Here is a 144,179-nt window from a genome sequence, read left to right on the forward strand (position 1 = left end):
CTTTTACTAGTTAAATCAATTATATTTAGAACACAAAATAAGCAATAGGAATAAATTATTTTATTAATATAATATTTATAATGAATCAAGTACAATATATAGGGCTCCAACCCTTGATGAAGACACCAATCTTCAATTCCCTAGGCTCCAACCTGTTGCCAAGCACTAACTTGGTCTTTTTTGAGGCTCCAACCTCTAGGTAACTGACCCTATCTTCTCAAGGCACCAACCTTGTGTTTAGAGGCTCCAACCCCTAGGGAACCAACCCTTCCCTAGTATAGGCTCTGACCTGGTTTCTTGAGGACATCGATCCTCTAGGACTCCAACTCTATCCTTCAAGGCACCTACCTTGTTTTTTCGGGGCTCCAACCTTTAGGGCACCAACCCTCTGGGCTCCAACCCACTGCTATATTTTGTCTAAATATGTTTGATAATAATTCTCTGCTCTCAAAATCTTCTTCATTGTGTTTTGTCAATCTACAAATTTACTGTAGTCTCCATGCTACATCATCAATGACAACCTTGTCTCATAGAATGTGTCACCATTTTTCTTCATATTTACCCAAACAAAATTTCCAAGTCACATCATGATGAATAATACATCGTGGCCTTCAATAGTCTTTACACAACTTCAATGTATCTTCAATGAATTGTACTAAGATCTGCACACACACAACTCTCTATTTCAACCCTCTATTCTAATTGTCATGGGAACTGCTTCAGGAGTACGCTTCAAGAGTAACTCCTTCAAAAGAGTGACTGTCGCAGCTTCAGGTTGTGCATACAATTATATAACAACCCTATCTTATACAATCTTTTTAACATATCATGGGTTGTGCTTCTACGGATTCATTATAGGTCCGATATTTAATTGATTAACCCAGTCAAAAAAATGCTTTGACCTTCGGATTCCGCTGGACCTTCAGCTTCCTCTTCACTCATTCGACCTTCAGCATTCTTTCTGATGTTCCTTCACATTCACAAGTTTTGAGCTCTCATTTTGTTCTATGATAGATGCACAAGATCGATGATCAGAAATTAGGCGTCTTAACTTATATTTATATGAGTATCACCAATAACCAAGAGGCATGTTCATTGGAGGGAGAGGTCAAATTATGAATATTCATCCAATTATTCACAAACTTGTTTATTTACAGGAAATTTCATAGGAGAGGTTGTACCCACATGAGGTCCCACATCCATGTCATTACCTCAATCGCAATCGCAACTTTCAAAGGTCTAGTACAAGTCGTGCTCATAACATAGCTGATTGCCGATTGCCCCTACTGGATGTGATATTATATTAAATTATTTTGATAACTTTGTTGGGTCCACCACACTATCGCAATCGGCGGTTTGGGGTCCACCACTCTATCGCAATCGCAACTCCATAAAAATCTCACAATCGCAACCATTTGGCTTCACGATGTAACATTTTTGATACCCCTACTGTCGATGGAGCAGATGCGATATTCAATAAGATATTTTTAGTAAATCTTCGCGTTCACATCTTTATCACAATCGGTGGTCTGTCGGGTCCACAAATCTTATCACAATCAGCCATTTGAATGTGTCAAGTCTTTATTGAAACTTGCAATGCGTAACTTCTGAGAGGCAGATGCGATATTTCTTTAGAGAATATTATAATGGTCCAGCGGGTCCACAATATTATATCGCAATCAGTAGATTTGAATATGACATCTTTAAGACTTGCGATATGAAAATTCTGATACAATGGACGCGATGTTTCATTAAGTCGTATTGAATGGAGCTATCAGGTCTATGTTGCATATCGTAATTGGGGGTTTTGAGTAGTGTTACATAACTTAATATAATAGAAAACATTGATATGATACAACTTCTCTGATAACTTTGTTTATGCTCCTTTGCTACAATGCTCCTCCGTTGTTCTCTTCCTTTCAGTTCTTCTTGGGCATATGCGATATTTTTGATATGGCTCCTCTGTTATTTCCTTTGACTCTTTGGCTTTCCTGTGGCTTCTCTTTGATTTTCGATGGATACTCTTGCTTCGATATGTCTCTCTTGATTTGATTCTGACTTCCAATGGATTTCCTCCTTGGCTTCTTGCTCCTGTTACTTCACGAATCTGCTCTACTTCTCCTTGGTTTCATATCATCATTTAGTATCCCAGAATATTGCCATATTGACATCAATGACAATCTAGATCAACATATCTCTTCTTTCTTCTTTTTTCTTTCTTGTTTCTTCTCTTCTTTCTTCCATTCCATCCTCACAAAGGGGAGTGGAAAAATACTCCTTTATCCAAGGAAGTATGGCCTCTTTTATAACTTTCTTACTTCGACTAGTTATTATTGGGCCTTGATAGATATAGTATTTCTCTAGTTTAATTCTCTTTATTGTAGTCGCCTATCTAGATTTTATGGTGCAAGTTCTTCTTGATGAGTTAGAATATTTCATGATCTTTCCAACTTTTCTCTTCTTGTTATTTGTAAGACAATATCATATAATTGATGTAATATGCTTCTTTGGTCATTCAATCCACTGAAAATATGTGGATGAATTGGGTCTAAACAAGTCATGTGATCCAGGTGGATATTGGTGGCCACCGGCTAATTCCACTTGGATCCCCTCTAGTGCTTCTTTCAGTTTTTTTCAGTTTCTTTAATTATAGCATAGTTTACTATTTTTAGCTGTTTTTCGGGTCCTAAACTTCTGAAGCCGTTTTGAGGCCCTAAACGACGTTTTTTGGGAAATCTATCGCCAATGATTTTTCTATCTAAAAATCATCTTTTTCGTCGTAGTCCTTGGAGAGATCTCTCCAACGGGCTATCATGCGCGTCAAATGGAGATAATACAACCAATTCCCGACCTCGGGAAGTTGATGTACCAACTTACCCAAAAACGGGGCCCACAATTTGGCGTTTCATCTTCTAGGGTTAGGTTTTGGAATGTGAAGGGTTTTCCATTGTTTCTCAACAATAAATAGGCCTTTGAGCCTCATTGTAACACAGTTCAGAGGCATGTAGCCACACATCTCTTCTCAGAGATAAGCTACCATCGCCCTAGCTGGTTTATTTCCATTTCTGGTTGTAAGCATATTTCAGTATTTTCCATTAATGAAATGAAGTATTATTTCCGTTGCATCTTTGTGTATATGGTTATCTCTGTAATTTTTTGCGTTCCTGTTTAAGTTTGGATCAGTGGTATCAGAGTGGTCTGCTTTTTCTCTGTTTTTCTTTGCATGTCACCAACGAGGTCGGGATATAAGGAGTTAGGGCTTGAGCTGGTCGAACCTTTGCAAGACCAGCCTCGCAAATCCCAACGGCCTCCCATGGCGGATGAGAAGAAATACGAGGGAGTAGGAGATCCTATCAAAATCTTGCTCGAAGAAGCCCTCGAGCGACAAGGGAAGGCGATGATGGACAACTTTGCCCAAATCCTTCAGCGGCTACCCAAAAGTGACGCATCGACTTCCAGCAGCTACTCTGGAAATGCCACACCCTTTAAGGTACAAGTTAATTTTGAAATCCCCATATTCGAGGGTGAGATAGACGCAAATGTCGTAGATAAATGGTTAAATCTGCTAGAGGGTTATTTTTCTGTTCATGAATTTTCGAGTCAGGAAAAGATTGTTTTCGCTCTTCTCAAAGTAGCCCCCCACGTCAATGACTGGTGAGAAACCTACTGCGAGCAGAAGGATGAAACTACAGGCTTGCTATTTTCAGCCGCACCCACCTGGAATTCATTCCGGGATGCCATTAAGGAGCAATACTACCCTGTTGGAAGCTATGAGGACGAATACATAAAGTGGACCACGCTGTGGCAGGGAAGGGATCAAGATGTGTCGGAGTTCACCAATCTTTTCCATACACTTCGCACGAAGTTGGGTATCAAGGATTCGGAGCAGCATTTGATACTCAAATACCGCGGCTGCCTGCACAAGTACATCCAGGAAGAAATGGAATTCCTGAACATCTCATCGCTCGGCATAGCATACCGATATGTCGTCAAGATCGAGCATAATTTTAAACAAGAGAAGGGAGACTTTGGATCTGCAAATCCAAAGCAAGGGAAAGGTGGCCCTAAACCACATAATAAAGTACAAAGCCAAGGTGGGGCAGCCCAAGACAACCCGCCAAAGCTACAAGCAAAGAGCAGTGTCGCAAAGCCGAAAAAGGACACGGGAAAATGGTGTGAGTTCCATAAGAGCTCCACTCACAACACAAGTGAGTGTCGGGCCAAGCAGTCACTGGTGGCTGAGCTAAAGGTTTCAAATCAGATGCATGTTCTGACTCTGAGTCAGAACCTGACAAGGGGAATGATAAAGGGAAGAAGATCATTGATGCGGATCCCAATGCCACTGTTGCTACTGCCAAGATCCAAAAAAATGAACCCGAAGATCCAGAGGAGGAGGAGCATCTCTTCCACTCCCAGATGTGGGTAATGGGCTCCCCGCTACAGTTCACTGTCGATAGCGGGAGCCAAAAGAACCTCATTTCAGCAGAGGTCGTGAAGCAGTTGGGCTTACTGACCACAGCACATCCACAACCGTACACCATCGGGTGGCTGCACCAAGGACGGGATCTTCGCGTGAGCCAACAGTGTCGCCTTCCATACAACATCAAGCCCTTCACAGATGAAGTATTGTGTGACATTGCTCCGCTTGAAGTTTGTGATGTATTATTAGGACAACCATACTTGTGGAAGCGACATGTTGTGTACGAATCAAGGCCCAGTGTTGTTATTATTACATTGGGAAATCAGTTGTACAGGATACCAGAGGTAGCACCGCCTGCTGCCATCTCTTTGATTACTGCAAAACAATGCAGTAAGCTCATTTCCAAAACTGGAAAATTTGTTTTCCTGATGATACGCCCTCAAGAAAAGAAGAAGACGGTGGCCACAACCTCCAAACAAGGCCCCTCTGCATGACAACTACAGATGGACAAGGTCGTGGAGGAGTACGAGGACATCTTCACCTCCCCCGTAGGGGTTCCTCTGCACTGTCAGGTCAAGCAGTCCATCGATCTGACCTCAGGTGCACCGCTACCTAATGGACCAATTTATCGGTGCTCCGTTCTGGAGAACGATGAAATCAAGAGGGAGATTCAGGAGCTGCTGCAGAAAGGCCACTTCCGTTCGAGTTCATCGCCTTGCGGGAGCCCAATTGTGCTGGTACAGAAGAAGGATGGGACTTGGAGACTCTGTATTGACTATCGGGCGCTGAACAAGATCATTGTTTGTAGTAGGTACCCGATCCCGCGGATTGATGACCTCCTGGACCAACTAAAGGGGGCAAAATATTTCAGCAAGATTGATCTGAAGTCAGGATATCACCAGGTAACAATCGAACCCTCTGATGTGTGGAAGACTGCCTTCAAAGCCAAGGAGGGCCTTTTCGAATGGTTGGTTATGCCTTTCGAGTTGAAAAATGCTCCTGCAACCTTCATGAGGCTAATGGATGACATCTTGCAGCCATTCACCAACTCATTTGTAGTGGTATACTTGGATGACATTCTGATCTTTAGCCTGAGTTGGGAAGAGCACCTCCACCACATCCGACAGGTTCTCCAAACACTGCGACAACACAAGCTATGTGCCAATTTGGAGAAATGCACTTTTGGCATGACCCAGGTTCAGTATCTAGGATACATTATTGATGAAAAGGGGGTGCATGTGGATCCAGCCAAGATCAAAGTCATTTGGGATTGGCCATCTCCAACCACTCTGACAGAGCTCTGCAGCTTTCTAGGTCTTGCCAACTTCTACTGCAGGTTCGTGTTGGGGTTTTCTCATATCACTTGGCCTTTGAGTCAAATCACCAAGGGAGGAGCAAAGGCAAAATTCTTTTGGTCTGAATCTCAACAGAAGGCATTCATAGAGTTGAAAGATCGCCTCTGCGCGGCGCCAGTGCTCGCGTTACCAGATTTACAACAACCATTTGAGGTCGAGACAGATGCCTCTGACTATGCTATTGGGGAAGTGCTTACTCAACACGGGCATCCAGTGGCATATCACAGTGAAACACTTTCAGACACAGTCCGGAAGTATCCCACTTATGATAAAGAGATGTATTCCATTGTGAAGGCCTGTCGACAATGGAAGCATTACATTTTGGGGAAGGAAACAGTCATCCACACAGACCACCGACCCCTGTAGTTCATACAGACCCAAGGGAAATTGTAGAATGATCGCCATCTGAAGTGGTCCACATACCTGCAACAATTCCATTTGAATATCAAGTATAAGAAGGGCATCACTAATAATGTTGCAAATTGCCTCAGTCGACCACCGATCATGGCGTTAACCACCATGCTCAACTCTTTTGGGCACGAGACTTCTGATTGGCCACTGCTCTACAAAAGCGACCCAGAATTTGGCCACACATACCAGAACCTCTTGGAGGGTCAACATGTTCCAGATTTTCACCTCCAGGACGGCCTGTTATGCCACCTGGGTCACCTTTGTGTTCCTTCAAGCGAGCGTGCCAAGATGATTTGGGATGCACACTACAATTGGGTTGTTGGGCATTTTGGGGTCGAAAAAATGGTGGCAGTACTGCAGAAGTATTTCTATTGGCCAAATCTTCAACAGGATGTCGGGAAGTACATCAGGTCATGCACTACCTACGCCATTGCTAAACCGACCATCAAGAAGCAAGGCCTCTATACCCCGCTGCCTACCCCTAGTCGACCTTGGGAATCCATCTCCATGGATTACATATCAGGCCTTCCTTCCACTAAGCATGGAAATGACTGTGTTTTTGTGGTCGTCGACAGGTTCTCAAAGATGGCCATTATGGCGGCCTGCAAGAAGAATATCACAGCAGAAGCCACCGCTAAACTCTTCTTTGAATGTGTGTGGGTACACTTTGGGATCCCACGGTCTATCATCTTAGATCGGGACAGCAGGTTCCTCCGTACATTTTGGTCCAGTCTCTGGTCGATGCTGGACACCAAACTCAGTAAGTCCACAGCCTTCCATCCTCAAACTGATGGCTAGACAGAGGTTGTCAACAGGATAATCATACACATTCTGCGCATGTACAACTCAAAGCATCCACGCACATGGGACGAGAGCCTCCCCTATGTTCAGCATAGCTACAACCGGGCTCTCCACAACTCGACTAGCCACAGCCCTTTTCAAGTGGGCTTGGGATTCCAACCATTATGTCCCATCGATGTGGCCATGCCATTTGCAACTACTCATGTAGATTCTGCTCATGTCCAGTCCGAAACAGATAAGGAAAATAGCTTCATTGAGCACATCCAGCATATTCGCCAACAGGTCCATGAAATTCTGGAGAAATCAAATGCTAAGTACAAGCAACAACATGATCAACATCGGGTGCCACACAAGTTTCAGGTGGGTGACAAATTCTGGTTGCATATGCAAAAGGAACGCCTTACCGGAGCCCATCGGAAACTCAGACCACTCCGATATGGCCCTTACACCATTACCAAGGCTATGGGAGACAATGCATTTGAGCTCAGCATTCCCCCATTCCTTGGCCTGCACCCAGTGTTCATTGTCGACCGCCTTCGGCCATACTTTCCACCATTACTAGACACGTCCGACATTGCAGAACAACTCACACCCACAGAGTTAAATCCAGCTTGCATGGAACAAGATGCAACTGATCGGATCATGGACACACAGATCAAGCACACTCGTCAGCAGAATATCCAACTGTATCGAGTTGTCAAAGCAAGACAACTCCTTCACCAGGGCAAGTGGCTCACCAGGGACCAAGTGCAGCAGAAGTTCCCTCATCTCATGGAGGAACTCAATGCAATGGGGACCACTGCTTCCTAAGGGGGGAGGAATGATCCAGGTGGATATTGGTGGCCACCCGCTAATTCCACTTGGATCCCCTCTAGTGCTTCTTTCAGTTTTTTTCAGTTTCCTTAATTATAGCACAGTTTACTATTTTTAGCAGTTTTTTGGGTCCTAAAATTCCGAAGCCGTTTTGAGGCCCTCAACGACGTTTTTTGGGAAATCTACCGCAACGATTTCTCTATCTAAAAATCGTCTTTTCCATCGTAGTCCTTCGAGAGATATTTCCAACGGGTTATCATGCGCGTCAAATGGAGATAATACGACCAATTCGCGACCCCGGGAAGTTGATGTACCAACTTACCCAAAAACGGGGCCCAAAATTTGGCGTTTCATCTTTTAGGGTTAGGTTTTTGGAATGTGAAGGGTTTTCCATTGTTTCTCAACAATAAATATGCCTTCGAGCCTCATTGTAACACAGTTCAGAGGCATGTAGCCACACATCTCTTCTCAGAGATAAGCTACCATCGCCCTAGCTGGTTTATTTCCATTTCTGGTTGTAAGCATATTTCAGTATTTTCCATTAATGAAATGAAGTATTATTTCCGCTGCATCTTTGCGTATATGGTTATCTCTGTAATTTGTTGCGTTCATGTTTAAGTCTGGATCATCATGTATTAGGAATTGAATATTGGATTATTCGAGTCCCCATTATGGTCGCCACAAACGTTGATTATTTTTCCCATCAAGGAAAAATAAAATCTTTAGGGCCTAGATACAGATCCCTCTTTGATTTTTAGAGAGGTGGTATTTCTCTTTCGACACACTTAGATTTTCAATATATAGCAAGAAATAATATACATTCAAATCATACACTTGTTAATGGAGTAGGTGAGGTAACAAGAATAGATAACCAAAAATAAATAAGCATACACAAGTTTAATTAAGCATGTCCATTGCATTCATAACTTGTGAGATAAGCATCATTGAAGCTAAACAATAGATAAAGAAAAAAGAATAATGATCCAAATATTTAGAGCTATAGAATAATTTTATTCATTGGAATCATAAAGGGCATAGGAAAACATTCACGAGATTCATATTGCTTTAAAATAAGTCTCGGAATCACAAATGATTCACTTTCCTTAAAGGGAGCAATCTACGAGAGTCAAAAATAATTTACAAAATCAATGTTTTGGAAAATTCAGGCACCTAAAGCACTCTTCAAAATCATAATACTTAAATTTGTAAAAGTAAATGCATTTGTCCCATAAGAGAACTAGGGCTGGGTTCCCATGGACCAATACATATTAAGATACCTACAAGAAAGAAAGAATTGTAGTTAGGTATCGACTTAAATGATGTAAAGGAACAAATAAGAGAGCTGGATGACCAAAGACAGGGAAGAAAGAGGGGAATTGCTTCAATGGATTTGGATACTCACAAAAATAATGCAGAAGGACCTCTCTCTCTTTTGTTGAATATGCTCATTTATATGGTTGGAAGGATGTCATTAATCTAATCGTTTAACAACTATTTAAGATTAATGATATTTTAGTGATTAGCTATTCTTGGATATATTCTTTCATCAGAGGAATTGTTATGTGTTGTTTGACATGTATGTCAAAGGTATCCTCCTTGATATCTCAAGCATATGCGTGTAGTTGTGCAGTTGTAGCTAACAGGTCTTCATTATAATTAACAAATGTGACAAACCATTTTTTAATCCCATCTTCTAGGAAATTGGTTAAGTTGTCGAATTTGAACCCATTGATGTCTTAATAATCTCTAGCTCTTCTTGTAATACATCTTTAGAAACAAGCATAGAGTCTCTAATCACATGAGGGCCTTGGAGATCATCGACAACTTGCATGGTGTAATTGTGTTGCTAGAAACCCTAGTTTATAACAATAATTTGTAATTTTAAAATAACATGTGTTTGGGAACCTATTTGAGCCTCTTTAGGACTTACTAAGCCTTCTAGATTTAGCCATAGGGTCCCTTGAACTCGCTCTCTTGGAATTACATCTCATCTAACCCAAAAAATTATTTATTGGATCATTTTATTACTTGTCAAGCCCACACAAGATTTATATTTTGAGAAGATACAACATGATCAAACAAAAAAAGGTAAGACATTAACATCAATCTCTTGCCCAGAGAAACCTCCTTAAAGTCTTCTCTAATAATGCACAAGTTCATAACAAAAAGAGATTGGGATTAATGTCACCATATTTTTGCATTAGAAAAAATGTTGTTGTTGTATTGTCTTAGGATCACACCCTCCATCAATCCAAATCCCTATCACATTATTAGGAATATCAAAAAATAGGATGCTCAAATAACTAATAATTGATAGTTCTTGTGAACCCTTGAAATTGCCCAAATCTTTATCAAGAAAAATAGCGACTTCATTTATCACGCATAACGATGCTAATAATAATAAGAAGTTTAAGCATAATCATCAAGACAAGTCATCAAACTACTCATAAAACTCTTCCAATGAATTGATTTGAACTAATGAAATGAGAATTTCCCACCTACACATCTCAAGATAGACACACCTTAAACCTTATCATCTATTCTAGTTATTTCATTAAAATAGCTAAGAGTCAGGATTTACCACCAAAATATAGAACATGAGAAAGAGTCAACACGAGTTGTTAAAAAGATAATTTTTAAGAGTGAAAAAATGAGAATAATGTAGAAAGAAATATGCAAATAAAGATGTACCATCGTAAGGAGTAATATAGTCATCACATAATGCAATTTAAAAACAATTCATCAAAATATGTCACCAAAATCCTTAAACAATTTTAAATGTAATATTGGAAATTTTAAATGTAATAATATTGTACATGTCATAGACCTAACAATCATAAGCTAAAGATAGTTGTTAATATCGTATTAAAGCGGAAAAATATGCTATCACATCAACATGGAGATTTGCATCCAAGTACCAAAAGATACTATCACATCAACACAAGAATTTGCATCCCGTACCAGCTTGGAGATTAGCAAAAAATTTAGTGCAAAAGTGTCGTATAAATCTCCCATCTCACAATTGATATACATATAGAACTATTCACTACATACCATTAGATAGTAGTTCTAATTAAACTTAGTACCTAATTACAACTAAAAATAATTAAATTTCCTCTTTAAATCATTTTTGTCAATTTTTTTATTTCGCTTGCTTCTTGCCATCATATTATTTTGTTATTTTATTTATTTCTTTAATTTTCCATCTTATTTCTGTCTCCACATCTCTCTATTTCCTATAGAATATCACATCTTTTGTGTCCGTGGCCTCTCTCCAAAACTACTATGTTATTATCTCTAACCCTCCATCATTGTTGTTTCGCTATTTTGTTGAAAATGTTTATTCCTCGACTTGTTAAAAAGGTTTATTCCTCCCACCCTATAGATATTTTTTAACCTATGTCATTGAACAACGTCATTTTGTTTGGTTAACAACGATGCACACTTTTTGGCCAGAGCATGTATGACACCCCACGTTTTAAGCACTGCACTGGGACTCAAACCAGGGTTACTGTTGTGGAATCCCACTGGCATACCACTGGACCACAGAAGAACCAACATTGAACACCTTCATCCATTAATATCAAGTTTCATACAAAACCACTGTAACAATTAACAGCAATCCAATTAGATCAGTTATATATCCGAACACATTAGACATCCTCATTCATTAATATCAAATTTGATACAAAACCAATGTAACAGAGTAACAACTGTTTGATTAGATCCATTATATGGGCCAACCAATATTGAACATCCACATTCCTTAATATTAAATTTAATACAAAACCACTGTGGCAGATGTTTGATTAGAGTGGTTTTATAGTCCAGCCAAAATTGAAAATCTTCATTCCCTTATTGATATCAAGTTTGATACAAAACCATTGTAGCAAAGTAACGAGCTATTTGATTGGATCAGTTTTATATCTATATCATTTCTGGTAATGTATATAACTAAAAGAGGGGGACCAATTAAAGATATTTTAGATCTAAAAACCATAACTAAGAATATTTATTGTTTTACTCATATTGCAAAAATAGGCTCTGACTGCTCTTGCAAAGTTGGACACTAAAAAGAAGCAACACTGTTAAATGACCTAACAAATCTTGGTGCAGTTAAATGGCCACTGACATCCCAGAAAAAGGTCCACAATTTCTGAGGCATTGGTGCCACGATATAAAATCGTGCAAAGCTGACAAGAACAAAGTACTCCCATATAATAAAGTGTCAACCAGAGGATCCAACAGATTAGATCATGCTTGAGATATTCCAGCAAAACAGATTAATAAGGCATCCTGCATTTCTAAGGCTGACACAAAACCATGCAGAGCTGACAAGAACGGGAAGACTCCCATGATAGGAATACAATAAATAAACCAGCAGATAGAGAATATGTTTGAGATATTTTAGAAAATACAGGCTGATAGTTCCATCCTGAAAACGCCCACATTTTCTGAGGCTTTGGCATGATATAAAATTTAAAAAGCATGTAGGACTGATGGGAACAGAAAACACCAATGATAAGAATCAACAAAACAAACTGGCAAATTCAGATCACTCTAATTTTCTTAAGACACAAGCAATTGTTTTGTTTCAGGAATCCCTCAATTAGCTGAGCAACACAGAAACTGCTAGTGAAATTAACAACTACAAAGGATTCTAACAATAAATACAGTTGTCCCTCAGCTGACAGACTGGTTTTTTCATGTTTCAATAATCCTCAATTGGCTGATCAACACAGAAACTGCTAGTGAAAGTAACAACTGCAAAGGATCCTAACAAGAAATACAGTTGTCCTTCAGCTGGCAGACCGTTTTTTAATATTAACAGTGCAACGGATACGTCAAGAGGGACAGAAGTAAAGGAGCAGTTCACCCATATGATACTATTTTTTTTTTTTTTTTTTTTTTTTTTTTTAACCACATGGTGAATCGGTAATTATCAAGTTTAATCCACGGGAGACCCAGGATCAAACCTCATTGCTGCCACTATAACACCAAGAGCATAACCAACCACCTGCAAGTCGGGTATGCTAAGATCCTATGATTTTAGCAAGAGCAGACCCAGCGGTCAGGGGGGTCTCCCGAGCTTCGCCCGTTTGACTTACCGTTAATATGATACTATTATTAATTAAAAAAAAATTAAATTAAAGTCACAGCTAAGTTAAATTGGTGTATGAGACCTATTATTATTATTATTAATTTTATTTTTTTTTATAAAGTTTAAATTGGTATATGTCTTGTGGGACAAGGGACCTATGTAACAATTTGACTATTAAAATCTACAAAAATATACATACCCTATCCCTTTTGAATTTGTTCCCATGACCTATTTAAGAAAAACCATACTACACTAAACACACCTTGAACCTATTTGGCTTCTAGTAACTAAGTTTCTAGTATATCTTGCTCCTGCTAAGTAATAAGTTTCTAGTATATCTTGCTCCTGCTAAGTAATAAGTTTCTAGTATATCTGGCTTGGGGGCTATTCAATATACTCTTGTTGTGGTGATATAGTGGCAGCCACTAGGTTTGACTCTATTTATGATGGTTAAAAAATAAAAAATAAAATTATTAAACCAATCACATTATCTTTCTCTCGATAATATATGATTCCCATAAATTTAAGTTTAAGATACATATTATATTAGATCTGAGACTTTTATGATCCATAATGTAGAAATTTGTCTTCCGGATTAATCACATTATTAGGATTTGGTCGACATTTCGAACCAACTAATGCCCTGAGGATGAACCACGTTAGTTGGTTCTAAACGTCAACCAAATCCTAATAATGTGATTTCGTCGATGTTTTGAACCAACTAATGTCTTGATGATGAGCCACATTAGTTGGTTCTAAACCCTAATAATGTGATTTGGTCGAGGTTTCGAACCAACTAATGTCTTGAGGATGAACCACATTAGTTGGTTCTAAACCCTAATAATATGATTTGGTCGACGTTTCGAACCAACTAATGTGATTTGGTCGACCTATGTCCTGAGGATAAACCACATTAGTTGGATCGACCAAATCCTAATAATGTGAATGTGGAAGACAAATTTCTATACATATTATATTTTAATACAATAAACCAGGTTAGGTCCATTTTAATTCTGGATCTACCAAACTTTCACTTTAAAAAAGGTTTGCATCTCAAGCTACTTTTATTTTTAATTTTATGTAATTTGACCAAGTCAAAATATTTTATTGATACTTGTCTCTATATTTCTTGAAACGGAAACCTTTTTTTAGAGTGAAAGGAGATTTGGTTCCCATGGGGCCTGGGTAGATCAGGAGTCAAAATGGATCTAGGGTGGTTTTATTATTAATTAATATTTTATTTTATTTTTACTTTTATATAATTTGACTTTTAATTGAGCTCACATGTAAATGTTTACAAATATTTACACCACTATGACATCTCCCCTTAACTTTTTTTTTTTAAATTTAATTTTAAAATATATATATATATATATATATATATATATATATATATATATATAATGAATTATGGTTTTTGGGCATATAAATTAAATGAGTTATAGTTTTTGGGCAAGTGAGATTGATAATCCATTGTATTGGAATGTGGTATTGTAAGAAAGCCTATTTAGAAGTCAATATTCATGGTTATGTAAATATTAAATTGTAATTTTAAAAATGTTATAAAATAAATTAAAATAAAATATTTATAATATTTTTTTTAAATGAGTTATGATTTTTTGGTATGGGGTATTGATACGCCATGGTATTAGCCCATCATATTGTAAGAATGCCTATTTAGAAGTTAATAATAACCATGTTAAATGGGATAAATATTCATAGTTAAAAATCTTTTTATATTGTAAATATTAAATTTTTATATGTTTATTAATTAAATTTAAAAAATATTTACATCTAACGCATACCCATCTACCCTATACTCGATATAAAGTGCTTCTCGCCCCCTTAGTATTTTAATTTCAATAAATTCAAATTTTAAAATAAATTTTGTATAAATTTTAGACTAGAGAATAATTTTATAACTTAATAATATTTTTAATTTAATTTCCAAAATATTTTATTATCTTTATTCCAATTTAATAGGTCAATAATTGAGAAGTAAATGGTTGCGTGTGGCATGGAGGATCATTTTTCATTTTATAGGAACCTATTAAAGCACCCTTGAATGAGGACTACATAGAGATTCCAATAGTAAAGCAAGGCATTCGCTTTGTTTTAGGGATTGGAATTATCAAGAGAATATGAAAGGAAGTTACCAAGTTTGAAAGTTTTGAGTTTTTTTATATCTTATAGATGTTATAAGAAAGGAAGTCATCAAGTTTAAAAATTTTGAGTTCTTTCTTAGTTTAAAGACGTTTATCAAAAAGCATATTATTTGGTTAACATGGTCATTGTTCCAGGTTGGTGTAGAGTAAGAACAAAATCCTTTAATCATTAATCTAGAGGAATGAATGAGAGATAATTAGCGTATTAAGTTACATGGGAGGTTGGTTTAATATGATTCACATCAACAAAGAAGCAATAATCCCATTACCCCATAATCGATGACTAATGTGGGAGTAAGTTTATCAGTTATTTCATATGTTGCATTTTATTGTAATTAGGATAATAGATTTTGTTACAAGTTTGAATATGGGGTTTTTCAATGGCTTTTAGTCTTACGAATTTTTTCTTTGTTTCGTCTTGGTCTAATTTGGGGTTTTGAATTGAACTCCAACCTTTTTGGATTGCTCTTGTGGGACCTTAGCTCTAGTTGTGATTTCCATGGCTTGGGTCCTGTTGGATTTGGTTCATGTGGCCCTGATGGCTCAATGTTTGGCTCTAGTTCGTGTGAGTCGAGTTCCTATTGGCATAGTTTGTGTAGCACAAGACTTGTTGGCTCTGGTTGGTGTGGCTCATATTCTATTAACTCTGATCAACATGGCTTAGGTTTCCTTAGCTCTAGATTGCATGGTTTAGCTTAGTGTTTTATGAGGTTTGGTTTGTTTATCACTATTTTTTTGGTTTGGTGGTTTGAAAATTGTCTACTCCCACTAAAGCCCTTTGATTCCCTTTATGCAACATTAAATTTTTTTAGTCTTCTCTTTGCTTTTATGGAATGTTGGAAATCAAACCAATTAATGGATATGTTAGACTATTAGTTGTGGACAGGGATTAAGGTGTTGACATTCATAGTCTTTGAGAAGGCACAAAGATTGTATTACTAATAATAAGAACTCAGTTTCCTCAATTGCTAATAGGATGCATTTATAGGAAGAATAACAAAATTTTAATTCTTTCATATTGGAAACCTCACAGAGTCAAAAGAGACAAATTGAAGCATTTGAGACCATTATGTTGCATGCCAACAACTTGATTTCTATCTAGCATGAACATTACTTTAGCAAATTCAAATATTAGGTTGAGGATGTGAAATGCTAAATATGGATTAGAACTTTCTGGCCAATATAGAGAATCAGGTGGAAGCTTATGGTCATCATGCTTTTATAGTAATAGTGCATAATATTTGGCAAATTTTCCTTCATTTTAAAAGTCTACATTTATCTTTTTACATAGTAAATTTCAAAATTTAGACAAATTTCATAATGTATTTGTGGAGCGTTACCATATGGTTGTTCATTTTATTTGCAACCCCCCGACACATATATAGTTTTTATAAATCTTAAGTTTAGAAGTGCACTTTACATTACACTAATAACTATCAATTGCCCCTAAAGGTGCAAAGGTACACTGAAGGAATATCAAATTTGGGAAAACATCTTGAAAAATTAAATCACTAAATATAAAATCTCTTATTTCTAATACACTAAATATTAGATAAAGATTATTTTTAAAAAGTTTAAGAAAACTCTATTAAGAAAAGTGATTTTCTACTTCAATTGTTGAGACAAATGCCCCTTGCCACAATGATAAAGAACCACCCATCCATTTATTTAGGACAATAATTTACCATCCATTTAGTTATTTAGCACAATAATTTTTCACTATCAACTTCCACTTTATTTTATTCGGCCATTGTTTTGAGCCTTTCCACCATGGAAGTGGAAAAGGAAAGGTCCATCAAATGATTAGGAAAGGCACCTCTCAATGTTTGTAAATGCCTTTGCAATTTAATCAACTTTGCATTCTCTATAAAAAGATTGATATAATACTTTAAAAACTTACATCATATATGGAAAAGCAGATTGATATAATACTTTAAAAAACTTACATCATATATGGAAAAGCACCTTTCATTTGAGAAATACAAATTTTTTTTCTTTATTTTTTAGAAGTTTTCCCTTGAAATGGCATAAGAGGGCATGTGGTAATTCCCTGTAATTTCATCATTATAATCTATTTTAGATTATTTCAAACAAATGAAGTATGCAATAGAGTAATCACCGCACATGATTGATTTTAAAATATTTATATAAATTTAAAACACTTGATTATTTGATTACAATAAATTACGTTAATATTTATTTTAATTTTTTTAAATATATGAATTTTATTATAATAATATTAAAACATTGATTCTAGTATTATTATAAATATTATAAATATTTTTGATATAACGTATTTTTATACTAAAATTTCATTTTATATTAAGATCGTTTTTTTTTCCTTCTTTGTCATTAAAATGCTCATATAAGAACTGTTAGCTCCACTGTGCAACACTAATTTCCTAAGGCTAGAAAGGGTTATGATCTGATCAATTACATTCAAAGGGAAGCTCATATGGGTCATTTTCCCCTTTTCCTTCTATCTCGCCTCCTTTCTGCCACCTCCATTTCTCTATTTTCTTCCTAAAACCCGACAGATTAATCGCCTTTGGCCTTAGCCCCAAGCGCCAAAAGCTCAAACCCACCATAAAACCACACCCCAATGACCTCGCGCGCTCATGAATCCCCCGCCTCATCTCCACCGTTGATCACCTCGCCGATCTCATGGTTCCCGTCGCGCCCGATAAAGCAACCTACATGATCATTCCTCCATTGTTTGATCATTTCCATGAAGATCCGGCGGCATTTGCTCTCCCCGCGCTCGTAGCCCGATCAAACGTTAGCACGCGATGAGAGCGATTTTTCTCACTCATCTGCCGCTACTTGTCGATCACTGAGTGGAATCGTACGCCCCCATCCTTTTACTACTTTATGCCTGAAGGCAGTGTGATCAATACCATTTACCACCTGACCTACCTGCCCCGCCCGATAACTACCGCGCAGCTCCATCGCCCGATCATTGTTCGATCTGTCCATTGCAGATCTAACGGCCCAAATTCATCCCGCTCCCACCTCTGTCGATATCCTCTGCCGAGTCATCTCCACCGTCCATTTCCCTGATCCGACGACCATCCTTTCTGCTCATCCATATCGTCCACTTGCTCATGCAGTCCACGTCCTTTGACCACTCCGTTTGCCCGAAGGAGGAAGGTGACCAGCTTTCCAATACCAGTCACAGTAAATACTCAACAACCATATTTAACAGAAGGCATGGCCAAGGGAGAGAAGGACAGAGCACGATCCTGTAACTGCATTTATCAGTTATGGAACTTCACTGGTACGAGCACTCCAACTGCCTAAGAGGACAACGCAGCACTTGAATAGATCGGATTTATCCTTTGAAGCAAGCAAACACAGTCAACGACTCCATCAGGCAGTTAAATGCAGTTGGTGGTCAATTATGACCCCTCCATGCCTAATGGCCAAGTTCCTTTGTAATGAAACTCTATAAATACCCAGAAACAAGATGTAATCAGGGTTGGTGGTTGGCATTTTGATGTAAGGTTCAACTTCTGAAGACTGTAGATATTTTGTCACTTGCAGCGTCTCATCATTTTCAGCTAATACAAGCTTCTTTTGTTGTTAACTGCTCACTTTCCATCTTTCTCTGTTCTAAGTTTATGCTTGATATGTTGTGTTCATGATCTTTTGAGGTTTAGCACTAGATAGCTGTCATCCTATCTATGTTATTTTGTTGAATGTTTCACTGAATAGGTTACTCAGGTTTTCTATCTATTGCAAGAGAGCTGTCATCCTGTCTGTGCATCAGTAGAATAGATTTACAAGTTTCTCTACTAGTTGCAGTCGGCCATCACATGGTCTTGTGCATTTGCTGGTGTGGTTAGTGTTCTTCATATTCACCTAATATCTAAACTGTGAGAATTTGGTGGTCTAAAGCCTTGTAGTCTGGGGGTGTTCACGCATGTATGGAGTGAAACAAAGTAGAAGTGGTTATCTGGCTTGAACAAGCATCATTCCTTCCATTCATCCATCGCAATAATAGTTAAATTTATATGTTACCAGGCATCTCCGAGCTACAACCTATGAGAGTTTCTTTGAATCCTAACATAATTGGCGCCATTGCCGGGGAGAGGAGATTGAAGCTCAGTTTCCCTGGGAGAACGACACACTTCCAGCTTTGATGATAGACCTGGACACATTTTCGGTTGTAATCATCTATCTGGCAACTCTACTGGAGGACCAACCTTTTTGTGACTCCACATCACAGTTCTGGCTCAATTTGTGAGGCATACTTGGAGAAATCCTCAGAAATCACCAGCTGACCCAGTGCCTAACCATGAGAATATTTTCAAGCATAGAAAAACATCACAGAAAAGAGCATCAGGATCAGGTAAGCCTAAACAATCTTATGTATCTCTGCAAAAGAGGCTTGTAACTGAGCATGTATATGTTGAAAATATAGAGCCTAGTACTATGAGTGATGGAATACCCTTACAGATTCATAGAGCTCCTTGTTCAATAAGTTCCCCTTTGGATCTCAGTGCAAAGAAAACCTCCCATATAGTCCATCAGTTTCCTTCTACCCTGTCATTCATTTCTCAGCCTTCTGTCATCCAAACAACTAGTACTCTTCCATCTACCCCAATCATGGTAGGCCAACAAGCACCTACGAAAATGGAGAGAATCATAGCTGCTAGGTATGGACCCCTGGTCTTGCCTATTCCTTTGAATGCCATGCCTGCAAGGGAGTATCAGAAATACATGCCTAAGTTCACTGGTACAGAGGGAGTAATAGTTGAAGAACACCTTAAGTCTTTTTATAGCTATGCTGATAACCTAGATATCAGTGAGGATGATGTGTGGATGAGGGTATTTGTCCAGATCCTTGATGGAGAGGCTAGAAAGTGGTTCAGAGAGCTGACCCCTAGGTCTATAGCAGACATTGAGGCTTTAGATGATGTGTTTTTGAAGCATTGGGGAGATAAGAAAGACCTACTATATTAACATACTAAGTTTGGCAACCTCAAGAGGGAAAATGGGGAATCATTGTCTAATTTTAATAAAAGATTCAATCGTATGTATAGCAAGATACCAGCTGAAGTAAAGCCTACCCCCACCTCTACCAAACTCACCTATGCCAATGCTTTTGACTCTGATTTCTACTTGCTATTGAGAGAAAGAAGATGTGCCACTCTAGCTGAAATACAAGATGCAGCCTTAGAAGTAGAATCAAATATCATGGCTACAGAGAAGCTCAAAGGCCATGCTGACAGAAGAAGGCAGAGAGGTGAGGCTTCTTCTTCCTCTGCTTCATCTTCAGAACCTAAAATAGATAAAATGACTAAAATGATAGAGTCATTGGCTGCTGAAATATCCAAACTGAAGGTTGAGCAGAATTCTGGGAAATCAAGGCTCCCTAATACATTTGTTCCTAGAACTACAAATTCATTCAGAAGAGCAAATGAGCAATTACAGATCATTCAGAGGGGTAAAGGAGTCGGTGAAGAACAGATAGTTAAGGCTCCTTTCCAAAACGTAGTCATGGAGGAAGAACATATAGATGAAGAGGATGAGATTCACTGCATGGAAGACAAGGGCAGTGCTGCCTTTTTGACACTGGTTGCATATGAAGAGTCATTACTTAGGGACTAAACTAGTCAAGAGTGGGACAAAGAAGCCGTTCTACAGACTAAAGACCAACAAAGATATAATATAAGGTCAAGAACAATTAATTTCAAAGAGAATCCTGCCTAAAGAGCTATTGTCCCCACAGAGCAACAGGTCAGCAAATAGAAAATACCAGTAGCTGATCCAATCATCCTCAAAGCACTAGCTCAAGAGGTAAGAGGCCCTGACAAGTCCCCTTCCCCTTTCAGTTTTGAATCAAAAGTCCAGAAGTTAAAAAAATATTTGTTCCTTTGATAGAACTTGTAAAGAGTGAGGCCTATAGGAAGCCCATCCTTGATGCCCTTGAGCTGAAAGCCACACAAGCATCCATTGACTATGTGAATTTTCAAGATGACAAACCTGCAGTTGTGCTTGGCCCAATAACTGAACCTGCTGATGAAAATTCCCCATCATTTTATGTCTCCTTGACCATTCATGACAAAATCCTCCAGAATTGTCTGCTGGACACTGGTGCTAGTCATAATCTGATGCCCAAAGCTGTCATGGAAGAGTTATGCCTTGATATCACCAGACATTATCATGATTTATTCTCCTTTGATTCAAGAAAGGTGAAATGTCAGGGGTTGATCAAAGACTTAGATATCACCCTAACTCAGCTGCCCATGAAGAGCATGATGATGGATATTGTGGGAGCAAAATTTCCCTCTAAGTTTGGTATGCTACTATCCAGAAGGTGGATTAAGAGATTGGGTCAGACAATACAAAATGACTTATCTTATGCCACTGTCCCAGTTTTTGGAGGAGAAAGCAGAAGACTATATAGAGAGGCCCAGCTGGCCTATATTATCAGTGATGAGAAGAACCCCACTAATCATCCCATTTACGTTGTGGACACTGATTTTGGAGCATGCATTCTTCAAATTGAAGAATCCTAGAGGGCCTCGGTGCAGCTCAAGAAAACAATAAGCTAGGCCATGGAAGAACAAGGAACACAAGCTTGGGATATGTTCTTCGATGGAGCATGTTCAAGGGAAACTGCAGGAGCAGGAGTGGTGCTAGTGTCTCCAGGACAAGAGAGCACCCATCTCTTTCAAGCTGACTTTTCAAGTCACTAACAATATAGCAGAGTATGAGGCTCTGATATTGGACTTAAACGCTGCTAAAGACAGAGGGATCAGAGAAATAAAGGTGTTTGGAGATGCTGATCTCATCATTCAACAAGTGAACAAAACGTTCCAAGCAAGGCACTCGAGGCTGAAAGAATACAGAGATGAGGTATGGAGACTCAAAGATTCTTTTGATAGTTTTTGTATCTCATATATCCCTAGAGTCAAAAATCATTTTGCTGATTCCCTTGTTGTCTCTGCTAGCATGTTCATCCCTCCCATTCCCCCTAAGTTGGTTTATGAAGTCCAGTTAAAATATAGACCATCCTTGCCTGATAATGTCCAGCACTGGAAAGTCTTTGAGGATGATGATGAAGTGAATAGGTTTCTGCAAGTCATTGATGAATTCTCTGAAATGCAAATAGATCAAGAAAATGAAAACTTCGAGGAAAATCCCCAGCCCCAGCTAAAGAACAGAATTAGTCGAGATAGCATTGTCCAGTTACCTAGCAATCATATACCTAGAGGGCTAGTGCCTCTAGAGAAGCTGTTTGACCAGAATGATGTGCCTCATAAGATTTCCCAAAAAGAATATTAGTTTGCAGTCCATGGGCATAATATAGGGAGTCCAGATCATCCAAAATATATAAATCTGTCCACCCATTTGTCTGCTGCCCAAAATGATGAGTATTGCACTTTAATGAAGCAATTTGTTGATGTCTTTGCTTGGGAATACAGTGACCTCAAAACTTATGACAAGAAGATCATCCAGCATAAGATCCCATTGGAGAAAGATAACATCCCTTTCAAGCGGAAACTGAGGCCCATAAATCCTTTGCTCCTCCCTCTGATTGAAAAAGAAATCAAGAAGTTGTTGGCTGCCAAAATCATAGTTCCTCTGAGATATTCAAAGTGGGTAGCCAATTTGGTAGTGGTGAGGAAGAAAAGTGGAGAAATCAGGTTGTGTGTTGATTTCAGGAACCTGAACAAATGCTCTAAGAAAGACAATTACCCTCTACCTAAGATGGAGCATTTACTTCAGAAAGTCTTAGGAGCCAAAGTGATGTCTTTCCTGGATGGATTTTCAGGGTATAACCAAGTTGTTGTACATCCAAATGACCAAGAAAAGACTGCATTCACCACTCCTTGGGGCACCTTTATGTATTCCAAGATGCCTTTTGGGTTGATGAATGCTGGAGCCACCTTTCAAAGAGCTATGGATATAGCATTTGTAGGAGAGAAGGATAAATTTGTCCTTGTCTACCTAGATGATATAATAGTATACTCCAGCAGCCATCAAGACCATTTGCAGCATTTGAAGAAAGTGTTTCTGAAGTGCAGGAGGTTTGGGATATCAGTGAATCCTAAAAAGTCACAATTTGCTTTAGAAGAGGGCAAGCTGTTAGGACACATTGTTTTTGTTGCAGGTGTCAAGATTGACCCAAAGAGAGTGAAAGCCATACAGACCTTGTTTGTCCCAAGATCAAAGAAGGACATCCAATCCTTTCTAGGTAAAATAAACTTTGTAAGGAGGTTTATTCCTAATTTTGCAGAATTGGTCAAACACATCACCTCCATGCTAAAAAAGGGATCAGAGATCAAATGGACTGATGTGGCAAGAAGATCTTTTTAAGCCATCAAAAGGGCTATTATAGAAGCTCCCACTTTGATCAACCCAGATTACAGTGGGGAGTTCTATATCTTTTCATTTGCCTCAGGTGACACCCTTGTAGCAGTCTTATCGCAGAAACATGATGAGGGTTCAGAGCATCCAGTGGCATTCTTCAGCAAAACATTAAGGGATGCTTAACTAAGGTATGATATTATTGAGAAGTAGGCTTATGCTCTGATCAAATCTTTAAAAGCTTTTAGAGTATACATTCTACACTCCAAGGTAATTGCCTACGTGCCCTCTGCTTCAGTAAAGGATGTCCTAACGCAGCCAGATGTTGATGGAAGAAGGGCCAAATGGATTGCAAAGCTTATTGAGTTCAACATAGAATTGAAGCCCACCAAGCTTGTCAGAGGTTAGGGCTTTGCCAAGCTAATGGCTGAAGAAAATTGCAAGATGTTGGACATGAATTGGATAAGCACAAATTCAGAGGATGGACAGGCAGAAGAAACAATAGTTGAACCAGGGTAGAACCAGTCGTTGGCAGAAAATCTAGTTTCCTGTGAATGGTATTCTACAATAGCTCAATTTATGCTGAAACTAGAAGTTCCTCCAGACCTCAGTCCAAGCCAGGCTAGGACTGTTAAGCTTAAGGTAGCCAAGTTCTGTATTCATGAAAACTCGATGTATTGGAGGGATCCTTATGGAATTCTTCTAAGATGTATGGACAAAGAACAATCCATGGAGGTCATGCATCAGTTCTATTCCAGCATCTGTGGAGGACATCACTACTGGAAAACCACAGCCCACAAGATTATTAGAGCCGGGTATTACTGGCCCACTTTGTTTTCTGATGTCTTTTCATTTGTAAAATCTTGTGACAGGTGCCAAAGATTTGAAGGAAAACAGCAGTTGAAGTCCCTGCCTTTAAAGCCAATACATGCCAGTGGCACTTTTCAGCAATGGGGTTTGGATTTCATAGGAGAAATCAATCCACATTCCAGTGGCAAGCATAGATGGATCTTAGTAGCCACTGACTACTTCACTAAATGGATTGAGGCCATCCCTACTAGGAAATTTGATCATCATGTGGTCATGAAGTTCTTGATAGAAAATATTTTCACCAAGTTTGGTTGTCCTCATAAATTAGTTACAGACAATGCAGCAACCTTCAGGGCAAAAGAGTTGGTGGACATGTGTGAATCAATGGGCATTAAACTGGTACATTCCACCTCATATTACCCTCAAGGTAATGGCCTAGTAGAATCATCCAACAAGAGCCTGATAAGGATAATCAAAAATCTGCTAGAGGAAAATAAGAGGAACTGGGATTCCGAACTAAAATTTGCATTATGGGCTGGCAGGGTGACCACCAAGAAATCCACAAGGAATTCTCCATTCAAGCTAGTTTATGGCATTGAGGTTGTATTCCCAATCCAATTGACCCTCCCTGTGGCAAAATTTTTGCAGGAAGATCAGAATGAGGAAGATGACATGGCAAAAAGGATCAGTGACTTGGCAGAAGTGCAACAAATCAAAGATCAGTTGGTTGAAAAGTCTGCAACACATCAAAAGAGAATCAAGGAAGCCTTTGATAAAAAGGAAAAGATAAACAATTTTCAAGTTGGATACTTTGTTCTTAAGTGGGATGCACTGAAGGAAAAGAAAGGAAATCATGGGAAGTTCGATGCTCTGTGGACTGGACCTTATATCATTTCTCAAATCCAAGGAAACAACACTTTCATGCTACAAAGTGTGGAAGGAGAAACAATTTTTGATGGCCTAGTTAATGGGTGATTTTTGGTTTAAGGTCTTCAGGCCTTAATGTTGTAAATATGTTATCTTTACCAATTTTTAGTGTAGGCTTAATTAGACTCCATGCCCAATGGAATACTAGGAAATGTTTTAAATCTTGTTTTTATGTAGAAGGCAGTGGTCTATGGTTCTTGAGACCTCACAGGGAGGATCTCATCCCCGGAAGGAGCCAGTGTTAGCTCCGCTGTGCAATGTTGATTTCCTAAGGCCAAAAAGGGTCATGATCTGATCAATTACATTCAAAGGGAAGCTCATATGGGTCATTTTCCCCTTTTCGTTCTATCTCACCTTCTTTCCGCCACCTCCATTTCTCTATTTTCTTCCTAAAACCCGACAGATTAATCCCCTTTGGCCTTAGCCCCAAGCGCTAGAAGCTCAAACCCGCCATAAAACCACACCCCAATGACCTCGTGCGCTCATGAATCCCCTGCGTCATCTCCATCGTTGATCACCCTGCCTATCTCACGGTTCCCGTCGCGCCCGATGAAACAACCTGCATGATCATTCCTCCACCGTCTGATCATTTCCATGAAGATCTGATGGCATTCACTCTCCCCACGCCCATAGCCCAATCGAACGTTAGCACGCGTTGAGAGCGGTTTTTCTCTCTCATCTGCCGCTACGTGTCGATCGCTGAGTGGAATTGCACGCCCCCGTCCTTTTACCACTTTACGCCCGAAGGCGGTGCGATAAATACCGTTTACCGCCTGACCTATCCGCCCCGCCCGATAACTACCACACAGCTCCGCCACCCGATCATTGTTCGATTTGTCCGCTGCAGATCTAATGACGAAAATTCACCCCACTCCCACCTCAGTCGATATCCTCCGCCGAGTCATCTCCGCCGTCCATTTCCCCGATCCAACGACCATCCTTTCCGTTCATCCATATCGTCCACTCGCTCATGCAGCCCACATCCTTTGACCACTCCGTTTGCCCGAAGGAGGAAGCTGACCGGCTTGCCAATACCAGTCACAGTAAATCCTCAACGACCATATTTAATAGAAGGCGTGGCGAAGGGAGAGAAGGACAGAGCACGATCCTGTAACTGCATTTATCAGTTATGGAACTTCACTGGTACGAGCACTCCAACTGCCTAAGAGGACAGCACAACACCTGAACAGATTGGATTTATCCTCTGAAGCAAGCAAACATAGTCAGAGACTCCATCAGGCAGTTAAATGCAGTTGGTGGTCAATTATGACCCCTCCATACCTAATGGCCAAGTGCCTTTGTAATGAAACTCTATAAATACCCAGAAACAAGATGTAATCAGGGTTGGTGGTTGGCATTTTGATGTAAGGTTCAACTTCTAGAGACTGTAGATATTTTGTCACTTGCAGCGTCTTGTCTTCATTTTCAACTAATACAAGCTTCTTTTGATGTTAACTGCTCACTTTCCATCTTTCTCTGTTCTAAGCTTGTGCTTGATATGTTATGTGCATGATATTTTGAGGTTTAGCACTAGATAGCTGTCATCCTATCCGTGTTATATTATTGAATGTTTCACTGAATAGGTTACTCAGGTTTCTTTCTATCTGCTGCAAGAGAGCTGTCATCCTGTCTGTGCATCAGTAGAATAGATTTACAAGTTTCTCTACTAGTTGCAGCCAACCATCACATGGTCTTGTGCATCTGCTGGTGTGGTTAGTGTTCTTCATATTCACCCAATATCTAAACTGTGAGCATTTGGTGGTCTAAAGCCTTGTAGTCTGGGAGTGTTCACACATGTCTGGAGTGAAACAAAGTAGAATTGGTTATCTGGCTTGAACAAGCATCATTCCTTCCATTCATCCATCGTAACAATAATTAAATTTATATGTTACCAGGCATCTCCGAGCTACAACCTAGGAGATTTTCTTGGAATCCTAACAAGAACAATAAAATTCACAAATACACACAAAATTTAAAGAAAAATATTATAGACGTCTTCTTTTTCCTTAAAATATTTAGATGAATGATTGCTCAACCACCGTTCTCAATAAAGGTTAATACACTATTTAGAATAGATGTAAGACAATACAATTGGAAACCAACTCAACTATATTAAGAATTGATGTCAAAGAATGATGTACACAATATGCATATAAATACATAATGAAACTGTTGATTCAGTTTTTGGGTCTTCTTGGACTCTAATAACCACACACCATAAAAAACCTAATCCCAAGGATTAGCTGTCTAACATTCCCCCCTTTAATGCAAAGGGATGTATCAAAGGCCAAGAATGAGAGCTGAAAATGAAAAAATGCATCTCAACCAAGATTTGAATTTCTCTCAGAAATGGTTTTCAAGGATGACCACAAAGCAAGGATGGGAGAAATCAAGGTCTCAACCAACATCAACTTTGGAACCTTCATAGCAGTTCTAAGAACAACCAAAAATGTGGTTTTAAGGTGACCACTAACTCTAGAACTATCAATGTAGTTCCTCAAACAATTTTGAATCTGGAAGTGCTCGTCACAAACAACTCATTCAGCAAAAAATGAAGTCTCTTTGGATAAAAATCTGGCTCCAACTTGTATAGGTTGTTTCTAAGGCTCACTTGTGGATCTCTGACTCAGACTCACTTGACAAATCTTCGAACTTGTAGCAGACCATCAATTCCCCCCTTGTCAGATACAGGGTGAGAAGATGAAGTACTCTTTATCACTGCAAGACTGGTCAATACACTCAAACATATCCTGTGATATGACCTATGAAATTTCTTGATTGTTTTGGACCAATCCCAAGAAGAAATCCATCCAAAATTTAGTTTCTCTCTTGTGGTAGTCTTCTTTCTGGAACATCTATTTGTATGGTGATTGCACTTTCCACAATGCTCACACGAGTGAAGATCAAGACACTGATATTTTGCATGTCCAACTCTGTCACAATGTTGGCATCGTTCAATTGTTTCTGGAACAACATCATCCAGAAATCCAACACTACGAAATTGTATAGGTTTAGAAAAATCAGGCACATGAAAAGATACATCCAAAACATCCTTATTATATCCCAAACCAGTTTTGTTTTTATTGTGTACAATTTCTTCCCACGGTCTTCTAAAGGTTTTGGGAAATGTAGGATTCACAGCTATATGCAAATGACTCTTACATACCCTAGCTTGAACATTACTTTCCCTTGCATCCAAGTTTTCTTTTGAAATCAATTCATTACTCTGATCATTCTTGGACAAATGATCAAGCTCAAACAAACTGTTGTTCTAAACAAAAAGAGGTTCAAAAAATTTCTTTTGTAATTAATGTAGTTCATGTCGCTGGAATTTAGATTCAAGTTGCAAAAACTCGATCTTCTCCTGTGCATTTCACAAGCAATTTCTAATGTCAAACAAGGTGTCTTCGCTTATTTGAATAGTGTTATGAACGATAGACAACATTAGAGTGTTTAATAACTCTAACAAATTATCAAGTCTATCCATTTTACAATAAACTTTCAAAAGGGTGTCGGTTACAACCAAAAATGCACTCAATACAAGTGAATTCAAAATCAACAAGAATTAGCTCACCAATACTAGATGCTTAAAACAACAAGCATTCACCAATATAGTGTACAACAATCACAAGCAACATCCAGATCAACATAAACTTTCACAAATTATTGTTCATAGTCAATTTTAATTAACAAATATCCCTTTTAAACTTGACTATACTTTTCTTTGTGATTAACCAAATGTAGCTGAATAGTTGAAGTGAAAAATGTGTAGTAAATAATGAATAAATCTACTCAACTATGAATCAACTCATTCACCTTAAATGGATAAACATAAATTGAAGGCACAAAACTCTTCTAAAGGTACAAAATTGATTACGTTCTTCCAGCATGCCCATCGAAAATATTTCAATGATTAACTTACATACACCATAAATAATGATGCAAGATTGAAAAAAATGTGTTGTGAATGAAATTAACTATTGGAGTAGGAAAAAGATTGTTTCACTCACCAATGCAACATCCTGAACTTCAAAACTATACGAAACAACCATAAGTAGTTTCTGCGATATTCATTGTTGAATTGTCCATCTTAAGGCTCTAATCTAAAGAGAAATCTTGACCATAACCAAAACACAGAAAAAGTCACTTGAATAAGTTCATGAGGGTGAACATTTTCACAAATCTGCAAAACTCGCCTCTGGGAGGTTCCACACAACACGTTGAATGAAGATTGCAGTGGAAGGTTTTAGATTTGGAATTGTTGCTCATAACTCTATATATGCATCATCCATCCACTTGATGGTTTACTTTGCTATTAGTTGTATGCGAAGCCATTCCAACTCTGCTCAACCAAGCGCTTTTAGCATGCAAAAATTGCAGCAAAAATTCACTGCTGCATGTCTAACTCGACAACCACAAAGATATAAAAGTTTACTGTGAAAATGAATATTTTCCAACCCAAGATTGACAAAACAATATCTTAACAAATTCACCTTTAAGAATGCTTAGGGCCTCAATGATACCGAAGTATGGTGGTGAAAGGTTCAAAGTCGACCTCCACCACCAAAATCAAGGTGAAACTCTAACCATGAACACAGGTGTCAACTAAACCTCCAATTAGTGGCCATAGACCAATAAGATCATCTAGTCTTCCGCAGTTGAAACAACGAATTTTTAAATGGGCGTGAAAAATGAGCAAACAATAGGGATGAATTTCATGCAACACCGAACACACACTCACATAATATTGTCTTCGTCTCTTGGAATCAACAAATAATAAAATAAATTCACTTTGAAGGTGAGTACTCTCGATGCTCCATAATATATGTCAATTTGTAAAGTTTATTACATGTCAGCGGTTAGGCATATAAGAAATGATTTTCATTTGAATAAAGTTTTGCGTTTGAAGAAATAAATGTGATGCGAGTAATTTGGTGATGTGATGCAATGTACCTTTATCTCTTGGCTGTCACAGATATTGTGAAAAAAAACTCCAACTTGCCTGATCAAACTTTCATCTTCATTGCCATTTTTATGGTTGAGTGTCCATAAGAAAGAAAACAAATAACCCTTACACACATGTCATACAACTCTGCTTTCCGGTAACTTACAACTTTTCTTGGATTCTCTAATTCACCAATATCATCTTTTGAGTGCCTGTGCACAACATTAGTATCCAAGCATGCTGAGAGATCACTACATTCATTAAGATTGAAACATTGAAGGAAGTTTGTAGATTCAGTGGATGAATCTATTACGGGCCTAGGCATTTGATGTTTGATATTTAGGCCAGATCATTTCCATACGACTGAATCATGGCCTATACTTTTCTCGGAAATCATCTATATTCCAACAGTGGGTGGCAAAGGAGAAAATCCTCTCAATGGTGGTGTATAGTAGCATTAAGGTAGGCGTGGCTCCAAAAATATAATTCAAATCACATTCCTTTATCAGTGCCACTAGCGGAGAAAGAACCAAAACAATGTTTTTTTCTTCTTTTTTCGAGGTTCCAAATCAATACATATAATACCTGTGCCTGATTTTTAAAATCAGGCCTGGATATGATTGTAGCAAAGATTTTGAAGGGAAATCTCTCTCGTGCTATGATTTATCTGTTAGTCGCTCCCACTACAAATTTCAATCTGCAAACATACAAATGAAAACAACATATGAACATTTCATTGTTCCGCGCAATACATACACTGAGAATCTCCTTTGCACTCCAATGACTTTACTACACCCCCGTTGAGAACGCATGTGTTCTCCCTCAACGACACATATGTTCTTCTTAGCCACAAAACCAGTGGCTCAACAAAATCAATAGAATGGATAAACAACCTGCTCTGATACCACTATAAGACAATAAAATTGGAAACCAACTCAACTATATTAAGAATTAATGTCAAAGAATGATGTACACAATGTACATATAAATACATAATGAAACCGTTGATTCATTTTCTGGGTCTTCGTAGACTCTAATAACCACTCACCATAACAAAAACCTAAACCCGAGGATTAGTTGTCTAGCAATATATATTAACCTCTAGGGAGTAGTCTAAATTTCAACCTATAACCTGAAGTCTTCTTGTCAACAACATAATTTGGTTAGATAGTTGAACCAATAATCATTGGGTGTACTAGAACAAAACTCAAAATGCAAGATATGTTGTCAAGTAAAGTTAATGTACAAATACATTCATATGTGAACCTAATGGAACCTAAGCTCCTCAAACATTTATTTTAAAATTGTTTAGAGAAGACATATACATTAATGAATTAAAAATGAAATTTAAATTAATTATGATAAACTAATATTAATCCATTGAAATTCAATTAATAAAATAATAAAATAATTGATGTTAAAAAGACTATAGAAAATTAATTCCATTTATGTGGAAAACATATCTATTATTATACTATATAATATATTTGATATTTTGTATTATACTATGTAATATATTTAATATTTGTATTATTATACTATATAATATTTTCTATATTTGGTACTTTGCAATAATTAAAGTAAAAAATATATTGCAAAATTTACATATCAAATAACTATTTTTAAATGTTTATAACATTTTTAATAAAAAAAATAATAAATAATAGTAAATGATTTTTTTATTTATTTTTTAAATAATTAATTTAAATTAATCAAAATTAAAAATTAAAATCTACACATCCCACTGTATAAAAGTTTAAATATTAAAAGAAATCGAAATTTTTAAAAGGCTCATAATGAAAGGAAAAAATAACTTTTTAAATATAAAATTTGATATGAAAAATTATCATACAAATAGAAATCGTAGGTGTCGTTTCCACGAGATTATTGGTCATTGCAAAACCAATGCATTCAGATTCTTACCTCTACTACTATTGGGTTAGAAACAACTACTTCATCGCCTTCAATTACCAACAAATAGGGTAAGCTTCATAGCTTGTGTGCTTCTCAAAGAAATCATAATCCTAAATCAAACTCTTCAAACACAGGATTTTAACCCAAACGGTACAAATATCCAATAACTTCCTCTTGTACATACACACACTGTCATTCCAATTCAATGGCAGGAGAGATTTCTTGCTTGTTCGTTTGTGAGCTAGCCATTGACAACTAATACCGTAACTACAAGCCCAACTACTTAAAGTCCACTCCAACACCCTATATTATGCCCTCGACTACTGGTATCAGTTAGTCAAATGGGATAATGTTAAAGCATCTAGAGTTGGGGTTAAAAGTAATAAAAGTTGAAAAATATCTGGGTCAAACTTAATTTACCACAATTAGATGGACTCAGATCCAAATTTTTAGGATTACAATCATATCTTTGTTGGCATTATGATGCATGTGTTGTACTTGATGGCAACCAACTCGTAGAAGATCAACTCACTGGAAACCAACTCGTAGAAGATCAACTCACTTATATATATCTAGATGAATCTACGAAAGAGATATCAGATGTGACAGAATGCATGGGATGCCGGACAACTCAAAGGAATCAGATGATAGTTCTCAGGTTAGCTTTGCCATCAAGTCCAAAGGGGGAGATTGTTGGCATTATGAGACAAGTGTTGTCCTTGATGGCAAATCACACAAATGATAAATTATAGTGCAGCAAATTTATTTGATAAATTATAGTGCAACAAAGTTTCCTTCATGTAGAGAAAAGTTCACGCACTTTTATGCAGAGAAAAGTTTATTCCATGTAGAGAAAAGTTCACACACCTTTATGCAGAGAAAATTTTATTCCATGTAGAGAAAAGTTCACACACTTTTATGCAGAGAAAAGTTTATTCCATGTAGAGAAAAGTTCACGCACTTTTATGCAGAGAAAATTTATTTCATGTAGAGAAAAGTTCACGCACTTTTATGCAGAGAAGAGTTTATTTCAGGTAGAGAAATGTTCACACACTTTTATGTAGAGAAAAGTTTATTTCATGCAGAGAAAATTTTACGCACTTTCATGCAGAGAAAATTTCCCTTCATGCAAGAGAAAATTTCTCACGCACTTTCATGGTTGGTTCATGGTATTAGTCCGACAGTTTTTGATCCTATGGTTTTGGTCCGTGGTATTGCATCCAAAAGTGTTGATCTCACTCACTTTCATGGTTGGTTCATGGTATTAGTCCGACAGTTTTTGATCCTATGGTTTTGGTCCGTGGTATTGCATCCAAAAGTGTTGATCCCAAGTATTGGGTCCGTGGTATTGTGTTATTATGGTTTTGGCCCGTGGTATTGTGAAAGGCCTAAGACTATAAAAGAGGAAGGAGATCATTTGGCAAAGCATCATCTGAATTATTGAATATCTAGATCTGGAATACTGTGATTGGGTTATGGTGCAAATCTGGATCTGAGCTAAAGAGGGATCTCACCGGTTGATGCAGAACAAGATCTAAGGATAGATCGGGATCAAATGGTTTGAAATGAACTATCTCTATATAGTTGATTATGCTTATTCTAGATCTGTATACTGACGCTTGTAATGATCTGAACTGGGTATAACTTAAGTTTGAAATCGCTGCAAGTCATGATTGAATATTTATAGATCTGTATGTGGGTTGGCTTTGGTGAAAGCACGTATGGCATATACCATTTGAGCTATGATGTTTAAAGTTACAGGTGGTTCAGGTTGTTGATGTGTTCTGATGACTGTTTAATGGTGTCAGTATTCTACATATTCAGTTTGGTTGATTGTGTTGATGGATGAGTTCTAGTAATGGATCTAATGGACTAGATCGGGTTGCTAACACTCATATTATCCTTGTATATGTATTGATCTGGTGATTGGGTGATTCAAAAGATTGATTGATTATGTGCTTCAATGATATTTATGGGTCCAGTATGAAAATTGGATGAAACGTGGCCTTTCAGATTATGTGTTGTGCTTCAGGAATATCTAGTCTGAAAATGTATGAAACGTGGTATCTGGAGGAGAGAAGATTGTAGGCCGGTGCCTACGTACTAGTATCTTAGCTAGTACAAGAGCTAAGGGGGTAGTAGCTCCCTTCCAGTAGCAGTTGAAAACTTTGGAGAATTGTAGCAGGTAGCAGCCTGCGTACTAGTAAATGGATCGGCTAGTACAAGAACTATGGGGGTTGTAGCTCCCTTCCAGGAGAGACTGGAGAACGAGAGAGGGTTGTAGCTCTCTGCAGGTAGAAGCCTGCATACTGGTATAAGACTGCACCAATACATAAATATTGTAAAAGGATTTTCTTATTAAGAAGAAGATTGAGATGACTTGCAGCAGGTGGTTTTCTCCCACATTGGGTTTCCACCTTATATCATGGTGTTCATGTGTGTGGCTTACAGGGAAAATTTTAAGAACCCCCCCTAAATTTATAAATATAATAAATGGGCGAATCTCCTTGGTATATAGGAAAAATGGAAGACGATTTTATCAATAATATAATATGTATATATAATTTTTTGGCGAATCTCTCACCAGGCATGGTGAATATTTTACTCAATTATAAAATCTTGTAATATCTTGGCGAGTCTTTCACTAAATAATAAAACTTTGTAAAGTCCTAGTGAATCTTAGCATAGGCTACATGCTGGTTTAATTCCCCCATTTAAATAGGCTACATTCCAGGTGAATACATGGGTCAATACCATGTGCCATTTTGGTGAATACCATGGGTCAATACCATGTGCCATTTTTATTTTTATTAATTCTAATATTAGGGTTAATAATGGTTTTTTTGCATGGTATTAATAACAATCTAGTCCATTGTATTTGTCCCATAGTATTTTGGCCATAGGTTTCACCTAAATATAACCCATTTTTTGAGTGTTCTTAAATATAAGGTGACTTATGGAGTAAATATAAAAAAATGTTTTATTTGTTTACCATACCTCTCGTTTATTTATATTTTTATTAATTTACCATACCTCTTTTACAAATATGGTATTTGGCCCATAGGATTCACTTAAATAAAACCTCTTTCTTGAGCCTTCATAAATAGAACGAGGGTTATGGACTAAATATAAAAAGAGGTTTTATCTATTTACGATACGTCTAGTTTATTTATAATTTTATTTATTTACCATACCTTTTGAGTAAGTATAAAAAGACGTTTTATTTATTTACTATACCTCCACTTTACTTATATTCTTATTTGTTTACACCCTTACACGTATATAAGGTGACTTATGGAGTAAATATAAAAAATGTTTTATTTATTTACCATACCTCTCATTTATTTATATTTTTGTTAATTTACCATACCTCTTTTATAAATATGGTATTTGGCCCATAGGATTCACTTAAATAAAACCTATTCTTGAAAATGGGCGAATGGATTCACTTAAATAAAACCTATTCTTGAAAATGGGCGAATGGAAGGTTGTAAGTCCTAATTTCAAGGGCTAAATTTACCATTTTTACCCTCTCCCTTAAAATAAGGTGGGCTATTTGAGGTGATTTAAAAATGTACTATGATACAAAATATTCGCCCATTAAAAATTTAAAACCCCTTAATTTCGCCAAAGGGCGAACATTCGCCCCTAAAATTATCCTTGGTGGCTTATGTGTGATGATCTTTTCTATTTTACTGCACCTGTTTACTGTTAATATGGTTGATAATGTTCTAATGCACTCATTAAGGATCAACTAACTGAATCATAAGAAGCTGTAGAAGTAGCATATATGAATCTGAATATGGAAATGAAAAAGTTTTATTGATGTGATAATACTGATTCACCCCCCCACCTCTCAGTATTATTTCCAACAATTGGTATTAGAGCAGGTCCTTTGGTAGAAGCTTGATCGCTTGAAGGAGATCCGTGGAACAATGGGAAAGAAGCTTAAGAAGAAAGCTCATAAGAAGAAGAAGAAGACATCTCAGAAGAACTATGACAGTGGGAGAATCGATTGGGGATTAGGTATAAGAAGCTCTTCAGATTCAGATTCAGATTCGGAATCATTTCAGAATGAAGATGAACTATCAGGTATGAATTTTCTATCCTATGATGTTCCAGCTATCTATCCATTTGGAAAATATGGAAGTGATAACGAAACAACTGAATGTGCTCTTATGGGTGAGGAAGAAGGATATCAAATAAAAGCAGCATTTAACAGGCTGACAAACAAAATTAGTGAACAAGAAAGACTTCTGAACATAAAGAGTGGTGCCCTCAAAGAAGCTGTTACTAGACAAAAGGCTCAACAAGAGTTATTCAAGGAGAAATATCAAAAGTTGCAGGTTGAAGTAACATCTCTAAGAAATGAAGTCAATGAAAAGAACACAACCATCAAGAAACTCATAGATAGATCCAGTTACTATGAAAGTCTTGAAGCCACGATCCGCTCTCTAAAGAAAGATCTTGAAGAATCAAAGAAGCAGAATAAAGATCTAGTCCAAGATATTGAAAAACAGGGAAACGAAGTTATCAGCTTAAAATCTCAGCTAGAATGTGCCTTCAGAATTCGTCAAATGCAACAGGATCTGAATGAAGAACAAGAAAAGGAGATTCTCAAGCTAAAGCATCAGTTGGAAGAAGAAAGGAAAGCTGAAGAAGACATGAAGAAGCAATATCTAGAAAAGGAAGAACAACTTCAGGTTGAGGTAAATATCTTGAAAAGTAAATTAGAAGAAAAGGATAAGCTCTTACGTTTTCAAGATAGTGCTAAAGTCTTAGATGATATTCTTAATAGTCAAAGATCTCCTGCTATCAAAACTGGTCTTGGCTTTCATGAATCTGTTGAAGGTGAATCTAGTTCACAAGGTGAGGCAAGGAACTCTAAAGAGAAATCTAAAATGATCAACAAGGAGATAAGAGAGATGAAAGGTCAATCTCATCATCAACCAAGGAAAGAAATTCTTCAAAGAAAATCTTTTACTCCTCCTATGAATAATGTTGAATGTTATGTATGTCATAACCTTGGACATGTTGCAGCCAGATGTAGAAGAAGAAGGGTTCAAGATCATCAAACAAACAGATCATCTCAGTCAAGGTACTTTAATGGATATTGCTTTGCTTGCAATATGTTTGGTCACAAAGCTGCTGATTGCTACAAAAGGAATATGAAACATGTAAGATGTTATGCATGTAACAAGCTTGGACATATAGCAAAGGAATGTAGGAACAAAGCACGAACATCACACCAAAAGGAGAAAACATCATCACACTTGAAGATATGGAAGAAAAAGGAAGTTCAGTCAGAAAGTGGCGGCACAACACATTATACAGACATAACAGAGGGAGCCGGAAGTGTAAAACTTCAATCTCCTATGCAAGCTTGATAAAGGGAAGTTGCATATATACGCGAATTTGTTACTGCACAGTCGCGTATATGATTGTTTGAAGAAAGGCAGTAGGGACAGATTCAAGAAAAGGATCAATTTTGCTCTAATTGATAATGGTTGCATTTTGCTAATGATGTGTGGATATGATGGTTAGAAGTATTTTGGTTCTAACTTGATATTGCTAATGTCTTGATACTTCTTATTAATATGCATGATCAGATCTGACAGATGGCACAGGTTTAGGGGGAGCATATGCTCTTAATGCATTGTTGGCATTATGGTTAATAGTCCTTGGTGATGATGCTTATATGGATAAATGATTCATCTTGCTATGATATGGTTATGAGTTGTTCAGATGATTCTTGGGGTTACATAGTTGATATTTAGATCAGATTTGTGGTTGATTCTCTAATGGTGCTTACATGGTGATCTTCATAAGGATAAGGAGAAGTACATAGCTTGAATTCACATCTTCTTTACTTGATGATGAGTCACTCATATGCTGTTGTCGTCATATGCATAAAGATCATATATTACAGTTATGATGCAGGATTCCTATTGTTCTTGGCACATATATGGATGAGGATTGTTGGATGGATACATGGATGATTATTCAATGTTGCATTGTTGGAGACATGATGATGATGAGTTCTTACCTATATGATGATAGATACTATGGAGAAGATCATACAATGTCGTTGCTGATGTTTATCATGATCTTATTTAGGTGTTTGGTCTCTATATAAATGTCATGTATATCATTCGATGTAAAGGTCATATCAAGACTCATGATGTAATAGTGTGTCTCTATCTTTTGTAGTCATTTGATGAGATCTCTTCAGGTCATGTAACGGCCTATGGTGGTTTCCCCACTATGCCTGAGATGAATGATGTTATTCTCTTATGTTATCATATGTAAATTTTTGGTATATCACCATTGTGATGGGAGATAGATCTATGTATGAGTCTTTGGTGATAGGAAGGTCATTTATGATGTCTAGAGTTATGTTCTTCTTGTAAAACATCTTTTTGCAGACCTTGCTTACAGTTAGGGGGAGCATGAGCAACATATTTCAGCAGAGCAAAGATTTCAGCATGTTCTCAGAAAGAGCATGGATATATTGGTGCACCATGGCATATACAAAGGGGGAGCTCATTCAGAGATTTCAGCAGGTACTCAGGGGGAGTATGGACAACAAAGGAAGAGAATATCCTGGTCCGCCCTTTGCCCTTGATGTCAAAGGGGGAGAGTGATTTGGTATTGTTTCCATCAAGTCCAAAGGGGGAGATTGTTGGCATTATGATGCATGTGTTGTACTTGATGGCAACCAACTCGTAGAAGATCAACTCACTGGCAACCAACTCATAGAAGATCAACTCACTTATATATATCTAGATGAATCTACGAAAGAGATATCAGATGTGACAGAATGCATGGGATGTCGAACAACTCAAAGGAATCATATGATAGTTCTCAGGTTAGCTTTGCCATCAAGTCCAAAGGGGGAGATTGTTGGCATTATGAGACAAGTGTTGTCCTTGATGGCAAATCACACAAATGATAAATTATAGTGCAGCAAATTTATTTGATAAATTATAGTGCAACAAAGTTTCCTTCATGTAGAGAAAAGTTCACGCACTTTTATGCAGAGAAAAGTTTATTCCATGTAGAGAAAAGTTCACGCACTTTTATGCAGAGAAACGTTTATTCCATGTAGAGAAAAGTTCACGCACTTTTATGCAGATAAAAGTTTATTTCATGTAGAGAAAATTTCACGCACTTTTATGCCGAGAAGAGTTTATTTCATGTAGAGAAATGTTCACGCACTTTTATGTAGAGAAAAGTTTATTTCATGCAGAGAAAAGTTTACGCACTTTCATGCAGAGAAAAGTTCCCTTCATGCAAGAGAAAAGTTCTCACGCACTTTCATGGTTGGTTCATGGTATTAGTCCGACAGTTTTTGATCCTATGGTTTTGGTCCGTGGTATTGCATCCAAAAGTGTTGATCTCACGCACTCTCATGGTTGGTTCATGGTATTAGTCCGACAGTTTTTGATCCTATGGTTTTGGTCCGTGGTATTGCATCCAAAAGTGTTGATCCCAAGTATTGGGTCCGTGGTATTGTGTTATTATGGTTTTGGCCCGTGGTATTGTGAAAGGCCTAAGACTATAAAAGAGGAAGGAGATCATTTGGCAAAGCATCATCTGAATTATTGAATATCTAGATCTGGAATACTGTGATTGGGTTATGGTGCAGATCTGGATCTGAGCTAAAGAGGGATCTCACCGGTTGATGGAGAACAAGATCTAAGGATAGATCGGGATCAAATGGTTTGAAATGAACTATCTCTATATAGTTGATTATGCTTATTCTAGATCTGTATACTGACGCTTGTAATGATCTGAACTGGGTATAACTTAAGTTTGAAATCGCTGCAAATCATGATTGAATATTTATAGATCTGTATGCGGGTTGGCTTTGGTGAAAGCACGTATGGCATATACCATTTGAGCTATGATGTTTAAAGTTACAAGTGGTTCAGGTTGTTGATGTGTTCTGATGATTGTTTAATGGTGTCAGTATTCTACATATTCAGTTTGGTTGATTGTGTTGATGGATGAGATCTAGTAATGGATCTAATGGACTAGATCGGGTTGCTAACACTCATATTATCCTTGTATATGTATTGATCTGGTGATTGGGTGATTCAGAAGATTGATTGATTATGTGCTTCAATGATATTTATGGGTCCAGTATGAAAATTGGATGAAACGTGGCCTTTCAGATTATGTGTTGTGCTTCAGGAATATCTAGTCTGAAAATGTATGAAACGTGGTATTTGGAGGAGAGAAGATTGTAGGCCGGTGCCTACGTACTAGTATCTTAGCTAGTACAAGAGCTAAGGGGGTAGTAGCTCCCTTCCAGTAGCAGTTGAAAACTTTGGAGCATTGTAGCAGGCAGCAGCCTACGTACTAGTAAATGGATCGGCTAGTACAAGAACTATGGGGGTTGTAGCTCCCTTCCAGGAGAGACTAGAGAACGAGAGAGGGTTGTAGCTCTCTGCAGGTAGAAGCCTGCGTACTGGTATAAGACTGCACCAGTACATAAATATTGTAAAAGGATTTTCTTATTAAGAAGAAGATTGAGATGACTTGCAGCAGGTGGTTTTCTCCCACATTGGGTTTCCACCTTATATCATGGTGTTCATGTGTGTGGCTTATGTGTGATGATCTGTTCTATTTTACTGCACCTGTTTACTGTTAATATGGTTGATAATGTTCTAATGCACTCATTAAGGATCAACTAACTGAATCATAAGAAGTTGTGGAAGTAGCATATATGAATCTGAATATGGAAATGAAAAAGTTTTATTGATGTGATAATACTGATTCACCCCCCCCCAGTATTATTTCCAACAATCTTATGGTCATGTGAGTTATTCATTGAAGCCCAAAAGAAATATTTGACCCAAGATAAATCCAGGTCATCCAGATTGGATTTCTAGAAATGAAATATACAAGTTGTTTGCTTGAATTTTCGGCTTTTCCTACGACAAATAGGTGCTTGCATATTTTAGAGGTAGGTGCCTTAATCAGGTTGTGGCCTAAAGCAAGTTTGTGCTTGAATATTTCTTAGGTTGGTGCCTCAGTCAGGTTATAGCTTAAGGATGGTTGGTTCCAATGAATTATTGTAATCAAAGATTGAAGAAAATGGTAAGAATATTTTTGGTTTTCTTTCACAATGTTTTACATGTGTATTTGACGTTCTCATGTCAATGAGGTGATGATTTCTCTTATTAATGCACTCTTATGTTTTAAGTTATGATTAATCATGAAATTGTTTAATTTGGTTAAAGACCATTACATTGATTCCCCCCCCTCCCCCCCCCCCCCCCCCCCAATGTAATCATAATTCCAACACGCTTCTGATACAACCAACAAATGTTTCTTAGGGTTAAGTGATATTTTATATTGTCTAAATATTTCAAGGACATATTATAGATGTGCCCAATGAGAATCTTTCAACTTAAAATAATTTGTTAAGTCATCTTGATAATATGCTATCATTTTTCCAATCAAATTTACAAATGCATGGTCCATAGCTCTCTGGAATGTTGCACTAGCATTCTTCAATATGAAGGAAATGCAGCATTGGCATATGTTCCACATGGTGTGATAAACATTGTTTTATGTTTGTCATCATTGGAAACTAAAACTTGATTGTATCCACAGATTCCATCTAGAATAGACATTACGACTGATCCAGTAGCTGATTGAAGCAATATTTCCATGTTTGAGAGTGGGTAATTATCTCTAAGAAAGGAATTATTGTGGTTAGGAAAGTCAATATATTCTCGTCTCTCCATTATTCTTTTGAACCATTACTGAGTTTGAAATCCATTTAGAATATCATATCTAGAATATGATTCCGTCCTTTTACATTTTGTTAATCTCTGAGTCAACCAAAGGCTTGAGCTTCAAATTGATTATCCTTGTTTTTTTTTCTAACTAGCTTAGCATTTTCTTTCAGTGGAATCAATGTTGAATGACTTTCTTGTCATATTCCTTTAAGTCCAGTAGGTCCATGTAAAAACATCTTGTTTTTTTTTAATAAGATTGAATACTAATCAATTTCACTTTGTGAGAAATCAACTCCAAGATTTAACCATCTAGGGATTTCTGTAGTTTCAATATTTATCTTCTTGGTCTGTTGAAATCCTTCAGCAAATAATTCTTCAGTGAGCTTAGAGCTTTGTATTTTATCATTTCAGTTGAAGAGTAATTCAATTGATATTGGAAATTTATTATTAATGAGTTTTTCCTTATTCTTCTCATCATTATTATCCACAAGTAATTGAAGAATATGTTCTTATTTGTTGAGAACTGTCCAATATTCTTGATTATCAAGAACAGATGGTCGAACCAAAAATTCTACTTGAAAGGAATTAGATGTTGAGTCAGGGTAGAAGAGTGAGGCACAAAAGATAAAGAATATGCCTTATGACTTAGACCCCTTTGGATAAATGATAAAGTCAAATGACTAAAGTTTCTCAATCAAATCCAACACTCCTTTAATGTAAACTTTCAACCTATCCTTTTTAGAATTATACTTCTTGTTGACCTGATTGATGATTAATTTAGAGTATCCCTTAACTAAAATATGTCTAATTCCCTTTTAATTGGCTAACAATAGACCTTGAATTAATTCTTTGTATTTTGCTTCATTATTTGTATAGGAAAATTACAAAGAAAAGGAACTTGAAAAATGTTCAACTTATTGTCTTTCCATAATCACTCCTGCGCTTCATCCAGTGTTAGGTGCAACACCATCAAAGAGCATCTTCGAAGTAATTGAAAATGAATCTTGATCACTATTCTATATAGTATCTACATTATTATGGCATAATTTCCTAAACTCGTTTCAATGTATTCAACCACGACATTAATTTGCTTATTTTCAAAGAAGACAAGATTCTTGGGTTCTTGTTGTATTCTTTCTAATCAACCATCTTTATTTGGAAGCATCATTCAACTTCCATCCTTCATCATATATCCCCCAAGAGGGAAGCTCCATTCCCTCACTCGAACTAATTCATATGTGATTGATACATCGACCACCATTATTATGTAAACAATTGTAATATGAGGAGACCATTGTATTGTTACACAAAAGTCATTTATCTTTCTATAAGAAAGTACCCTCCTGAATCCTATTGTGCATATGCATTTTCCTATTTCATAATGTGTTGCACAATCCAATCCTATTACATTCATAATATGAAGTGGCATAATGTTATAAGAAGCACCACTATCAATCAAACAATTATGCAACACAAATTCTAGAGTCTAAAGTGATATATAAAAGGGAGGAACCTTTCCACATGCCTTGGTTTGGACTAGAGGATTCACTTGTGGATGATTTATAACAACAACTTCTATTCTCATATTGGAGGATTCTTCTCATTGTTGAGGAATCTTGACAAATTCCGAAAAGGGAAAAGTAATCTGAAGTTTATGCAAGTCATACATTATATTGTAAGTCATCCTTATGGCATCATGAGTTGTCTTGAGATGGTTGGGTCTTGTCTTGCAACATGTTCCTTTGGGTTGTTGTTTCCTTCTTATATTTAGTAAGACAACCCATCAAATATTTACCTTTTTCTTTATTTAATTGTGCTCTAGTCTAAAATATGTTCTCTTGTTGCACAAATTCATCAACTTCTTGTGGCAATTCTTCTTCTTTGAAAAAGAATATTGGATTATATCCCATTTCCATTTATTCAAGAACAAGAGTACTCCCTTGAGAAATATCTTCAAGTGCCTGAGGAGGATCTACCTCTTCAAATTCTTGATCATCTATGGTAAGGGCGCTTAGATTTTGATATCTAGGGGTCTAGGTCCCCTTGGTGGCATATTTCCAACATCTGTATTTATGAGACCATAACAAGATGATGCAACATTTTATTATTGCGACTTCTTTCATCAACATGTCCTAGTCTAAGCATTTTTTTCTACATCCGCTTCCTCGTTCTATTCAATTGTGCGATCTCATAATTGAAAATTGAAGTAGACACTTGTTCAAGACTTAAAACTTCTCTTACATTCATAGAAATGCCATGAAAAATGCCTCTTCCAACCACGATTTCTTGGGGGTTGTGAGGAGGAAGTGGCCTCTTTGCTTCTGATATCTTGAGGGAACATGTTTCCCTCTAAGCATTTCCAAAAATAATTTTAGGTTCTATGTTCATCTAGAACACATCTTCTTCCATTTCCTAGGATTTTCTCATAGCCCCTTCCAGAGTTTCTATATGGGAAGAGTGTATAGCATATTTGACATTTGAAGGCATGGAATTTCATATAGCTTCCAAAGATCACAAGCTCATTGTGACGAGATTATTTGGGCATTAGCTATAGGGTTTTGAAAAACATAATGTTAAGGTCTCTAATCTCCTCATCTCTTTGCAGTTGGATATGTGTGAACCAAGTAAGAAATGTATGATACCCCACAAGTTGAGCATATCATTCTATGAAGGAATTTTGAATATCATAAAAATAAGTAATAGAACCAACAAGTAAAGATAAGTTCCAATCATAAGCAGGTCCAACCAAGGTATGAAGAAATACTCCTACCATCACATCTTCATACACAATCCCATGGATATCACAAATCACCAAAAAATTATCCATGTGTTTATCAAGATCCATGACACCATCTCCACTAAAAACAAGTAAAATACCAACTAGAAATGTGGGAATATGATCCGAACTTAAACAAGAATGCAACAACTTAGAAATATAATCATAAACACATATATGCAGTAGAAAAACAGTTCATTTCATTAATAGTAAAATATTTAACTATGCTTACAAAAGAATGGAAATAATATAGCTCAGGCGATGGTAGCTTATCTCTGAGAAGAGATGTGACAACTACATGCCTCTGAATTGTGTTACAATGAGGCTCGAGGGCCTATTTATTATTGGAAAACATGAGAAAACCCTAAACAACCAAAACCCTAACCCCAGGAGATGTAACATCAAGAGTTTGTGGGCCCCGTTGGGGTTAGTTAGGCATCCAACTTCCCTAGGTCGTAACTTGGTCATATTATCTTTGTTTGGTGCATACGATACCTTATTGGAAAGGTTTCCTTGAGGACTAAAAGTTTCATTGTAGGCCCTAGCCTACAGATATGGGCCTGGCATGGACCCCAAAAAATTGTGGGCTAGGGGGTCTAGGTGGAATAGGTAGGTGGCCACCAATATCCACCTAGATCATTCCTCCCCCCTTAGGAAGAAATGGTCCCCATTACGTGCAAAGCCTCCATGAGGTGAGGAAATTTCTGTTGAACCTGGTTCCTGGTGAACCCCTTGCCCTGGTGAAGGAATTGGCCTGCTTTGACAACTCGATATAGATGTATCCTCTGTTGGTGAGTGTTCTTGATCTATGTGTCCATGATCTAATTAGTTGTTGCATGTTCCATGTAGTCCAGGTTGAGATCTGTTAGTGTGATTTGTTCTGCAATGTCAGATGTGTCCAACAATGGTGGAAAGTATGGTCGAAGACGATCTACATTGAACACTAGGTGCAAACCAAGGAACGGTGGGATGTTGATCTCGAAGGAATTATCACTGACGACCTTGGTGATGGTGTATGGTCCATATCGGAGCAGGTGAAGCTTGCGGTGGGGTCCAACAAGGCACTCCTTCTGAAAATGTAGCCAAACTTTGTCACCCACCTAGAACTTGTGTGACACTCGATGTTGATCATGGCATTGGTTGTACTTAGCATTGGATTTGTCCAATGTATCATGGACCTCCTGGCAAATATATTGAATGCGCTCAATGAATTTGTTAGCCCTTTCAGGTTCAGACTGAACGTTAGCCGAATCTACCTGAGTGGCTACAAATGGTATGGCCACATCAATGGGGCATAATGGCTGAAATCCCAGCCCTACCTAAAAGGGGTTGTGGCATGTTGATCTGTGGAGAGCTCTGTTGTAGTTGTGTTGGACATAGGGAGACTTTCATCCCACGTGGGTGGATACTTCGATTTGTACATGCACAAACTGTGTACGATCATCATGTTGACAACCTTTGTTTGGCCATCAGTTTGGGGATGGAAAGTTGTGGAATTAGTAAGTTTTGTATCCAACATCGACCAGAGACTTGACCAAAATTCACTCAGGAATCTGTTGTCCTGATCTTAGACAATGGACTGTGAGATCCCAAAGTGTACTCATACTCGCTTAAATAAGATCTTAGCAATGGCCTCTATTGTGATACTCTTCTTGCAGGGCTCCATGATGGCCATCTTAGAGAATCCGTCGATGACCACGAAAATGCAATTGTTGTCGTGCTTAGTAGAAGAGGCCCGACATGTAATCCATGGAGACAGGTTCCCAAGGTCGGCTAGGAGTAGGTAGAGGAGTATACATGCCTTGCTTCTTAATGGTTGGTTTGGCAATGGCGCAGGCAGTTAAGGATCTAATGTACTTCCCAACATCCTCACAAAGTTTTGGCCAGTAAAAATACTTTTGCAATACCGCCACTATTTTCTCTACTCCGAAATGTCCAGCGACTTGACTCTAGTGCGCCTCCCAAATCATATTGGCACACTCACTTGAAGGAACACAGATGTGTCCCAGGTGGCATAATAGTGTATCGTGAAGGTGAAAATTTGGAACTTGCTTCCCTTCCATGAGTGTCTGGTATATGCTGCCGAATTTTGGATCGCTCTTGTAAAGCTGCGGCCACCCCGATGTCTCATGTCCACAGGAGTCAAGCACAGTGATCAGTGCCATGACCGGTGGTCGGCTGAGGCAATCAACAACATTAATGGTGTTTCCCTTCTTATACTTAATGTTCAAATGGAACTGTTACAAATAGGTGGATCATTTCTGATGGCGATCGTTTTGCAACTTCCCTTATGTCTGTATGAACTGTAGAGATTGGTGGTATGTGTGGATGATTGTTTCCTTCCCTAGAATGTAATGCTTCCATTGACGGAATGCTTGCACAATGGAATACATTTCTTTGTCATAAGTGGGGTACTTTCTGATTGTGTCGGAAATTATCTCACTATGGTAAGCCATTGGATGCCCATGTTGAGTAAGAACCGCACCAATATCACAGTCGGAGGCATCTGTCTCAATCTCAAATGGTTGTTGCAGATCTGGTAATGTGAGCACTGGTGTAGAACAAAGGCGATTCTTCAACTTAGAGAACGCTTGTTGTTGGGTTTTCAATCAAAAAAACTTTTCTTTTGCTCTGCCCTTGGTGAGTTGACTTAAAAGGACAAGTGATATGAGAGAACCCCAACACGAGCCTACGATAGAAATTAGCAAGACCCAAAATGTTGCAGAGCTCTTTTAGAGTGGTTGGGGCTAGCCAATCCCGAATGACTTGTATCTTGGATGGGTTCACATGTACACCCTTCTCATCAATGATGTACCCCATCTGAGAGTGGAAGAGGCGTTCCACCTCCTCTGGATCTTTAGGCTCAACCTTTTGGATCTTGGTGGTAGCCACGATGGCACTGGGCTCTGCATCAATGATCTGCTTCCCTTTGTGAGTTCCTTTATTGGGTTCTAATTCAGAGTCAGAACCTGCGTCTGATTCGGAAGCCTTCATCTTGGCCACCAGTGACTGCTTGGCCCGACACTCACTTGTATTGTGAGTGGAGCTCTTATGGAACTCACACCATTTTCCTGTGTCCTTCTTCGTCTTCGAGGTGTTGTTCTTTGCTTGCGGCTTCGACGGGCTATCGTGGGTAGCACCATCTTGGCTTGTTCCTTTTATCTATGTTTTAGGGGTGCCTTTTCCTTGCTTTCGATTCACAGATCCAAAGTCCCACTTCTTCTATTTAAACTTCTGCTCAATCTTGACAGCGTACCGATACGTTGTGCTGAGCGAGGAAATGTCCAAGAACTCCATCTCATCCTGGATGTACTTGTGTAGAAAGTTGTGGTACTTGAGCACCAAATGTCGCTCATAATCCTTGATACCCAGCTTCATGCAAAGGGTATGGAAATTATTTGTGAACTCTAGCACATCTTGGTCCCTTCCTTGTCGTAGCGTGGTCCATTTTATGTATTTTTCTTCATAGCTCCCAACAAGGTAATATTGTTCCTTGATGGCGTCTCAAAAATAATTCCAAGTGGGTGTGGCTAAAAATAGTGAGGGTTCACTCTCGTCCCTTTGTTCACAGTAGGTTTCCCACCAATCCTTGACATGTGGGGCGACTTTAAGAAGTGAAAAAGTAATCTTTTCCCGATTGGAAAAGTCATGAACTGAAAAATATCCTTCCAATAGATTTAACCATTTATCTACAGCATCTGCATCTATCAGGCCTTTGAATATGTGAATACCTAAGTTAACTTGTACCTTAAAAGGACTGGTGCCTCCAGAGTGGTTGTTGGATGAAGATGCATCGATTGTGGGCAACTGTCGAAGGATCTAGGCAAAGTTATCCATCGTCGTGTCCCTCTTTCATTCGAGGGCTTCCTCAAGCAACATTTTGAAAGGATCTCCTACCCCCTTGTCTTTATTTTCTTCTGTCATGGGAGGTCATCGGGTTTTGTGAGGCTGATTTTGCAATGGTTCAACTAGATCAAGCCCTAACTCCTTATACCCTGACCTCGTTGGGGACGTGCAAAGAAAAACAAAGAAAGAGCAGACTGCTTTGATAACACTAATCTAAACTTAAATAGGAATTCAAGAACTTACAGATATAATCATAAACACAAATATGCAGTAGAAAAACACTTCATTTCATTAATAGAAAAATATTGAACTATGCTTACAAATAGAATGGAAATAAGATAGCTCGGACGATGGTAGCTTATCTCTGAGAAGAGATGTGGTGGCTACATGCCTCTGAACTGTATTACAATGAGGCTCAAGGGCCTATTTATTATTGGAAAACATGAGAAACCCCTAAACAACCAAAACCCTAACCCCAATAGATGTAACGCCAAGAGTTTGTGGGCCCCGTTGGAGTTAGTTGGGCAGCCAACTTCTTGGGGTCGTAACTTGGTCATATTATCTTCGTTTGGCGCATACCATACCGTGTTGGAAAGGTCTCTCTGAGGACTACAGGTTTCACCACAAGCCCCTGCCTATGGATAGGGGTCTATCACGAACCCCAAAAAAACGTCGTTTAGGGGGTCAAAACTGCTTCGAAAGTTCAGGACCCGAAAAACTGCTAAAAATAGTAAATGTTGAAATGAACAAGGAAACAAATGAAACTGACTGAGGGGCCTACGGGGAATAGAGGGGTAGCCACCAATATCCACCTAGATCATAATAGGGTGTTGTTCCCCTTACAAGGAAAGTGGACTTACTCTGAGCTTTCTCCTTTGGTTTCTTCCTTTAGGTTGCTTCCTGCTTTCTTCCGGTTGCTCTCTTCTTTCTTCTCTATTTTATTTGCTTCTTTCTTCTATTCCATCCTCACTAAGGGGAGAGAAAAACTACTCCTTTATCCAAGGAAGTATGGGCCTCTTTTATAACTTTCTTACTTCGACTAGTTGTTGTTGGGCCTTGATAGATCTAGGATTATCTAGTTTAACTTTCTCTTTATTGCAGTCGCCTATATGGATTTTATGGTGCAAATTCTTCTTGATGAGTTAGACGATTTCATTATCTTTCCAACTTTTCTCTTCTTTTTGTTTATAAGACAAGATCATATAACTGATGTAAGATGCTTCTTTGGTCATTCAATCCAATGAAAATATGTGGATGAGTTGGGTCTAGACAAGTCGTGTATTGGGAATTAAATATTGGATTATTCGAGTCCCCATTATGGTCGCCATAAACGTTGATCTTTTTTCCCGTCAAGAAAAAAATCAACCTCCTAGGGCCTAGATATAGATCCCTCGTTGATTTTTAGAGAGGTGGTATTGCTCTTTCGACACACTTAGATTTTTAATATATAGAAAGAAAATAATATACATTCAAATCATGTACTTGTTAGTGGAGCATGTGAGGTAACAAGAATAGATAGCCAAAAATAAATAAGCATACAAAAGTTTAATTAATCATGCCCATTACATTCATAACTTGTGAGTTAAGCATCATTGAAGCTAAACAATAGATTATGACAAAAGAATAATGGTCCAAATATTCAGAGCTATAGAATAATTTCATTTATTGGAATCATAAAGGGCATAGGAAAACATTCACAAGATTCATATTGCTTTAAAATAAGTCTTGAAATCACAAATGAATCACTTTCCTGAAAGGGAGCTCTCTGCGAGAGTCAAAAATAATTTTACAAATTCAAAGTTTTGGAAAAGTCAGGTGCCTAAAGCACTCTTCAAAATCATAATACTTAAATTTGTAAAAGTAAATGCATTCGTCCAATAAGAGAACTAGGATTGGGCTCCCATGGACCAATACATATTAAGATACTTGAAAGAAAGAAAGAATGGTAGTTAGGGATCAGCATAAATGACGTGAAGGAACAATCAAGAGAGGTGGATGACCAAAGACTGGGAAGAAGGAGGGGAATTGCTTCAATGGATTTGGATACTCACAAAAATAATGTGAAAGGACCCCTCTCTCTCTTTTGTTGAAGAAGATTCTCATTTATATGGTTGGAAGGATGTCATTAATCTAATCGTTTAACAATTATTGAAGATTAATGATATCTTGGTGATTTCTTTAGCCATTCTTGGATATATTATTTCATCAGAGGAATTGTTGTGTTGTTTGACACATATGTCAAAGACATCCGCCTTGATATCTCAAGCATATTCTTGCAGTTGCGCAGCTGTAGCTAACAGGTATTCATTATAATTAACAAATGTGACAAACCATTTTTTAATCCCAGCTTCTAGGAAATTGGTTAAGCTGTCAAATTCGAACCCATTGATGTCTTAATAATCTCTAGCTCTTCTTATAATACATCTTTAGAAACAAGCATAGAGTCTCCAATCATGTGAGGGCCTTGGAGATCGTCGACGACTTGCATGTTGTAATTGTGTTGCTAGAAACCCTAGTTTATAACAATAATTGGTAATTTTAAAAATATCTATTTGGGAACCTATTTGAGCCTCTCTAGGACTTACTAAGCCTTCTAGATTTAGCCATGGGGTCCCTTGAACTCACTATCTTGGAATTACATCTCATATAACCCAAAACCTTATTTATTGGATCATTTTAATAGCTAGACACTTGGGGGTATTTAGCCTGGGAACATTTAGGTTATCTAATCTCTAAGATTTGGTGGGGAGGCCTCCCATGTGGGGATAACATCCAACCACATAATAGAAAGGGAAAATTTACTAAGGTGACAATAATCATTGATCCTTTTGTTCATCTGAAGCTAGAGTTCTTAGTGAGGGTTTGCACCAAGGTGCTAGATTTTGCAATAGTGGTAGGCAACACTATTACTTGTCAAGCCCACACCAACCTTATATTTTGAGAAAATACAACATGATCAAACAAAAAAAGGTAAGACATTAACATCAGTCTCTTGCCCGAGAGAAACCTCCTTAAAGTCTTCTCTAATAAAGCACAAGTTCACAACAAAAAGAGATCAGGATTAATATCACCATATTTTTGCATATTAGAAAAAATGTTGTGGTTGTATTGTCTTAGGATCACACCCTCCATCAATTCAAATCCATGTCTCATTATTAGGGATATCAAAAAATAGGATGCCCAAATAACTAATAATTGATAATTCTTTTGAACCCTCAAAATTACCCAATCATTGTCAAGAAAATCAGGGACTTCATTTATCATGTATAACGATGCTAATAATAAAGAAAAGTTTACGCATAATCATCAAGACAAATCATCAAACTACTCATAAAACTCTTCCAATGAATTGATTTGAACTAATAAAATGAGAATTTCCCACCTACACATATCTCGAAATAGACATACCTTAAACCTTATCACTTTTTCTAGTTATTTCAATAAAATAGCTAAGAGGGAGGATTTACCACCAAGGTATAGAACATGAGAAAGAGCCAACATGAATTGTTGAAAATACAATTTTTTAGAATGAAAAAATGGGAATAATGTAGAAAGAAATATGTAAATACAGATGTACCATCACAAAGAGTAATGTAGTCATCACATAATGTAATTTAAAAACAATTTATCAAAGTATGTCACCAAAATCCTTGACAATTTTAAATGTAGTATTTGGAAACTTACATCCCACCAAAACTTGGTTTCACAATTGTTATGAATATGAGATTTTATGAATATGAGATTTTCACAATATTCAACATACACAAAAAAACACAAAGAACTTGAGAATGTTGATGTACAACAAAATCCCAATATCTGTGGAAAAAATAATACAATAATATTGTACATGTCATAGATCTCACAATCATAAGCTAAGTATAGTTGCTAATATCCTATTAAATTGCCCAAAAATGCTATCACACCAACACATGGATTTGCATCCCAGTGCTAGCTTACAGTAATTTTTAGTCCAAATGTACCATATAAATCTCCCGTCTCACCACTGGTATACATATAAAACTATTCACTACATACCATTTGGTACTAATTAAATTTAATAACTAATTACAATTAAAAATAATTAAATTTCCTCTTTAAATCATTTTTTATTTTGCTTCTTTCTTACCATCATATTATTTTGTTATTTTATTTATTTTAATTTTCCATCTTATTTCTATCTCCAAGATTTGTCTCTCCACATCTCTCTATTTCCTATATAATATCACATCTTTTGTTTCCAAAACTATTATGTTATGATCTGTAAGCCTCCATCATTGTTGTTTCGCTATTTTGTTGAAAAGGTTTATTCCTCAACCTTGTTAGAAAGTGTATTCCACCCACTCCATAGATATTTTTTAGCCTATGTCATTGAACAACATCATTTTGTTTGGTTAACAAGACGCACAATTTTTGGCCAGAGCATGTATGACACCCCACTTTTTAAGCACTGCACTGGGAATCAAACCAGGGTTACTGTCGTGGAATCCCACTGACATACCACTGGACCGCAGAAGAACCAAGATTGAACAACATCATCCCTTAATATCAAGTTTCATACAAAACCACTGTAACAGAGTAACAGCTATCCAATTAGATCAGATATATAGCCGAACACATTAAACATCCTTATTCGTTCATATCAAATTTGATATAAAACCAATGTAACAGAGTAACAGTGGTTTGATTATATCCGTTAAATGGGCCAACCAATATTGAACATCCACATTCCTTAATATTAAATTTAATACAAAACCACTGTGCCAGATGTTTGATTAGAGCGGTTATACAGTCCAGCCAAAATTGAACATCTTCATTCCCTAATATAAGTTTGATACAAACCCATTGTAGCAGAGTAACGAGCTATTTGATTAGATCAGTTTATATCTATATCCCTTGGTTGTATAATTTCTGGTAATATTATATAACTAAAAGAGGGGGACCAATTAAAGATCTGCTAGATCTAAAAACCATAACTAGGAATATTTGTTATTTTACTCATATTGCAAAAATAGGCTCTGACCGCTCTTGCAAAGTTTGACACTAAACATGCCAGCATGGCACAAGAAAGTAGCAGTATGCTATATGCCCAAGTATAGGGACACACCTCGAACTCAGATCTAAGAAAAATCAAAATCCAGATATGTAGGATGATTACAATGTATTATCCTACAATTCAGATATGTAGGATGATTAGAACCTATTATCCTATAAGATGACCAGAAAATCAATAACATCTCAAACCTGAGCTGCAGAGATTGTTTCCAATTGCTACTCTTTTCAAACCCTTCCTACTGAGGATTTGGCGGCCTGCTATTTGCCGACGAGACTCTGGACCCCCACTCAAGCAACTCTCTGTTTGTATCATCCTTGTGTACAATAGCTTCAATGAAAGGCAATCCTTTTTAGGTCCCAGGGCAGTTTTAATAGCCTCTACAACCTCTTCTTCTGTTTTAATCTGCACAAAAAGAAGCAGTACGGTTAAATGACCCAACAAATCTTGGTGCAGTTAAATGGCCACTGACATCCCAGAAAAAGGTCCACAATTTCTGAGGCATTGGTGCGGCGTGCCACGATATAAAATTGTGGAAAGCTGACAAGAACAAAGTACTCCCATATAATTAAGTGTCAACAAGGGGATCCAGCAGATTAGATCATGCTTGAGATATTTCAGCAAAACAGATTAATAAGGCATCCTGCATTTCTAAGGCTGACACAAAACCACGCAGAGCAACACAGAAACTGCTAGTGAAAGTAACAACTACAAAGGATTCTAACAATAAATACAGTTGTCCCTCAGCTGACAGACTGGTTTTTCCTTGTTTCAATAGTCCTTCAATTGGCTGATCAACACAGAAACTGCTAGTGAAAGTAACAACTGTAAAGGATCCTAACAAGAAATACAGTTGTCCTTCAGCTGACAGACCGGTTTTTAACATCGACAGTGCAACGGATACCTCAAGAGGGACAAAAGTAGAGGAGCAGTTCACCAATATGATACTTTTTTTAATTTTTAAAGTCATAGTTAAGTCGGGCATCAAAGTATCATATTATTATTAATAAAAAAATAAAATTAAAATTAAAATCATAGTTAAGTTAGGCATCAAATTAGTGTATGTTATTTTTTTTTGGAACAAAGGATTTATGTAGCAATTTGACTACTAAAGTCTATAAAAATATACATACTCTATTCCTTCTGAATTTGTTCATGTAACTTATTTAAAAAGAAACATATATTCATAACCACCATTAGACCCACTAAATTCCAACCGATTAAAAAAAAATCTCCAAAATCAACAATAATGTATTTTTTAAGGGAAAAAAAGCTGGTTAGGAAGTGGGCCTCAACAAATGACAAGCAACCATAGTAAAACAATACCTTATGCGCAGATACTTTCATATCATAAAAGAAACAAGAAACCCTTGTGCAAGGGTTGGTCATGCTATGAATGTAGAGAAAAGAATATACCTTCACAGTCCAGCATTTTCCTTCACCATTATGAAGGGCATCTACTAAACCGGTGTAGCTCCAGTGTAGCTCCAATTCTTTATGACATTGGACTATGGTCCATCATGAATTTTGACCTCAATGGTGTATCCTCGATTATTAATGAGAAAAATGATAGGATTCTGCCCATTTCGAATCATGGTAGACACATCCTGGACTGTGACCCATTCCAATAAGGAAGAATACATTTAGATAAAAACTCACTAATTTTTGGAAAAATCAGATAATTTTAAGGAACTCAGTATTTCAAATCTTAGACATTGGTACTCAGTCATTGTTATCCACTAAGACAATATTTCAGAATTTTAAATAAAAATCCTTGCATCTGCACCTGGAAGCTTCCATCACCAATGCATGCAATTACACGCTTGTCTGGCGTTGCTTGAGCATATCCCAGTGTTGCTCCTACAGACCAGCCAATTGATCCATACTGCATTTGGAACTCATACCTGCCAAACACACATTTAGCACAGGGAACAAACAACTTGCAAATATACAGACAATTATACCTGCAAATAAAGCACCATGAGAGTAGGTTCCTCATCAGAGAACAATCATTTCTCTTTCATCACTCATTGGATTGTTATTTTGTTACTATTAACTGTAACATATATTGGCATGGAGTAGTTTGCTTGAAAATTGGGCATACCTATGCATTTCGTCCTTCCGAAATTTCCTAAGTAATGTACAGGAGTAGAGAAAATTGCTCCTGCCCATACTACTCTAAATACACCCTGAACCTTAACATTTCCTTACATGATTCATATTTTGCTCAAAAAAATCCAGGGTAATTTTGCTTCATAGACAAAACCTTGTAACCAGAAATGATATGCAATATTAATGTAAAAATAGCTTAGCAAAAGTAATACTCAACGACCAATAGGTTTCCACATCTTGGCACCAAGCAGATTGCTGAATTACTGAGTGTCCTTTACAGAGAAATGATTGTTGACTTTCTGGCAATTTAAGCTTCTGACAATTGAACCAAGAGTCACCAGTTTCAGCAATTACAGCAGTTTCGTTTGTTAGCATGCCCTGTAACCAACAACAACTTTATGCAAGTGAATATCAACAATAATCTCACTACCCATGTGCTCTATAAGAATAAAGCCAACTAAAACACAATTGTCTAAGTAATTTTACTTCAGAATCTGGCTGTAAAAACAAAGCCAAATAAGAGATAATTGTCCAATTGTCTAAGTAATTTTACTTCAGAATCTGGCTGTAAGAACAAAGCCAAATAAGAGATAATTGTCCGACTAATTTTACTTCAGAATCTCGTTAGATTGTCTGAGGCCTTGCCTGAATGTGTTTGAATAGCACATTAACCCTTAACCCTTAAAGTCTCATTTGGTGCACTCTTCACGGGAACACCTTCAGGTACAAAAATACGCTGATAATTTTTTAAACATGTTGGGTTGCGCTTCACCTTCTATCCAAGGGCTTCCAAGAAATCTTTCATCAAAACGCACCCAAAAGTAGGCCCATTCCGCACAGTCACTCTGTTAGGTTGCACAATTATAGCTTTCTCTTTTTCAATAGCAATGAATATCCCACTGAACTATAGTCATAGTCATTGAAAATAGTCCCTGCAAATAAATATGCATCTGCGGACTCCACTGTTTCAGAACAGAATGAAGTACTTATTGCACCCCAGTAAGTCCTTATGAAATGAGGATGGGTATCTGGTAACTGCCCTTTAGCAGATGGCATTACAGCCACCGGATAAGCCGATGCATCTGCTAATTCCACAAATTAGTAATTCTGGGTAAAATGTAATTATTCAGTTTTATACCGAATTGTCAGTTATGTAATGGAGGTCGATGATATAAAACTAGTGAATGCCCATGATTTGTAAGTGAGGAGAATCATTGTTGAATAATAAATTCCAATCCCTTGCCCCGTGGATGTTTCCTTGACACCTTGTCGAGGTTTTACCACGTAAATCCTGAGTATCTATTTGTGTGTGTGAATTCGGTTTCTTTTCTTAACTGAATGAATTTAGTTTCTTTTCTTCATTATTGTCATATTCATTCAACAATTGGTATCAGAGCGTGAGGTTGAAGAGCCAGCGGCTATGTGTGAAGACCAGAGCGCTGAGTCTTGCAATTCAGAACCAGTGTGAACTGCCTGCGTGTAGGCGTGAAGAGGACTGGCAGCGTGCACCTGTGTAAACTGTCTGCGTGTTTTTTGCTCCTGCTGTCAAAGCTTGGAGTTTGTTGCGTGGCGTGCACCTGTGTAAACTGTCTGCCTGTGAGTTCGCTACGTGCGTGTTTTTTGCTCCTGCCACCAGAATTTGGAGTTTGCTGCGGGCTATCCAGCGTTTTGTGCAGCGTAAAACCCTTCTGTCATCTGTGTGAAGGGCTGTTGCGTGCTGCTAGAAAGCCACTTCCCAGGAGATCTGTTGCGTGAAGGCCTGTCATCTGTGTGAAGGGTTGTTGCGTGCTGCCAGAGAGTCGTTGCCCAGGATATCGCTGTCTAGTCTAGTTGGAGCAGAGTAAGAGCTGCTGCCCAGAGAAAGACCCTGTCACCGGAGAAGGAAAACCGTGATTGCTGACCAGCCCCTGTGTGCTGCAAGAACCTGTTCAGCAAAGGAGGATCCGGGTAAATTTTTTAATTTGAGAGAAACTTCTGTTTCAGAAATTTTTTGTTCAGAAAGTTGTGGAAAATAAAGGGGTGGATGTGTTTTTTGAAGAAAAGAAAACATAGTTTTTTTTTTTAAATCTGTGCAAGAGTTGTTTTGGGGAATTATTTTTAAGGTTCTTTTTTTTTTGAAGAAAGAAAAATAAACCCTAGTTCAAAGGCTGAGGCTATTTTTTTTTAAAAGAAAAAAAAACCTAGATTGAAGATTGAAACCTTAGAAAATGGCCAAGATGTCGAATGCGAAATTCGAGGTGGAAAAATTCACCGGAAAAAGCAATTTTGCTCTTTGGAAACTGAAGGTTAGGGATTTGCTTGTGCAACAAGGGTTGAACAAGGCATTGGATGGGGCAACTAAGAAACCTGCAACCATGACTACTTTAGACTAGGAAGACTTGGATGCCCGAGCTCTCAGTACTATCCGGTTATGCCTAGCGGATGAAGTTCTCTTCAATATTGTTGAAGAGACTACAGCTTCAAGATTGTGGGAAAAACTTGAAAATCTATATATGACAAAGTCATTAACCAACAAAATTTATCTGAAAAGACAGTTATACAGTCTTCGAATGAAAGAAGGTTCAAACGTTGCAGAACATTTGAATGTTTTTAATACACTTATATGTCAATTAACAGATATGGAAGTTAAAATACAGGAAGAAGATAAAGCCATAACCTTGCTGTGTTCTCTGCCTGAATCATGGGATCACTTCGTAACTTCAATCAGCTTGAGCACTGTTGATTCTTTGAAGTTTGAATCAGTCGTGGGAGCTCTCCTGTCTGAAGAAGTACGAAGGAAATCCAACACTGAAATAGCTGCATCAGAAGCCATGGTAGCTAGAGGACGCTCAAAGGACAGAGGAGAAAAACCAAGGGGGTCTTTCAGATCGAAATCGAAGGGAAAGAAGTGTAAGGCAAAATGTTGAAACTGCAGTAAAATTGGACACTTGAAGAAGGCTATTGGAAACGAAAGGAATCCGAAAACCCGAAGAAGGAAGCGAATTAGGTCGATTCAGGTATGATAGACGAAGTTTTATCTGCTGAAGAATTATGTATGATAGATGAAACTTCACCTGAATGTAATGTCTCTCAGGGTTTAGATAGCTGGCTGTTAGACTCTAGTGCTTCACATCACATGTGCCCACATAGAAATTGGTTTACTTCGTATAAAAATGTAAACGGTAGTTCTGTGTTTATGGGTAACAATGTGTCATGTCAGACTGTTGGGATGGGAGATATCAGGATTAAGATGTATGATAACACAGTTAGAACATTAATTAGTGTTAGACATGTACCTGATTTAAAGAAAAATTTGATTTCTTTGGGAGTGTTGGACTCAGATAGTTATAAGTTTGCAGGTCAGGGTGGCGTCTTGAAAGTCTTTAAAGGAGCCCTTGTGGTTATGAAGCAGAAAAGGTCGGAAATCTTTATAGGTTAAAAGGAAGTACTCAGGTCAGTGAAGCAGCGGTTGCGTCAGAAAAGGAAGAAGCAGGTACTCGTCTATGGCATCAGCGGTTGGGTCATATGAGCGAGAAAGGTCTTCAAATATCGATGAAACATAAATCTCTTCCCGGTCTGAAATCCTTGAAGTTAGATTTCTGTAAACATTGTGTGTATGGAAAACAGTGTCAACAGAGATTTAAAGTTGGAAATCATAATAGTAAAGATGTTTTAGACTATATTCATTCTGATCTGTGGGGACCATTCCCTGTTGTGTCATATAGAGGTGCATTGTATTTTTTAACGTTTATTGATGATTACTCCCGTAAAGTTTGGGTCTATATGCTAAAAAGGAAAGCTGATGTATTAAATGTCTTTAAACAATTTAAAGTAATGGTATAGAAAAGAACATGCAAATCTATTAAATGTCTAAGAACTGACAATGGTGGTGAGTTCACTTCAGTTGAATTTGAACAACACTGTAAGGATGAGGGAATTGTTAGACACAAAACTGTTGTTTATACTCCTCAGCAAAATGGTGTTGCTGTGCGTATGAATCAGACTCTTATGGAAAGAGCCAGAAGCATGATCAACAATGCTAACTTGCAAAAGGAGTTGTGAGCAGAAGCAGTATCTACTGCTTGTTATTTAGTAAACAGATCACCTTCAGTAGCAATTGATTGTAAAATTCCTGAAGAAGTTTGGACAAGTCAGTCTTGTGACTATTCACATTTGAGGATATTTGGCTGTGATGCTTATTCTCTCATTCCGAAAAATCAGCGTTCAAAATTAGATCCAAAGTCAAAATGTTATGTCTTTGTTGGGTATGACTATGCAGTGAAAGGATATAGGTTGTGGGATCCTACATTGCGGAAGATAGTCATTAGTAGAGATGTAACATTTGATGAATCCTCTTTGTTAAAATCAGATGTTGAAAGAATTGAACAGGAACAGGTATCGCCGAATCAACGAGTTCAGTTGGAGGCTAGACCTTTCGGTGACAGTCGAAAGGAAGGAGAGACTTCTGGAGAAAAAGGTGTTGACGACACAAAGGAAGCCGTTGAAGCTTCTGAACCAGTGCAAGTTTCTGAATCAGTTCAGAAACCAGTCGCTCTAAGAAGGTCTACAAGGGAAAGGAAAACTCCCAAAAGGTATGAATATTTTGCTTCATCTTTTGCTTTGATTACTAAAGATGGGGAACCTTCTTGTTATCAGGAAGCAGTAGATGATATAGATAGTGAGAAATAGAAAATGGCTATGGAAGAAGAAATGGACTCCTTAGCCAAGAACAATACCTGGGATCTTGTAGAGCTTCCTGAAGGGAGAAGTGTTGTTGGATGCAAATGGGTCTTCAAACTGAAACGGAAAGTTGATGGAAGTATCGAAAGGTATAAGGCGAGACTGGTAGCAAAAGGGTATTCTCAGGTCGAAGGTATATACTTTCATGAGATTTTTTCTCCAGTTGTAAAACTTGTTTCTATACGTATTGTGTTGGCACTAACTGCGTTGCTTAATCTTGAGTTAGAACAATTAGATGTTAAAACAGCTTTTCTACATGGTGATTTGAACGAAGAGATATATATGGAACAACCAGAAGGTTTTGTACGAGGTCGCAGCAGAAGATTAGTTTGCAAGCTCAGGAAATCATTGTATGGTCTGAGGCAGTCTCCCAGACAATGGTACAAGAAGTTTGATTCCTTCATGGTGAGCCAAAACTTTATAAGAAGTGAGTATGATCGTTGTGTGTACTTCAAAAGTTTCAATGGCATATTCATTATCTTAGCTTTGTATGTTGACAATATGCTTATTGTAAGCAAAATCATGGAAGAGATCAATAGGTTAAAGGCTCAACTTTCTAGGACGTTTGATATGAAGGATCTTGGAGCAGCAAAACATATCTTGGGCATGGAGATACACAGAGACAGGAAAAATGGTAAGCTTTGGTTATCACAACAGAAGTATGTGGAGAAAGTACTTGAAAAGTTCTCTATGAATAATGTGAAACCTATTAATGTTCCAGTAGCTTCCCATTTTAAGCTTTCTTCGGTTTTGAGTCCTAGAGCTGATGAAGAAAATCAGTATATGTCTCACGTACCATATGCAAATGCTGTAGGAAACTTAATGTATGCGATGGTATCTACAAGACCTGACAATTCACATGCAGTTGGGGTTGTCAGCAGGTTCATGACAAATCCAGGTAAAGAACATTGGCAAGCAGTGAAATGGGTGCTTCGATATCTAAGAGGCACAAGTGACCATTGCATCATCTTTAATGGTAGTGAAGGATCAGTCTGCGGATATGTAGATGCTGACTATGCAGGTGATTTGGACAAAAGAAGATCTACTACAGGTTATGTCTTTACTCTTGCAGGTGGAGCAATTAGTTGGATGTCAAAGCTTCAAGAAACAGTTGCGTTGTCCACTACTGAAGCTGAATATATAGCTGCTTCAAATGCCAGTAAAGAAGCAATCTGGTTAAAGGGTCTGCTCGATGAGATTGGAAGGACGCAGGAGAAAGTGAATGTACTTTGTGACAGTCAAAGCGCTATTCACTTGGCTACAAATCCTGCTTATCACAGAAGAACCAAGCACATTGATGTAAGGTATCATTTTCTGAGACATGTGATCGATGGCGGAAAAGTAGCTCTTCAAAAGGTCCATACGCGAGAGAATTGTGCAAACATGTTCACAAAGCCAGTTACAATAGAGAAGCTGCGGTGGTGTTTAGCTTCTCTTGGCTTGTAGAAAAGATGATGAATGGGCATGGGCAAGGGATTAGGAAAATTGTTGTCAAGGTGGAGTTTGTTAGTTTGACAACGAATTAGTAATTCTGGGTAAAATGTAATTATTCAGTTTTATACCGAATTGTCAGTTATGTAACGGAGGTCGATGATATAAAACTAGTGAATGCCCATGATTTGTAAGTGAGGAGAATCATTGTTGAATAATAAATTCCAACCCCTTGCCCCGTGGATGTTTCCTTGACACCTTGTCGAGGTTTTACCACGTAAATCCTGAGTATCTATTTGTGTGTGTGAATTCGGTTTCTTTTCTTAATTGAATGAATTTAGTTTCTTTTCTTCATTATTGTCATATTCATTCAACACATCTTTGACCCACCTACTAATACAGGCTTCACTGCTGCATTTAAGAATTCTGCTGTCATGTCCACCGCGCATTCCAAACTTTTGGAATTACTTAGCCTACAATTGTTATAATGCAAAGGGATCCATGTCGAAAACAAATTGAAATAACTAAGCAAATTTTGATTATTTCAAATATAAAATTTCTATGATACTTAAAACCTATAATAATTTGAAAATTTTAAAAATTAATAAAATAAACAATTTAAGCAATACCATGCATACATAGTTAGAACAGCCAAAATATCCTACTGTTTAGATTATAAACTAGCAATTGTCCTAAAAGATGCAAAAAAGCGCGGATGGGCTTGTTAAAATAGAAAAGTTGTATGAGAAACACATTTGTAGACATGTATGTCATATGTTTTGCCTTTTGAATATGGGGATTACCTTGTGAGATATTAATTACAAAATGAAATATTGTACTCTCAAAAAAATAGAAAAAAAAAAAATACAAACAAACAAACAAACAAAAAAAATGGTTATTTTGAACATACATTTAATAAGTAGAAATATTAAAAGGATTTCTGAATAATTTATTAAATGAAATATCCTTACATTAAGCATCGAATCAATTTGTTGCTAACATCTTTAGATTGAGGTAGTGCATGTGGTATTTTTGTTGGATTATGTCTGAAAATTTATTGAGCAAACCTTGAACCTATAGTGGAATTTCCTCATTTAACCTCTTCCCATTTGTAGGACATAGATTATAACAAATAACAAAATTCTTGTCTCGACTCATGCTACACTTTATGTGTATTTTCCAAAACATGTTGAATGACATTCCTATAATATTTCTAGGTCTCCCCAACAAAAGGTGACCAACATCCACTATGTATTACATCACAAAATACCCAATTCTTGTATGACCCATTATTAAAGCAACCCAACTTGAGTTGTCTACTAACATACTTTGATCTTTTTTTAACCAAGAGGTTTTATAAGGACCAATTAGAGGAATACAAGTGAAATAGAGTTTCTAGACAATTTAAGTTCATACCAGATGATTTCCAAATACTCTATGTCCATGCCTCTTAGGCCTCACATTTTATTCCTTTTTTGGCACTTCATTACTAAATTTCTTTGCAACATTAATGTTTTTCCTGTTTCACACTCACCTTCCTCTCCATGTGATTCTTCTTGTGCTATTGTTCACTTGTTAGCAACTTTGAGGTTTAGAGGACATTCCTAGGATTTATGTGTCTCATTGGAAATCAAGCACCTTAAGGGTGTTTGATCTCCAAATCCTTTTAAACCTTCCCTTCCTTAAATATTTTGACCTTAAATTTGGTGCCTCAAGGTTTTTAAAGGATGCTTTGAAGTTTTCTCTACAATTTTTTGTTCTTTCACGTGAACTTCTCTCTGTAATATTGTTTAGACTCTTTTCAATATATAAATTTATGAGTTTTACTTTGTGAGTTTTTTTCCTAATTTCATAAAATCCTTTGTTTGATATCAAAATGTTTACATATAAAAAATTCAGTGGTTTCCTTTATGTTGTCATAAAATCCCTTGTTTGACATGAAGACATGTGTTGTCACTTTATTTAAAACCTTTTGAATCAGTATGTTCACTTAACGTTTATAGAAAGAATTTTAAGATACACTATATACAATAGAGGGAAATAGTGTGCCTCCTTTGTTTGATATCAAAATGTTTACGTATAAAAATTCAGTGGTTTCCTATATGTTGTCATAAAATCCCTTGTTTGACATGAAGACGTGTTGTCACTTTATTTAAAACCTCTTGAATCAGTATGTTCGCTTAACGTTTGAAGAAAGAATTTTAAGAGACACTATATACAATAGAGGGAAATAGTGTGCCTTGTTTTAATGCATAATATGAATAGGTAGAAGAACCAAATTTTGAATTTTTGCAACAGTGAAAGAGAAGAAAACACTTCATTGAAATGAAAAATATTCAAACATGTTTTCATATTAACATCTATGCTAAGCAACTTCTTTTTTTGTTTCTATATATAATTATATTCATTAAGTGAGCATTTGGTTATTCACGTAATAATACTATTTTCATTTCAAATAATTTGCATCAATGAATATTTTAAATAAAAAATATTATAAAATTATTAAAAATATAATGCATTAATTATATCATGAAAGAAAACAAATTGAATTAGGATGTCATCTTCTAATTTTCTATCTATAACATAAAAAATAACAAATTATACTAAAACAAAAACTTTCAAACATAATTTAAAAACACGGATCTCTCATTATTCCTAAAATAAAGTTCAAATATGACTTTCCTATATCATCCATATTGGTTACACCAATAAGTTATAAATCTTGTTGGTAAATAATATATTTTAAAAAGATAATAAATTAAACATAATAATTGTTTAGATAGTTGAAGAGGTTTTGGAACATATCCCATCATTTCATCATGAAATATGTTCAAAGATCATAAAAAAATAAACAAAAGTATTAATTATTCTATCTGGAAAGAATGATTTTATAATTTGATTAATATTTAAAATTTCTTAATTTAAAAAAAATATAAATATTATATTATTAAAATGAATATTTTTATTTATTTATTTGATGCTTTTATCTAAGGGATTTGAACCTTGAATCGTATAATTTACATAATATGGTGACCACCAATTAAATAGCTAAATAGTCTTTATCAATATTTTATATTTATATTGTTATTATATTCATGATATCTAAGTTTATCATATTATTGATTAAAATTAAATCTAAGTAGAGAAGATTTTATCTTTCCTCCTAACCATTAAAAACAAAAAAAATAACATTTTTATATTTTTATTGTAATTAAATATAAATTAACTATCATTATATTACTTAAGAAAAAAGGTTATCTTTATGTTTTTATCTCTATAATAAATAGAGATAAAAACTGTGATAATTTATAACACTACCTTTTTCTGTGAGAAAAATAGAATGTCAAATATGAAAAAAGACTTAATTTGTTAACTCATCTTTCGATTTTTTCCGTTTTTAGCTCCCGCTAAAACTATAACTATAAACATAGGCAACGTAAAGCAATAAACTTTATAAAGTGATAAAGTTGTCCAGTTACTATATTCCATGTATATATTTGTGTATTTTTTTAATTTATAAACAACAGCAAAATAACATCTGTACTGAACAATAAACAATAATAAAGTTTATAAAGTGATAACTATTAACAAAAGGGAAGTTTACTTTTTAATTTATTTGTTTGGATGGTTAGTTTAAATCTAAACCGGATATATCCTCTTCATCTTTCGTTATAACTTATAAGCTGAAGGATAAAATTTCTTTTTAATAGTAGAAACAACAAATTGATTCCAAGTTGAAATGATTTTACCATGCTTTTTGAGATCTGTTTGTGTCTTTCATTCCCACTATACAAGTGCGGTTCCTCCAAGTTGAAGGCTAGCAAGTTAGATCTTCTTCCTTTCTGAAACAACTTTTTGCACCCTGCAATACACTTCAATTTGTCTTATCCAATTATCAAGCTGTTCAATGTTAAGTTCTCCATCATAAATCGGCAAATCAAATTTACATCTAATTTGATCAAAGATGATTTCTTCTTTTTCTTCTTGGAAGGACTAGACTTATGAGAAGAAGAAGATGATGATGATGATGATGGTGATGATGGAGGAGATGGTGGAGGAGGCATTTCTCCCTTTCCCTTATCTTCTTTGTCTTTAGGTGATGAAGTGCCTTCATCTTTGTTCTTCTTAAACTCACGATACATCTCTTCCACCATTTTGTGTATCGTTATGAAACTATCTAGGAATTGAGATTCTGATCCAAGTGGATGTTCTTTTGTCATTGTCTTTTGTGAAAAGAGCCTTCCAATCTCTAGATTTGCTTCAATAAGTTCACCTTCACCGCGTTCGAGCCTCAACCTAGTAAGCATTCAAACCTTCACACAACCTTGTCAAACATTAAAAACCATAAGCTTTGATACTAACTTTATCCATAAATGAAAAAGGTATTATAGACTTAATGTGAAGTTTGCTTATGTTACTTAGTGCAATGGATCGAAAAGATTGAAAATAACATAAGCACATTGAAACATAATCAAACATATCAACGCAACAACAATTTGATAATGGAGTTCACCAGACTTCTTGGCTACCTCTCCGGGTCCTTAGCTTCCAATGTGACCACTTTATTAGTCTTCAAAATGCTTTTTACAGAAATGAGCTCAGAAACAAAGACTCAAATGAGAAAATGGACCTCATAATTGAGATCAGATCGAAATTTAGACTCAAATGAGTATAAACTTGCCTATACTTTGCTCCAGTGACCTCCAGACCCCCTAGAAAGTCCAAAACCACCTCTATCTGGGCAAAACCACCTTTCTCATGCACAAAACTGCCTCCTACATCAGAAAACTATCTCCGGCATCAAACCCGCCTTGGGAAACCTACCCGGTGGTATGGTGCTTCTACAAAATGATAAAGGTTTTAAGAAAATAATGGGTGCTTGTTTGAGCAAACCCCGCTACTTGAAAACATGGTCATTGGAGTAATGTTAAGGCATTATATAAAGGGGAAGTCGGTGGGTCGAATCCACCACCCGACCTTACCACCATTTTACATTGGATATGGCATATACTATGGTTTGGCCTTGATACATATCTCCACTTTCTGCTTGTTATATGGTGGTTTGGTTATGATATATATGGTGTATCATTCAATACCTCCTGTTGCATGTGGGATAATTCGTCAAAAGGTTTGGCGGCCGGTGGATTGACCCCGGTCGTCGACCTTTTATTCTGGCAGCCTCTCCTACAATAATAAATATAACATCATCCAATACCTTATCAAGAATCACTATAGCCCGTCCGATGTGGGCCCCTATGGTGAAAACTTAGTCTTTTGGGAGGTCAGGGGTTCGATTCTCCCTCACCCCTAAAATTTTGGAAAATAGGGGATATTAGGCAAAATCCAAGTTGCCACATGTCAACACCGGATTGGCCCATATTAACCAATCAAAATTTGCCACGACACCTCCTCTGTTGACGTCATCCAAGACCCGTGGCTCATTCTCGAGTTGACACGTGTCCTTGTTGACATAACCATTGACCTAATTGACTGTTGACTAACTGTTGACCATTGACTTCTTCCCTTTGACTTTTTGTCATTTGCCCTAATTTTCCCAAAAACTTTGATTGGCCATAACTTCTTCATCCGAACTCGGATTTATGCGCCATTCACGCCATTGGAATCGTATCGACGAGCACTTAGACTTGCTCCTACTTTCAACTACATTTGAATACTTTGATTTGGAGGCAAAACTGGATCCATTTTGGATCACGTATGGTAGGAATGTTGACTCGAAGGTCAAAAAAATTGGTGTGTCCTAAATTGGTTCCTGAGACTAAGAAATGTTTAATGAACTCATCATACATATCGAGGTTGTGGGCGTGGGCTAAATTAGGGGTGGGTCTCCTAGGTATGTTCTGACGAGTGATGATGTTTTAAATACCCCTGGACCTGCTTCAACATAGGAAGGGATAGACTCATTGTGGGATTTTATGAGTGGCAGCACACTGTCAGGAGTTGTGGGTGTTTTTTTCTCATAGTATGTGAGTTGATCAATGGTGACGATGATACTGATGATGTTACTATAGTCATGGAATACGTGTAGCTGTGGGCGCATAAGATATTTTAATCTAACTAGGCATCAAGGAATTTTATGTTTATGAGAATTGTTTTACCGGTAAGCCCCACCAAACGTTTTGGAAAAGTTTGACAGGTGCATAAGGATGCTCACTGTAAACCCTTAATGTAATGGTAGAATTACTAAGTTGAGGGCATCCAATTTTCTGCTAAACTGATTTGGACATAATACAAGTGGATTCCCCCTCCTCTATGATACATCTATGGATGTTGATGTTCCGGATAGTGACCGATATTTGAAAAGAAATGAACGATGGGAGTTGTAGTGTAGCATTGTCTAAATCAAAGTCCATCAATCGTGAATCAAAATGGTCGATTGCGCCTAATGTAGAAAGTAGGGATTTTTGTTGCGTTGGATAAGTTTGCAAGACCTCCAATGTTGACATAGCTAAAGGATGCTATGCTAAACCATCAACGATACTATAGCTAGTTATGAGCATTATGACGTAATCGCTCTTTGATCACTCGTGAGATGGGTTCAATAGGGGATCGTGGTATCGTTAAAAGCGGTATGGCAGTAGTGTTAAATGATGTGGAGGGGTTAGTTTATGGAGGAGTTGCATATTCCTGATTTCATGTTTGTAAGAGAATATATTCTCCGCCCATGAAAATGTTATGATTGGTTGGATATTGAGAACTTCCCTGGCAGGGTTTTGGTATTGGTGAGAGGCGAGTTCATGTTGTTTGGATACTACCCCCTGGTGGGGAAAAGGGTTCTACATTACTGTAGGTTGGTGGGTTGTGCCCCCTTTCCCCTATATTCTCTCGTCTTTCTCAATTTTGGGGGTTAAGGACAATGATGGGTGTAATGTCAATATTCCCCACAAATAGCACATGCATGGTTGGTCTGAAGACTAGCATTCTTATTTGGATTTTTTGGGTTGTTGGTACCTTGATTTTAGGTTTTATTCCGATTGGGGGGATTACCCCTGGTGGTGCACACATAGTTTGGTTGTTTCCCCCCTTCCCAGGTTCTCCCTTTCATTTTTTCTTTCTTTTCTTCTTATTGGGATTTGGTGGATTAATGGTGTTGAGGCTTTCAAAAGCCTACTATTGTTGGGTGAAATAAGGTTGCACAAAATTAACCCTTGCATTAGGCTGCAGTGAGGGGTTAGCATGTTGAGGTGCAGGGAAAGCATAATAAGGATTTTCTTATCCTGGGTTCACATAAAGGGTTTAGGGAGTTGTCATAGCCTTTGTGGTGCAAGGAGGATATTGGTTACTCAGTATGGTAGGGTATTGGTTCCCCTATGTGGGAGGGTTTTTGGGATGCATGGGATGATTAGGATAATATCTCATACTAGTTGGAATTTGGGTTGCAGGTGGTCCCCTAAAATATTGGAAATGGGGTGGTTCATTGTATCTGCTAACATGTTGATTTTGGGATATGATTCCAATCAAACTGTCGGCAACATTCAATGTTCCTGGCTTGATTTGGGCAAATGAAAGTAGACGGAGAGAATCAGGAAAGACCGTATATAAGTATGCTGATTGATTATAGATAAGCTCAAATTTTTGAGCTTTGGTGACAACTTCTTCCTCTGTTTAAGGCACGGTTGCATCCACATCTTGTAATATCCCTTCTCAATAAATTTTGCTAAAGGGGGAACTACAATTTTGAATTTTGGAGCTAACACGTTTTTGGGTTACCAAATTAGGAAAAGTGGTTGAAATATTAGAATTCGTGGAATATTGGGGCCACCCCTCAATAAATGTGTACCCCTTGGAGGTAAAATTGATTTTGTGGAAGGAGGTCAAAATATTTGGAGGAGGGAACCACAAGGGAAGGGATGGAAACAAATATAATTATAGGATTGAGGGAAGTTATTGGGACCTTTTGCTAATTTGACAATTACACTATTGTTTCTCAGGTTGTTTAGCTAGGTCATAAGGTGTTTTTTAGCACCATAATTTTTTGAGGGGAATTCTCACCCTTTTTTCGATGGACCACGAGTGTCACCCTAGGAAGCTTTTTCATATTTCTTATAGGCTTGGGGGAGCAATTTCAGGTGGTACAAATTTCCCTTGCATCAACCTGGACACAAAACACAGGAGCTTCATTCAATGAGCCTCTGACATATCACGTGCATTTGTGGCATGCTAAACAATGCCCCTAATTTCACATTATTTAACCCCCTACCAATACAAACCCAATACACCTTCACAATTTTAAAAACCCCTACTTTCAATAGATATTGTAGGCATCCATTTTTTCTTAAATATTTTTTATACCCCTTTATATTTTTTCATTAATTTTGAGCTCCATTTTCTATACCTACTGTTAGGGTCCTATGGTCTAGGAATCATAGTGTTTGCTTATCTTACTATTCCATTCTAGAGGTATGTTTGTAAATTTTAGCCTATGAATCATTGGGTGTTAGAGTCTAATGGTTTGTGTGTGTCATAGGTTTTCATCCTCCATTTAAAAGGTTCATGTCATAAAGGGGTTTTTGAAAACTAAAGTTTAATTTTGTAGAAGTTTGAAGTGTAGAATCCATGAGAAGGTTATAAAGTCATAATTTCGAAATGTGTAATCATGGAGGGACAAAGAAGTCATTGAGTTTAAAGGAGATATCTCAGGGGTTCTACACTGGCGCAACACCATTTCCAACATACCCAATAGCTCAGTTTTGTCTAGAATGGTCTGCAACTATGTCAAGCTTGGATGCTATTTCACCCTGCTGTGAAACTATAACAATCAATCTTATTTTTGTGTTTTGATTATTTTTGGACCTTCTAGAATGATGTTGGAGATCAGGATAGGCATAGGGATCCAATAGCTAGATAAGATAAGGATGATTTTATCAAAATGATGTTGCAGTTTTATTTTTAGCTTTATCTTAGTTTTAGATTTTAAAACTTGATGTTTCTAAGTTAAAATGATTCGATCCTCTTAGTGGATGAAAGATACATTGTATCTAATTTTGATTTTTCATTCTGCCTAAATGTATTTAAACTGAACAAAACATGAGAAGAAGGTTCAGATTTGGGAGAAGGCTTGTGTATGTATTTTCTCTTGCTGAAATAAAAATTTTAGTGCAGTGAATTTGCCACTTGACCAGAGATTCTTGTGGTATGGATTTCAATTTTCTGTGACCTTTCTTATGTGTATGTTATTCATTGTGTCTTTGTTTAATTTTTCACTTTTAAATTGGTTCTAAGATAGTTTTTCAGAATTCATTTATGTTGATGCTCTGAATGACTACTCTTCTTTCTAAACTATAATGGAATTCACCTTTAGCTACGTGCTCCTTTATAGTATTCTTCTAGATATTTGATCATGAAATATATGTTTCATAATTCAATTCATGCTCTATTACATGTGGTTGGATATCTTTGTGTGATTTCAAGTTATTTTCAAAACTCATCCTATGCTATGACAAATGTTGTGACTTGAAATAGTACCTGCCCTACCTCCGTTTTCATAAGTGTCTCATGTGAAGCTCTGATAATTTTATATAAAATATGAATGATGGATCTATGCCCAATGACCCTTCCTCTCAAGTCAATCAACTATCTTCATTAAATCTTATTTACCTTTATAGATATGGCCTCTGTCAAATGTCCTTGAGCATTATTGTTTACATAATTTGACTTTATTTCAAGTGAGGGAGCCCCCTTTGGTTGAGAAAGGATAGTTTTCTAACCAAAAGAGGTTTGTGGTTACCCCTATAAACCTTTTTTAAGCCTAGAGGTGCAATTATAGGGTTCTAACACCTACCATTATAAAAACCCTTTACCCCTTATTATATGCTCAATATATTATGTCATTTTTTCCTTAATATATATCCCCCAATATGACCCTACATGGTATGGTATTTCTCCCCTAGTGAAGCCCCCGTGATGCAGAAGAGGAGCCACACAGTCTTATCGGAGAGTATTATGGTGGTGAGATCAGTGAGCCCCTGCAGGTCCATTCCTTGATCAATTTGTAGTGGATTTCTGGGGAATTTGCAGGCTTTCGAAGTGTGCTTTTCTCAAGTCAAATTTCCTTTGCAGAAGCCTGCACAGTTCTTGGTGGATATAATTGTGGGCAAGTCTTGGTTGAGGGATTTGGGGTTGAATTGAGTTGGAGGTGTGAGAAGGTTGATTAGGGGATATTCCTCAGTCTTTTGGAGGGGTTGTAGAGGTTGAATTTCCTATAGGTCATATTTTTCTAGCAGTGGGGAGCCCATAGAATTTGGGGGTGATTTTGGAGCATCTGAACTAGACCAAACCCTTTCTGGGTTTTTTTGTATTTGTGGTGGAGAGGCCAATATTAATTTGGTATAATTTTATGGGCAATTTTGGAGGCTTAAACAGGGTTTCCTTTCAGCCATCAGTGTAGAAATTCTAGGGCCAGTGCAATACACTATGGAGGAGTTGTTTCCTTTGCATCCAGGCAACATTTCCTCACTTGAGATTGTCTAGCTTTCCTTGGCAAGCCGAAGTGCATTGTACTCTTCTATATAAATAATAAAATGGTTGAATTTTGACGCAATTATAGTGCAAATTATGGGTGCTTAATGGTGTAGAAATTTCACCTGTAGAACAAACTGATATATGCAATGTCCTAAAGCATAATACTTGTTCTACTTCTACAAAACATTAAGAGGAATCATAATCAAAATCATGAGCAACATCAAGTAGAAACATGCATAACTAATTAAGAAATTAATCACACATAACACAAGATATATCTAGGGGAAAGCACCGGCATAAAACCCCAACCATGTATTATCAATCAAGTGGAAATCCTCTTCACAATACAAGAAGAATTAGCTCTCAAGCTATTTAATTCTCAATGAACTATGAAGATATGAAGATATGTCTCAGGAACCACCAAAGCCCTATTTATATAGGTTTTCCCTATGGTCCTTACGTAGTTTGCTTAGGAAATAATAGCAAAAGCATATGCTATTAATTCCAACATGCCAAAAACAACCAATGGTCTAACTACGTATTCCTTGAGAACACCGGTTCCTCAACCATGCAACAAATACTTACTAGAATTAGTTAAGCATTTGATAGTACATTGTCCCACATCTGATCTCAACTGGGTCTCTGAAAGAACTGACATGCAACAATTATCCATGAGTGAATCCTCAGTTATCTAAAATAATAGTCGTCACATGCATGCAAGCATTAACAAACTATATTTTATTATTTTAACAACTTGTTAAAATAATCTAACTGGACTTGACTAGTTAGAACTAAGTCAATTGATTCTCTTATTATAGAACTCATGCTTATTCCCTCAATCAGTGGAGGAAACTCATATGCATGCTCACAAATACTTCAAATTCAAATTTCCTTAATTAATAAACTCAATTGAATTAATTAATTAATATTTCAAACTGCTGTTAAGACCAAAATTAATTTTACTTCCTATAGATAGACCAGGTATTGCTATAAATAGGAAGGGACCCAGAAATCCTATTTTTATAACTTTCTATTTTTAGCATTTTCACCTCTCACCCAATGTGGCCAATGACCTCACTGGCCAAACTGCTATTTTTAGACATGCTAACCAAGTCTATTTTTAGCACATTCTAAATTTAGCATTTCTTCTTGCACACTTTTCATCACTCCCTCTCAACAAGAAAGGGATTATCAGCAACCCCGATCCTGTCCCTATGGAACTCAAACTTGTCCTTTGACAATGCCTTTATCAAAATATCTACATCTTGTTCCTCGGTCGAAATATACTACAACATCATGATCCTCTGGACCACACAATCCCGTAGATGATGATAGCGGATATCTATATGCTTGAACCTGTCATGAAACACTAGATTCTTGGAGAGTTTAATGCAACTCTGATTATCACAATATATCACCATTGGATCCATCATCTAACCAAAAAATCCCACTAGGATATTTCGCATCCAGATGGCCTCACATGCAGCCTGACTTGCTACCATGTACTCTGCCTCCGCTGAGCTAAGTGCAACTGATCTCTGTTTCTGGCTATACCAAGAAACTATAGCTGACCCAAGGTCGAAAATCCCTCCAGAAGTGCTCTTCCTATCTGATGGACTACCTGCCCAATCTACATCTGTGAAGCCTTGGAGCTTCACTCCCTCTATCTGCTTGTACCATAATCCATATTGTGTACTGCCTCTGAGATATCTTAGCACATGCTTTGCCACCTTCCAAAATAACTTGGTTGGCTGAACCATAGCTTGACTTAGCTAGTTCACTGCAAAGCACAAATCTGGTCTTGTGTTCACTAGATACATGAGTGAACCCACAAGCTGCCGATAGACTGTAGTAGCTACTATCTCACCTAAAGTAGCATCCTCGTTCCTCTATTTACCTGTTAGAGGAGTTTCCATGGGCTTGCACATATCCATGTGGAAGCGCCTCAGTATCTCATTGGCATACTTGCCTTGAGAAACAAATAGTTCCCCATCTCTCTGCCACACCTCCATGCCTAGAAAGTAGTGCATGAGGCCCATGTCCTTCATCTCAAACTCTCTTGCAAGATCCTTCTTGCAAGACTTGATCAACTCATCATCACATGTCAAAATCAGAGCATCGACATAAAGTAAAATAATCAATAGCTTACCATCTAGAATGATGTGGTAGAGGTTCGCATCTGCTTCACTCTCGGTGAAGCCCAACCCGATGAAATCGCTGTCGATCCTAGTATACCAAGCACGGGGTGCTTGCTTCAGCCCATACAATGCTCGCTAGAGCCGACACACATGTGACTCACGATTGAAGGGCTCAAATCCTTCGGGTTGCTCAATGTATACCTCTTCCTCAATCTCCCCATTGAGGAAAGTTGTCTTCACATCCATCTAATGGATCTTGCAACCCATCTGTGCTGATAGTGCTAGAATCAATCTGATCGATGAGTACCTCACAACAGGAGCAAAGGTCTCATCATAGTCAATCCCCTCAACCTGTGAGAAACCACGAGCAACAAATCTTGCCTTATGTTTCTCAATATTGCCATCAACTGCCCGCTTTAACTTGTAAAGCCATTGGGAATTAACCACTGACTTGTCCCCTGGTCTAGGAACAACATCCCATACACTGTTCCTCATGATAGAATCATACTCCTCTACCATCACATCCATCCAAACTGGCTGCTGCACTACCTCCTCAAAGGAAGAAGGCTTGGTCGCTACACACTCCCCAACCAAAGCCATGTAGCCAGTGTATCTATCGGGAGATCTCCTCTGTCTACGATGAGAGGATGGCTGCCCCACATTCTCTCTCGCATCCTGCATCAATCTGTCAACTTCCCGATAGCGTTTCTGACCCTCTCTGGAAGACTCTCCAGTAGTGGTGATCTCCACCACTGGAATCTCTGCATGCGGCTGCTCCGCATCATTAGGAGGCTCCTCCTCCTTAGGAACTAATAGTTCCTCATCATCACCATGCAACTTGAGCTCCCTCTCAAGTGACTCTTTCATGGCTCACTGCTCACCAAACTTGAGATCCTTGCGCACTACTCTTCTCTGACTGGTAGGCAGAAACACCCGATAGTTGTGAGGTTTGTCCGTATACCCCACAAGTATTCCCAGCTTAGCTGTTGGGTCTAGCTTCTTCTGAGCATATTTGGTCACATGACAGTAAACTGGTGATCCAAAGATACGGAAGTGACTCACATCTGGCCGCTTCCCTGAAAAAGCCTCTATAGGTGTCCTCATCCCCAAAATACAATGAGGAATTATGTTCTGAAGATACATTATTGTATTGCATGCCTCAGCCCACAGATGAAATGGTAGGCTTTGGTCATGTAGCATCGCTCGAGCTACTCCCACAATAGATCTGTTCTTCCTTTCGGCCACCCCATTCTGTTGTGGGTTATGAGGTGTCGTGAGTTCCCATTTAATTCCTTCTGAAGCACAAAAGTCTTTAAACTACTGGGAAACATACTCTCCACCATTATCACTCCACAAGGCCTTTATCTTCCTCCCTGATTCTTTCTCTACCAAAGCTTTGAACTCACAAAACTTCAAGAAGGTTTGATCCTTCTTTTGCATGAAGTATATCCAACATCTACTAGAAAAATCATCTATAAAAATAACAAAGTACCTTTGCTTTGCAGTGGAGGCTGTAGAGAAGGGCCCACATACATATGAATGAACTCGATCTAGAAGTACTCCTGCTCTACCATCCCGATCATGAAAGGAAGCCTTCGCATACTTACCCAGACTACAACCTTTGCATGTGCTTGTCTACTCTAGTTTGCACTTGGGTAATCCGTTACAAATTTGCTGCATGATCTTCAAGGCCCCATGATGCAAGTGGTCCAGTCTCTTATGCCATGACTCGCCAATATCTTGGCCATGCACCACTTCTACCTTGGAACTGAGAGCAGCACAATCTTCTACCTGTAACTTGTAGAGATTCTTAATTCGAATCCCAATCTGTTTGGTCTGTCCAGTGCCAATATGCCTTAGGAAAACCTTTCCAACCTTTCCCAAACTAAAGACTACATCATAGACTTTATCCTCAAGCATAGCAATAGACACAAGATTCTTTTTCAGCCCTGGTACATACATAACATTAGAAAGAGTGAGGGGAGAACCATGCTCCCTCTGAAACATAACCGTACCTCTACCCAAGACACAGTACTTTCCGTCATTGCCCATCTCGATCCGTATCTGGAGATCCTTCTCCTCCAAAGTGCTGAAAAGATTCTTGTCACCTGACATGTGGAAAGAAGCTCCACTGTCCAAATACCAAACACATCCCATGTTGGATGAAACCATGCATGCAATAAGCGACAAATCCATCTCAAACTGTGAAGTTAGTGCATCACCATTAGATTCCTTGGAGGAACCTTTCTTCTTGGACTTCCTCTTTGGGAAATTATTAGCATAGACCCAACTCATGACAATGAAAGCATCTCACCTTCGACTTGTCAAACTTCTTCCCTCCTTGAGAAGACTTGGAATGGGATGCCTTCCCTTTCACTTTCTTAGCTTTAGAAGCTAAAGCCAAGTTCTCTTCATCATCATGTTTTGATGAAGAAGCTCCATCGTTGGAGCTCCATCTGATCTCCTCCTGCATCAAATCCGACCACAGTCGTTCCCAATCTAGCAGTTTGTCCCTTCCATTAACCAAAACCTGGTAGCTATGCCAGCTCTTAGGAAGGCCAAGGAGTGCTATACTCACCATATCCTCATCAACTGTAGTGACTCCTACACTTGCAAGCTCATCTCTGCAGGTGGTGAGCTTGTTCAAGAATGTAGAAATAAAGTCACCCTTCTCACACTTGATCTTTCGAAGCTTGTCCTTCAGTGCCAACTTCCTTTGATCACTACTATTCTGATATAAATCTTTCAATGTTTTCCACATTGAAAACGGAGAGTCCTTCCCATGGAGGCTTGAGACTATGTGATCTCGAACACCCTCCAAGAGAATTCTCCTAGCTCTAGCCACACACTTACCCATTCCACTAGCTCAATCTTGTTAGTAGGCTTAGGGACTTCTTGATCAATGAAATCCTTAAGACCATTATCTTCCAAAACTGCTTCCATGTGATCCATCCAAGCTATATAGTTTGAGCTGCCATCAAGGGCATACTCAAGCCTCAAACCATTGAACACCATCGATGAAATAGATGTGATAAGAAATATATATCAAGAATAAGAAACTTCGAATTCCTCCTGCTAGTATATTATTCTTGCTTGATCACCTGTGCTCCGATACCATGTACAAATGTCATCTGTAGAAAAAACCGATATATGCAATGTCCTAAAGCATAATACTTGTTCTACTTCTACAAAACATTAAGCAGAAGCATAATCAAAATCATGAGCAACATCAAGTAGAAACATGCATAACTAATCAAGAGAATTAATCACACATAACACAAGATATATCTAGGGGAAAGCACCAGCATAAAACCCCAACCATGTATTATCAATCAAGTGGAAATCCTCTTCACAATACAAGAAGAATTAGCTCTCAAGCTATTCAGTTCTCAATGAACTATGAAGATATGAATATATGTCTCATGAACCACCCAAGCCCTGTTTATATAGGATTTCCCTATGGTCCTTACGTAGTTTTCTTAGGAAATAATGGCAAAATCATATGCTATTAATTCCAACATACCAAAAACAACCAATGGTCCAACTACTTATTCCTTGAGAACACTAGTTCCTCAACCATGCAAAAACTACTTACTAGAAATAGCTAAGCATCAGATAGTACACTATCCCACATCTGATCTCAACTGGGTCTATGACAGAACTGACATGCAATAGTTATCCATGAGTGAATCCTCAGTTATCTAAAATAATAGTTGTCACATGCATGCAAGCATTAACAAACTATATTTTATTATTTTAACAACTTGTTAAAATAATCTAACTGGACTTGACTAGTTAGAACTAAGTCAACTGATTCTCTCATTATAGAACTCATGCTTATTCCCTTAATCAGTGGAGGAAACTCATGTGCATGCTCACAAAGACTTCAAATTCGAATTTCCTTAATTAATTAACTCAACTGAATTAATTAATTAATATTTCAAACTGCTGTTAAGACCAAAATTAATTTTACTTCCAATAGATAGACTAGGGACCGCTATAAATAGGAAGGGACCCAGAAATGCTATTTTTAAAACTTTCTGTTTTTAGTAGTTTCACCTCTCACCCAATGTGGCCAATGACCTCACTGGCTAAACTGCTATTTTTAGACATGCTATTTTTAGCAGGTCTATTTTTAGCACATTCTAAATTTAGCATTTCTTGTTGCACACTTTTCAACATAATGGTTGTCTAAAATTTTATGTTTTCACATGTATTTTTACTTAATATCACTATCAATTTTCCTATTATGAACATTACAGTGGTATTAGAGCATGTTCATGGCTAGTGTGGGGAACAAGAGTAGGTGATGCCACCCAAGTACCAAGGCGTTGTCTTTCAAAGGGGTTGTGGAAGAGGAGGTAGAAGTCGGGGGAGAGAGGGAGCACAAGACCCATTTTTAGATACCGAGTTGGAGAAATTCAAAGAGGGAATGGAGAACAAGGAGAATTTAGAGGGACATGAAAAACATAGACATCGAGGACAAAACTAGGTCCTTAAGGAGATGCTAAGGATGAATCAACAGATGTTGAGGCAAGGCCAATTGATGATGGACATGATGCAGTAGATGATGGGCTTGCAGATGAATGGGATGCCAAAGGAAAAACCCTAAGGTGATGGGGGTTCTAGAGTAGGGGGAGGAAGCTATACATATCAACCTCCTCACAACCCTCTGTGTGGCCAAACAGACCGTCCTACTATGCCCCATTTTGTGTATGAGTGAGAGTTGGAGAGCGAACTCAACCTAGTTGCAAACTAGGTTAATCAGTTGCACATGGGATTAATGAGAATAAGGGCTAGATCCCTGTTGTGGTCACCAACACCCCCCCCCCTTTGTTTGATATTAGCAATAACACCAAGCAAAGGGGGGACCCTGAATAAAAAATCCAAAAAATATTTTTGTTAAAGTTTTTGTGTTTTAGACTCCCTAAGGCTTGATCGCATCACAAAGAGAGAGTGAAGCGTTTCCTAAGCGCAAAAAACAAGCTACGGAGAAGCGACGCGAAGTTCATCGCGTCGCATACATTCAAAGCGCTCTTAAAAAAGAAAATCTTAAGGAATCGCCGATCGCCGATATGCGACGTCGCATATCGCAACGTCGCTTGAAACAACATAAGTAACTGAATGGAAATCTGCGATCTGCGATCTGCGATATCAACGATCTGCGATATTGGAAATTTGTGATAACACTTAATGACGTCGCAGTCCTCGATACTGCGATTCCAATCGCAGAAAGGACTCATCGCAAGAATTCTCCGACATAAACGGTAAACCCAAAATTGAGCGCGCATCTTAAGGGAAATTAATGATCGCATGCTTGAGTATCCAAGAATGATTGTATCGTGTTTTTCGAAGAATCAAATCATGATGAGTGTCAGAATTACGCATTCATTAGAACTTAATGTCAATCTTTTCGTCATTTCTCTTCTTCTTTGCGTAAACTGCAAGACATGTAACTGATATAAATCTATATGCAGGAAACATCTAAGGAAAAGAGGAAAGCGCCAATGGGGTAACAGAGAGAAGATGCCTCTGCAAATGGATGCCGCATGCAGCAGGACCGCGGATTCCAGAGTATCACCCAACAGGCACTGATGAAAATAGACTATCTAAGACTCAGAGTCAAAGGCGCACAAAAGCAGCGTGTTTGCAAAAGATCTTGAAGCTCAGACTGGGTAAAGCAAAAAGAGAAACGCAAAAGAAGGAGGACGCTCCAGAAAAGCCTAGAACAAAGAACGGAAGCAATTCTCGATACAGGGGATTGTCCAGACAACGTGACTCCTAACTCATTGAGTCATTCACACGACCGGAAACCGAAATAGCAACAACAAAATCAGTTCGAAAGGAACCTTGGTTGTACTAAGTATACGCACAGCGAATACACCCAACTAGAGAAAGGTTTTCGAAAATATCTTCTAGTTTGTCAGAAAGAGGTGCCGGCTCTTGTTGTTTCCACTTTTATCACTCAAACGAAAGAAGAAGACAGCCAGCCGACTCTTCCCAGGCAAACGTTGCATTGCTTACAACACTAAGGAGTAGATACAGAAACGGTTAGAAATTAGATTTGATTTTTAGAAATAAATTTGCTTTTAGTAAAAGGGCAGTCATTTGAAGTCGTTCCCTAAATTTGTGTAATTAAGATTAATTAGTTAGTAGTATTTAACCCTTCTCATGGCATTTGGAGAAGGGTCCGGAAATCTGTCAAAAAACTTGTCCTCAGAACATGCACTTTTGCACCCTCGGAGGGGGTTTTTGATGAATGGATGGATCGAGATTTATTTATGTTTGCATTTTAATGTCTGTTACTGATGTTGCACTTCTTTACTCTTAGCAGATATTAGAACAAGTAGAAATAAATCGTTATTGCTTGAAGTTTATTAGTGAAATCAGTCATAAATGGTACTTTTATCTCTTAACTAATTTCTGCTTATATTCCTAAAGTGATATGCAGCTGAGTTCTTTATATGTTAATGTATGAATGTGTGTATTACCATTTGGCACTTCTGTACGGTGGAGTCATTTATTTGTGCTTGACATATGAATAACTAATTATGCGATATGTCGTTCACAACTATTTTGCCTAACTTTTTATGCAGAAAGGTTTATCTTAATGGATTTCTATTCTTATGATAGCTGAATGATCTTTATTACCAGCTATTGTTCGAAATCTTTTTAGATCACATAATAGAAGAAAAATACCCCGGGTTAGCGTAGATTAGATGTATTGTTTTTCATTAGATTACAATAGCATAGAGTTAGTTTAGAAGTTAGAATTAAATTAGCTTAAAATACCCCTAGATCAATACCATCAAACTCTACACACACACCCACCCCTCACATTGGGAAATTGGTCCCATTACCCCCAGTCGGACCCGCTACTCTAAACGGGCAAGGAGCCGCCAACCAAGTTCCGGATCGGGTGGGTATCCCCCTTGTTGTTGACCCAATTTCGGGGCCCTCAACATATTTGGCGCTAGAAGGAGGGCACGAGCTATGAATGGCGCATAAATCAAAATCTAAATACCATTCTGAGAGCAAATCACCCTCACCAACTCCCCCGACTTCTCCGGTACGATTAAACTCGGAGCTAGAAGTCGCTCGGGCATCCACCGCTGCTACACACCCTAATATATCAGACCAACTTATCATTGATCCCCCTGAACTTCAAACTTTGATTCATAAACTCCAGGGATTCTCTATTTTTACTCAGAGGTCTGATAAATCTAAAGGCAGCGTGACTTCGCAGTACAATCCTGCTCATCCCCTGACCAGATTGAAGAGTGAAAAGTTTGGCATCCAGCCAACTGAAATCCCTCTCCCCACTAGGAAAAGAGCAAGGAAAGCACTTCCAGAATCTGACAGAGAGACTCTTTCATCTACCTCGTCCATTTCAACTCCCTCACCGCGAAGTCAGCCACCCACATCTTCACCCCAGATCACTCATCCATCTTCCGTAACCCTTCCTCCGTGATCATCGAAGATCATAATATCTCCATCTTCTCAGCATCAGAGATCATCTTCTGCACTTCTATTAACTAGCAGCTCAACGATGGCCCAGTCTCCATGGAACAACCCTGGGGCGGTTTTAATGCCTCCACCCCTGAGTCCAATACCGACCCATCCTGAGAAATGGCTACCTAAATTCAATCCAGAAACAGGCATGCTAGCTGAAGAACATATCAATAATTTCATGCTTTCTGTTAATCTCAACGGAGTTACCAACGAAGATGCTGTTGTCCGGCCTTTTCCCTATACAATGCAAGGAACAGCCGGGTCATGGTACTTTTCGTTACCTTCCAGATCTATCACGAGCTGGGACATTTTTCAAAGTCAATTTCTAACCAAGTTCGGTGATGATAGATCAACAGCGACATTGATCAACGACTTATCCAATCTTAAAGCTGAGGCTAGAGAACCCATTAAAGATTTCAATTTACGGTTCAATAAGATCCTCAACAAAATCCCCGCTGCTTCTCAACCTAGCGAGGAAGTAAGATGTGAATGGTATATTACGGCCTTACCATCAAACTTGGCCATCTTCGTAGATAGGGCAAGCAAGACAACCTTAGTTGAAAACTTAACAGAGGCGTTAGCAGTTGAAAAACGCGTAGTAGCCCTTGAAAAGAGATCTGCAATTGAAGAACGTAAATCTAAGAAAATCTCTTTCAAAGAAGACACCAAGAAGAAACAAACGAAAGATCCTTTCGATATGGAAGGATTACAAAAAGTATTAAAGGCCATGTCCAATGAGATGATTGATATAAGAAAACAAGTAGCAGAAATGTCTTCAAAAAAGCCTTTCAGGACTTTTAAAAGAAACCCTCCCATGGAGACGAAGCCACCCAACGCTGTCTCAAACGTTGAATCTGAAGAAGAAGAAGAAGAAGAGAATACCATCGAAGCACAGACCGACGATGAAGAAGTGGTGGAACTACAAGGAATGTGGGATTTCATCCTCCCACAAGAAGAGGATCAAGAAGCATTTCCGGTTAGCACATGAAGCAAAAATCAACTTGATCCTCCCCAAACTACCCCTAAACAGAAGGGCGCAAGCCCTGCAGCAAAAGATAAGGTCGCAACAAAGAAAACAATCGCTAGAGCGACCCAATTTAGCCCAGTCCAATCAGACCAATCGCCTCCATCAAGAACACTGATAGTGTCAGATGAAATGGAGTATAACATCATCGATGACATGAAAAAGACTAGGGATAATATCACCCTTTACGAGTTGAGCAAATTGAAACATCAACAGAAAATAATGATGAAAGAATTACATGCCGTGCCTACTACACCTTTACCTACGGCTGTAGCTTCCCACAATGTGGGAATACCTCCAATCAACACGATCAATAAGATTGATCCAAACGACATCGCCTTAATTGGAGGAACATCTAGATCTCATACTCCTCCTTTTCTCCTCACTTATGAAATTTTCAATAAAAACGTGCACAATTGCTTGGTTGATTCTGGTGCTTCAACTAATATTTTACCCAGGTCAATATGTGCCAAATTGAATGTTCAACCGCAAAAATCCGCAGTGCGCATAGTTCAACTTGATCGATCGCAAGTCGAAGTGATAGGTGAACTTAATCAAGTGACCATAAGACTATCGTCTAACCCCAAGGTATGCCAGGTTATCAACATTCTAGTAGCTGATATCCCTGAATTCTATGGTTTGATTCTTAGCAGGGACTGGTCCGAAAAACTCCACGGATACTTTTCAACCGACTGGTCGCACATGTGGTTACCCTACAACGGTAAACCAAATCAAATAAAGGTTGAACGAGAGTTGCACCAAAAATACATAGTGACGGAAATTATATTTTGATGGCTCTAAGTCCAACGAGGGAGCAGGAGCAGGATGCGTTCTGATTAGCCCAGACGGAAATAAGACCATGCTTACATGCAGACTTGAGTTCGATTGTACAAACAATACAACGGAATATGAGGCCTTGGTGCAAGGCCTATACAAAGCAATCGGATTGAACGTTAAGTATCTTTAAGTCTTTGGAGATTCTGAGATTGTCGTCAAACAGGTACGTAACACCATACACTGCCTGTCAAGTCATTTGAAGCACTATCAATCTTTAGTACAAGATCTGACTGCACATTTCATAGCATTCAATATTTCGTCAATCCCGAGACTCCAAAATGCAAGCGCAGACCTACTAGCTAACGTAGCCTCTAGACTTATTCCCTCCGAAGATTTCAGTCCAGATAGATTCTCAATAGATTAATCTTTAGACCGTCCATCCCTGACAACATCACCAACTGGAGAGTATTCAACGACGATCCAGACATCGTAAGTTTCCTCACCTCTGAAGGATCCTACTCAAACCAGATAATTGACGAAGACTGTCATGATCACCAAATACAACAAAGTAGCACTGATAATGCTATACCCAAATCGGTGGTCAAGTTAGAAGACCTATATGATTTGAAAAGTCAGTTCAAAAGGTCAGCTAATGCCAAACTCTACAGTTCAACTCTGAACTATGAGTCGGTGAACCTAGGAACCGATGAGAAGCCACAAAACGTTAATCTAGGCCAGGGCCTAGCCCCTGAAGAAAAATCAACATATATTCGTCTTCTGAGACAGTACAAAAACGTTTTCGCCTGAAATTACGATGAGCTGAAGACTTACAACAGTTCTATCATTCAACACACTATCCCTATGATTGACAATGAAAAACCTGTCCAACAGAAGCTCAGGAAAATCCACCCCAACTTGGAAAATCAGATAAAGACTGAGCTGAACAAGTTGTTGAGAGCCAGAATAATTTTCCCGGTCAGACATTCCAAATGGGTATCCAATATGGTACCCGTTAGTAAGAAAAACGGAGATATTAGGATCTGTATCGACTTCCGGAATCTCAACAAAACCTGCCAGAAAGACAATTTTCCCCTCCCACCTATGGAGCAAATATTACAGGTAGTAGCAGGCTCAGACTTAATGTCTTTTCTGGATGGATTTTCAGGATACAATCAAGTGCTGGTACATCCCGATGATCAGTTAAAAACCACCTTCCGAACCAAATGGGGTACCTACGTGTATCGGAAGATGCCATTTGGTCTGATCAATGTCGGTGCCACCTTTCAAAGAGCCATGGACATTGCATTTAAAGGTTTAGTCAATAAATCGGTAGTGATTTACCTGGACGATATAACAGTGTACTCCAAGAACCAAAGCGACCACCTTAAAGATTTGAAACAAATCTTTCAAAGATGTTTAAGGTATGGGATCTCACTTAACCCGAAGAAATCTTTTTTCGCATTAAGTGAAGGGAAATTGCTAGGATTCATAGTGTCAAAATCTGGTATTCACATTGAACCTGATAGAATCAAAGAAATTTCTGAGATATCCATGCCCCATAACAAAAAGACCATGCAATCTTTCCTGGGACGGATCAATTTTGTAAAAAGGTTTGTCCCGCATTTTTCACATATTATTTCTCCTTTACAAAAAATGATAAAAAAGAATTCAAACTTTAAATGGGGTCTAGACGAGCATGAAGCATTCAACTTGATCAAACAAGCCATCATCAACGCTCCATCTTTAGCAACACCAAATTTTTCAGAACCTTTTATCTTATACACGTTTGCCTCAGGGAAATTTTATGCTGCGATTTTGACTCAAGCGAATCAAGAAAAGGCAGAAGCTCCAATCGCATTTTTTAGCTCGAACTTACAAGGTGCTGAACTCAATTATTCAGACGTGGAGAAACAGGCATATGCTGTTTTCAAAGCAATCAAATATTTCAGACCTTTCTTGCTAAAAGCCCATACCAAAGTCATAGTACCGTTCCCAGCGGTAAGAAACCTCCTGATACAGAAGGATGTGGGCGAAAAGAGAGCAAATTGGATCACCGCCTTACAAGAATACGATCTTGAGATCAAGCCAACACACATCGTGAGAGGTCAAGGCTTCTGCAAGATGTTAGCTGGAGCATCACAAATTCCTGAGAACTCGTCTGAAGAGGTACACACGTATGAGGTAAGCCTAAACGACGCAGAATCATTATATGCTGACACCATTTATTTTCTTAAGAACGGGTATGCTCCATTTCACCTGGATAACACCAAGAAGAGAGCCCTGAGATTGAAAGCTAAACAATACCAGCTCATAAATGATGTTCTGTTTAAAAGAAATTACGATTTTGTGCTTCTTAGATGTCTTGAGAAAACTGAATCCGAAAAGGTTTTGCAGGAACTTCACGATGGACCAACAGGTGGACACTATGCTGGATAAGCCACCGCACATAAAATCTTGCGTGCAGGATATTACTGGCCCACACTGTTCAAAGACTCATACAATTACGTAAGGAAATGCCAAGTCTGCCAGACTGCTGCAGGGAAACAAAAGAAGTCATCCATGCCACTGCAGCCGGTTAACATTGAGCAACCGTTCAGTCAATGGGGCCTAGACATAATAGGTGAGATCGTTCCTCACTCTTCTAAACAACATAGGTATATCCTCACGGCAACTGACTATTTTACGAAATGGGTAGAGGCAGTTCCTCTCAAGACAACTAATTCTGAAAAAAAATATTGAATTCATAGATCAGTTTATCATCACTAGGTTTGGATTGCCAACGACCTTAATGTTTGATAATGCATCATATTTTTCTGGAAATGCAATGACTGATTTTGCGCTCAAAAGAGGGTTCAAACTGAAGTATTCTGCCAACTACTATCCGCAAGGTAACGGGTTGGCCGAATCAACAAACAAGAACCTAATCAGGATTATTAAAAAGACAGTCGACCAAAACCAAAAGAATTGGCACAAAGCGCTGGTAAATGCCTTATGGGCAAATAGAATTACAAAGAAAGCTTCTATCGGCACTTCTCCCTTTAATTTAGTTTATGGGAGAGAAGCGGTTCTTCCTACTCACTTAGTCATCCCCTCTTTGTCCTTAGTTCAATACATCGATGAAGTACCTACTTCCTCCTTACAATTAAGACAAATGGAAATAACCAAACTAGAAGAACGACGAGAACAAGCTAAGAAAACCCATGCTCACCACCAAGCGCTAATAAAATCCTCTTTTGACTCAAACATAATGACGAATTTTTTTTTTCAGATGGGAGATTTAGTTTTAAAATGGGATAAGGCTCATGAAGAAAAGGGCAAACATACGAAATTCCAGAAGCTGTGGCTTGGTCCTTTTCAGATTGTAGAGGTCATAGGCCCATCGAATTTTGTGTTGCAGGATTTAACAGGCAGGAGAGATCCTCTGCCTGTGAATGGACAAATTCTCAAAATGTATTTTCCATAGAAGATCATTCTTCTATTTTTTGTAGGATAGTTTTAGTTTTATTTTTGTTTTTCTTTTCTTATAAATAAGACTGGTTGTGAATGATCATAAATAGTATTCATGAAAGAGCACACCATTTCTCTATCAGATTTTATTTTCACTTGTATAAATAGCAAAACTTTTCGAAAAATCTGACTCTTATTATTGACAAATAAAGTTAACTTTAACCTGAATATGATGTTAGTTTCAACTTCGAAAATCTTGGATGAAAGCAACTTTTGGTAAAATATTGTTTTATGCCAACACAATGAAAGGTATCATCAATAATAAAATAAATATTCTCTGTAAAACTGTTGTTTTCAAACTCTATTATTGTCGTCCAGAGCTTTCTTAAGGAAAAACAATGACTTCCTCCCTACTGAGGGAAATCGCAACATCCAGAGAAACAATCCGAGAAAACACTATATCTCAAAGAATAAGAGGTCTCATCACGAGCCAACTTATCATGATCACATATATTATAACTTGCTGACTTTGCCAAATACTGTCTATCAAAACAGGGCAATGACTCAAGATTGTTTCAATCAAAAGACAAGGGGTCTCATCACGAGCCAGCTTGTCCAACAGAAGTGTAAATCAAGTGAATGAATGTGTCATAATTTGGCCACCAAACCAAGACATTGTTCTTTAGAGAATAAAAAAAAAAAAAAGTGTCAAGAGGATTTTTCTCTGAAATGTTGTAAATAACCTCAAGCAGGAAAAAGGATCATTGTTGGATAACATGGTAACCCTGTCGAGGATATGGACGCTTGCGGGCAGCAGAGGCTCTACCTACGACAAATGAGCATATTTTAGAAAGCCAGTACGTAGATAAGACCTTATTTTATCTTTAAAAAGGACCGAATAATGTCTGGTATGAATGCAAGAACTAACCCAGAGGAAGCAGACAATCGGAATAAAAATGTTGTGACGAAATATCATTGACAGGATAAGGGGTAATATACTCTATCTGTCCATAACAAAATTTAGACATACGAAAATTTTTCTGTTTTGGAAGTTTTCATGCAATAGAAAAGCAGAGATAACTGGTTCTTCACAGTGAATCGCCATTGTTGTGGTCACCAACAACCCCCCCCTTTGTTTGATATTAGCAATAACACCAAGCAAAGGGGGGACCCTGAATAAAAAATCCAAAAAATATTGTTGTTAAAGTTTTTGTGTTTTAGACTCCCTAAGGCTTGATCGCATCGCAAAGAGAGAGTGAAGTGTTTCCTAAGCGCAAAAAACAAGCTACGAAGAAGCGACGCGAAGTTCATCGCGTCGCATACATTCAAAGCGCTCTTAAAAAAGAAAATCTTAAGGAATCGCCGATCGCCGATATGCGACGTCGCATATCGCAACGTCGCTTGAAACAGCATAAGTAACTGAATGAAAATCTGCGATCTGCGATATCAACGATCTGCGATATTGGCAATTTGCGATAACACTTAATGACGTCACAGTCCTCGATACTGCGATTCCAATCGCAGAAAGGACTCATCGCAAGAATTCTCCGACATAAACGGTAAAACCAAAATTGAGCGCACACCTTAAGGGAAATTAATGGTCGCATGCTTGAGTATCCAAGAATGATTGTATCGCGTTTTTCGAAGAATCAAATCATGATGAGTGTCATAATTACGCATTCATTAGAACTTAATGCTTTCATGTCAATCTTTTCGTCATTTCTCTTCTTCTTTGCGTAAACTGCAAGACATGTAACTGATATAAATCTATATGCAGGAAACATCTAAGGAAAAGAGGAAAGCGCCAATGGGGTAATAGAGAGAAGATGCCTCCGCAAATGGATGCCGCATGCAGCAGGACCACGGATTCCAGAGTATCACCCAACAGGCGCTGATGAAAATAGACTATCTAAGACTTGAGTCAAAGGCGCACAAAAGCAATGTGTTTGCAAAATATCTTGAAGCTCAGACTGGGTAAAGCAAAAAGAGAAACGCAAAAGAAGGAGGATGCTCCAGAAAAGCCTGGAACAAAGAACGGAAGCAATTCTCGATACAGGGGATTGTCCAGACAACGCGACTCCTAACTTATTGAGTCATTCGCACGACCAGAAACCGAAATAGCAACAACAAAATCAGTTCGCACGACCGGAAAGGAACTTGGGTTGTACTAAGTATACGCACAGCGAATACACCCAGCTAGAGAAAGGTTTTCAAAAATATCTTCTAGTCTGTCAGAAAGAGGTGCCAGCTCTTGTTTTTTCCACTTTTATCACTCAAATGAAAGAAGAAGATAGCTAGCCGACTCTTCCCAGGCAAACATTGCATTGCTTACAGCACTAAGGAGCAGATACAGAAACGGTTAGAAATTAGATTTTATTTTTAGAAATAAATTTGCTTTTAGTAAAAGGGCGGTCATTTGAAGCCGTTCCCTAAATTTGTGTAATTAAGATTAATTAGTTAGTAGTATTTAACCCTTCTCATGGCATTTGGAGAAGGGTCTGGAAATCTGTCAAAAAACTTGTCCTCAAAACATGCACTTTTGCACCCTCGGAGGGGGTTTTTGATGAATGGATGGATCGAGATTTATTTATGTTTGCATTTTAATGTCTGTTACTGATGTTGCACTTCTGTACTCTTAGCAGATATTAGAACAAGTAGAAATAAATCGTTATTGCTTGAAGTTTATTAGTGAAATCAGTCATAAATGGTACTTTTATCTCTTGACTAATTTCTGCTTATATTCCTAAAGTGATATGCAGCTGAGTTCTTTATATGTTAATGTATGAATGTGTGTATTACCATTTGGCACTTCTGTACGGTGGAGTCATTTATTTGTGCTTGACATATGAATAACTAATTATGCGATATGTTGTTCACAACTGTTTTGCCTAACTTTTTATGCAGAATGGTTTATCTTAATGGATTTCTATTCTTATGATAGCTGAATGATCTTTATTACCGGCTATTGTTCGAAATCTTTTTAGATCGCATAATAGAAGAAAAATACCCCGGGTTAGCGTAGATTAGATGTATTTTTTTTCATTAGATTACAATAGCATAGAGTTAGTTTAGAAGTTAGAATTAAATTAGCTTAAAATACCCCTAGATCAATACCATCAAACTCTACACACACACACACCCCTCACATTGGGAAACTGGTCCCATTACCCCCAGTCAGACCCGCTACTCCAAACGGGCAAGGAGCTGCCAACCAGGTTCCAGACCGGGTGGGTATCCCCCTTGTTGTTGACCCGATTTCGGGGCCCTCAACAACCCCATGATCGGGAGAGTGATGTATTTTAGGGAATACATCCACCTCAAAGAAAGACGTGCTTTTGGAGATGGAATGCACTATAGAGTGGGATAGTCTAGCCAGGAGGTGCAAAAGATAACTGGGAAGGTTACACTCCCCAATTATGATATGTTGGCCAAAATTTCAGCTAGGGCCTGGGTTCACATTTAAGATATGTATTTTCACTTGAACTCCATGTGAGAGACGGATGCAATTCAGTTTACTACCCTACACCTAGAGGGAGATGCACAAGAGTGGCGGTACCACAGATTGATTACATTAGGGAACATTCACATCACCTCTTACATTGAGTTCACTAGGAGACTGATTGAGAGGTTCGAGAGAAAGGACTATGATCTACATTTCATGGAGTTGGCCCACCTGAGGCAAATAGGAAGAAGAAAGTTCCATATCTCAGAGTTTAATAGGTTGGACATGATGGTGTCATATAACTTGGAGGCCTGATTGATTATTTTGTTTGTGGAGGGGCTAATTGAGCCATTTCATTGTTGGGTGGGGGCCTACAAGCCCACGTCCTTATTAAATACTATCTCTAGGACTCGAAACATGATTGACGCAGTGCCCAAGACCAAGGCCTTTGTACCCACCTGATCTACTACCCCACACGATAACCGAGATGTTTCTCCACCTCAAAGGAATAGTGGACGTGGCCATCTAGATGAGGAGACTAGGAGGGATCTCAAAGTTATGATTCATGTGCCAGGAGCCTTGGGCACCTGAGCACAAGTGCACCAAGGGCAAGGCCCACTACATTGAGGTGTATTCAGACAATGAGCTAGATGAGGAGGTGGAGCTAGGCACAGATTAGGGAGATGAGGGGGCATAGTCATTAAGGGGAGCACCACCACCACTCCATGGAGGAGGACCATTCACTCCATTTGGGGGAGTTCTTACTTCACTTCAGGGAGTTCTAAAGTACTTGACACTCGGGATCATAGGGACTATACAAGGACAACATGTGTTAGTCCTAGTCGACAGTGGGGCCACCCAAAACTTTATTGATGCCCAGATGGTAAAGCGGAGGAGCATTCAAATAGAGATATTTGAGGGGTTCTCGGTGTTGATGCAAGGAGATTGGATGATGCAGTTGATCCGGATTTAAACAGGAACGCAATAGATTACAGAGATAACCATAAATACAGAGATGCAATAACCATAAACACAAATATGCAGCGAAAATAATACTTCATTTCATTACTGTAAAATACTGAAATATGATTACAAACAGAAATGGAAATAAACCAGCTAGGGCGATGGTAGCTTATCTCTGAGAAGAGATGTGGCGGCTACATGCCTCTGAACTGTTCCGAACTATATTACAATGAGGCTCGAAGGCCTATTTATTGTTGAGAAACAAGGGAAAACCCTTCAAATCCCGAAACCTAGCCCTAGAAGATGAAACGCCAAATTGTGGGCCCCGTTTGGGTAAATTGGTACATCAATTTCCCGGGGTCGTAACTTTGGCATACGATCTCCGTTTGACGCGTACGATAGCGCGTTAGAAAGATCTATCCAAGAACTACCACTTTGGGAAGGGCAACATCGGTCCATGGACCCATGTTGCCCCCAGATTCCCAAAAAAACGTCGTTTAGGGCCTCAAAACGGCTCCGGAAGTTCAGGACCCGAAAAACTGCTAAAAATAGTAAACTGTGCTACAATTTAGGAAACTGAAAAGACTGAAAGAGACAGTTGTGGGGGTCCAAATGGGTTGGTGGGTGGCCACCAACATCCACCTGGATCATTCCTCCCCCTTTAGGAAGCAATGGTCCCCATTGCGTTGAGTTCCTCCATCTGCTGAACTTGTCCTGCAATCTCTGATGTGTCCAGTGATGGTGGGAAGCATGGTTGACGATGGTCCACATTGAACATTTGGTGTCAGCGAAGGAATGGAGGAACGATGTGTTTCAAAGCATTGTTCCCCATAGCCTTGGTACTGCTGTAATGACCATGTCGGAGTGATCTGAGCTTCTGATGGGTTCTGGTAAGGCGTTCTTTCTGTCGATGCAACCAGACTTTGTTGCCCACCTGAAACTTGTGTGGTACCCATGTGGGTGAGGAGAAGTTGTTCCTGTGTTTTTTCATGACCATATCCCTTTTCAGCTGCTGCTGCGTGGAGGAACCCTTTGCAGGGGTCATGGATGTAGCAACGATCTTCCCCTTATTTTGGGAGTGAACCAGACAGACGAATTTCCTGGTTTGTGATATGAGCTTGCTGCCTTTCTTGGTAGTGATCAAAGATGTGGCGGTAGGTGGGGCTACCTCCGGTATCCTGTATAATGAATTATTCAAAGAAATAATGACAGCACGAGGCCTGGACTCATACACAACATGTCTCCTCCACAAGTATGGCTGGCCTAATAATACATCACAAACATCCAGAGGTGTAACATCACACAATACCTCGTCTGTGAAGCGCTTGATGCTGTATGGAAGGTGGCACTGCTGGCGAACTTTCAGATCTCGTCCTTCGTGAAGCCACCCGATACTGTATGGTTGCGGATGCGGTGTAGTCGGTAGGCCCAACCGCTTCACGATCTCTGCTGAAACCAGGTTCTTTTGGCTACCACTGTCGACAATGAATCGCAGCGGTGAACCCTTCACCCACATCTGTGAGTGGAAAAGACGCTCCCCTTCCTCTGGATTTTCGGGCTCATCTTTCTGGATCTTGGCGGTGGCAACAACGGCGCTGGGATCCGCATCAATGATCTGCTTCCCTTTTCCATTCCCCTTGTCGGGATCTGGCTCAGGGTCAGAACATGCATCTGATTCAGACGCCTTCAACTCGGCCACAAGCGACTGCTTGGTCCGACACTCACTTGTGTTATGAGTGGGACTCTTGTGGAACTCACACCACTTTCCTGTGTCCTTCTTCGGCTTCATGGTGTTGTTCTTTTCTTGCGGCTTCGACGGGTTGTCTTGGGTCACCCCGCCTTGGCTTTGTCCTTTGGGCTTCGGATTTGCAGATCCAAAGTCTCGCTTCTTCTGTTTGAACTTTTGCTCGATTTTGACAGCGTATCGGTATGCTGTGCCGAGTGAGGAGATGTTCAAGAACACCATCTCTTCCTGGATGTATCTGTGCAGGCAGCCACGGTATTTGAGTACCAGATGCAGCTCAGAATCTTTGATACCCAACTGTGTGCGAAGGGTATGAAAAATGTTTGTGAACTCTGATACATCTTGGTCTCGTCCCTGCCGCAATGTGGTCCATTTGATGTATTTGTCCTCATAGGTTCCGACAGGGTAGTACTGCTCCTTGATGGCATCCCGGAAGTCATTCCAAGTGGGTGCGGCTGAAAATAGTGAGCCTGTACTTTCATCCTTTTGCTCGCAGTAGGTTTCCCACCAGTCCTTGACGTGGGGGGCTGCTTTGAGAAGAGCAAAAACAATCTTTTCCCGACTTGAAAATTCATGAACAGAAAAATACCCATCTAGCAGATTTAACCATTTATCTACGGCATCTGCGTCTATTTGACCCTCGAAGATGGGGATTTCAAAATTAACTTGTACCTTAAACGGCGTGGCGTTTCCAGAGTCGCTGTTGGAAGCCGATGTGTCGCCTCTGGGTAGCCGCTGAAGGATTTGCGCAAAGCTATCCATCATCGCGTTCCTTTGCCGCTCGAGCGCTTCTTCGAGCAAGATTTTGATGGGATCTCCTGCCCCCTCGTCTTTCTTCTCGTCTGCCATGGGAGGCCGTCGGGATTTGCGAGGCTGGTCTTGCAAAGGTTCAACCAGTTCAAGCCCTAACTCCTTATATCCCGACCTTGTTGGGGATATGCAAAGAAAAACAGAGAAAAAGCAGACCGCTCTGATACCACTGATCCGGATTTAAACAGGAACGCAATAGATTACAGAGATAACCATAAATATAGAGATGCAATAACCATAAACACAAAGATGCAGCGAAAATAATACTTCATTTCATTACTGTAAAATACTGAAATATGCTTACAAACAGAAATGGAAAGAAACCAGCTAGGGCGATGGTAGCTTATCTCTGAGAAGAGATGTGGCGGCTACATGCCTCTGAACTGTTCCGAACTGTATTACAATGAGGCTCGAAGGCCTATTTATTGTTGAGAAACAAGGGAAAACCCTTCACATCCCAAAACCTAGCCCTAGAAGATGAAACGCCAAATTGTGGGCCCCGTTTGGGTAAATTGGTACATCAATTTCCCGGGGTCGTAACTTTGGCATACGATCTCCGTTTGACGCGTACGATAGCTCGTTAGAAAGATCTATCCAAGAACTACCACTTTGGGAAGGGCAACATCGGTCCATGGACCCATGTTGCCCCCAGATTTCCAAAAAAACGTCGTTTAGGGCCTCAAAACGGCTCCGGAAGTTCAGGACCCGAAAAACTGCTAAAAATAGTAAACTGTGCTACAATTTAGGAAACTGAAAAGACTGAAAGAGACAGTTGTGGGGGTTCAAATGGGTTGGTGGGTGGCCACCAACATCCACCTGTATCAGCAGTGCATGAAGTATGTTCCCATTCTGAACTTGACCATGGGGAACTACTTTGTCACTAACCACCTCTTTGTAGTAGATGTTTCTGACAACAATGTGGTGATGAGTGTCTAGTGGATGTACTTGTTGGGGCGGGCCACCACTGACTGGTGAAAACCAGAGATGGAGTTCACTAGCCCAGATGGGAAGTTGGTAGTGCAGAGGGGCATGCACTCCTACCCACCTCAAACCATGTTAGCTAACAATATGGAGGAAGATTTGTGGCAGGGAGATATCGAGTGGGAAATGGAGCTTAGGATTTCAAAGATAGGGACACAAGCATGACCAGTGCACCCAGACATATTAGCCTTGTTGGAGACGTATTAGGAGGTTTTTGGTGAGATCACACCAGGCATGCCACTAGACTAGGGGTTTTAACACATGATAGATTTGGAGGAAGGGGTTAACGCAATCATTACTACCCCTTATAGGCACCCCAAGGCCTACAGGGATGCGATTGAGAGGGCCATCCTAGAGCTAGTGGTGTTGGGGCACATCAGGCTGAGTACTAGCCCTTTTGCTTCAACAATGGTGCTGGTGAAGAAAAAGGATGGGTCTCTCCATATGTTCATTGACTACAGAGCATTAAACAAGATTACACTGAAGAACCGGTACCCCATACCCCAAATTAATGAGTTAATGAATGAGCTTAGAGGAGACAAGTACTTCTCTAAGATAGAATCGCGTTCTGGGTACCACCAAAACAGGGTGTGAGAGAAGGATATTCCGAAGACAACCTTCAGTTGCCACTATGGAAATTTTGAGTTCTTGGTGATGCCTTGTGGGCTCACCAATGCTCCCACCACATTCTAATCTTGCATGAACCACATGTTCCACAAGCACCTGTGTAATTTTTTACTAGTATTCTTTGGTGATATACCCATTTGCAACATGATGTGAGAGGAGCACTTGGAGCAGGTCTTGAGGATCTCCTAGGAGCAACAATTCTATGCTAAGATGTCCAAGTGTGAGTTCGGGATGACTGATATGTTGGACTTGGGTCACATGATTGGTGAGGATGGGGTCAATGTACACTAGGAGAATATTTGTGTTATCATTGATTAGCCCACACCCAAGAACATTATGGAGTTGAGGGGGTTACTAGGAATATGCACCTATTACATACATTTTGTGAGGGTATTTTCACAGTTGGATGCACCCGTTACAAACCTCACGAAGAAGGGGGAGTCAACTGGACAGATACAGCACAGGAGGCATTTGAGCGCCTCAAAGTGGTCATGAGCACTTGCCCAGTTTTTGCACTACGATATTTTTCTTAGCCATTCGTCTCAGAGTGATGCCTCCTAAGAGGAAATTGGAGAAGTACTAATGCAGAATGGCCACACTATTGCTTTTGAGAGTCGGAAGCTACAAATGCATGAGAGGATGTACCCCATATATGATAAGGAGATGTTGGCCATCATGCATGCATTAGCCAAGTTCAGGTAGTACTTGGTGGGTAACAGGTTCAAGGTGAAGATTGAACACAACAATATTTTATTTTTCCTAGAGCAGAAGCAGTAAGAGGAGAGGCAACAAAAATGGGTGATTAAGATCCAGGATTATGACTTTGTCATAGAGTATGTCAAGGGTCAGCAGAATGTGGTGGAAAATGTGTTGTCTAGGAGGTCTGCATCTCTCTCACTCATTAGCATCACCCCTGACTAGAGAGCGCAACTGTTGGTTGAGTACTCCAAGGAAAAGCATGCATGTGAGGGCCTTGATGGCGTCACACAAGATGAGAAGTACAACGTGATGAATGAGGTGACTTACTACAAAGATATGATCTAATTAGTACCTAGACCTCAGTTAAAGGATAATATATTACATGCATCTCACAACTCACCTTTGGATGGACACCAGGGTTCCAATATACTTACCAGACCATCAGGGAGTGATTCACATGGAAGGGCCTCAAGGAGGACATGTTGAGGCATGTATGGGAGTGTGATACATTTCCAAGGAATAAGGTGGAGCAGGTACATCCGGAAGGTTTATTGTAGCCTCTCCTTATTCCTGGGATGATGTGGGAGAGCATATCGATGGATTTCATCACTGGGTTGTCGGGAGTTCTGAGACGGGATTGTATTTATGTGGTGGTGGACAGGTTAACAAATCATACTCACTTCTTTATCATTCCAGCACAGTATTCAGCCTCAAAGGTGGCCAAGCTATTTTTAGAGAGGTGTTATGAATCCATGGTCTTCCCAAGACCATTGTAAGTGACAGGGACAATAGGTTCACGGGGGGGTTCTTGCAGGAGCTATTTAGGATGGTGGGGACGCAGCTCACTCCTAGCATGAGCTACCATCCCAAGACGAATGGCCAGACGGAGGTAGTAAATAAATGGCTAGAGGGCTACCTACGCAACTACATGACCGAGCAATAGAGGGCGTGGGTAAAGTGGTTGCATTTGGTCAAGTACTATTACAACAATACCCACCATATGTCCATAGGTATATCCCCTTTACATGCCTTATATGGCTATGATGCATTAACATTTTCTGATGTGGATTTTGGAGACAGAAGGGCCCCAAGGGCAGAGGATTGGATACAATAGGGTTAGGATATGCTTAGAACCCTCAAGGATAACCTACAAACAACACAAAACCAACAGAAGATCTATGCAAATAGGGGTCGAATGGAGAGACATTTCGAGGTTGGGGACCTAGTTTACTTGAGGCTTCAACCTTACAAGAAGTCTACCCTAAAGCAGAAGGGCATAGAAAATCTCAAGCGTCATTTTAATGAGCCTTATAGGGTGATCAAGAGAGTTGTAGAGGTAGCATATGAGTTGGAGCTACCCCCAGGGAGTCAGATCCATAATATGTTCCACGTCTCATGCCTGAACAAAACCTTGAATTAGCAGTTTGTAGCGGTCACTAAACTGCCTCCTTTGGATGATGAGGGGCACTTGGTATTGAAACCGGAGGCCATATTGGAGACAAGGGAAAGGAAGTTGAGAAGCAATGTCATCAGAGAGTACTTGGTCAGATAGTAGGACTTGTCGGTTGAGGATGCCATGTGAGAGAGTGAACATATATTGCAGCATCTTGCATTATAGTTTCTTGAGGAAAAGAAATGTTTGGGAGGAGAGGATTGCAATGTCTCTTCTCAATAAATTTTGCTAAAGGGAGAACTACAATTTTGCAATTTTTGAGCTAACACATTTTTTGGTTCCCAACTTGGGAAAAGTGAGTCAAATATTAGAGTTGGTGGAATGTGGGGGCTACCCCTAAAGAAATGGGCACCCCTTGGAGGAAAAAACCGTTTTGTGGATGGAGGTTGAAATATTTGGAGGAGGGACCCACAAGGGAAGTGAAGGAAACAAATATAAATAGAGCACTGAGGGCATTTATTGGGACCTTTTTCTAATTTGACAATTACACCATTGTTTCTTAGGTTGTTAAACTAGATCGCAAGGTGCTATTTAGTACCAGAGTTTACCGAGGGGAATTCTCACCTTTTCTTCGATGGACCACAAGTGCCACCCTAGGAAGTCTTTGCCATAATTAATTGGAGGCTTGGGGGAGCAGTTTCAGGTGGTAAGAGTGGCCCTTGCACCAAACTGGACGCAAAAAAGGAGCCACAGACTATTGTGGGAGAGTATTTTGGTGGTGATAATAGTAAGCCCTTGCAAGTCCATTCCTTAATCAATTTGCAGTGGATTTCTAGGGAATTTTCAATATTTGGGAGTGTGCTTTTCCTAGGTCGAATTTCCTTTGTAGAGGCCTATGCGGTAGTTGTCTTGGGATGACAATTCTTGGTGGAGATAATTGTGGGGAAGTCTTGGTTGTGGGATTTGGGGCTGAACTTAGTTGGAGGTGTGAGAAGGTTTATTAGGGAAGATTTCTTAGCCTTTTGTAGGGGTTTTAGAGGTCGAAGTTCCTGTAGGTCGTCTTTTTCTAGCAGTTTGGGGAGCCCATAGAGTTTGGGGGTGATTCTAGAGCGTTAAGGTTAGACCAAAACATTTCTAGGTTTTTTTGGGTTTGTGGTGGAGAGCCCAAGATTAATTTGGTAGAATTTTTTGGTCACTTTTGGAGGCTCAAATAGGGGTTCCTCTCAGCCAACAATGTAGAAATTCCAGGGCCAACACAGTACACTATGGAGGAGTTGTTTCCTTTGCACCTGAGCAACATTTCCTTACTTGGTATTGTCTGGCTTGCCTTAGAAATCCTAGGTGCACACATTTCATGCATTGTACTTGTTAGCTCTGCTACATGTTGCTGATTTTCAAAGAATGGAAGTAAGCTTGGTCCTTGGTTTCCTGCTCAGAAGAGGTCTGCACTGGTTATCCTCCTCCTTCTCCTTCACCTCGCTTACTCCCTTTCACCTCGATGCCTCCATTTTTTCCCCTTGCAATGCGATCTGATCGCAATCGCACATTAACCCCGCTGCCTCCTTTCGCCCCTTGTCTTCCGCCACTGCGATATTGTGATGCGATCTGATCGCTATCGCATATCGCATCCATGTGTGTTTTAAGGTTTCCCCCGTCTGCTTCTGCCACTACGATATTGCGATGCGATTTGATCGCTATCGCAAATCACACCCATGTTTGTTAAGGCTCCGCCCTTTCTCTTCCACCGATGCGATATTGCGATGCGATCTGATTGCTATCGCATATCGCCTCTCCTGCAAACTAATCTCCACTGTTCATTTTCACGATCCGATGACCCAAATTCGCCCGTCCGCTAACTCCCGATACTCCTCATATAGCAATCTCCACTGTTAATCTGTGCGATCCAACGGTTGAGATTAGTTCTTCTATTTAGGTTGCTCCCACCATACTGCCTGTATCACTCCCGACTGCTCTCTGCTGCCAGAGAAGGAAGGAGGCCAGCTACCTGTACCCTGCGTAATAAAGCTTCAACAACTGAAATTAACCAACAGAATGGCCGAAGGACAAAAAGGACGTGCCTCGAGCAGATCAAGCATTTATCAGCTATGTACCGTGTTTCATATTACACTCCACCTATTCAGGAAGGACAACCGAGAAGCAGAAAAGATCAAATCCAATCATTAAAGCAAGCATATTGTAGCAGAGACTCCATCAGAGAGTTAAAGCGATTGGTGGTCCATTATGACCCCTCCACGCCTGGACAACAGAGAAATTTTGTAATCAATCTCTATATATATCCAATAGACAGAATGTAATGGGTTGATGAATGTTATTTTGATGTAAGATTCAACTTATGGAGACTGTAACTATTGTGATACCTGCAACATCTGGTCTTCATTTTCAGCTAATGCAAGCTTCTTTTGCTATTAATTGCTCACTTTCCATTTCTTATTCTTTGTTCCCAGCTGTGCCTATTATGCATTTTTTCATGTGCTGTAGATATTTAGCATTAGAGGGGCTGTCATCCCACCTCTGTGTTAGAATCTAGTTAGTATTATTGAATGTGTATGCAGGTTTCTGTTGTTTTAATGCCACAGATCTGTCATCCTGTCTGTGTATTAGGAACATATTTACAAACCTTTTAACTGGTTGCAGCTGGCCATCACAGGGTCCTGTGCATCTATTGGTGTGATCAGTATTCTCCATCATCACATTTTCCTTAAAACTGTGAGTAATTGGTGGTCTAAATCCTTGTAATCTGGGGGTGTTCACCCATGTCTGGGCTTAAGCACAATAGAAGTGGTTATCTGGCTTGAATATGCATCATTCCTTCCATTCATCTACCATTTTCCAACATTTTTGTTGAGTTTATAATGTTCCCGAGCATCTCTGATATACAACCTAGGAGAGTTTCTTGGGGTGATAACAATACTCTTCTATACATACAATAAAATGGCTAAATTTTGGTGCAGTTCTAGTGCAAATTGTGGGTGTTTAATGGCTATCAAAATAATTATGTTTTCATGTGTATTTTTGCTTAATATCACTGTCAGTTTTCCTATTAAGGACATTACACATCTTTTGCAATTACTCGCAGAAGAGATTTTAGAAAGAAGTCTAGGAAAATGTCTTCACTACATTGACTTTATAGAGGTTACAATGCTTTCACCACTCATAGATATGGTTTGAAATATGAGTGCATGTGGTTTTCTTAAATGGGTCAGTAGTTCTAACCCAGTGTCATGTCACACTGGGAGTTGGAAAAGCGTGAGGAACAAATAAGCTAGGTATTCGAAAGTGCAATGGGAACCAGTTTCCTCGCTTATGTACCATTTCACTGCAGGTCGAGTGAGGGTGCATTGAAATAGCCCCAGAAAAACTGAGTCCTCAATGATGTTGTTGGATGAACACCATAAATGATAGGTCATGATGTGGTCAACATGATCTTCTTCTTGCTTTCCTTCAAATTTGGGGATATCTGAAGGTAGCATGGTTGGCATAGGGGGCCAAGTTTGATTATGGGTGATTGGATCTTAGTTAAATCTGGTATATTCAAAGAAGAAACAAATGGAATTTTTATGTTAATGGGCATAATGGTATGACCTGGGGATGTAGCTTGAAATAAGTTCCCTTGAGAAGCAGTAGGGCTGCTTGGGGGAGTAGGATGCGGACACCCTACAAGGGTAGTAAAATGGGTTCGTTGATGGGGAGGAGTCCCCAAAATGGTTTCTCCTATAAAGGATGACCCAATTACAATGGTTGGGTTGTGTCCTCCATGCTTTTATGGCAAGAGACTAAGTAAACCTCCCAGTAAACCGGGGAGATTTAGGATGCAACAAGAGCAATAAGTAACCCTTGGTTCCCCTATGGTGCCCTTTGTGGGTGAAAGTTACTTTACATGATGAGAGGGGAAATTTTATCAAAACAAATGAACCACATACATAAAAAAAAGTGAAAATAAAAGTTTATTTCTCCTTTTAACTTTATGCTATGTGATCAATCAAACAAGAAAAAGGTTTTGTTTGTTTTCGTATGACAAAAAATCCTAAAAGGCCTATGCAACTTTCCACTCAAAAGTAATTGGGCCTTGCAAGGATTCTTATAGAAGGGTATTGGGGCCACATCCTGAAAGCACTGGTGACACTTCGAGCAACCAAGAATAAACCAAGCTAATTAAGAGGCTTTAGTGTTTCCCATACCTCCACCTATAAGGAAAGATGCCCTAAAAATTTGGCCACTAAGATACCTTCGTCCCAAGGGGGCAGTCGAGTCTTGAGCTTCTTGGTAATCAGTCAACAATGTGGAGCACTATACAAGTTGGGTAGCCTCGTATAGGAAAATGTACACTAATACCTAAGCTTAACCCCCTCTGAATCAGGTTTTTTGTGTGCCCAAGTATTCTTTTCTGTGGGATGATGAAGGATTTTAAGAACCCTATAATACACATTCTATGTTTCATAATATAAACAACCACGATGAATTATGGGACGCCGACCCCCATGGTCCTAACCTGAACTATAAATTTTTTTGTGGCCCCTTCAGGGAATTTAGTGTGTTAAAATGTTAGCATTGTTTTTAAAGAGGCTTATTCACTTAGGGTGTGAAAATGTAAGCTTCAAAGAAACTAAGTATCAAGATTCCAAAAGGTGGATACCCTTGGTACAAAATTTAGATGAGCTTAGTGTGTGGAATGGAAGTGTGTGCAAGTGAAATTGTGAGTATACAAGAATGTTAGGCAATGTGGATATTTGGTGATCCTTTACAACTCCCCTAATTATGCTATGTTATGATTGTTCCTTGCAAGAAAATAAATAATGTGTGGATAATGGTCCACTTACTTCTTTCCTAATTACACTATGTGAGCATATAGGGAGATGGAAAAATGAGTGCTTTGAGAAAGCTTTCAGATACAAACCCATGATCGTCACAAGGAAATAAGGGAAGCAGGGGCTACTCCCTTTACTAACACTAGTTCCTAGTCCAGATAAAAATTGAAAATATGAAAAGCTTTGGTAGTCAGAAAGATGTGTGGATAATGGGCCACTTACTCTTCTCCTAATTAAGTTATGTGTGATGATTGAATTCAACAAAACAAGATATAAAATGTGTGTGTATTAGGGCCACTTACTTTCCCTTAGTCAAGCTATGTGAGTTGTAATTTTTCTAAGTAAAAATAAGCAATTACCTTACTAATAGAGGTTTAGCAAAGTAACTAAGCAACCTATCTAAACTGTGAAAAAACACGACTGCAGGTAGTTCATTAGGTGCTACCAAAACACTCAGGAAAGAAAAATTACAATGATTTTTTGATCATTCTATAAACCACATGGGTTTTTCTATGCACAAGCGATTGACTCACATGTCCATATATGGAAAAAGGCATGTAACTAGCTCGAAAAGTTGAATTTAGGTTTTGTATAGGCCGGGAACAGGTCTGAGTGGGACCTGCAAAATTCCAGAGAGGTAATGGATGCTAAAAATATTGAAAATGTAGAGGGACAAAGAGAGAGGTCCTCTGACACAACCAAATAAATTAAAGAAATACGTAAAGTATGGTTTCCATTTTGGTACTTGGTGTCTTTTTTGCAAGGGTCCCAAAACACCTTTCCTTGTAGTTTGGTTGTCATCTACAAAGCGCATACAAGCAATTGGATATTGTTAGTGCTTGTATAAGAACCAAAAGAGCATGAGTGACGTAAGAATAATACATGAACAAGATTAAACAAAGAACACAAAAGAATTCTTAAATGAAGTATACACACATAAAAAAAGGACATAGGAACATAAGACCCTTTATTGATTGTTGGTAGAAGAGCTACAAATGAGATATCAAAACAATTGAAGAGAAATTTTTTGAGAAATGGTGCTCAAGAGCTCTCAGCAAGGGATTCATTTCTTCAATATCCTATTAAAACTCATTCTCTTTCAAAGAAGCTAAGAGAACTCTCAATTATGATGGAACTCTCTCAACAATGCAATGCAGGATTTCCTTAGGGAAATTTTGCCAACATAACAATGCTCAAACTTATTCTTCTCAACAATGGAATGCAAGATTTATTGGGAGAAATTTTGCCAACATAACAATGCTCAAACTTCTTCTTCTCAATAATGGAATGCAGGATTGCTTGGGAGAAATTCTCCCATCATAACATTACCTTCTTCTTGGTCTTCCAATGGCTCGTTTATATAGAATTTTGAAGTCCTCTTTCCCTCCATTAGCTCATTAATGACGAAATGACTCAAGAGAATTACAAGAGGATCCCTTGGGGGGTTGACTATTGGTATATGTCATGGAATCCCAGTTCAAATTGTGTTAAGTGGTCCTGGACTACTGACTTAGACTTTGGGTGACCTGCGTGGCTATGGAAGAAAAATCTACACAATCGTGAATTTCTTCCTTTGGAGAGCCCGCGCGGGTTGATTTTTTAAATTAAACCTTAGAAAACCTTTGATTTTTTAGTTTTTATGATGTATTTAGCTGGAAAAAATTCACCTGTACATGTTGTTCTTTGACTCTGGGTGTCATCTGACCTATACAAATGTGTGTACAATTTTTCCATGTTAACATTCATTTGGCATATTTAGTGGCTAAATAAATGGATTCTTCAAAAGTATATCTTCATTTATTGATCATGAAACTTTGATTATTGAAAAAAACTCCCACCAAACTGAATCAGCAACATCAAAGTACTCATATGTATCTCTAATAGATTTTCAAATTTCTTCCAAGCATTCAAAATAATTTATATCTCTTATGCCTTCGCTCATTATGGATTTCAGCAACTGATTGTAATAATAATATATTTGATGCAAATATTGGATTGTCTAGAAAGAACTTAAAAAATGCTAAACCTGATGGGATCCCCATTCTGCAATATATAAATACTTCTTGCCCCATATAAGTGTTTTTCCATCAATTTTTTTTTATACGAAATTGATGTTGGAAGCTAATATCATTAAGTTGTTCAATGCATTTCTCCTCACCATGCAATCCTAGAATAAACCTTGCATGTCAATACTTTCTTCCAACGCGTGAAAAATAGGCTCTTGAATGTATGATTTCTTAATACATTCAATTAATTATGGTTGGATCTCAACATTATTCCTCCTCAATGTTACTGAAAAATGATTGAACATCTAATCAATATGGTCATGAGTGTGCCCAACAAGAAGGAAACCAACCTTTACCTTTTGAAAAATTTCCATTTCAATAAGCATGTTTAGATATCCAAAAATAATTTGTTTTTTGTTTTCACAACTAGTGTTGTCTAATTGTAGATACAAAACTTCGGGAAGATTTCCAGACCAATGAGAAATCACATCATGAATTATAGTTATGGTTAGATTTGCATCATTATGAATATTTGGAGCTATTAAGTAAACCCTTGGCCACATTTTCCCATTAAAGACCATACAACTGACCAAGTGAAACTAAATAAAATTTTCCTCCTATAAATTTTTTGGTATGCAAACAAAATGTGGTAGAAATGTTTTCTTTTGGTCCATACCATCAATTATCAAACCCAAATATTTATTTGGATTACCATAACACTTCTTCCGATGCTTATACAACATTTTCCTTTCACTTGTTTGTTGATTGTGATGCTCTTGAAGTGCTTGGACAATGGAATGTGCACATAACATAAAATAAGCCTATTAATAAATTCATTTTCATAGTTGATAATTATCCAATTTTTTAAAATAATGTTATGAATGCATACATCTTTCTTCCCCTTGATATTTAACCCCTTTTTATTTAAAAGAAGCACATGTATTGCGAACCCCCATCCTTTTCTTCTTCGGAATACGAACATTGTTGAATTTTTTCCTCCATATCTTCGTAAAATATGGATATGTAATAAAATTGCCGTCTCTTTTATCACCTTTTGCATATTCTTTGTATAAGTTGTAGATTTCTTGTCTTGAGAAATTATCTAGAATATGTAATGTGTATTTATTTGGAATACACTCTTCATGCTTTGAAAAGAAGTCTTGCATCTATGACATTGTAGTATTTGATAATGGCCCAATCTCTCGCCTATGGCATACTTCTAAATTAAATGTGGAATATTTTTCCAATCTTCCTTGGATTCTTGACAGACAAAGATTACCAATTGAATGAAACGTTTTGAAAGGCTTTCTACAGAGCAATAAATTCCTAATATGATAATCATAACCTGCCAATGTAGATTGCATGAACCCCACTAAATATGAATTTTGCATGTTTTTATTCATTTAAAAGTATATTTTCCTTTTCTCCAATGCAAACTTCAAATCCGTACATTTAAAGCAATCCTTTTGAAAAAATTCACTTGAAATCAGTTCATTGATTAAACTTCTTCTTGTGAGATATTATGTCTTATCCCTTGTATAACTAGAATATCTTGGATTGATACAAAATACTCCTACTCTAGATAAAATATCTTCTTGAAACATCTCCATCTTTTCATTATCCTCTCTAGAAGGATTTTCACCATCATTGGGAGGAATATTATCCTCACTATGACCATTCTGAACATAATTGGAAAATTTGTCACCATCATTGCTTGGAAAATATTCATTACCATCCTCCCTTGTAGGAAATTCGTCATTATCATTATCTTTGTTTTTGAAATCCCCACTTGGAGAAAAATATTCACCATCTTTATCCATGCTTTTGAAATCCTCGCTTGGAGGAAATTCATCATCACTATGAGCGCCTTTGAAATCATGACTTAGAGAAAATGCATTATCCATATTTGTGCCTCTAAAATGATCATTTGGAGAAAATTATTCATCCTCCCCTTCATCAGTGGTGCTCTAAGAATCCTTAGGATTGGGACTAAGTGGAAAATTTGACTTTCTATTTACTAAAAAATTTTCATCCTCCCCTTTGTCACTGGTGCTCACATAATCCTTGGGATTAGGACTAAGTGGAAAATTTGACTCTCTATTTACTAGAAATTCTTCATCCTACCCTTCGTTACTAGTGCTCTCATAATCCTTAGGATTAGGACTAGCTAGAACATTTGAATCTCTATTTACTGGAAATTCTTCATCCTCCCCTTCGTCACTAGTGCTTTCATAATCCTTAGGATTAGGACTAAGTGGAAAAATTGACTCTCTATTTACAAAAAATTCTTCATCCACCCCTTTTTCACTGGTGCTCTCATAATCCTCAGGATTAGGACTAAGAGGAAAATTTGACTCTCTATTTATTGGAAATTGTTCATCCTCCCCTTCATCATTGGTGCTCTCATAATCCTTAGGATTAGAAATAAGAGGAATATTTGACTCTCTATTTACTAAAATTCTTCATCCTCCCCTTCTTCATTGATGCTCTCATAATCCTTAGGATTACGACTAGGTAAAAAAATTGACTTTCTATTCATAAGGAAAGAATTCATGTTATATATATATATCACTATGAATAGAGTTGTTATGTGAGGAACTTGTTGATACTACATAAAGGGAAACTTCAATATCAAAAGAATCCATGAATTTTCAAAGAAGATGTTGAATGATACAAATGTACTCTCTCCCAGTGACAATGTATAGCTTAGAGAATGAAATTCCCATCCAAAGTTTCCCCCAAAAAAAATTTGCCGAAAAATTACCCTCCAAAAATTTCGCTTGAAATATTTCCCTTCAAATTTTCTCTCTAAAATTGATTTGAAAACATTTTACTAAATTTTTGTCTTGAAAATTTTGACTCTACTTTATATTATAAATTTCCACACAAATTTTTCTTTAACACATTCCTTCGAAATAAAACAAATATTTTATTTAAGTTATTTAACATTAACTAGGTATTTAACTTAATTTTCATTATTTATATTTGATTTTATCCCACATTTAAGAAACTTTAATCCACACACACACACAAATATATTCAAATTTTAATCCCACATTCAAGAAGTGTTAAAGTAATCCCAAAATCTTCGTTATATAATAACTTTCATTATTACTATTCCTTAGTCTTCCATAGGATTAGTTAAAAAACTTGGAGCTATGTTGCGGATAAGCTACATTGTCATCGAGAATGCATTCAATGAGATATTTTCGCATTTGTTTTTATGCTGAAAAACTATTTTTATTTTTTATTTTTTTTTAATATCATATTTTTGGGGGGAAACCACATAAAAATATCACATTTTTAGAGTTTTATAAGGAAAAATACTAAAAAAAACTCATATCTACAGGATTGGAGAAAAATAATAAAAATCATATTTCTAGGGCTTCGAAATCAAAAAACCACTGTTCATTTTTTTTTTCTTAACTTCATTTTTTTCTACATTTTTATTCATTCGGGGGGCAACTCAATTTGTTAGTTTGAAATTTGTGAAATCGTTGAAACAAGGAAAAACCAAGTTCAAATCCCCTTGAGGTGACCCGGTTTATAGCAAGGAGGACACATACTAAAAAAAAAAAAACAATAAAATGAAATTCTATTGAATAACAAAAAAAAAAAAAAAAAAAAAATGAAATTCAAAAAATTTTAAAAATATAATTTTCATGGTATCGCCCACGCTCTTTTGGCTCCCTGTTCCTGGGCTGCCCCTGCCACCTTGCCCTGTAGGGGGCGAGAGGGAACATGTTCTCTGGGAAAGGGGGGAAATTATGAGAACCCCACAGCCCCCACCCGACCCAAGAGGGCACATCGGTTTGTGCCCTCTCAACCCTTTTGGGCATGCGGGAGCAATTCTCAAGAGCCCCTTGCCCAGCAGGGGGTCGAGAGGGCATGGGCGATCCATGCAATTGACCCCCCACCTAGCAAGGGTCCAAGATGACACGGGTGAGACAGGAAATCATCCCCCCTCCTAGCAGTGGACTGAGAGGGCATGGGCAACCTAGCTGGGCAAGGAGTCGATTCTAAGAATTAGCCCTCCACCTAGCCTGGGGCCGAAAGGGCATAGCATAACAATTAATTAATATATATATATATATATATATATATATATATATATATATATATATATATATATATATATATATATATATATATATATATATCGTTATTGTTTGTTTTAAAAACAATGTTTTATAGTAGCATATTATTATTATTATTATTATATTGTGGCATTTGTAGATTTTGATTGTTTTTTTTAATAAAAATTTAGTTCAAAATTATAATTTTTGTTATTTTCAATTTCAATATGTATTTATCCTATGATAATAAAATATAAACTTATATGTTTAGTTTTTATTATTAGGAATATGACGTCAAATAAGGTATTTGTGACTGTTTTTGGATCAACGACAATAATTGTAACATCTAAAGTTGCAGGTGGACCCTTTATGAATACTGTTGAACAAAATTGAACTGAGACACATGGTAAAATTCATGCAACTGGCCCCTCAAATACATTGAAGGTTATTTCAGAATGGAAGATGGCACGAGAAATAAATAAAACGAAATTTACATGGCATGTTAAAGATAGAGAAATCAATGAAGATGTATACATATATCTATATTGTGGTATGATTTACAATGGTGGAAGTTATGAGGTGATGGGAAAAGTATGAGACATATGTTTGGTGCCGAATACAAAGATTGTTTATGTTTTTACAAAATTGGTCAAGACACGTGAGAAGGTTAGATTTCATCTCTTAAAGGGAAAGTATGACCAAATGAAGATTCTACAAAGATGTGTGAGGAAATCAAAATCAACATTAATAATAACATTGTAAGTTTTCTTATTTATATTTATGTGTTATGCATTATTGTAAGTATCATTATATTTTTTATAACTTATTTATCATTGACATATTATATTTTGTTTGATAGGATTTTGTTTTTAGTATTTCAATTATGTTGGAGGGAATCTATTATATGGAGCCAAATATTATGAAGGTGGTCAATAATTTTCACACAGAGACAGAAGAAAATATGGTAAACAAGCAAAAAATAATAGTTCATGAAACTACAAGTGTACATATAGGGAACCAACAAAGAATCCTAAAATGCATCAATCTAGTAAAGCTAGACATGTTACTTTTGAAGATGTGGAAGTTAAAGCTCAAGAATATGTTTCCATTAGTGAGAATGAGATTGAAACTCCTGTTAAAAAGGAGAAAAATAATAGAAGTAAAAAAAGAAGAAATCCCACGAATGTCTCTCCTCTAGTTGATGACAAGGAGATTGTTTATTTAGAAGAAAATTTGTTAACTGATAGGAGGAAAAAATCAAAAGTTGGTCATTCTGAAAAACTCATGGCCACCAATGAAGATCATAGTGAAAGCTCAAAAGACAGTAGGGAGATCATAACACTAGGTGTTGATTTAGAGAATAACATTATTAAAGCACAACAAAATGTCATTTGAAATATGTTGAGGAAGAGAAACTTAATTGAGGGTGGCCACACATTTCAACTTAATTTCAACCAATTATATAAGCCAAATAAAGAACAATCTAAATTTCAAATTAGAAAGCCACACCACTTGCATGTTCATAACTTGGAAACATTTCTTAAGTATAATCCATATGCACATGTGGTTGATTATGTGGTTTTGGTTGATCCAATTCAAGTTCCCAACAAAGAGACATTTGATAGGTCAAAATGTTTTGAATACAATTATTATATAATTGGGGGGAAATACTACGCAGAGGCTAGAAGACAATTGATGGAGGAATATCCCTATAACCCACTTTTTGGAATAGTGAAATGAATATTTTATGCTAGATTAACATATACAAATCAAATTTATTGGCATAGGATCATAATACAAACCATGAGTATAGGATATTTGTGAATTTCATCCAAAGGGCTAGATTTATTCATAGTGAATTTGAAGAAAAATGTGGTGGGGATAAGGCAAAGTTTACTTTAAGATTTCGGAAAGAACATTGTATGGAAATATGTTATCAAATTGAGGAAAAAATAAATAAAAAAGGTGGCAAACTAAGATCAGAAGTATTTAGACTTATTGATAACATCTTCTAGTTGTCATTTAGAACTGAGGAAGTATGGGATTTGATTGGTAATATTTTCAACATGTGGGAGAATATTGCAATAAAAAATCAGAAGGTTAAAAGTCTAAACCCTTAATATGTATCAGCAATAAGACAGGTCCAGAAATGAAGAATCTTCCAGATGATATGACTATCACACGTTGAAGAGCAATGCAAGGAGTGAAGGATGACAAACTTATAAAAAAAATATTGTCATGTGAAGTTAGGTGAATTATCATTGGTCGAAATGTGCGAGAAATTTCAAAGTAAGTTTGCAAAATTATTTTTACTTATTTTTTTGTTATAATTTTCCTTTAAATATAACATATTGTTGTTGGTAGTATTTTTTATACATATCACTATATTAGCACTTTTACATTATTTATTCAATCATAAGGTTCATATAAAAATACAAGAACATATTGTTGAGTTGGGATGACGTTGTATGCAACTACCCAAATTCAAGTTCTACAACAATATTAAAATATTGTTATCATACGTTCAAAAAGGTATGTTGATTTATACATTCATTTTATTTATATGTAAACTATTTTTATTTTATTATTTATACATATATTTGTTTATTTCATTAAATATGTCAAAGAAGGATGCAGATGTAGTACTAAATAGTTTCAAAACCTTTATTGAAAAAATTAAGTTGGAAAGGCAAAGAAAGCAACATCTTAAGAATGTTGAAATTGATCCTCGTATTAATTATTACATTCGGAATAGGTTCGACAATGTCCGATATCAAATAATACTACGTGATTTTCAAGACATTGCAAATGTCATACCTGAAAGGGAATATTCCCTAGTTATTGCAGATATTGCTCATGGTTTCAATTTCTCAAACATTGAATATGATAATGAGCCTTATAGCTATAAAGCTTTTAGTAAAGTGGTCAAGGGATTTCAAGAAGTCACAACATCACCATTTTGGAGATTTGTGGAATTTCATTGAGACACACAATTTACAATGATATTATCAAGCTTCAAGGGAAAAGCAAACTCAAGGATGAAACTCACATTTTAAGGCATTGGAATTATATGTTTGGTTAATGTTAAAAATATATATATTTATGTACAAGTTAATTAATTTTTTATTATTTCATGGTATAGGCAAAAATCAAATCTTATTGGTTGTAGAGATCATTGATTGTTAGTTCATTCATGTTCAATCTTGGACAAAAGATGATAGTTATAAGCCTTTTCTTATGAATCTAGTAGATGGAAAGAGTCATAGCCAGGTAATGGTTCATGATGTTGTTGTAAGAAAACTCGCATATGAGGATAAAGATGCAAAATGAGAGATAATTAACATTTATCAAAAATCGCAGGCATCGATTAACTATCTTATAGGTTTATGCTCAAATGAAGGATTGGGTTTTGGATCTGTTCTGAGGTTCAGGTAAATTTTATTATATCATATTGAATTTATATATATATATATATATATATATATATATATATATATATATCTATATATATATATATATATATATATATATATATATATATATTAAGTGTTATATTAATTTACTTAATTATTTCTTTTTTACTCGATGATTAGGTACAACACTAGCATGTTGCCTACAAATAAGACGAAATTGCATAGCTATTGAAAAAAATCACTACAATGCAGTTTTATTCAATAAAGAATTAATGCTATTACATTTCTTATAGATGCAATGCAAGAAATTGGTTTGATGAAAGGGAATTTTAATGAATCATGTGTGGAAAAAAAATCAAAGGAACCTCAACAACCGTTAGATGGAATGATTGGAAAATGATACTTTTGGAGATTTGCAGACATCAAAGATCTATTAGAAGAGGAAAATGACCACACTAAAGCACATAATACTATGGAAAAAGACAATAATGAAACTCAAGAAGATGATGAGCATGGATTATATGATATTATTGATTAAATTTAATTTATGCTTGCAAATCAAGCTCAATTTTGAGAACTATTTATTAGTTATACTTGTAATGATTTGACTTTGAGATTTTATGGTAAGATAAATATTCAACTATTGTTGTTATATGTTTAATATTTTTATTACTTGGTTTTCACTTTAATTTTTATATGAATCATTATTTTTTAATAAGGAAAAATTGTGAATATTATTAATTTTTGACATACAATTCATAAAAAATGCTAATTTTTTAAACATTTTTGTTGAAATTTTCCCATAAAAATCATTTATTTAACATGTTATTTTTGGCAAAAAAATATCAAAATTTTGTATTTTTTTAATGTGTATTTTTTTTGTCAAATATTTAAAATTATACCTTTTTAGTAAGAATTATTTGATGTATATTTAAATATTAATTAACGATTCATAAATATATAGAAAATCGTAACTTTAAAATATTGACCTATTTTTTTCAACTATGCAAAAAATGAAAAATTCATTATAAAAAGAATCGAAAAGAAAAACAAAAAGAAAAGACAAACTTGAAAAGCACTTGAAAAAAAATATATATCTCAGGGAGGAAGAAGAAGACAACTATTTCAAAAATTATTAAATTGTTAAAAGTGTCGATGTCGCATCAACGTTTTTTGAAATCAACATGAAAATTACTAACATTTTAAAAATCTTAATACATAAGAAAATTTGAAATGTCAAAAATATGCTCTGAAAAAACGGTGTATTCTAAATCAACATTTTTCAAAATTGGATAATTTTTTGCTACCTATAAAATGTGAGAACTCGATATAGTTCTCATTTGATTGGAAACTTTGTTTATGTAAAAAGATAATCTAATTCACTCATAAATTCCTCCATAGAAAGTGGAGGAAGACCCTACAGTCGGCGAGACTAATGGCCAGGTCTAGTGGATGCCACGATGAATGATATAGATTTTACAAAAAAATTATTAAGTGATGTTCTTATTAATCGTCTTAGTAACCAAAACAATGCACTCCTAAAACAAAAAAAATTGTATGAGATCAACAAGCAATCAAACCTTGTATGATAGTCACAACTAGTTGGAGATGAAACCCAATATCGAACGACTATAAGACAAATTTGGTCAAAAATCATACATTTACGATTATCCTTGAGCTTCCCAAACCTTAGTAAGAAGGAGACAAGTACTCTCGCAAAGACGATAAGCCTCCCAAAAAACCAGAGACGGAGTAGATTCATCTGTTTAAGTATGAGGGCATCCCACCCTAGTTACCTTTTGTAGGTCCCTAGCAATATGGCCACTAAGATCACCTTAAATCATAGACACCACCGAGGGGGACATGGTGTCACACGGAAAGAGTCGTTAGTGCGGACACAACCGACCTCCCTAGAAGCCTAAGTATTTCTAATGACAAACAAGAGCAATCCTTCTCTAAATATGCTTTTACAATATGAGAAATCAAGTGTTTAGATCCTACCTGCAACCCAACGCTGTTGTAGTAGTCTAGCTTCGTTGATCCGGATGAGCTCCTCCTTCCCTTCGAAACCTGCATTCACTAACAATCAAACGATTAAATAGCACCTGAATATCACATAAAATAAAACATATTTAACATATAGACCAAGGAGTATATGAAACAACTCATAAATAACAAATTGTTGAGAAGAATGGACTAATTTGTATTAAAAGGTAACAAAAGGAACCATTACAACCTGAGCCTTGGTGTTGTGCAAGTCCCTCCCAGGGTCCACAAGAGTTCTCCTTTACTTTGATCAGCTCACCCACTTCCAAATAGAACAAGCAAAGATGGTAATCTCTCCTCACAAGCTTCTACAAGGAAGTCCTAATTCCAGCAGCATCTACCCTTAGGAATATTCAGCTTTCAACCTCCCCTCCCTTTGGCCCAATGCCTATATTTATAGTGCTCTAGAGGAAGTTATTCAGGTCCACCATCAATGGGATAAGCCCCTCTTTGGATGGGATAGCTCCCCTCTTGATGGGATAAGTTCCTCTGTGGTAGGGATACATGAACCATCTGGAGGCGCTTCATACACGTCAAACAAGCTTCTAGAAGACTCTAGAAATGACCACAAGTAACTTTTTTAAGATGAAACTCGCGCCTTTTGACCTTTACAGGGGTACGAACCCACCCATTTACATACAGAGCGTACAAATACGCAGGTATTGTGAACTTGGGTTGCGTACACGCAGGTAAGGCTAAGAGAAACTGCGTACCAGAGATAATTGACTTTAAATGACTTTTCTCTCTTTCTTGAAGTTTGACATGAAGAGCAGAGGCATGAGACTTGCCAAGGAGGATAGTATGACAGTGGATGGAGCCATACTAACTGCAAATAGTCATGGTGACATTTTTTAGTGTAACAGATTGCCCCCTAAAGTGCGAAGCCTGTAGTAGATTAGAGTTTTATATGATCTAGGAAGGGTGAAGTACTTTATCATTTCAAGGAGTATCTTGCGGAGAGCCTGGTCAGAACCTGCAAATATTCAACACAAAATACATATATAAGATGATATCATCGCTGAGGTAGGCATTCCCATACTCAGATTGAAAACTTTAACTAACAATCTAACTACTGCTCTGATACAAGAATGATTTTGCAGTACATCACAATCGTAGACTTTTGTAGACACAGTATGGACACAACCATCTGTTTATGATTAGTCTACTATATAATGAATACAAAACTCCTCGCAGCCTGGATGGTGGAAACTAGATCCAGGGTATTCATCTCTACTTCCTGAATTGGTACGATTCTATCCATGCGAATAAATGAGTTGATGTCGAACATGGTAGAAACCACTTGATTACCAGTCGATGATGTAAACTGTTAACAAGTGTGAGAGAGACCACCAGTAATGTCAATGGTTCTCAAAGTACCTAGTACAATCCATGAAATGTGAATGAATGGGTTGATGTCGAACACGTCACGGAATCCTTCGATCGAAAGTCAATGATGTAAACTGTCGTCAAAGGCGAGAAACCTGCCATTGATGCATGCAGACTTCAAGGTACTGACGATTTCTAAGTCATCTTTCTAGATAATGTGTTGATGTCGATAGAAAGCGACCCATTGCAGGCAAGCCCATAACACGAAATCATTGTTCAAGTTGAAGAAATGTTGCTGTAAGGACTGACTCAGGGATGGTCAAATGGATGACAAGTATTTTGCATATGAATGGTTTATTTTTTTTCCAAGGAAAAAAAACGGTAACCTTTTATTAAAGAATTAATGAAAAGTTACACTAGCAGATGCAGTGAAGCATTCTGTAAGTTGCCACATGGGCTCGAGTGCTTTCGCACCCCACACAACGTTAGAAGACTAACGTGCACAAAGGATAAGAAAAGAGAAAAGGGGAAGGAAAGAGAAAGTTTTTCTCCCCTTTTTCTTTTCCACCTTGCGCCACTCTCCTTGAGTGGGCTCGGTCGAAGCAATGACTAACTGTGTTTCTGCATTCTGAGGGCCTGTTTCTTTGTCTGAATCTGAAGTATCTGAGTGATGATGCCGTTTGATGCCTCCCATGCTTTGGTCCATGCTTATCATCTCTGCCTGATTTTGGTGGATCTCTGCCTGATTTGGAGCCTTGTTGTCTGATATGTTTCCCTTCTGGTTCTCTGTTTCAACCTCCTCTATGGTGGTATCATCCTCTTCTGCTTCTGTTTCTTCGTCTTCTGTTGTCGAAGAGGCTTTCTTTTCCGCGGCTCTCTTCTTGACTACATCATCTATGTTCTGCCATCCTTTGGATTTCCTTTGTTGCGGCTTGCTCTTGTTGAGACTTTTGCATGCATTGAACAAGTGACCTGTTTGTTGGCATCCCCTGCATCTGAATGCTGTATTCTCATAGTCCAAAGGTTGTTTCCACTGTGAGTTGTTGAAGTTCAGAATGATGCTTTCAGGTAGTCCTTGGCTAAGATCTACCTCGACACACATCCTAGCAAAAGTAAAGATTCCTTTCAAGTGTCTCTCTGAATCAATCTTTAACATTCTGCCAAGGGTATTCCCTATAACTGATAAGGCCTTGTAGTGCCAAAAATGTATCGGAAGATTATGCAGCCTTACCCATACTGGCATCCTTGATACCACCATAGTGTTTGCATCAAACTCCGGGAACCATGGGGTAACGAACAGTCCCGCACTGCCCCAAAACCATGGCCCTTCATTGAGAATTTTTTCCTTTTCTTCTTCTACGAGGAAGTTTACTATGAAGAAACCCTTAGAGCATAGGTGGATCTGGCAGTGTTTAGTCCAGACCGTGTGAATCCATTGGTACAAAGCATCGGTTCTTGGCCAAAAACCATTAAATCTACAAATAACAACATTTTTTTGTAGATCTGAGAATATGTACTTTACCTCTGGTAAATCCAGCGGAATGGAGGGGCTCTCTGGCACTTGATCCACGATATAATGCCCTGGGGGGGCATTAACAGCTGTAGATTCTTTCCCCTTTCGAGGTTCTTCCCCTTTTGCTGCATCGCGATAAGTACATGTAGGTTTTGAGGTAGCTCCCTTAGATCCACCTCGCAATCGATGATTAAGGATAATAGTTGAGTCCTTTGCAACCCTGTAATGCTGGAGTGAGTGTTGCTCCTGCAAGCAGAGCCCAGAAAAAATTAGGATTTGTAATGCAACTGGAATTCCCAGTTTGTCTTGGATCTCTTTTTTTAACTCCAAAACACTCATCCGTTCCCAGATCTGCATACAAACGTGTCTGCCTTCTGTTGATCTGATAAAGATTGGCTTCAGATTCGCTGTGTCTGCCTTGATCACGTCCCGTTTTTCGATTTTGTATTCTGGATCTGGCGAAATTTTATTTTGCTTCTGCCTGGATTGGGCCCGATCTGATAGATCCGCCCCAAGTCTACAATGTGTGGCCCTATATGATGAGCCGTTTCCCAGATCGGGCCTCCGGTTGGGTCTATCTCTCGTTTGCCTGACGTAGTCTGCGAGCCCTCTGTCAAAACAATGCGCGTGACCTCTATTCGTATCATAAGGATCCCGACTGGATTTGCGAGGGTAGGGCCTTGCCAACGATTGTAGGCACGATTCTGCCTTAGGCCATCCCCTGAGTTTGCATGCATGAGGCGCCTGAATGGAAATTTGCCTGACGCTCAATAGATTGGCCAATCTCTTGACATATTCGCAGGCAGATCTGCCAGGCCTGTGCAAAACATTCGCGGAGAAGGGTGCTTCAAGGCGAGACGGGGTACGTATCGGTCGATTTGGAGTAATAACCTTCGGGCGATGAGAAAGGGTTTCTATTGCCGCCCTGAGGTTATCGTTCTGCGCCCAAAAGGATGGTACCCGCACCAGTCTCTGTTTGCTGAGGATTGAAAAATAAAGGTCCTTTCCATCATGAGGTCCGGCCCAGAACCAGAAGGAAATAGCGAGCTCTGAGTATCCCGCGGTCAGGCCTCTAGTCGTTCCAAAGTAGAGCAGAGCTTTTGGGATCACGGCAGTGCAGATCGCTTCTGAAACCCTAAGCCCATAACCAGCCTCCATCGCTCCAGAATCTCTAAAACTTTTGTGTTACAAAAGACTTTATATGAATGGTTTATTTGCAGAGACCTCTTGAACACATAACGACACGACAGATGGCTTGGTGACGATTGACCCAAAGTTAATACCCAAAAACGGTTGAAGACTTTCAAAGTGGTTTTATCAGCTTTAAGGCAAAGGATTTCCCAACCCAGGTGAATGAAACGTGTCGTGTTCAAGAGTGGTGATAAGTTTCTTCTGTAACAAAGGATAACAAATAGGTTCATTCTTCTCTCTTTTCCCCCACCATTTCTGGCAAGTACCTCTTTATTTTTTACAAGCTTGAGGAGGATAACATATGCTTGATTGTAAGCTCATCCTTCAGATGATTCCAACTTAGTTTAGATTCGGACCCTAAGAAGGAGTGGTCCGTTCCTGTTTGTAATCGAACAGGTCATTTACTGTGAAATTTTAACGAGTCCAGTATAGGAGAAACTCGGCGTTTTTCAATTTTAGAGAGTCTGAAAAAACTAAAGAAGACTCCAAGGTGAAATTTTTCGTAAATTTGTGTCTCCCAAGCCCGAAAAAGTATAAAATAATACCTGAGAGAACCGCTTGATCTCGCGACCAAGGAGTACTTTCATGATTAATGCCTTTGACCTGAAAAGTAAAAAGCGATCAGAGGCATGTCGTTTTATTTCCAGTATCGAATTTGAAACGACAAAAATCCGGCAATCTTTTCTTGTTTTTACGGTTAGAAAAGGGCTGTAACAGGACCGTCTTTTAATTCCATTTTAACGAGTGTAAAAGAAACGCTCGGAAATCTTTTCATATTTTAGGAGTCATAAAAGAGCTTAAAAGATGACTCTGATGTCTTGGTTCGTGAAAAATGATGATTTTACCCTAAAGTCCTTTTTGTCCTGCACAAAAACAACACATTACTCATACCTGTTTAAGATGGGAAAAAATACATTGAAAAATATCCCTTCATGGTGAAAAATAAACAAACTTAGCATTCATTTATCCAAAAAACCTATAAAAAGACTTTTTACCATGTCATTTTTACCATTTTACTGTTGAGGGTGAGAAAAGGGCTTTTGACAAGAAAACTTCCCGTGGACTTTGCGGAGAATCCGACCGACGGAATCGAGCGCCGTCTCTTTCAGGTATTTCACAACATCCTCCTCTTCAATTTCATCCGTTTAGAATTCCATTTTAAGTTTTAGTTTGATTTTTTGGAGGGTTTGGGGTTTTGTTGAGTCTTGAAAATGTCATTCATTTCCATTACACTTTCACTATTATGTCCATTATATCACCTCCATTTCACCTCCATTTCACTACTATGTCACCACATTCATCCCACTTTCATTATCATTGGGCTACCTTTATGTTTTTCCAATATTTATTATTTCTAAGCCTTTTAAGTGAATTTGTGGTTAAACATTAGAAAATAATGTGCATATGCTTATACCTAACAAATGGGTTGAGTTTGTTGACATGTGTAGGTTGAAAGGAGGCTTCTAGAAGACCCTTATGTGGCACTCTAAGGCCAAATTCGAATTTGGTTGAAAAGAATCATGGGATCATGAGGATATGTGTCACATCTCCTAATTGTATTGTAACTCTAAAAGACATGTGTCTTATCAGTTCCTATTTTGATTAGGACTCTAGAGGTAGAGAGAGATATTCATGGATTATCATTAATGAGATGGCTCTCATCTTTTTGTATAAATAGGAGATCTCTCTCCTTCATTAGTTAGTCTCTCTTTAGTCTTTCCTTTAGTCTTTTCTTAGTCCTTTTAGCTTGTTAGTCTCATGGCTTTTGAAAGCTTTTGTACTTTGCACTTTTGAAGAAATTGAATAAAGCTTTGATGTTCTCAACATGGAAGGAGATGTGAAGTAGATGTCATGGAGCATATTAGGATGTAAGTAGATTAGATTTCATTTTGTAAATATTGCTTTGATTTCATAAGTAGAAGGGGGCCCCTGCCTTGTACAGTTTGAATTATTGCATTTTATTTTCTCCCGGGATTTGTTTTTATGTTTATGTATTTGCTTTACAAACTAATGGTATTTGAAGTTGACAGGTTCAAGCTGCTGCCTTTGTTTTTATAGCTGATTTTTAATTTTATTTCTCAAAGAGCTGCTAACACATAAATGATCTTCATCATAAATTGTTATATTTTAAGATCAAAATATCACTAACTTGCAGCTGGCTTTGAGTGCTTTTCAGACTGTTCTTTCACTACTTTCTAACCATACTTTGCATAGTACATATGGCTGAAGTAGAGAGTTAGAAAGAGCAAAATATTATTACTAGTCTTTAAAGTAGATTTTTGGTTTTAAGTGCTTCTTAGACTAATCTTTCACTACTTTCTAATCATACTTTGCATAGTACATATGGCTGAAGTAGAGAATTAGAAAGAGCAAAATATTATCATTAGTCTTTAAAGCAGATTTTTCTCACTTTTCTAATTCAACTTAAGCTACTTTCTATCCGTGCTTTACACAGTACATGTGCTTAGAAGCATCGAGTTAGAGAGAGATAATCTTTATCTTTGGTTTTAAAAGTGACTTTCTTTTCTTTTATTTGCAGCAGCATGAATGGTGTCATTGGAAGTGGTCATTTACTTTCAAGTCATTTCAAGTTCTTTTCTTTCAGTTTCATTTCAAGTTATTTCTTTCAAGCTCTTTCTTTGCAAGTTTAAAAGTTTGATTACTTTCTAGACTTATTTCTAACTACTTCCTAATCGTGCTTTACACAGCACATGTGTTTGAAGCAGAGTTTTAGGAAGAGTTGAACATTATAACTGGTTTTTAAAGTGGTTTTTCTTACTTGTCACCTTAGAGCTTGACTACTTTTTGGACTTATTTCTGACTACTTCTTAATCGTGCTTTACACAGCACATGTGTTTGAAGCAGAGTTTTAGGAAGAGTTGAACATAAACTATAAAACAACGAAGTAAGAGAAAGGTTAACTAAGCACATATAGTGCACCACACTTCATTAGTTTACGATACCCGAATTGATAATTTATGTAGAGCAATTTAAGACATTAAATTGACTAAACATTTTGGCGCCGTTGCCGGGGAAGTGTAATTAGGAGACCTTATTTCTTACATCTGGAAAAAAAATTAATAATCCTTGAGTATGCTCTCCTCTTGCACTTTGTGTGATCTGGAGGATCAGAAAAAGGATTGTTAAGTAAAAAAAGACAAAACAATAATTCTTGAGTATGCTCTCCTCCTGCACTTTGTGTGATCTGGAGGATCAGAAAAAGAATTGTTACAAAAAAAAAATATAGGAGACAAAATAAACTTCATCACTTCAATTGATTCAAAAAAAAAAAAAAAAAAAAAAAAAAATGAAAAAATAAAACTCAAGTGCTTTGATAGGTTCAAATTGTCCAAAATTGTCTGGTTATGCTTTGTAGTGGTCTTCAAAACACTGTATCTTGTTCAAATAAGGTTTTGCAACTTAGTTGCAGAAACTGCCCTGATCCCGCAACTATCTGACAATCCCGCAGCTGTTTCAAGGTTTAACAAGTTACAGGCATCTAATAAAAAAACCGACCACATGGGCATCTCCAGAATTGTCCCGACATGGATCCTATCCTAGTCACCCAGCTCAGATCGATGAAAAACCAGCCTAGGACCTTAGTCAAAGTCTTGTTTTTAACATGTTTTTCTTGAAGTATTTGCTGCCTGAAATTGAAAATCGTTAATCCTTTTTATAAAAATTTTACAATTTCAGAGAAGAAAAACAATCTAGGGCTATCTCCATTCTTAGTTTTCACTGTGGCTTCAATAAAAAAAAAAAATATGCCTCCCTGTTCAAGCTTTGACCTGTTGATTCCTGTAGGAGGCATTCATCATTTAGTGGCAGATTTCTGAGTTGATTTCACATTTGGATAGCTACCTTATCAATTAGAAGCAGAGAATTAAACTTACTAATGATGGGCAAGAGCATATGGAAGAGATAGTTGAGCATCTGGTTGTGAAACTTCCCATTGCTTTACTAAATCATCCTTTATTTTCTCAACTGAGACCCTCAACCAAATTGAAGTACTGCAATAATCCCTGTAATCCATTTGGAGAACTGGTTGATGTCAAAGCTTCTGAATAATGCCAAATTAAATTGGGAGTCAACAAAGTCTTTATCATTACTGAGTGTTCTTGGTTCTGCCGCTGATGACTGAGCAGTATTCTATACCATGATCCATGCAGGTCCTTTGCATAACAAACATAATGCCAAAAAAAAAAAAAAGGACGCATTAAGCATATCGACGTGCACAACAACAGCATAAAGCTTGTATATGAGCAAACCATTTCCCTTTCCACTCATCTAAGGTGACAAATCTAGTGTTTCAGGGAATGTTACCCTCTTGTTCAGCTTGCCAAACCTCCCAGTTCGAAATCGTTTCAGTGCAATTGTAAGACTAATAAGAGCCTGATGGACAGTAAGTCGTTTCAATCCCTTTCACCATCTTCAAGCACTCCAGTGGTATCCAACACACCTGCAAAACAATAGATCAGATAAGAAAAACGAATGCAAAAAGTGCAGAACAGAAAAATTAACTCAGGAAAAAAACGCAAACAACAGAAAAACGTCAAACTTTACACGCTCGATTTGCCCAAATGGTAGCGAATTTCAAAAAAATAAAACATGGGTTTTGTTGCCAGGTGGGTTAATTAGATAACCCAGAAACCGATTTGGAAAATTCGTGGTGGTCTGGGAGAAATGTTCGGTTCTTTGGAGCCCGTTTTTGACTGCCGCGCGTGAAAATTGGGTTATTAACTGGTTGTTTGAATAACTCCGCGTGCCTGAGGAAAAGAGTTCTAATAGGGATCAATTACATGCTGGCATAAACAATAAATCACACAACTTTACACCTGTTTAGAAGACGTGTTTTAATTAAACACAACTCTTTGTCAGTAATCGCTGTCGGTTAAATGTTGGGAAGAGCTGATGTGGAAGCCTTAATGAATGGTGAAGAGGTCTGTATGTAAGCTTTAATGAATGTTCCATTAGTTCTCGGGGCATGAGAAACATCATTTATGATGTTGTTCCATTAGTTTCCAGTACATGAGAAACATCAAAACCATACCACACTCTTGCTTGAAGGAAATATTGTGAAACTCTTTCTAGTGTTGACCTACTCGATTATATTTTTCGATAGTGAATTCCGTTCTCCGATTTGAAAATCATGAACTCGTGCCCGTTATAATTTATGAACCCATGCACGAATCTATGAAGATTTACAGAGTTTTGTTTTTGCTTTCTGTAGCAATTCGAAATCGTGTGTTATTCTGCCAGCATAAAACTTTTTCGGGACAATGTCAACTTATGGTTGCAGAACCACTACGAAACTTGGAGTAACTAATGACCTTTATATGCGGGACTCTATTTCATACACACTCTTGCTTGAAAAAAAAAAGGTATTGTGTAAATCTTTTGAAATAGTACATTCATTGCTTTCTATGATCTGGAAATCAGAGACTTTGGTAGCTGTTATAATTTGTGAATACATGTTTGATCTTGTGAAGACAAAGGATATGATAGTTGCTTGCTTCCCCTTTGATGATCATAATGTTTTAAACCCTGCAGCTCTGTTTCAAACTCCACAGTTCCATTTTTCAGCCGAAGCTTGAGATGGAGAAACTGCTTAGTTCGTTCGCACACAGCCACTCCATTTCACTGCACTTTCTACACTCTGCAATCCCGCAGCCATTTAGCGATCCCGCAGCCATTTAGTGATCCCGCAGCTGTTTTGTTAAACTCTAGGTTGTAGGTGTCATCAGGCAAAACAGGTCACATGGGTAGCTAGGGAAATGTCAGTACATGGATGGTGTCCTATTCATTCGGTCAAATTTGCTGAAAAATACCCCGGTCAAAGGGAAGTCAAATTGGGTGTTATAACAAAGTCGCCACACTGAGTCGCCACACTAAGTCGCTGCATGTCAAGAAAAAATAATAATTTTGAATCAATGAAATGAACAAGTTATTTTCTCACTTTTCTGAAGGTATTGATTAATTTTGGACTGATAATGAAATTGAATGGCTAACTTTTTATTCAAGATTTTTAGCTACAGAGCTGTTTCTCAATTCCGCAGCCAGAAAAGCCTCATTGTTCAAATCAGCCTATCTTTCTCATACAAAATCAGATTTTGATGATTTAAGTACCATTGGAAAGATCTCAACAAGATCTATACAATGAGAAATATATCATTAGAGTTTGAAATGGCAAATAATGAAATAAATTGCTGAAAAGAAGCAACATCAACTTGAGGCACTAATTCCAAAGCAGGTATAAATTCTTTTGATTTTTCCTTTGAGGACTTGTTTCATTAATACAAATTCCTAGTTTTGTGTGTAAATATCATAACTAGAGAGATTGGCCACCTCTCTCCTTTGATAATCTTACATTCCATTGCAGAAGAAGTATTAGTTTTTTTGCAGGTTCCAGGAGGGAGGACAAATGACTACAAGGGAATGATGTCTCTCTAAGAGACCAATTTGTTTCATAAGAGGATGATCAGCAACAAAGAGGAAATAAGCTGATGCAAAATCAGATCCAAACACTTGAAAAACTTTCAGATACTATTGTCTCCATCACATCCATCCATCACATCCATACTTCATAATAAACCATTCACCTCATTCCACTCCATATTTTCCATTTTCATTCACATACACTTTCCATTTCTTTTTGTCCATTCATAACCCACCAATAAAAGCAAAAGACTCATTCACATGCTTATTGCCATTGTCATTTCTGTTCTCCATTGCCATTTTCCATGTTCACTTTCCATTCCTTGTCATTTTCATTCCGCAAATAAGCCCTGCTTCAATGCAAATTATTGAGTCCATAGTCCTTTGAGTCTAAGTTCTTTGTAAAAACACCTTGAGACTTGCATGCCTTAATGGCAAGTCCTCATGCTGACAAACAATGGGAATACATTAATGTCCCTTGTTCGTTAGATCTTCTAGGTGACTCGACATCAGCAAATTCATTCGTACCTAGCAAGATGTGTTTGGGCATCTTGACTCTCATTGTCATCAATGGTGAGAGTTCTCGTGTTGACTAGTGGCATCCATTAATGGCCACTAAGCCAACAATTTCCTACTATGTTCGACATCAGAACATCTTTTCACATATTAGGAATTGTGCCAATGAGTTTTGAAGACATGAAGACTATTATTTTCAACATTTTGGAGCAGATTCAACAAGTTTTAGTAGAAGCAATAAAAAGCCATCTTATCTCTCTATCCATGACTCCTCTTGTTCAGCCACTTGAAGAAGAATGTGATCAGAAGTTTTCAGCCACCACACACATACAACTCATCCATTCCAAAGGGTAAGTGAAGGTACGACATTTTCTAACTTTTAACCATAGAATTCCATAAAAAGCTAGAATGATACTTGTTGGAAAAACATTTCTCTTCCTCATTTCATAAAATTGTCAATACCATCAGTTGGGGGGGGAATACATTCATATTCATATCTTTCCATGTCCATAACATATTCAAGAGCTCACATACTTCCAACATATATTAATTATTACATTGCTATTATGAGCATACAAAGGCTTTTGAAAAAGTGCTTAAAGGATAAATTGGATACAAACAAAATCATGGTTGTCACACAAGAACCAACCATCATGCAATCCAATAAAGATATACTTTGCAACAATAATCAAAATATCATTATGCAAAGTTCAAAGATCAAAATAGAAGGCAAAAAAAAAAAAAAAAAAATGGTTGTAACACAAGAACCAACCATGTTGCAATTCAAGTAAAACACTTTGCAGAAATATGAAGTTATCAAATGATATCATGCAAAGTTAAGCCAAAGCTCAAGAATCAAAAGAGTCAATGTAATATATGTTGCATGAGGACATGCAATAGCTTCAGTTGGGGGGTATGTTGAGTCTTGAAATTGTCATTCATTTCCATTACACTTTCACTATTATGTCCATTATATCACCTCCATTTCATTTCTACTATGTCACCACATTCATCCCACTTTCATTATCATTGGGCTACCTTTATGTTTTTCCAATATTTATTATTTCTAAGCCTTTTAAGTGAATTTGTGGTTAAACATTAGAAAATAATGTGCATATGCTTATACCTAACAAATGGGTTGAGTTTGTTGACATGTGTAGGTTGAAAGGAGGCTTCTAGAAGACCATTATGTGGCACTCTAAGGCCAAATTCGAATTTGGTTGAAAAGAATCATGGGATCATGAGGATATGTGTCACATCTCCTAATTGTATTGTAACTCTAAAAGACATGTGTCTTATCAGTTCCTATTTTGATTAGGACTCTAGAGGTAGAGGGAGATATTCATGGATTATCATTAATGAGATGGCTCTCATCTTTTTGTATAAATAGGAGATCTCTCTCCTTCATTAGTTAGTCTCTCTTTAGTCTTTCCTTTAGTCTTTTCTTAGTCCTTTTAGCTTGTTAGTCTCATGGCTTTTGAAAGCTTTTGTACTTTGCACTTTTGAAGAAATTGAATAAAGCTTTGATGTTCTCAACATGGAAGGAGATGTGAAGTAGATGTCATGGAGCATATTAGGATGTAAGTAGATTAGATTTCATTTTGTAAATATTGCTTTGATTTCATAGGTAGAAGGGGGCCCCTGCCTTGTACAGTTTGAATTATTGCATTTTATTTTCTCCCGGGATTTGTTTTTATGTTTATGTATTTTCTTTACAAACTAATGGTATTTGAAGTTGACAGGTTCAAGCTGCTGCCTTTATTTTTATAGCTGATTTTTAATTTTATTTCTCAAAGAGCTGCTAACACATAAATGATCTTCATCATAAATTGTTATATTTTAAGATCAAAATATCACTAACTTGCAGCTGGCTTTGAGTGCTTTTCAGACTGTTCTTTCACTACTTTCTAACCATACTTTGCATAGTACATATGGCTGAAGTAGAGAGTTAGAAAGAGCAAAATATTATTACTAGTCTTTAAAGTAGATTTTTGGTTTTAAGTGCTTCTTAGACTAATCTTTCACTACTTTCTAATCATACTTTGCATAGTACATATGGCTGAAGTAGAGAATTAGAAAGAGCAAAATATTATCATTAGTCTTTAAAGCAGATTTTTCTCACTTTTCTAATTCAACTTAAGCTACTTTCTATCCGTGCTTTACACAGTACATGTGCTTAGAAGCATCGAGTTAGAGAGAGATAATCTTTATCTTTGGTTTTAAAAGTGACTTTCTTTTCTTTTATTTGCAGCAGCATGAATGGTGTCTAGTGCCATTGGAAGTGGTCATTTACTTTCAAGTCATTTCAAGTTCTTTGCTTTCAGTTTCATTTCAAGTTATTTCTTTCAAGCTCTTTCTTTGCAAGTTTAAAAGTTTGATTACTTTCTAGACTTATTTCTAACTACTTCCTAATCGTGCTTTACACATCACATGTGTTTGAAGCAGAGTTTTAGGAAGAGTTGAACATTATAACTGGTCTTTAAAGTGGTTTTTCTTACTTGTCACCTTAGAGCTTGACTACTTTTTGGACTTATTTCTGACTACTTCTTAATCGTGCTTTACACAGCACATGTGTTTGAAGCAGAGTTTTAGGAAGAGTTGAACATAAACTATAAAACAACGAAGTAAGAGAAAGGTTAACTAAGCACATATAGTGCACCACACTTCATCAGTTTACGATACCCGGATGGATAATTTATGTAGAGCAATTTAAGACATTAAATTGACTAAACAGGTTTTAGGGTCTGCTTTTTGGGGGACGCAGGTTCCCCATGGGTGACCTGCGTACCCCGACATTTTCGTATATGGGGAAAAGGTCGGAGTACGCAGCCCACCTTCAGAACAGTTGCGTACCAACGCTCTGTTTTCTAAACGCGGGTTGCGTACTCCGCGCAAAACAGATTTTCAAAACCCAAACTCAAAACCTAACCATCAAAATTTGATTTAATGAATTCTAATCAATGTTTTTTGGTGTGTAGATTGCCCACCATGCTAGATTGGCGTGAAAGAGAACACGAAGATGTCGATTTGGCCGCAATAGGTCATCAACCTTCCATTGATGCTTTAAAGGCATGCGGTCTCTACAAGTACTAGGCCATACCTGGCATGAGGGCCCAGGTGCCATTCTTAGAGTGGCTGGTTGAAAGGTGGAACATTCAGGATCAATGTTTTTACATCGGAGAACACCAGCTCGAGATAGAGTCCTCCGACATATATTTTCTCACTGGCTTGCCTAACAGGGGCGAGCAACTTTCTCTATTCGGGACTAGGCCGGGTGGCGAATCCCTTGCTAGTCTCCGGCTAGAGTGGTGCAACAATCAAAACTAGGATAAGGGGATAGAAATCAAATACATATCCCGACCTGAACTTATGGTAATTGCCTTTACAGTTACCAGAATTTGCGGTGCTGCCGCTTTGCACATAGCCACTGGTTCCCAAATGTGGATGGCTATAGATTGCTTCCGAGGCACCATTTTCAACTGGTGCGATGCTGTGCTGGCCAATATGAAAGGCCAACTAGCTAGGGCAAAGAACGGACAATTGAAGACCTTTGGATATGGGCCTTTAGTTGTGAGCTTTGCCCTAGAGAGAGTTCCAATGCTGATCCCCAACATCTTACTGTTCCAGTTGGGCCTCCTCGGGAGCCTAAGTTGACGCGATGGGTTTCGGTAATGGCCCGACATCCTGATGAGGGAGCGGGAGTTGTCCGATTTCCTGCGGGTTACTTTCACTGGTTAGAGAGCCAGGTCCTTGCGACTCAGGATTTTCCTTATGCCGGAGTAGATTTTCGCAATGATCCGGACATGGTTCTTCCACAGGGAGAACAATGGGATGACAGAGGTACTTCATTTTTCACAAGTTTTTAAATTATCTATTTTTTTTTATATATCGTCTCAAAATTGACAGCACAAATTTTCAAAATGCAGATGTAGGTCCACGACGTCCGGCCAATCTCTGGGCTTTTGAGAGAAGAGTACCAGTTGTACCAGCACCGGCCCCACAAGATGCGGCCGCAGAGACTTTAGCCGAGCTGGAACAGGACTTAGAGCGTCTCACGACGGGCATACCAGAGACGACTATAGACGATATTCCTATCCGTCTTCAGCGCTATGTGGTCGCAGTCCCAGGACCTTTCAGGAGGTTCCTCTGTAGGGTAGTGCGGGCAGTGGTCTCATATAGAGAGTACCACCAGTGATTGGCTAGTCACTTTTGTAGACACATGTGACATTTTTGGTTTTTTGTACTTATCATTTTTGTCGATCATAAGGTATTTTTCAACCTATGATCGAAGACGATGTATATTTTTGACACACTCCTATCTATATATATCATTATTACCGGCTTATTTTGTTAAACATGTGTGATGAAATGTTTATAAATTTACATTTATGATTGTTACAAATGTCTACTTAACATTCGAGACGCCATTGCATCTGCTAATGTATTTAAAGACCTTGGAATATGCTGATATTCAATGTAATCAAATTCACGTTCCAAGAGACGCACCCTCAAAAACAATCTTAATAACACTGGATTTATAATGGCATAGACTCTATTAAGCTGTAATACAACAAGTTCAGAATCCAACCTCACTATCAAACTCCGAATCCCAAATGAAATAGATTCAGATAATAATTCAATCACTGCACTGTATTTTGCAATGTTGTTTGTTGTTTGACTGAGGCTCACCCCATGCATAGAAACTAACTCGTCAGAGGGCGAATAGATAACCCAAGCTGCGGAAGAGATATTCTGTGTACTACGACAAGCACCATCAGCAAATCCAATGTACGTTTGGAGAGGCATCGCCATCTGCAATATCAAGAGTAAAACCAAGATAAGCCAGAATAACGACGAAAAACACACTCTCTAAGCTAAGCACATTGTCTAAACTAAGCAAACATACCAGCTAGAAAGAAAAATTAACCTAACTAAACTAACTGAATCTTTATACCCACCATTTAAGCATAATACCTCTTTAGGTAAAGTCCATTTCTGGGCTTACCCAAAGAGTCCCCATCAAAATCTACCAGCTCATAGGCCCCTTTTGCTAGCTTTCGCTTGACAATGTAGGGCCCATGCCACATAGGAACGAATTTTCCAGCACCTAATTTATCGTTAGCTTGACCATATAATAGCACTAGGTCTCCTTCTGAAAAATTACGAGGGGTCACGTTGCGATCATACTGAGCTTTCCTCCTTTTCGCTTGAGTCTCGATTGCTAAAGCAGCTTCACGTCGAGTCTCATCTAATTTAGCTAAGTATAATAGATGCTTCTCCTCTTCGGAAGTAGCTGGAAGTAATTCGATAGCCATTTGAAGTGATGGGATTTCGCATTCAATGGGCAACACTGCTTCCAAACCATAAACTAGTTGGAAAGGAGTGAACCCTATTGATGTTTTCACTGATGTTCGGTATGCCCAAAGCGCTGAAAATAACATGTTATGCCAATTCGGCTGATGAATACCAATTATTCGTCGGATCATGATAACTAGAACTTTGTTGATGGATTCAACCAAACCGTTTGCTTGAGTATAAAAAGGAGTAGAACTATCATGGCGTAAACCAAGCTGGCTTGTAAGTTCTGTCATCATAATGTTTCGAAAATGGCGTCCATGGTCAGTGATTATCGCTTGTGGGACACCAAACCTAGCAATAATATGATTGAATACGAAAATCGCAGTTGTCTTGCCATCTGCCTCGAATGTAGGCATCGCCTCGAACCACTTAGTAAAATAATCAACCGCAAGGATGATATATGCATGCCCCCCGGCCGAGTGAGGGTTACATGTAATAAAGTCGATACCCCATTTAGCAAAAGGACCAACAACAATTATAGGGTGGAGAGGAGCAGGTGGTGCGCGCATCTTGCGATCAAACACTTGACAGTTGTGGCATTTTCGGACCGCAATGATACAATCTTTAAACATGGACGACCAGAAATAGCCAGCACGCAACACCTTCTGAGCTGTGGCATACCCAGACATATGACCGCCACATGCTCCAGAATGGCAGTCATTCATAACCCTTTCTGCCTCTTCATGAGTTAAACAACGACGAAAAACTAAATCCGCCCCACGACGATAAAGAGTATCTCCAATAATTTTGTACTGTTGGGACTGGAATCGAATTTTCCGAGGTTCCGACTTTGAAGCATCGGGCCGAAAGGATTTGGTTTGGAGATAGACGATTATATCTCCATACCACGGATCTAAAGTGTTGATGAGAAACAGAGATTCGTCCGCAATGGGTTCCTCTACCAAAGTTTCCGTGTCAGCACGCAGGAAGTCACACACCTGCACAAGATACAATACATGTGTACACCATTGTACCATCTCAACACCATTATCATCATCATCATGAGGCCAAATCACCACTACAATAAGTCATCTTCATGAGAATAAGAATGAAGACCTAGATGAAGACCTAGTTTCCATCTCAATTGGTGTTCCAACTCAACAACCTGAATGACACATGAGCCATCATTTTCATCTCTTGTAGATCTATATCATCCACCTATAATAACATCTCTAATGCCTCCAATCAATGCATAACAAGGCATCAAAAGATGGACATCAATGCATGACAACACATGCAAACACAAGACAACTCCCCCATGATCACCATGGTTCCAACAAGCTACACCATCAAAGGTTGACATCAATTCCAACATAACCATCACAATGCCAACTCAAACAGTTACAATGATGCTACAAGAATGACATCAATGAATCAACTTGGCTACATATGTTTGACATCAATTCCCATATGCGCCAAATTCCATAATGAACCAATGGCAACATCAGCTTGCTAGAACCATGCACACCATAATGCCAATAATCTCCCCCTTTGGCATTGATGACAACCATGCACACTCTCTAGACCATCATCTTCTATCTCTCCCCCTTTGCAATCGATGGAAAAGGGTCAACACCATCCAATAGGTAGCAAGAACACAAGTATAAAATCGAAGCATCTAACCTCCATATGGTTTAAGAATGATGCATATCAACCAATGAATATACTCTCCACATCAGCATCAAGAAATATACTAAACCAGTCAATATACAAAGAAACATATCGAATGAAACACCTCTATAAGAAACAACAATATACATAAGAAATCATAGGAAACAATGAACAACAACATAATATGTGCATATCCATGAGGAAAAAAACCCATACTCCATAGCAACTTACATAGCAGTAACACCAATAGCCACACATCCTCTTCACTCATATCATGAGGTTGAGGCCCAACAATAAAATCATATCATGAGGCACAACATGGACTCCTCCAAGAATTTCACAATGACAACAATGGATGGCTAAAGTGAATAGAAACAAATAATCCCCCTTGAAGATATGCCATTTCCAAAATCATCTCCAACCTTCAATGATTTACTTCCTCTGCAAACATTGCTTCCTTGCCAAGAAAGAAGAACCATATGGACCAAAAATCCACTTGACTATGACTATACGACATATAACATTATACATTCATGATTGTAGTAGCGACATAAGACCTCATATATGACCATAACATGACCTCACGACTCATGAATAAATGACCCAAAGATACATACAATAAAAGTACATGGCTTCATGAGAATTTTACATCGATATATCAATAAAATACATGTTTTCATCATCATATCCTATGGACCAATGAAAAAAATATGACATAAACTCATGATACGCCTCCAAAACATCCCTATCATCAAAATGACTCAAACTACTAATGATTGGACCGACTATCAACATGGAAAGATGAAACAATGAAAGATACATGGTTGTAATAAAGTGCATATAACATCCCATACATGGCTTGTCCATGTCTCAAATCATATATATGCATGCTCATATATACCAATATCTCCTATGCATGGTATGCATAGCTTCCCTTGAGCTCAAGATACCTCCAATAGACAAGTTGATCATGTGAACCTGAAACGTGCAAGAGGCTCAATGATCTCATAACGTGTTGTTGCAATAACTTGTACTCATTAAACTATCACAAGTCTACCATAGGCTCCCCCTGAGATTATGCACCTCTTGTAAATTCTGCAGTCCTTTTATAAATATGCAGGAAATACTAATGGACTACAAGAGGGAATTCTCTTCACTACTTGAAGAGTTAATGCTACTTATTTCTCCAAACTATCTTTGACTTCTTATTTTCTTCCTTCACTGGTTTTCTACTCTATCCTCATTATTTTTGTTGCTTTTGCTGATTTTTCCTTGAATAACGGGACAAAATGTAGTCTCTATTCCATATGGCCAAAGTTATGACATGTGTAGCACTCCACATGGCCAAGATATGAAGAAATAGGATCAAATCTCTTTTTTCTCATGCCATACCTATACCATTTCATGCAATGTTCTTATCCTCCATTAGGTGGATCTGCAATCAAATGCCTTGAGGCTAGACAGGTTACATGAATAACAATAACCATAAAAAGCATGATTATACCTATTAGCCAACTTCCTTGGTTGGTGATACTGGTGCAACCTACACTGATCATATCTATACATTTTGTTTCAGCATTTAGTTGCAACATGTCCAAACTTGTGACGACTGTAACATTCTACCTTATGCACAAAAGGAACAAAAGAACTTTGGTTCCTTTTGAATTTTAAAGATCTACCATGATCCTCTCTTGGAGCAAAATATTTTCTGAATGTAGGAGATCCTTGAGATTTTCTTCTCTGGTGCTACTGGTTTTGTTGATGAATTTTTTGTTCGTTTATTTATTTTCTACTCTTATGGTTGGCATTGTTTGCTACAAGTTCTTCTGGTTCTACTTAAGTGTTTTTACCTGCATGGAAACTAGACTCGCCCTTTTGAAATCCCAAGACTAGATTTATACAATGGTGATCTCTGGATCTCAAGAAAATTATCCAAGGCCACATTGCTCTTCTCCAACTTCCGTTGCTTCTCAAGGACAACACTTCATCTTCTAGCCTCTGACACTCATATTCCTTCTCTTTGTACTACTTCCTCATGCCTTCCTCAACTCTTTATAATTCTGCCAATTTAATTTTTAAGCTGATAATCTCCTCCTTGAGATTGGCCTCCTTATCATCACATCTATGCAATAGTTTGTCTTGATTATTTCATGTAGTTGTTAGTATAGAAAGCTTAGCTATAAGAACCTTAATATCATTCTCATCTTCACTAAGCACTTCAACATGATCAAAATCTAAATAATCAAAATTATAATTCAAAACAAAATCATTAATATTTATACCCTTGGGTTCATAATTTTCTATTTTCTTCTCATCATTGGTTGAATCATTTGCACTAGTAGGATGAGATTCTTGTGGCTGAGATTCTTGATTCTGTAGGCCCTTTTTATTCTTCTTCTTATTTCTCTTTTTCTAATTCATCTTCCTTCAATCTACAAACCAATATAAATCCAGAATCACCAAGTCCTACGCTATAGGGGACAATAACGAGTAATATGCCTTCATGATTTTTGAAGTCTAATGTTGCCAAGATATTCAAAAACAAGTTTCCATTAACACTAGCATGGCGTTGGTTGCTACATTTATAGCCAAAAAGTTGGAAAGTAGAGAAAATACAAATAACAGTAATCCTACGACAAAAGCTCCATAAAGGAGATGGAAAAAGAGTCAAGGAGAGAGCAACACCATAGAGAAAAATGTATTGTATTGTCTTCAACTTTGAATTGCAAGAATGTTGAGCAAGGTAGACTCAAATTTCACATGTACCCTCACAAATATCAAACAAATAAAGCTCAAAATGACCTCTGACTTGATCGAGTACCATGTCTATTGTTCTATCAGCAATGAGAGAGTTAGGGAATTTAACACGGTCTTAAGTGTGTGGTAAAAACATCGACAAAGTTATGACTTGAGCTCTTAGAGGTTTAACAATACATATATTGAATTAAGATTGGGCTACCAAAAATAAGTTATCACAAATAGATTTCACACCTTTAGTCTTCATGCCCAACTCTTCCCAATCGCAAGGGATGTTCAACAAATTCCAACATTTTTAGGCAATGTTAAAAGCCCACAATGAACTTCTGACTTTTTACATTCACGGACTGAAATGTTTAGGAGGCACAAACTGCATCCCAATCATCACTTATAGAACAAGAGGCTAAAACCTCAACCACTATGATTTTGTAAAGATTGTTATCCATTACTTCATCTGGATAATGAATCAGTTGACCAACTTTTCATTTACCTTTTTCAACAAGGGCCTCAAAATCTTTATTAGATGTGCCTTTTGAAATTAGAACATTGTAGTAGAAATTAAATTCTCTAATCAAAAGCTCCATTGGAATTTTTTTTGGAAAGCGAGTGAAAACTTCTCTCCATGTAGGAGTCGAGACAAAACTTAATTTGGGGTGGTCTACAAAATGCTTCCTCTTACTTTAACATTTGTAATCCTCATCTTTTTTCTACAGAATAAAATCTTCTATCATTGGAAAGAATGCACCATCCAAATGCGAAGCCTCTTCTTTACGGTGACTCTCCATATTCTGAGTTGTTTCAATGTCCGACATATCGTAATTAATGGATAAGAACACTAGTGAGTCATACCATTATGCTTATATGGAATCTCTTGTCATATTTTTCCTTCTAAACAAAAGGTGGTTATATGATTGTTATATATAGCAACGCTCCAAGAAAAAAGTGGGGCTCTAGTTTAGAAAAAAGTATAAAAGAATTGGGTCGTTTGGGGATCAGTTGACCCAACTGGGTGTCGACTATTCCCATTTTCGAGGGTGATCGATAAACTAACCCATCTACAGGCGTCTATAACCACAACAGTTACATTGATATCTTGATATAAGGAAAATTTGTTTGTCCATCAGTTAAGAAATATGGAATGTCCCTTCTTCTTATTATTATTTTTAATGGAGACAGTCTTTACATTTCCACTAAATTTTAATAGTTAAATGGTCATATAGCGTTTGTCTACTTATTAATAAATATAGAAGGTTGTTATTACTTCTTATAAAAGGTGATTGATATTTGTATTTAATTTTAAATTGTGATTGGTTATCACAACCGAATGTTTTTTTGGCGATTTTTCTTTGTAATGTCAATTATTAAGAATTAGCTCGTTCAATTTCTACTTAGCCCGTATGAAATCACTATGAATGTATTCACAACTATTTAGAGGACCCAATCAATACATTTTTGGATCATTTCAAGTCCATTATAACTAAAACTAATTGATTCGTGACTATGCCCTTTTAAAGTAATTCACTCATTGTAAGAACTCTGGACACCACATATCTCCACAATGGTATGATATTGTCCACTTTGGGCCTAAGCCCTCATGGATTTGCTCTTGAGCTTTACCGCAAAAGGCCTCATACCAATGGAGATATTTGTCCATTCTTATATACCCATGATCCTCTCCACTTTTAGTCAATATGGGACTTTGGTCGTATACCCAACAATCCTCCCCTCGAACAAAGGACCATCGAGCCTCCCCTCAAACAATTATCCATCTGTCCACTCTCTACTAACCAGGATTCTTCGCTCCAATGCATTGGAAGCACACGCCTTACATGGAACACCACCTGCCTCGAGAGCTTGCTCTATCCCAGGTCAACTCCTCTTCACCATGTTGGGACGAGGACATGTCCATGAAGAATCCGGAGCACACCGCCTGTCTAACCGAGCTCATCCACGGATCCCATCGTGATATTAAAACATCTCTTGCATATCTAGCTCACTTCTAAAAACAATAAATATTATATTATACACTGCAGTATAATAAAGAACAACAATTGGACAAATTTTTAAAAGTACTAAATTTATGCAATTATTGACTGAAAATGAATTTCTATATTTAAAAAATAAAAAATAAGACATTATAACAAATAGCATTTAAAAAAAGAAAAATAACAGATACTCATAACAACAAATAACATTTAAAAATAAAAATATAACTTATATCAAGCACATTTATCATTTATTACTATTCTAATAATGGAAAACAACATAACTTATATCAACCACATTTATCATTTATTACTATTCTAATAATGGAAAACAACGTTCATAAGATCCATAGAACTCTCAATTAAAATGGAAAAATTGATCAGATAAACACCATGTTCGTTCATACGACCAATAGAACTCTAAACTAAAATCGAAATTCGGCTATAAGTGCTTTCCAGTGAAAATTGGTATCCATGTACCCGCCCCCCGGGCAACCCGGTAACATCAGCGACTCCTTTGTTCTTGTGTTATATTCCACCATACTCTCACTACCCCTCAGCATTAGCCATATCGTGTCACGACCATCTCCTACAACGAGAAAATCTGTGCCTTCTGAGGATTTGATCATGTCTTCAATCAATTCGGCCTTGATGGTATCAATCATCTCCCACTGCCACTGCCGTTCACTAAATTTCCATATACCCAATGAAAAATGGGGGACTATTGGGAGTTTTCCAAACATCCCTTTCCCTGAGTCATCTCCCTTCAATCTCCCCACCCATATAAATCCATAATCACCAGCTCCATCGTTAAAAGGGACCATAATGGGTAGTGCGCCTCCATTATTTTTTAAGTCTATAGTTCCAGGGATGTTCAGAAAAGACTTTCCGTCAACCTTCACATGGTGCCGGTTCGTATATGGATAATCAAAGGATTTGAAAGTGGAGGAAATACAGGTAAAAATGTTGATAGCACGAACAATGTTGATACGACGATAACTCCGTAAAGGAGATGGAAAAAGAGTGGAGGAGAGAGGAACACCATGACGCAAAATTGGTTGTACTGTCCAGACCGTTGTAGTGGACGAATATTGAGCAAGGTGGACGCAACTTTCACCTGCAGCCTCACAATTGCCGAACAAATAAAGCTCAAAATCACGTGTGACCGGATTGACCAGCATCTCCGCTGTTCCATCAACAATGAGAGACTCAAGGAATTTAAGACGGTCTTCAGTGTGTGGTAAAATCGTGGGCAAACTTATGACTTGAGATTTGACAGGATTAACAACAAATAAATTGAAGTCAGATCGGGCTACCAAAAATAAGCCGTGACAAGTAGCTTTCACGCCCAGTGTCTTCATGCCCAACTTTTCCCAATCGCAAGGCATGTTCAAGAGAAGCCAGCGTTTTGAGGCAATGCTAAAAGCCCACATATCTAAGTTACTGTTATTAATCACAATGAACTTGTCAGTTTTCCAAGTCATGAATTGTTGGGAAGCACAAACCGCAGCCCAATGATGGCTTATAGACCAAGAGGTTAAAACCTCAGTCACTGACATTTTGGAAAGAATCTTCGCCATTACATCATCTGGAAAATGAATGAGTTCATCACCTTTTTCAAGAAGGGCCTCACAATCTTTGTCAGATGTGCCTTTCGAAATCGAAATGTTGTAATAGCGATTAAACTCTCGAATCAGAAGCTCCATTGGAATTTTTTGTGCAAAGCGAGTGACAGCTTCTCTCCATTCAGGGGTGAACACCGAACTTAATTTGGGGTGGTCTACAGAACACTTCCTCTTGCTTCCGCATTTGTAATCTTCATCTCTTTTTTGCCCCATGAATTCTTCTATCATTGAAAAGAATGCGCCATCAAACCCGGAAACCTCTTCATTGCTGCGTCTCTCCATATTTCGGGCAGATTCAATTGCAAACAGAACACTCCTGTTGAAAATGTAATTTCAACGCAGCCAGACCACCGCCAGAAAACGTTCAGCCAACCAGCCGGAAAGCTCTCGGGTTGATTTCAGGCAAAGGTACTTTTCCGATGTTTGAACCCGAGAAATTTTGGTGATGACACGTGGTTCAGCCCTGACGTAACGCAACGTCATTTTCTCGGAGGTTAACGTTCAGCACTTGTTGGTCTTCCGATATTGCCCTCCACCGTCGGATGTGCTCCACCTTCTTCAACCGTTGATTGCCCGAAGCTGCTCCAAACCTGCATACGGCAAATATTAAATTCATAGCGTGGAGTAAATCTAAGTTTTGTTGACCAAACGTTTAATCAATGAAATGTCATAGTGGTAGGTAGTGTATTAAAGTTTTCACATATTGCACGTAAGTCTTTTTTATGGAGGTATGGGCGCATATGCTCTTTAGTTAAGTTTTTTAAATATGGGTATGGGCACAATTTACTATATGTTTTTTATATATATCTTTCATATACGGCATGTATTAAAGTTTAAAGTCGTATGTAATAAGTTTTATTTTATGAGTGTTGACTTTTATTAATGAATGTATATGGCACACGGGAGGAGAGATATATGTATATTCACAGCAGCGTAAAAGATGTATGGGGCGGTAAAAGGAAAAACACACAGCAGTGTGTAAAAAGATAAGAACCAGGTGATGTAATTTTTGGAGTTGTAAGAAAACCATGTGTGGTTTTTGCACAAGCAGTGCATAAAGAAAATGGTGAAGCTAGTTTTTGTAAGTCTGTGTAAGTTTTGTTTTTACAGCAGTATGTAAATGAAGGTTTTGTAAAATCCATGAGCGTATAATGAATTTGTTTACAGCAGTAAACTTATGTAAACTTTTATTACAGCAGTAAGTTGTTTTCACTGCAGTGAATGTAAAAAGGGATTTACAGCAGTTAACCCAGTAACTTCTCAGAAATCTTTTATGGTGTTGAAATACTCTGTCTCTCAGTGAATTTTTTTTAAGTCTTTTGTGCACAAAAGGATCCTGGAGAAAAGTAAAAACAGAGCATTGCCTCTGTGTGTTTGAATGTTTGGTTTTTGGTATTCTCCCCATTAAAAATACACCCAACAGTGGTATCAGAGCAGGCTTAGGCTCTTTGAAGGTGACAAAGAAGCTGAAGGGAGAAGGTTTGTAGCTGCAGCAAAACTTCTCAGGCAGACAGAAGACTCAGACATCAAAGGATTCAGGTATTTCAAAAGTTTTTTTTTGTGTTGCTGAAGAAACAGTCAGCTGTTTTAAACACACAGTCAAGGATTTAGAGACATAGATCAGAATACAAGGAATGGCTAGCACAAGCACTGGTATGGGTTTGTTTAACACCCAGCTCCCACAGTTTAATGGGAAGAACTATGACTACTGGTCAATAACTATGACAACCCTGCTTGCTTCCCAAGATTTATGGGAAATAGTTGAAGAAGGTTTTGAAGAACCAGCAGATGAAACTGAGTTCAATGCATTAACTCAGGGAGAGAAGGATCTGCTGAAGAACAATAGGAAGAAGGACTCAAAAGCCCGTGTGTTGTTGTATCTAGCAGTAGACCAGAGTATGTTTCCAAGGTTAGCAGCAGCTAAGACAGCCAATGAAGCATGGCAAACCCTTAAGACAGCCTATCAAGGCATGGAGAGAGTGAAGACAACAAAACTACAATTGCTGAGAAAGGATTTTGAGAACTTGAACATGAAGGAGTCAGATAACATTGACTCATTTTTCACTCATGTGATTGGTGTAATCACACAAATGAGAACTCATGGAGAAACCATTGAAGATAGAAGGATTGTGGAGAAAATATTGAGGGTCTTACCCTCAAAGTTTGATGCCATAGTCACCACCATCGAAGAGACAAAGGATCTCTCAAGTTATTCAGTTGATGAGCTACATGCATCACTGATAACTCATGAGCAGAGGTTGAGTAGGAATGAAAACTCATCCCTTGAGCAAGCCTTCAAGACCCAGATGTCCTTTGGAAGAGGTAGAGGTCAAGGAAGAGGAAACCGAAGAGGAAGAGGCAGAAGCCAGAACAGAGGTGGAAGGAACAGCCCAGCAAATGCACAAGGAAGAGGCAGCAATCCAAATCAGAACCAAGGTCAGGGCAGCAGCCAACAAGGAGGACAACATCATGCTCAAGGACAAAGGTATGATAAATCTAATGTTCAATGCTATTATTGCAAAAAGTATGGACATTATGCAAGTGATTGTAGAAAGAAATAACATGATATGAACAACAGACAAAATGCAAATGTTACAAGAGAAAACAGCAGTCAAGAAAATGTCCTGTTAGCTTGTAACATGGCTGAAACACATAGTGAGGACATATGGTTTTTAGACTCAGGTTGCAGCAACCATATGACAGGGAATATAGCCCTCTTTTCAGCCTTAAATCAGAATTTGAAATCAGAGGTCACACTAGGAACTGATAGTAAAGTGTCTGTTATGGGAAAAGGAGAAATAAAAATACTTTCAAAGCAAGGAGAAAGGAAAACCATAGCAGATGTATACTATGTCCCCGGAATGAGATGTAATCTCTTGAGTGTTGGACAGCTTGTCCATAAGGGGTACAATGTTTTCTTTAAAAATGATGTATGCACCATCATGGATATACCACCCAGCAAAAGATGCATTGCTGAAGTGAAGATGAAAAGGAACAGGATGTTCCCTTTGAGGATCAGGGCAGATTTGAAAAACAAAAATGAAATTGCAGCAGTTACCCAAGAGGCCTTCCAAAGCGTGCCAAAGGATGAAAATTGGTTGTGGCACTTGAGATTTGGGCATCTCAATTTTGGAGGTCTAAATTTGTTGAGTAGGAAAGGAATGGTAAGAGGATTACCATTGATAGAGAAACCGGGCAGCGTTTGTGAAGGCTGCATATTGGGAAAACAACACAGAGAAAGTTTTCCATCAAGTAAAAGCATAAGGGCAAAGGGACCCTTAGAAATCATCCACTCAGATTTATGTGGACCGATGCAAGCTCCATCATTATCAAGCAGCCAATATTTCCTAACATTCATTGATGACTGTACAAGAAAGACTTGGATATACTTTCTTAAAAACAAAAGTGAAGTGTTTGAGAAATTCCAAAACTTCAAGGCATTTGTGGAAAACCAAAGCGGGCTGCACATTAAAGTTTTGAGAACTGATAGAGGAGGTGAGTATATCTCCAAGGAATTCCTAAGATTTTGTAGAGAAAATGGAATTCATAAACAGTTTACAACAAGGTACACTCCGCAGCAAAATGGAGTTGCTGAAAGGAAGAACAGGACCATCATGGATATGGCAAGGAGCATGTTAAAGGCAAAGCATTTGCCAAATGAGTATTGGGCTGAAGCTGTAAATTGTGCAGTGTATATTTTGAACAGGTGTCCTACAAAAGCAGTGATGAACAAGGTGCCAGAAGAAGCATGGAGTGGGAGAAAGCAAGGTGTCACCCACTTGAGAGTTTTCGGGTGTGTGGCCTATGCACACATTCCAGATTAGCTAAGGAGGAAGTTGGACAGCAAAGGGGAGAAATGCATCTTCATTGGATACAGTGATGAATCCAAAGCCTACAGGCTGTATATCCCATCTACAAAGAAGTTTTTTGTCAGCAGAGATGTTCAATTCATTGAAGAGGAAGCTTGGGATGGAAGCATAGAGAAAACAGTGAATGTCAAGAACTGTTTGTCTCATGATGAAGATGAAGAGGAAGTGGCTGAAATGCATCCCCAAACAGCAGCGCCAACACAAGGACAGCAAGGGACACCATTGAGGATCAATGAGAGTGCTTCTCCAAGCACACCACAAGGAGGAAATTCAAGTGCATCTTCAAGCACTTGCACACCAAGTGAAAGAGGTAAGAAATTTAGAAATCTAAGTGACATTTATGATGAAGGAATGAATTCCTTATTTGCCTTGTATTGTCATGTTGATGATCCTATTCATTTCGAAGATGCAATCAAAGATAGGAAATGGATAGAAGCTATGGATGAGGAGATGAATGCCATAGAGAGAAACAAAACATGGGATTTGGTTGAGCTACCGAAAGGCAAAGAAGTCATTGGTGTGAAATGGGTCTATAAGACCAAGAGCAATGCTGAAGGCAAGATAGAAAGGCACAAGGCAAGGCTGGTTGTCAAAGGCTACAAGCAGCAGTATGGTAGAGATTATGAGGAGACTTTCGCACCGGTTGCAAGAATGGAAACCATGAGAGCAGTGCTGTCCATAGCAGCTCAAAATAAATGGAAAGTCTACCAAATGGATGTGAAATCAGCATTCCTAAATGGAGTGTTAATGGAAGAGGTCTATGTGGAACAGCCTCTCGGATATGAGAAGAAAGGAGAAGAGCACAAAGTGTGCAAATTGAAGAAAGCTCTTTATGGGCTGAAGCAAGCGCCAAGAGCATGGTACAGCAGGATAGATTCATATCTATTGGATAATGAATTCGACAAGTGTGAAGGAGAACCCACAGTCTACATCAAGGAAAAGGATGGTAAGATTTTAATTGTTGTTTTGTATGTTGATGATGTGATTTTCACAGGTAATGATGATCAGCTCATTAAAAATTTTAAATCAGTCATGAAGGATGAATTTGAAATGACTGACATGGGTTTCTTGAGATACTTCTTAGGCATAGAAGTAGATCAAAATGAAAAAGGAATTTTTATATCTCAAGCAAGATATGTAAATCAAGTTTTGGGCAGATTTAACATGCAAGAGTGCAAGGCAGCCATCACTCCCACAGTAATGGGATTAAAGCTCAGCAGAGAGGACAGCAGCAAGGATTTTGATCCTAGCTTGTATAAAAGTATTGTAGGCAGCCTTATGTATTTAACAGCTACTAGGCCTGATTTAATGTATGCTGTTAGTTTAATTTCCAGATTTATGGAGAGGCCAAAGGAGGCACATTGGCAGGCAGCAAAGAGAATTTTGAGGTATGTCAAAGGCACCAAAATGTTTGGAATTTTATATCATGCCTCAGAACATTCAGATTTGGTTGGATACACAGACAGCGATTGGGCTGGAAGTGTAGATGATCGGAAGAGCACTTCCGGTTATGTTTTTAATATGGGTTCAGGAGCCATTTCATGGGCTTCTAAGAAGCAGTCCATTGTAGCATTGTCTACAGCAGAGGCTGAATATGTGGCAGCTACAGCAGCAGCATGTCAAGGAGTTTGGATGAGAAGAATGTTGAGAAGCTTAGGCCAAGAGCAGGCAAAAGCGACAGTGATCTTTTGTGACAATAGCTCTGCTATTGCATTGTCAAAGAATTCAGTGTTTCATAAGAGAACGAAACACATTGATACAAGGTTTCACTACATCAGAGAATTGGTGAACAATGGAGAAATTGTCCTAGAACATTGCAGGACTCAAGAACAGGTTGCAGACATCTTGACAAAGCCACTTGATCAGAAGAGCTTTGAATTTTTGAGAAAGTGTCTGGGTATGACTGAATTCCCAGCTGTTGAA

The 144,179-nt window shown here is 37.9% G+C and overlaps 1 pseudogene; it reads right to left on the reverse strand.

Annotated features, from left to right (window-relative positions):
* Positions 1-53,560: 53,560 nt before the first annotated feature.
* On the reverse strand, positions 53,561-118,067 carry LOC149210839 (pyruvate decarboxylase 2-like; annotated as a pseudogene).
* Positions 118,068-144,179: the final 26,112 nt, after the last annotated feature.

This window comes from Pinus tabuliformis, chromosome 1_2 (assembly GCF_031772625.1).
Source record: "Pinus tabuliformis cultivar Carrire ecotype Pingquan chromosome 1_2, CPIR1, whole genome shotgun sequence".
Lineage (NCBI taxonomy): Eukaryota > Viridiplantae > Streptophyta > Pinopsida > Pinales > Pinaceae > Pinus > Pinus tabuliformis.